This window comes from Bufo gargarizans, chromosome 4 (genome assembly GCF_014858855.1).
Source record: "Bufo gargarizans isolate SCDJY-AF-19 chromosome 4, ASM1485885v1, whole genome shotgun sequence".
In the NCBI taxonomy this organism is placed as follows: domain Eukaryota; kingdom Metazoa; phylum Chordata; class Amphibia; order Anura; family Bufonidae; genus Bufo; species Bufo gargarizans.
Window position 1 is genome coordinate 111,064,064 of NC_058083.1, and position 129,858 is coordinate 111,193,921.

At 44.6% G+C, this 129,858-nt stretch overlaps 1 protein-coding gene across 1 annotated transcript; it reads right to left on the reverse strand.

The window, feature by feature from the left end:
- Nucleotides 1-21,406: 21,406 nt before the first annotated feature.
- Nucleotides 21,407-121,251, reverse strand: PROC (protein C, inactivator of coagulation factors Va and VIIIa). The gene is made up of 9 exons (XM_044290859.1): nt 121,079-121,251; nt 96,821-96,889; nt 90,504-90,664; nt 90,397-90,421; nt 88,729-88,839; nt 59,474-59,614; nt 47,612-47,709; nt 23,634-23,748; nt 21,407-22,118 (listed from the first exon to the last, which is right to left on the reverse strand). Exons 1-9 carry the CDS (start codon nt 121,083-121,085, stop codon nt 21,517-21,519), a joined length of 1,329 nt encoding a protein of 442 aa, XP_044146794.1. The 5' UTR covers nt 121,086-121,251; the 3' UTR covers nt 21,407-21,516.
- Nucleotides 121,252-129,858: the final 8,607 nt, after the last annotated feature.

The following is a 129,858-nucleotide window of genomic DNA, read 5'->3' on the forward strand; positions in this document are numbered from 1 at the left end:
AGGAATATGTTGGCAAGACCATCCGAGAGTTTCGCAGGCGGGTGGGTGAACACCTCAATGATATATCAAAGAGCAAGGACACGCCAATAGCCAACCATATTCGTACCCATCACAACGGCACTGCCCATGTGTCTTTTATGGGCATTGACCGGGTCCTTCCGCCGCGCCGCGGAGGAGACTGGGACCGGCTGATTCTTCAGCGTGAACTCCGCTGGATATACTATCTCAAATCCATGACACCATTGGGGCTCAACGAACAGCTCAATTTTAGCTGTTTTCTGTGACCATTTGATCACATCATTTTTGTCCTAACGTTCAGCCCCTCTGCATTAGTTCATTTAATTTGATTGATTATATATAGTCACAATATTTCTTGTTCTCTATGCCTCCTGACCTCTCTGCCGGCCCTCTGTTTCAGCAGCTGGGCTTTATTGCCTATGTCTTCCCTCCCAAAGAAGCTCTGATGCTGAGAGCATCTTTCTCTCCCTTTCCTTGAGACCGCTGACACGCTGGTCTCATACTGTAGCCACTGGCTCACCGCGCGTCCCTGCGCGGCGTCCAGTTGCTAGGAAGCCAGACCCGCCCCCAGGTTTTTTCACCTTAGCCTCTCCTGCGTGCCTTCGCAGCGCCGTCGGCTGACGTCTGCGTTCCACGTGTCTCCGCCCCCCGCTCCTGCGCAGAGTTCTCTCGGTGCGGCCGCTGTGGTGGCATGTGGAACGCACGCACTGCCCGACGCTGCGTTCCAACACACGCAGGACTGCTGCTCACAGGACTTAGCCTTCCTGGTCTCCACGTGACATCCGGAGGGGTGTGCCTTGCTAAGGGGCGGGCTGTGGCCTTCCTCATTTAAACGGCACTCTTCAGGTAAACAGTGCCGACAGCCCCTGATCTCATACCCCTTGACTTGGGCCCCACAGTGACCGCACCACGCTTTCTGGCGTTCCTGTTTATGTGCCTGGACAGCCCACTGGTCAGCCAGCACCCGCGGTCCTGTTTGTAGGATTTTTTGTGGTCCGGTGCCACTGGCCTGGCCACTGTACCCGGAGTTTGAATAGGCCCCACTGGACCTTTCTGCAGTATTTAACAGCTATTTTTCTGTTTTACTGATCTATCTCCCACATCTGCGGCTAGTCTCTGTTTCAGGTCTAGCCACCAGCATTGTTCGCTTTTCAGGCACAAAGTGCCTGTCACCCTGTATTTTTGACGTCCCCTGATGAGTTTGTCTAAACGGAAACGTGACACGTCGGGACATTGTTAGGGCTTATTAGGGACACCGGCCCGTACCAGGGTTAGGTATTCGGACGGGGTTGCTCCTTGCGGAGCAAGTACTCCATATAGGTAGGTAGGGTCGACTAGCTCCCCCCCCCCCCACCAGGGACACAATAGGGACTATTCATTCCCGACTCTGCCTACCGTCCAGCACCTTTGGTACCATCCTTCATGCACGCGCTCCAGTAACCAGCACCCGTCTTGAACCGGACTCCTCCTTATTTCTGTGTATCCTTTTTTGTGCCATTTTTTTCCAATTCTTTACCATTAAATGTTAAGTTTTAATCCCTTTGATCCCCATTAATGGATCAGGTCATTTAACTCATTCAATTTGGGATTTTTGGTCAAGACTCCAACCTTGACCTGTGCACTTTTTGTGGAATTTGCTTATACAATAATTTTCAAAAATGATCATTGGCACCCTATTAACATATTTAACTGTGGTCATTGAGATGAGAATACCCCTTTAACACCTATGGTTTTGAGGAGAAAAGGTGGATAAAAAGACCAGTGGCGCGCCAGATAGCAAATGGTGATATGGAAGAGATTCTGGATTAAATATGCGAATGCGTTTCGGGGTGTAAAGAAACTCCTTCCTCAGGAGTATGTAAAATCAAACCAACAGTAACCTTTTTATAGATAAATATAAGGCTGGAGGGCGTTCCACTTGTTCAGAACGCCTCCTCCCGATCACATGGCCCGGAACCGGAACTTTTGAATGAGAAGGTGTGTCCAAACTTTTGGTCTGTACTGTATATTCGATGGAATCCAAATCCTATTGTTTTGGAATATGTAAGCTTATATGGTTCTGATGGTCAGGAGTCCACATACTTTTGGTTGCGTAGCATGGTATTCAATGGGCTGCTAATAAATCAAACAATCTTAATTAACCCCTTCTACCCTGGGATAGTTTTCACCCTCCTGCCCAGGCCATGTTTTGCAAATCTGACATGTCACTTTATGTAGTAATAACATAGGAACACTTTTACTTATCCAAGCCATTCTGAGACTGTTTTCTTGTGACACATTGTACTTCATGACAGTCATAAATTGAGTCAATATATTTCACCTTTATTTATGAAAAATTCAAAATGTACCAAAAAGTTTTAAACATTTCAATTTCTCTCCTTTTAAAACAGAAAGTGATACCCATATGTCTACTTTATGTTGGCATCATTTTGAAAATGTAATTTTATTTTTTAGGACGTTAGAAGTCTTAGAATGTTAGAAGCAATTTTTCACATTTTTAAGAAAATTTCCAAAGCCCACTTTTTAAGGACCAGTTCAGTTATGAAATCACTTTGTGGGGCTTACATAGTAGAAAGCCCCCATAAATGACCCCATTTTAGAAACTACACCCCTCAAGTTATTCAAAACAGATTTTACATACTTTGTTAACCCTTTAGGAAAATAGAAATGAAATTAAACATTTCCAAATTTCACTTTTTTGGCAGATTTTTCATTTTAATCAATTTATTTTAGTTTCAAGTGTAAAAAAATCCCCCTTCCCTCATCAAGTTGTTTACTATTGTAAGAAATAGAAAGAAAATAAAACATAGACGTATTAGGTATAATTGATTCCGTAACAACTGGGTCCAAATATCACATGATCTACCCTGACCCCCCCCCCCTCCAAAAAAAAATCATAATATTATGCGATTAAAAAGTGATATGTACCCTAAAATGATACCAATGAAAATGTCACCTCATCCCACAGAAAACGAGACCCCACTTAAGATGATTACCAAAAAAATAAAGAAAATATAGTTCTCGGAAAATGGCAACACAAAAACAAGATTTTTTTTTTTCAAACATGCATTTATTGTCTAAAACTGAAAAAAAAAAATACACATATTTGGTATTGCTGTGTCCGTAATGATCTGCTTTAATTGTGTAATAATAGGGGGCGTGGCTAGGCTGCCGAAGGAGATGGCCGCTTGAGTGAAGAGCTCCTGCACCTCAGCGACTGTAACCTTGCAAGCCCGTCTTAATCCAGCATACAGCAGCATCTACCGACTCCCTCAGATGCACTACTCCCCTGCCGACACTATGGGGAAGACTAGAAAGCACTTGCAGAAAATGCAGGATGGGAACTTAGAGAGCTACTTTGACTGGGGGCGATTCAAAGATGGCGCCGATGGAACAGACAAGGCAGCACTGGGATCCCCTATCAGCGCGATGTCACCGGCGCTCACAGCCCGCTCTCCCTCCCCACCGGACGTCTCTGGCAGCACTAACCTGCTGCATGTGTCGCCTCCGTCGCTCCCGCCGACTCCAGAAGAGGCCAGAGCTCTAGGGCAATCACAGCATGGGATCCAAGATGGCGCCCGTCTTATGGCGCAGCGGGAACAGCCGCTCGGTCTCCAGCATACTCAGCCGCATGTCGGACGTACCGGAGGCCATCCACAGCTGAGTGAGTACACCTCTCACAATGTTCCATCCCTGGATCCAAATGCTTCCCACCTCAGATAAGCCTGTTACTGAAGACTCTCTTAAAACCATGTTATTAGCCCTGAAATCCTCCCTGCAGACAGACATAGCCGGACTGATTAACCCTCTCTCGGCCAGACTGCAGACCACAGAGGACAAGGTGCAGCATGTGGAAGTGAAAATGGCTGAATTTGCAGCTTCACAAAATGCTATAATTGATGCCCATAATGCTATGGCTGATGAGCTGGAAGCTGTCAAGTTAAAAATGGCGGACCTGGAAGACCGTTCCCGACGGAATAATGTAAAATTCAGGGGTATTCCTGAGGATGTTGCCCCCCAGGAACTGCAAACTTACCTGAAAGGGTTAAAAAGGGCACTATTGCCACAGATCCCAATCCCTGATATGATCATTGACAGGGCCGATAGACTTCCTAAACCCCCACACCTTGGTCCTGACATTCCACGTGATACTTTGGCGCGTATCCATTTCTTCCATACTAAAGAAGCACTCATGATGGCAGCACGGAATAAGCCTTCGCTACCTGCTCCGTATTAGAAGATCAAACTCTACACTGACCTTTCTATGGTCACCCTTCGCCGGCGCAGAGCACTACAGCCTATCACTAGTTCCCTCAGGGATAATGACTTCCCCTACAAATGGGGTTACCCACTAAAAATCCTCATCCGTAGAAACGGACAGACGCACGCCATCAAGACCCTGGAAGAAGGGAAGCAACTACTCCATCTCTGGCAGATCCCATTTTCCTCCAGTAATGTGGACGCGGACATTGCTACTGTAGTTCCTGCTACCCCACGTACGTCAGAGGGCTGATGCCCTGAGTGTCTCCCCTATACCTGACAGCCAGGAATTGGGAATTACCGGTGTGGCGATACACTGTTCTGTCTATTATGCTGAGACTCTCTCCGTATTACCCTACCTGGGCGTTGGAACAGTACTTTCCATGTTTGGGTGCAGGTCCTCTGTCACCGTTAATTTTTTTGATTTATTTCAATTCTAGCATTGAACTTTCGCCCTTTCTCTGCCTAGACGGTTATTTCCGTCCTGTTCAATACCTACAAAGTCTCAGGCGGTTACCTCCGTCTCATTTGTTTGTTTGATTGTTGTTCTTCCCTCCCTACCACTCTCCTCCCCCCTCTTCCCTCCATATAACCTTAGTGCCTGAAACTCTGCCTTATTGATCTTGAAGCAAAACATTGTATTCCCTTACTCAACCTAGAGGTCGACTTAGCAGTTCCCTTTGACATTATGGGTCTCAAGATCATGTCCCTTAATGTTAAGGGCCTTAACTGCCCTCAGAAAAGGTCTTATATGTGGAAAGAAGCTCTGACAGCTAACATTGATGTTTTGTGTATACAGGAAACTCATTTACTGCAAGCAGACGCTGATAGAATACACCACCGCCTGTTTCCTACGGTCCTGCATTCGCACTGTGAAAAGAAAAAGAGAGGTACCCTGATCACAGTCAAAAACACTGTTGCCTATACCCTGATTAAGTCTAGAACGGACCCGCAAGGTCGTTATGTTATTCTAGTTTGCTCCATTAACAGCATTACGTACACTATAGTTAACCTATACGCCCCTAATTCTCATCAGTTGGCTTTTTTACGTAAACTTATGCGCAATGTGAATAAACTCAAACAGGGGAAGGTGATCCTTTGCAGAGATTTTAACGCCGTCTTACACCCCACTATTGACTCCACTTCTCCTACCAGGCGACCAGATGCAGGGGTTGCCTCCTTCTTACATTCTGAGGGCCTTACGGACGTATGGAGAGCACAGCATAGCCTCGAAAAAGATTTTACCTTTTTCTCCCCAATACATATGTCCTACTCGCGAATAGACATGTTTGTGGTAGATCACACTGCTCTACTTCAAACAATTTCCACTGACATAAGCCTTATTAAGTGGTCAGATCACGTCCCGATTACCATCACCCTTGAGGAGCAGTTTCAATCGACTAGACCCCCTATTTGGAGGAATAATACATTTCTCTTTAACAACCCAAAATATGTATTAGAGCTTTCTACGCAGTTGAATGAGTATTTTCAGTTTAACAATGGCTCAGTTTCGAACAAGTTTATCTTGTGGCAGGCCCACAAAGCGTACATGCGAGGCTCTTTGATTAAACTAAATTCTACTGCAAGAAGGCTCAGAGAACGAGACATTACCCAAACCCTAGAACACATTGCTAAATTAGAGGCCACAAATAAGCCCGCTCCTACCTCTCAATGTTCCACTGAGCTTCGGGACGCACGTAATAAGCTTAGTAGCCTACTCTCCCAAAATTATCATAAATCTCTCTTACGGCTCCGCTCCAAATACTACTCTCAGAGCAATAAAGCAGGTAGACTTTTGGCGCAACAACTAAAAACCCAACAGGCAAAGTCCAAAATATCACACTTGATCCACCCCATAAATAAAGCAAAACTGATAGATCCCCGCGAGATTGCCAACCAATTTAAATTATATTACCAATCTCTTTATAACCTTAAGGATAGCACTCCTCATCCTGACAATTACTCTACCTTGGTGGAGAATTTTCTCTCACAGGCGACTCTCCCTACTCTCACTCAAACACAATTGCAGTCCCTCAATGCACCATTCTCACTTGCAGAAATTCAAAAGGTTGTTATGTCTCTCCAGCTGGGTAAATCCCCGGGTCCCGATGGACTCTCTAATGAATACTATCGCCACTTCCAGCATATTCTTGCTCCCTACATGCACAAGATGTTTAAATTGGTGCAAGATGGACACTCTTTCCCCTCGGACATGTTAGAAGCCCTAATAGTCACTATCCCAAAACCTGGCAAAGTGCCTGATGTACCCCAGAATTTCCGCCCTATTTCATTGCTTAACTCAGACATAAAAATCTTTGCCAAGATGATCGCCAATAGATTAGCTCCTCTTCTCCCTTCCCTGATCCACCCTGACCAAACTGGGTTTGTGTCTGGTCGGCAAGCATCTGACAACACTAGACGGATTGTAGACTTATTCAATTACGCTGAGTTGCATAACCTCCCAATGCTGGCGATCACATTAGATGCAGAAAAACCATTTGATCGCTTGCATTGGGACTACACATTCTCTACAGTCTGTCAAATGGGATTCTCAGGGCAAATATTACAGACTATTCATAGCTTATATTCTTCTCCGTCTGCGAAGGTATGGGTTAATGGAGTGGTGTAAGATCCATTTAGAATTACTAACGGATCCAGACAGGGCTGCCCCCTATCGCCTCTATGGTTTGTGTTGGCACTGGAACCCTTGGCGCAATCTGTTAGGAATTCACCTTTAATAGCTGGAATGAAAATAGGTAACAGGTCCCACAAAATCACGCTTTATGCAGATGATTTTATTCTCACGTTAACTGACCCCAGTAACTCATTAGACGCTGCCCTTTCAATGATTGCACATTATGGGTCCCTTTCATATTATAAAATCAACAATGCCAAATCTCAAGCTCTCCCTATTAATATGCCACTGGCGGAGGTGGCCTCTTTAAAATCCTCTCATGATTTAGACTGGCAAACATCAGAGCTCCCGTATTTGGGGGTTAAGATTACCTCTCCTTGCTCTCTACTGTACAAGAGGAACCCTTACCCTTCCCCTCCTAGATACCATGTTGAGCGATCTTAACAGCTTCTCTATGAAAGCATTATCCTGGGTGGGTAGAGTGGCATCATTTCAAATGATGACCCTTCCTAAGTTTATATATATATTTAGAGCTCTCCCAATCCCGATCCCTATGACATTTTTTCAAAAAAGCGCAGATTGAACTTGGGTAAATACATATGGGGTCCAACCAAACCCAGAGTAGCGAGGGCATTACTTTCTAAGAAAAAACACGCTGGCGGACTAGGCCTTCCTGACATTAGGGACTACTTTCGTGCGGTAGCACTTTCCTTTGCCTGGGAATGGTGTATCCCTGATGACACAAAAGCCTGGATTCAGATTGAATCATCTACTATAAAACACGCTTCTTTGAAAGATTACTTAATTCATCAACTGTGGAACCCATCCCAGCCGCGCAGGAATCTGCTCACGATACAGCATGTTTGTAACCTGTGGTCCACGATTCACACTGTTCAGAAAGACATGACATCTACCCTCTTAACACACGCCACTATGAGAACACTGGAATTAACCATTCCTGACATCAATTTGACAAATTGGCGGGAAAAAGGGATTAGTTCTATATCTCAAATCTTATCAGACGGCTGTCTTCTCCCCTTTGATTCTCTTCACCGTTTATTCGCATTGCCGCATACAGAATTCTATAATTTCCTTAGGATTAGACACTTTATTGCGCAGATTACGCAGAATCCACCCTCAATAAATTCCAACATATTGAGATTATTCCAGTTCCCGCTCCTCTTTAAAAAAGATACCACGCGATATATATACGATGTTCTAGGAGACAAAGCCACTTTTGCCAAAACCTTGCCTATCCAAAAATGGGAAACAGATTTGGTGAAGTCATTTCCAGACGAAGATTGGGCACAAGCTATCAGATTTCTGGTTTCTAATTTCAAATATGTTACCCACTACGAAGCGGGTTGAAGACCCTCCTACACTGGTATTTCACCCCACAGAGACTAAATACAATCTACCCTGCATCCTCCCCCAATTGCTGGAGAGAATGCGGTGCTAGAGGTTCTTTACTCCATATCCTATGGGCATGCCCCGTAATTACCCCTTACTGGCACAGTGTTTTTGACCTGATCTCTGGGATACTAGCCCGGCTGTGGATCCTTGCCCTGAGCTGGCTCTCTTGTTCTTGGGTATACACAGCATCCCCCCAGATTGTAGGAACTTGGTAGGTCATGTCCTACTTAGCGCTAAACTGATTATTACACGTTATTGGAAGCAATCCATTTCACCGACTATAGCAGAGGTTATACAGGAGATTAACAAGTCATGTAGATATGAGAGTTTACTGCCTCCCACTGTTATCTCCCTTAAATCCAGGCTACTCACTTGGGATCCATGGTTCCATAACTCCAATTATTCCCCCTGAATTACTGAGACGTTCCTGCACTGAGAGTGAAGACGGTAGGGAACGCCTGGTGGACACAGGTCTCTCGAACTTGGGTAGACTGCGATAGGGATCATCCCAAACCCCTTCTTTCCTCCCTGTGTTTTCCTCCCCCCCCTTACCCCTCAATGTTATGGTCTATTTGTTACAGACCTCACCAAATATGCAATTTATACTTGTATACTATTGTCTTATGAGCAAGCCTACTGCGTAGGCACGTATTGTTATACTTTGAAATATTGCGAATTATGGCTTATCTTGCCAACTTACAGAAAATGCCAATAAAAACTATTTCTTCTAATTGTGTAATAATAGTAAAACTTAAAAACGCCATACGGTATAAAATTGGTATCTCTGTAATCATACTGACCAGCAGAAAAAAGTCAATAAATCATTTTTCCTGCATGGTGTATGCCGCAAAAACAAAACTCAAAATGCTATGGTAGAAATGCTGCCTTTTCTTTTTCCTGCTTTCCAAAAAGCGATTAAAAAAAAAGGGATCAAAAAGCTGTACGTACCCCAAAAATAGTACCAATGATAATGGAAAAAATAAGCCCTCACAAAGTTTCGTTGACAGAAAATTACAAAAATTTGGTTGTCAGAAAATATCTGTTCAATAGCAACATGGCGTCCACTGGCGATGCAAAAGCCAAAAGTTGGTCTTTCCCTTCTGAATTCTGCAGTGTATCCCACATCAGTTCATGTCCTCATTTATGGCATTTCCATACCCAGACCTATCAATTCTAGTAGTGTGTACTGGAAGCATTCCTTCCCAGCAAGTGTCTGCTTGTCAATGAAGGAGACCGCTGCAATTACATGCAGCGATCTCCTCCACAGTATGAAGAGAAGTGATCGCTAAAGCCATCACTCATCCCTACACAGAATCATTGTTTGCTGGCAGCAGAGCATGTTTAGATGGCACAATCTGCTGCAGACAAACAATGATTTTGGTAACCGCACAAATTATCATATTACCTGATGAACGAGTGTTTCGCTCTTTCATCTGGTAATGGGTGGCACCTTTACACTAATCACTAACAACCGTTTGTATGAACACTATCTGGCCTTAAGTCTCAGATAGCATGAGCTGTGCACAGGATATATTCATTTTGCACAACAATCTGCTGCGCATTAAGTACTCACTTCACCCATTGATATCTTTGGAGGCTGTGTTTCCAAGATGGGATCTTTTCTCAGGGGTTCTATTTATTATTTCACCCCATAGTCTCTACAGTTGTCGTCACAAGATGTGTAAGATGTGTAAGATGTGTAAGATCTGGTTCTCCTACTCCTGAGCCCTGTTGTAGGTCCAGGCAAAACATTAGGACCACATTAAGAGGGCTTACTTTTCACACTAGCACACACTGGACCGAAAATTCTGGGTGCTGAAATGGCATATCTGTGTAAAAATTAAAATTTTCACTTTGCATCATCTGCTGTTGAATAATTTATACATTTTTAAATGTTCACTACACCCTTTGGTAAATTTGGTGTATGGTTTCCGAAATGGGGTCCTTCTTAGGAGTTTCTTTTTTTATTTCACCTCAGAGCCTCTGCCTGTGTCGGCCAGTGCTTTATAAATCATCAAACTAGACCTCAAATACACATTGTGCTCCTTCTCTTCTGAACCCTGCAGTTTGCCCAAACATCAGTTTATGACCACATAGTGGGTATTGTCATAACAAAATGCAGGGTGCTTTTTCTCCTTTTATCCCATGTGAAAATGAAAAATCTGTGGCTAAAGCAATATTTTATTGGAAAAAATGTAAATTTTCTCACTGTGTTTCTAAATTCTATGAAATGCCTATGCTGTCAAATCACTACACCCCTCAAAAAAATTCCTTGAGGGGTGTAGTTTCCAAAATGCAGTGACTTTTTGAAGGCTTCAATTTTTAGGGATACCTTGGGGTCTCTTCATAAGTGACATGGCACCAGAAAACCATTCCAGCAAAATCTGCAAATAGCCAAATGGCGCTCCCTTTCTTCTAAGCTCTGCTGTGTGCCCATACAGCAGTTTACAACCACACATGGGGTGTTTCTGTGAAGAGCAGAATCAGGGTAATAAATATTGAGGTTTGTTTTGCTGTTATTTCTTGCTGTATTACAGGAAAAATGGATTCAAATGGAAAATCTGCACAAAAACATAACTTTTTTGAATTTCACCTGCACTTTGCTTTAATTCCTGTGGAACACCTAAAGGGTTAACAAAGTTTCCAAAATCAGTTTTGACTAATTTGACGAGAGTAGTTTCTAAAATATATTTCAATGGGTGATTTATTTTATGTAAGCCCCTCAAAGTAATTTCAAATTGAATTGGTCCTTAAAAAAAGTCAGTTTTGGAATTTTTCTTGAAAAATTGCTTCTACAATTCTAATCCTAACATCTTAAAATAATACAATTACAAAATGATTCCAACATAAACTAGACATATGGATAATGTTAATTAATAACTATTTTGAGATATTCAAAAGAGAGATTCTAACTTAGAAAAATGCAATTTTTTTCCAAATTTTCCCCCCAATTTTTTTTTTAACTAAATGTAAAAGATATTGACCCAAGTACAATGTGTCCCCCAAAAAAAAAAAAAAAAAAAAGTCGCTTAAATAGTTGCTTGGATAAGTAAAAGCATTGCAAGGTTATTACCACATGTCATAAAGTGACTCAGGTCAGATTTGCAAAAGTAGGCCTGGTCATGAAAAGTACCTTACTATTGTAAGAAACAGTCATGTAATGTGTCTAAGTTTCGTTATCCTGGTAAACTGTGTTAAAATTTAATGTATAATGCTATTCTAGTAACTAAGGGGGCAGTAACTATTAAAATATTGTTTTTATTAAATCATAGGACAGTACCTTAGGTTGAAACGCAACTGTTCAGAACCTGGGGACTTCAGACGCCAGGCGAGGGACCTCAGAGCAAGATTTCAGGAGAGGGGGTACCCTGATAGGACTCTTCGCCTGGCGTATGAGAAGACCAAATTACGTACAGCGGACAGAACTTCTCCACCCCGTAACCAGCAAGGAGAGAGAACCTCAAGGTACTGTCCGGATGATAGGAACGTTTGATGCCGCAGCCTCCCAAGTCAGGAGGATCCTGTCACGACACTGGAAGACACTTCTAATGGACCCTGACCTCACAGATGTCTTGGGCCCTAGCGTCTCACTCACGTTCCGAAGAGGCAACAATTTGCGAGACAGGCTAGTACATAGTCACTTCGCCCCAACGACTAAGCCACGGACATGGCTGAATACACCCGTGATAGGCTGCCACAGATGTGGACATTGCAGCTTCTGTGGCAGCCTCTCACAAGGTAAGTCCTTCACTGGAGAACCGAACAACACGGTCTATCAGGTGAAGGACTTCATGAATTGCCGCACGGCGGGCGTGATATACCTGGTAACATGTGTGTGCGGACTCCGATACATAGGAAAAACGTTCAGAGAACTACGCAAGCGCATGGGAGAACACCTAGGGGATATTCGTAACAACAAGGACACCCCCATAGCACGCCACGTGCAGATGGCACATGACGGACGCACCTCGGCTATTTCATTCATGGCCATTGAACGGGTGCATAAACCCACACGAGGGGGCGACTGGAACAGGCTCATCTTACAGAGAGAGTGCTGGTGGACCTTCACCCTGAATACAGTCACCCCTCAGGGCCTAAATGAACAAATCAACTTCACCTGTTTCCTCTAAATATCAAAGGTTCCTATCGTACTCCTGATACTGGCCAATCCTGGTCATTTAAACTCTGTACACCCGGTCTAAATAGGGGAATAGTGGATAGGCACTACCACGTCCCCTTAAACATGAGGGACGGTGGGGTTATGATCCAACCAGACCAAAGAGCATGGTCTTGCTCCCCCCCGTTCCCTTTATAGTGTCACTTCCCCCATCTACTAATAATGATGGGGTTAAATAGCCCCTCCGACTTTATTAATTGTCTAAGGCAGGGAGGCTAATCAGATTCTGAAGGTATGCATACTATAGGAGTGGATATGCATATTATCTTAAAAGTCCTATTGTATTGTAGTCCGACTTGGACACTCATTCACCTAGGACTTTTTGGTCTCACTGTGCTCCCATCACGTGACCCCCGCGATGTCAAGACATCCCAGAGACAAGGGCGGACCATCGCGGTCACGTGATGCGGAAGCACATTGGTGCGTTCCACCTCGGCATTTGAGACGCAAGAAAGATTCGCCGCGCATGCGCAAACTGAATATTCGCTGCGCATGCGCAAGAAATATTTGCGGCGCATGCGCGTGGAATGTTCGCCGCGCATGCGCAAATGCGACTTTTTTGGTCGCGTGACCGCATTACAGGCGCGTCCTCCATGACGTCACATGGAGGCGCCGGTAACTCGTTTGTGGAACACACATGGCCCCACAGCCCTTTAAAAGGGGCGTTTATCGCCACATTAGATGCCGGTCGCTCCACCACTGAAGACACCACCACCCTGGGTCTCAGCCTTCCGGTGGGAAAAAGCTACACGCTTGACCGTTGCCACACAATAAGTAAGTAACTACCCTCCTTGGCTCCATGTGGGCTGTAGGCATACGTATGATGTTACACTATACTTACTTTCTTTGTTTCGGATATTATTCTTAGACTCAGCTGCGAACTGACTCTAGCTACTGCCCCGTGTCCCCTGATGAATCCTGGGGCAAATCTTTTTGAAGAAACGCGTCGGGACACTTAAGTATTCCTCTCACTCTTTAACCACCTCGGTGGTCATTCTCTGTGGTGGGGTTACGTCTTAAAATATATATATGAGTGTTTTTTGCTCCTCTGGACATTTTTCCTGCCAGATGCACTAGGGCCTGACAGGGTCACCTACGCAGGTCAAGAGCTCCTGTCTGGGCCACCCCTTGCGGGGCATTTTTGGACCCCGTCCTGAGGATTTATGTTATAGGGTGGACTAGGCCAAGCAGGGACTGATTAGGGCTAGTCACTGTCATCCGACATTGCTGTGCCTGACCTGCTACCTATGGTCGTGTCCACCTCTTTTTCACACCATATATAATATACTGGTTTCCATCCATATACCAGTCTATGTATGTATGTATCAGTCTTACTTGTTGTTTGTCTGTAGGGGCCGTCTTTTTTACTCCTATGATTTAATAAAAACAATATTTTAATAGTTACTGCCCCCTTAGTTTATTGATCTTGTTCACCGAGCAGTAATCAGGGAGACACTCCTGTCTTCTCCTGACTGACCCTCTTCTCCTTTTGCTATTCTAGTAATACAGATAAATGTAAATGCCTGCAGTATTCGTTTGGTCAGTAGATGGCAGCATAGGACCAATTTGCATTAAAGTTTGCCATAGAGAAAGTGTATTAATGTGGTAGTGGCTCTTTAAAACAGCATAAGTGTTGAAGTGACACGCCCCTTATGATGTCAGCCTGCCTCAGTGTGAGCAGGAGGAATGAGGAAGAGAGGCTGGAACTATAACGGCTGCCATCTTGGCTAGATAGAAAGCAAGTTCTGTGCTGTGTAAGACGTGTGTGGATATACTAAAGGACGTTCCTGTGCAGCCAAACTGTGTGAACTTCAGTCTAGAGACGGATGGAGTATAAAGAGACCGTGCATTTAGTGAAGCCAAGTTAAAAAGGACTGTGTGCAGCAGCTAACCTGTGGAGCCGACATTGGGCTGAGTGGATTGCCCCAAACAGTAAAGAGACTCACAGTGCTGTCGAGGTACCGGACAGTCGCTGTAAAATTCTGGATTATATCCATCTGGTTTCCGGCCTGCTGAGGAGGACTTCTTTGTTGCGGATCCTGCGCTGGTTATAAAGGAAAAGGACGACATCGGGCCCCACCGTGCACTTCCACAAACTGTAAGAGGTCCACTTGGACCACTGGGATAAGGGGGGTGCGCACCCGCTTGAAAGTTAGGGTCAGTTAGGGATAGTTCCTGGGACTGCTATTCCTTAGTGTCCGCACCGCGAACACGGACACAGCAAAGGTGGAAATTGTTGTAGTATTTGACTTGAATTGTTCATACTGTTTTATTGTTAACCTGCTTTTATTAATTGATAGTAAATGCAATTTTCTTAATCTTGACTTCTGCGTACGCACTCTTTTCTGGTTGCGGAGTCATACCACCTGCCTTGCTCTCGGTTCACAAATTGGCGTAGTCGGCAGGATCCGCCTACCAGAATGGACGGCGACGCACCCGTTAGGAGGGATGGTGCTGGAGGAAGAATGCCAGCAGGGGCTGTAATGAGTCAGTTAGCAAAGTTTGATGGCAATAATATGTCTGTGAGTGTGTGGGCAGAGCAGATACGAATGGTACAGCGCATGTACCAGACCGCACCAGAAGTACTAGTAGAGCTAGCCATATTGACGTTACAAGGAGATGCTAAGACTACAGTGATATTGCGGCCATTTGAACAAAGACAGACATTTGAGCAAGTTGTCCAGATTCTAGAAACTATTTATGGAGAAACCGCATTGCTGGGGTCCCTGCAGGCACGGTTCTTCCAGAGGGTACAAAAGGAGAATGAAAGTCTCCCTCAGTATGCAAATGCCCTACAAGAACTGCTCCGAGATATTCAAGGGAAGGAAAGAGGGGGCTCACCAGCCTTCTGTAACCCTGATCGGACACTCCGTGACCAGTTTGTTCTGGGGATCCGTGATGGCAGCTTGACTGTTGCTATGCAGGACTTTATACGACGGGAGACTGATGCTAAATTTCATGACGTACAGGTGGAGGCCATCTCACGTGCCAATAGTATGGTTCAGAAGCCTCAGACCGCAGTTGGAGTTACATTGTCGCAGGGGGCTAGCTCTGGCCCAGAAACAGTGGATAAAGGGACAGTTAAAGAGATACTTACAGTAATGCAGAAATTGCAAGAGCAAATGGAACACCTACAAACCAATTGTAATGAGAATTCTATGAGAATTGCAGGCCTCCAGAAAACTAGAGATGAAGGGGTGGGCCGTTCATACCAAGAAGGTCAGAATCACCCACAACCCTGCTGGAGGGATGAGGATAGGACCTACCGAAGGTGTCCCAATAATGTAGTACAACTCTCAGGAGAGAATGATGGGGCTTACCGAAGGGGCCCAAACCGATGGCCAGAGCGTCGGGAAGTACGCTGCTGGGAGTGTGGACGCGTGGGCCACATTGCTGCTAGATGTCCAGAGCAGCGACAAGCTTATGAGAGACCGCCGTTAAAACTGAAATCCCCTGCTGCAGTAGGGCGGGCAGTAGGGGAAACTGAGAAGGAGACTATGAGAGGAGAATGCCCTGAAGAGGATCTGATCGCTGCAAGTCCCATCATACAGATGGAATTGGAAGGTATTCCGGTTACCGGGATGATTGACACGGGTTCCCAAGTAACGACCCTGAGTAGAGACTGTTACGAACGGTATTTTCAGCGACATGTGAAATATGATCCCCATACATTCATACGAGTGGTCGCAGCTAATCAGTTACCAGTACCGGTGGTGGGAGTGGCCTGGATGAATGTCAGATTATGTGGCCAAGATCTAGGCAAGAAAGGCATTGTGGTAGTACAGGAGTCACATGAAGTAAAGGTCCCTGTCATCTTGGGGATGAATGTGTTAAAAGAATTGGATCAGATTCTCTTTGAAAAGAAAGGTCACGGTTATTGGAGAGAAACCACTAGCCATCGGCCTACTCAAACGGCCTTCCAGCGGCTGGTCCGAACATGTGGCTTACAGAAAAGTTCAGATGCACAGTGTCCTCTTGCTCGAATTTCGGTCCCTCTGCATACAAAAGTTACGTTGCCACCCAGACGGGAGATGATAGTGTCCATGCCTGTGGGCACCTGTAGGAAACTAGAGGGCATAGCTGTGTTGATAGAACCACTGCCGACAGCCGGAAGAAGTGTTGATCCGCTAGTAGCCCGTTCCTTGGCAGTAGTCCGCAATGGGAGAGTACCCCTCCGATGTGTGAACACTCAGGATCAGAGTGTAGACCTAGCCCCAGGAAGGCTGCTGGCTAACCTCTATGTTACTCCGGAGGAAGTGAGGAAAGCGACCCCGATGCAGTTGAGGCCGGCTGAACGAGGTGAATGGGCCGTAACCGTGTCTATGGGGGAAGGCGAGAACCCCACCCCTAAATGGAATGGCGGTGCAATTCGAGAACAGATGAAGATAGAGACTTCTTTGTGTTCTCTGGAACAGATCCGGAAGGTAGATGAACTGTTATGGGAAAACCGCACAACCTTTGCACGTCATGCTGAAGATTTTGGATGTACGACAGGGATCTACCATGAGATTCCCACAGGAGACACCCCTCCAATCAGAGAGCGCTACCGACAAATTCCTCCACAGATGTATCAGGAGGTGAAAGAACTGTTGACCCAGATGCTGCAGAATGGGATCATTCAAGAAAGCCAAAGTCCCTGGGCAGCTCCAGTGGTACTAGTAAGGAAGAAAGATGGGTCCATTCGGTTTTGCGTAGACTATCGAAAGTTGAATACCTGCACCGTACGAGATTCCTACCCCTTACCTCGGATTGAGGAGTCCCTTTCAGCACTAGGAAGAGCCCGCTACTTCTCCTCACTAGACCTGGCTAGTGGGTATTGGCAGGTGCCAATGGCCGAGAAAGATAAGGAAAAGACAGCCTTTATCTTGCCCATGGGACTATACGAATTTAACCGGATGCCCTTTGGATTGACAAATGCACCTGGAACGTTTCAACGATTGATGGAGAAATGTCTTGGTGACTTCAACTTTGAATTCACTCTCATCTACTTGGATGACATTATAGTGTACTCTGCAACCTTTGAGGACCATCTCCGCCAGTTGGGACAAGTATTTCAACGATTGCGGGAACATGGGCTCAAACTGAAACCCAGTAAATGTCGGTTGTTTCAATCTGAAATTGATTACTTGGGTCATTGTGTATCAGGAGAAGGGGTGAGGCCGTCAAGGGACAAGATAGCGGCTGTTCAAGACTGGCCGACACCGACTACCCTGCGAGAAGTGAGGGCGTTCCTGGGAGTAGCCGGCTACTATCGACGGTTTATTAAGGACTTTGCTAGAGTAGCAGCGCCACTTAATGCTCTCCTACGAGGCACCGCCGGGGGTCCGAAGAACCGGTCTGTGAAATGGGGCCCTGAACAGGAACACGCCTTCCAGGCATTGAAGGATGCTCTTACAACGGCCCCAATCTTAGCGTATGCTGATTACCACTTGCCCTTCCAGCTATATACCGATGCAAGCCTGTATGGTCTCGGAGCGGTGCTATCTCAGTTCCAGGATGGCCAAGAGCGTGTCATAGCGTATGCCAGCCGATCCTTGCGAGATTCTGAGAGAAACCCTGACAATTATAGTTCATTCAAGTTAGAACTGTTGGCACTGGTATGGGCCATGACTGAGAAATTCTCTGAGTATTTGACCGGAGCTGAAGTCTTAGTACTGACTGACAACAACCCATTGGCTCACCTGGAAAATGCCAAGCTCGGGGCTTTGGAGCAGAGGTGGATAGCCCGAATGTCTAAGTTCAATTACCGCATTAAGTATCGGTCCAAGACGGAGAACCAAAATGCCGATGGACTTTCTAGGGTAACTACCCAGGCCCCCAGCGGAGACGTGGATCATGAGTTGGAGCATGTGGAGATGCCTGACTTCAGCAGATTTTCACAAGCCTTGGTCACTGCTATGCAGTGTGCAGTGGAAGGGACCGAAACGGCTCCTTTCTTTGGCCCCTCACTACAGGAATGGGTGCAAATACAGCAGGCCCATGAGGGGCTGGCGAAAATGATCAAGTGTGTTGAGAAAGGCAAGAAGCCCTGTAAAGAGGAAAGAGAACGACTGACCCGTGAAATGCTATTAGTCCTGAGTCAGTGGGAAAAGTTAGAGATGAAAAATGGAGTGCTATGCCGAAAGGTATATCTGCCTTCTGAAATCGACATTTGTTACCAAATCGTAGTGCCTAGTGAACTGGCTCAATCATTGGCTCTTGAGGCTCATAATAAGAATGGACATTTTGGTCATGAGAAGACCTTTCGTTGGCTACAGCGACTGATTTACTGTCCAGCTCTCCGTCAAATGGTCGAAGAAGTATGTCATAGATGTCGAACTTGTGAGATCCATAAGGCAATAGAACAAAGAGCTCCCCTGCAAACCATAGTGACCCAGGAACCTTTGGAGATCGTCATGATAGACTACCTAATGGTGGGCCCATCCAACAGTGGGCACCAGTACTGCCTCGTAATGGTGGACCACTTCACCAAATTTGCGGTGGTGACCGCCACCAAGGACCAGACCGCTGAGTCAGCAGCTCGAGCCCTATGCCAAGATTTCATCCGAGTGTACGGGTGTCCACAACGCATCCACTCTGACCAAGGGGCTTGCTTTGAGGGACATGTAATGAAAGAAGTTCAACGTATCTACGGGATAAAGAAGTCGCACACAACTCCATACCATCCCCAAGGAAACGGAGCCTGCGAACGATTTAATAGAACTCTGCTACAGATGGTGCGGACTTTGGAGGAGGACAAGAAGTTACAGTGGCCTCAGTTCTTGTCTGAGATGGTGTGGGCCTATAACAATCAGGTCCATTCTACAACGGGGTATTCTCCTTATACTCTCCTCTTTGGACGGTCTGGGCGAAGTGTCGGAGAGTTACAGTTAAATGATGTGGATGGGTTCCCTCCAAGAGATCCAGCCTCCTGGGTGCGAGCACACCGGCAGAGACTTGAGACAGTTCATCGATTGGTGCGACAGCGTCTGCAAGAAAATTCTCATCCTGATAAGACCCCGGTGCAAAGGGCACCATTGCAGCCAGGTGACCTGGTTCTGGTACGTGTCAAGAAGCCTCAAGGAAAATTGGAAAGCAGGTGGGAGGCTGTGCCATATCGTGTAGTTGCCCGCAAGTATGCAAATGGGCCTGTGTACGAAGTTCAGAAGGAAGGAACTGATTGTGTCCGAGTACTTCACAGAAATATGTTGCGCCTGTGTCAATCTGAAGAAGCAAATTGTGATGGAACTGATAATGTCAACGAGCTCCCACAGTCCGAGACTGGTGGTGTGGAATGGGCTTACGATGATGAGGATGATTGTTGGCCAATCCCCGCTCCTGAGGATGTTCCACCTGTGACTAGTGTGCCCCCAGCCTGTGCCCCCTATGATGCGGAGTCTGCTGGTCCTTCTCAGCCTATGGCTACAGTACCCCAGAGTATACCAGTGGTTCTCAGACGCACCACTAGACCAAATGCTGGCATTCCCCCTGTTCGGTATGCGCAGGACGAGTTTATTTGGCCTGCCATACAACGGTACATTACCACTCTACATATAAGAGTACAGCCCTCTGGATATTCAGTCATTGGCAGGGACTGCCAATCTTAAAGTGGGGGGGGGGGGAATATGTAAGAAACAGTCATGTAATGTGTCTAAGTTTCGTTATCCTGGTAAACTGTGTTAAAATTTAATGTATAATGCTATTCTAGTAATACAGATAAATGTAAATGCCTGCAGTATTCGTTTGGTCAGTAGATGGCAGCATAGGACCAATTTGCATTAAAGTTTGCCATAGAGAAAGTGTATTAATGTGGTAGTGGCTCTTTAAAACAGCATAAGTGTTGAAGTGACACGCCCCTTATGATGTCAGCCTGCCTCAGTGTGAGCAGGAGGAATGAGGAAGAGAGGCTGGAACTATAACGGCTGCCATCTTGGCTAGATAGAAAGCAAGTTCTGTGCTGTGTAAGACGTGTGTGGATATACTAAAGGACGTTCCTGTGCAGCCAAGCTGTGTGAACTTCAGTCTAGAGACGGATGGAGTATAAAGAGACCGTGCATTTAGTGAAGCCAAGTTAAAAAGGACTGTGTGCAGCAGCTAACCTGTGGAGCCGACATTGGGCTGAGTGGATTGCCCCAAACAGTAAAGAGACTCACAGTGCTGTCGAGGTACCGGACAGTCGCTGTAAAATTCTGGATTATATCCATCTGGTTTCCGGCCTGCTGAGGAGGACTTCTTTGTTGCGGATCCTGCGCTGGTTATAAAGGAAAAGGACGACATCGGGCCCCACCGTGCACTTCCACAAACTGTAAGAGGTCCACTTGGACCACTGGGATAAGGGGGGTGCGCACCCGCTTGAAAGTTAGGGTCAGTTAGGGATAGTTCCTGGGACTGCTATTCCTTAGTGTCCGCACCGCGAACACGGACACAGCAAAGGTGGAAATTGTTGTAGTATTTGACTTGAATTGTTCATACTGTTTTATTGTTAACCTGCTTTTATTAATTGATAGTAAATGCAATTTTCTTAATCTTGACTTCTGCGTACGCACTCTTTTCTGGTTGCGGAGTCATACCACCTGCCTTGCTCTCGGTTCACACTATAGTAAACAGTTACAAAGGGAATAGACCACTCAAGAGGACCCAGCATGTCTATTAATTATAAAAAACTGCAGATTTTATTGGGCTCATGCGATAGTTCTTTTTCCCTGCAGTGGCAGTGCAGAAGAATTGAACATTTGCTGCTGCATTCCCTGCAGGTGATGGGGCTCCTCGTACAGAGGATAACCTGTAATCTGCATATTTTTGGGGCACTCTTCTTTAAAAAAAAAAGGATTATAAAAAAAAAAAAACGACCTTAATAAATTAAAATCTTGAATTTAATTTCCAGTACATGGTTCTGTCTTTGAAAAGATAGAAAGACACATTTGTTAGATGTATAGGTTTTATTAGATTGCTTCCCCAAAACAATGGTTGTGATAATTGCTATTTGCTGAGTTCCATATTATGATGATCATAGATTACATAATAAGTTTAGATATCAGGGTTTACGTGAGTGGGTTATACGTAACTTCATTTTTTTCTCCTCTGCTTCATAGTTTGTCAGTTCTTGATGCATCCATTGAAGATAATTATTAACCTTGGTATATATTCCGAAATTATCTAGCCTCCCACATCCCTCTCCCCAGCTTACCAACCCTATAAGAAACCATGTGTCTCTAAAGTTGGTGACCATGGGCCCGCCACTGTCTCCAGAACAAGCATCTTGCCTGTCACCCAACCTTCCAGCACATAGCATGTTATCAGTTACACGGTTCTGCATGACCTCAGAACAATTCTCGTGGGGCACTATAGGAATCTGTATGTAGCTGAGAATACTAGTACGGTTGCGAAGTGATTGGTCTTGATTGCCCCACCCAGTTACAATGGTCTCTGTTCCTTCAAGTGTCAGTTTTGTTTCAGCAAGTCCATAGCTTGGCAGACAAATAGGCAGCACATACTTGTTATAGACGGCAGGCTGACTCAGACGTAGTAGAGCAATATCATTATCTACAGTCTCAACTTTGAACTGAGGGTGAGTAATGATTTTAGTTACATAAATTTGCTGCTCGGTATCTTCCAGTGTCCGGCGGTCAAATTCACCTATAGTGTGATATGTCCAAAGAGATATAAGTAAATTGCAAGTATGTCCTGCTATAATCCTTAGTTTAAAGGTGACATAGATATGAGAAATACGTTGACGGAAATAAATGCATGCAACTTTTTCTTACTATTGTCAACCACAAAATGTAATGGAGATGAACAGTTTTTTCCCTTCATAACAATTATGCGAAAATTAAATAACTAGGAGCCTATGTTTTGTGATGTGACAACATAAGAGTTTATGCCCTTTAAGGGATTGTCACATCACGGACAACCCCTTTATTATGCTATGCAAAAAGCATTTATCATATAGACAAAGTTAATACTGGATTTTTTTAACTTATGACCCATTCTCCTGATAGGTATCTGATCGGTGGGGGTTCGACACCCGGGGAGAAGGCATCAGAACTCGCAGTAGCACTGTGGCCATCTCTTAGGCCACCAAGCACAGCACCGTACAAGGTATTGCACTTCAGCCCCATTCACTTCAATCGAACTGAGCTACACCTAGGCCATGTGACTAATGAACGTGACGTCACATGGCCTAGGCAAAGCTGGAGAAGCACCGATGCCTTCTCAAACAGCTGATGGGATGGGGACCAGGGTAGCAGACCCCCACTGATCAGATACTGATCAGACCAGACCAGAGAATAGGCTCTTAGCAAAACTACACATTTTTATCAGCTTATCACCTGAGGACCTATGTAACAAGAATGAATTGTCTAAAATGGAAAACCTCTTTATTAATAAGTTTGCAAGTTCTTCAATGGGAGTTCACATATTCTACAGGAAACCTTTAGACTGGCCTCAATAGACTACGCAATCTGATATGATCTTGGAGGAACTTACTGGAGACAGTTCATCCTATAGCTTACTCGTCCATGTCCTGGCAAGGTTTCTTCTAATGTCTTATACTATCTTAACAATATACTGATTGTTAACATACAGGGGCTGTCCATTAGAATTTTTTTTATATCTATACCATAGTTCAAAACATATTTTATATTTACACTTATTGGAAAAAAGTGCTCTTCTGCCCAGATATCCCAGGAATTAAGTCAGTATAGTGTCATCTGCCCTTTTTAATGAACCTCCTTTTTGTGTCCACCTCTGTAAATGTTCTGAGGTGGACACACATGCTCAGTCTTACATCTCTCTGCTTCTCTGGGTATGCGGTGTAATCCCCAGTGTGGTTAGCTAACTGCTTCTGAAACTGCGGGGTCTTTTCTGCTTCTTAAAGGAGATGCTGAGCAAGCAATGAGAGAGTGGGATGGTGCTACTGTAATTGCTGAGGTGGACACAGAAAAGCTGTGCAAAAGGGAAAAGCAGGTGGTGGTATTCTAAGGTTATTTATGGAATACCTGCATTTTTTTAATAAGTGTAATACAAAATTTCTTTACAATTATGGGCTGGATTTAACTGTAGACACTATCTTTTGTGGAACAACCTCTTTAGGGATTTTGAAACCTTCAACATCTTCATGTATATACAGCACAGGCATCAATAGATACATACCAAGCCGGACAAAGTACTTTCCGTTCTGTCTAAAACAATGGGCTGCACTTATGACCCATGATGGATAAATCAGGACTCCACCGCAGTGAAACTTCTTCTCAAATACTATGAGAGCCTGCAAACACAAGAAGAATATGTAGACTTATTTTATTAGTATGGTAGAAATATTGTTAAGTGCATTGTTTTAGTGGAGGCACAAATAATTTTCTAAAAATGTTTTTCTAGAATTCATCTATGGTACAAATTGAGAGTTAATCGTTTGCTTTTAACGTGGGGTGCACGTGTGTTAATGGCGGCACTGTGTGGTTTCTTGTAACTTTTTTCTCAGTTGTTAAAATCCACAGAAAGTAAATGTTTTTGTATTTCCTTTAATCTTCTCATTTATGACCAATACAAGCCCATACAAGTGACTGGGGACTTAGGATGGATGATTAAAATAACATTTCTCACCTCAAAGAAAGATGTGGATAAATGACAGCTGGCTCCTGAATATACAAGTTTGGTTTTTGCTGTAGACAACTTTGCTGTCATTTGCAACCAATTTATAAAGGATGCTGCACAATTTAAAAAAATTGTTGCACTCTAAAATATGTCTGAGTTGATTCTCCTATTTTGAGTGGAGTGCATTTAAAACATTTTTTAATTCATGAATCTGTTTAAAGGGGTTGCCTCACTTCAGCAAATGGCATTTCCTCATCGTCCTCAGGCAGCACAGAGCGGGATATTCTGTCTCCACCCTAGGACCAGCCCACATAGAATACTAAATTCGGTTCCATTCACGCGACAGTAAGTGTTTTTCAGTCCTTGAATTGCAGTACCGCAAAACATGGATACCAGCTGTGTATGTTCTGTGTATGTTCTGCAACGGATCGGCCAGCCCTATGATAGAAATGCCTACTCTTTTCCGTGATTGCGGACAAGAATAGGAAATGCTCTATCTTTTTTACGGGGCCACAGAACGGAAGTACGGATGTGGAGGGCACTGAATGAATTTTGCGGACCCGGAAATACGGTTGTGTGAATGTACCCTCAAGAATTAGCATAATTAATTGCTGGTACTGTATGAACCCTCTGTTACAGCTAACTCATGTGTTTTTATTTTGTCCATATAACTTATGGTCAGTGGCAGCGGAATCCATTACGGAATTATTAGATAACCCCAACCTTGTACGCCGAAATTGAAACACAAAGTTTGCTCAACACAAAATGTGAACTGATGTTTGGAGGACATGCTATGTGAGTTGCCTGCAGTAAATACAGATCTAGCAATGTCAGTTTAATTTCCTGAAGCAAATACTAACCATATAATGGGTTGGTTCAGTGCAATAAGTACAGACTAAAATTACTTGAACGCCACCTGGATGTCCATGGCTGCGATTGGACAGCGCTACAGCCTGGGAGAAGGAATGCCCAGGGTGAAACGGGGCAGACTCCGCCTAGTAGAACCAATTCAGTGAAGATACTGGAGGACACAGCGGGCGAACGGAGCAGCGCCCAGGAACAGTAGTAAGTGCAGTGAAATCCCTGGGTGCCGCTCTATGTAGCCTGATAATTATCTTACAATGTTTGGACCGATGAAAGGTCCTCTTTAAGTATATCAAGTATAATCCAAGACACAGGAGTGTCCCTGGCATTAAGTATAATTCATGCCACAGGGGTGTCCCTGGCATTTAGTATATTGCAAGCCACAGGGGGCCATGGCATAGCAATATTACACTCCATTGTAGGTGTTCCTGGCAGTGTTAGACTTCTTGCACTGATTTTGCAGGTCTTACTGCCATCAAGTATGTTTCATGTCTTGGGAGTTTCCTCAGGATCTGGTGTTTTGTTTGCTGAGGAGTTTCTCTGGCATCTCTTAAAATGTCTTGCCGTGAGTGCCCCCAGCTTCCATTACTTTCTCTCCGGACTGGCATCAGGTAGATTCTTAGCCTTAAGGGATTCTCTAGTATCTTGTATTTTGCTCACCATGTGATCCCTTGTGATATTGTCTTTCCAGGGGGTCTCCTCTAATTCCTCTGTTACCATTGTAGGTGTCTCCTAAACGTGTAGATATTACTAGCTTGTGTTTCCTTTTTATCAGCTACTACAGTGCAGACAGGGGAGTGCTTGGCATTTCTGGGGCCCCAAGCAAAGTTTAGCTAAACACAATATTTACCCAGCAAACTAGTACCAGGCTGAACTGTTCTTATTGATAGTAGGGTCTATTGTGTGCCCCAGTGCCCCAATATCAATATGAACAGTTATGTACAGTCTGGTACTAGTATGCTGCCTATGTGCTCCACACAGGAGCAGCAAACTAGTACCAGGCACCAATTATATTGATATTGGGGCACTCATTGGCAGCAGACTATTACCAGGCTGAACCATTCATATTCATATTGGGGAAAATTGGGCGCCCAGAAGTATGAACGTATATGTCCAGCCTGATACCAGTCTGCTGCCTGTGTGCTTCATACAGAACTAGTACCAGGCACCATTCATATTGATATTGAGGCACTTAGGGGCAGCAGACTAGTATCAGGCTGAATCATTCATATTAATATTACAAACTGGATTCCAAAAAAGTTGGGACACTAAACAAATTGTGAATAAAAACTGAATGCAATGATGTGGAGATGGCAAATGTCAATATTTTATTTGTAATAGAATGTAGATGACAGATCAAACGTTTAATCCGAGTAAATGTATCATTTTAAAGGAAAAATACGTTGATTCAAATTTTCACGGTGTCAACAAATCCCAAAAAAGTTGGGACAAGTAGCAATAAGAGGCTGGAAAAAGTAAATTTGAGCATAACGAAGAGCTGGAAGACCAATTAACACTAATTAGGTCAATTGGCAACATGATTGGGTATAAAAAGAGCTTCTCAGAGTGGCAGTGTCTCTCAGAAGCCAAGATGGGTAGAGGATCACCAATTCCCACAATGTTGTGCAGAAAGATAGTGGCGCAATATCAGAAAAGTGTTACCCAGCGAAAAATTGCAAAGACTTTGCATCTATCATCATCAACTGTGCATGACATCATCCGAAGATTCCGAGAATCTGGAACAATCTCTGTGCGTAAGGGTCAAGGCCGTAAAACCATACTGGATGCCCGTGATCTCCGGGCCCTTAAACGACACTGCACCACAAACAGGAATGCTACTGTAAAGGAAATCACAGAATGGGCTCAGGAATACTTCCAGAAACCATTGTCAGTGAACACAATCCACCGTGCCATCCGCCGTTGCCAGCTGAAACTCTACAGTGCAAAGAAGAAGCCATTTCTAAGCAAGAACCACAAGCTCAGGCGTTTTCACTGGGCCAGGGATCATTTAAAATGGAGTGTGGCAAAATGGAAGACTGTTCTGTGGTCAGACGAGTCACGATTCGAAGTTCTTTTTGGAAATCTGGGATGCCATGTCATCCGGACCAAAGAGGACAAGGACAACCCAAGTTGTTATCAACGCTCAGTTCAGAAGCCTGCATCTCTGATGGTATGGGGTTGCATGAGTGCGTGTGGCATGGGCAGCTTGCATGTCTGGAAAGGCACCATCAATGCAGAAAAATATATTCAGGTTCTAGAACAACATATGCTCCCATCCAGACGTCATCTCTTTCAGGGAAGACCCTGCATTTTTCAACAAGATAATGCCAGACCACATTCTGCATCAATCACAACATCATGGCTGCGTAGGAGAAGGATCCGGGTACTGAAATGGCCAGTCTGCAGTCCAGATCTTTCACCTATAGAGAACATTTGGCGCATCATAAAGAGGAAGGTGCAACAAAGAAGGCCCAAGACGATTGAACAGTTAGAGGCCTGTATTAGACAAGAATGGGAGAGCATTCCTATTTCTAAACTTGAGAAACTGGTCTCCTCGGTCCCCAGACGTCTGTTGAGTGTTGTAAGAAGAAGGGATGCCACACAGTGGTGAAAATGGCCTTGTCCCAACTTTTTGGGGATTTGTTGACACCATGAAATTCTGATTCAACATATTTTTCCCTTAAAATGGTACATTTTCTCAGTTTAAACTTTTGTTCCGTGATTTATGTTCTATTCTGAATAAAATATTAGAAGTTGGCACCTCCACATCATTGCATTCAGTTTTTATTCTTGATTTGTATAGTGTCCCAACTTTTTGGGAATCCAGTTTGTAGGATACATTGTGTGCCCATGCATCCCAATATCAATATGAATGGTTGTGTACAGCCTGGTGCTAATCTGCTGCCCGTGTGCGGCACACAGGAGCAGTAGACTAGTACCAGGCACTGTTCATATAAATATTGGGGCACAGGGGCAGGCTGCAGGATAGTGCTACCAGTATTCATAGTGACAATATGAATGCTGGTAGTAGTATCATCATGCAGCCTGACCCTGTTCTGTGCCCCAATAAATATCAATATCAATGCTGACAGCACTATCCGGCAGCCTGCCCCTGTGCCCCAATAAATATCAATCACTATTGTCTGGAGCCTGGGCTGAAGCTTCCTACCTCCGTTCCTGTGCTCTTTACTCCTGTAAAGGCATAACGCTTGGACGTCGTGCCTGGTGACATCATACGCGTTGCGTCCAGGCCTTAGTGATGTTTAAAGGGACTGCCAGCAATACCGGCGGTGGTTCCCTTGTTTCCATAACTGTATGTGTGCCGCCTTTAGGACTCTTTGAAAGATGTGGCACTATCTTACTTGTCTGTCAGGAGACCCAAGGGGACCCCACGCAATTGCATGGTTTGTGTGGTGGTAAAGACCACCACTGAGTGCAGTCTGCAGGGCTATATGAGCTCTTGTTCTCTGTTATCATCTTACTTTCTGATGATTCTGATAGGATATGCAGCTGCCGTCTTGCTTTCGTTTTATCCGCCATTGGGCTACAGTCTGCAGGGCTACGGTATATAAGCTATTCTCTATTGGCCTGTTTTCAGGGAGTTCTCACAGGAGATGCGGCTGTCTCCTTTCTTCCTTGTTATCAGCGTTATACAGTGTAGTTTGTATGAGCTATTGTTCTCTATCGTCACGTTTTCAGAGGGTTGCAGGACAGGTTATGCAGCTGCTTCCTTGCTTCCTTGTTCTCTTCATTCTATAGAGTTCTGACTTACAATCGCTGATTGCTCTTGGGTTTCTGATATTTCATATGTTTTGTGTATATAGCATGACTTCCAGCTGACCTTCGGTGGAAGAAACTGAGGTCTAACACAGGTGGTACAGTTGTGCTTCTGCTTTTACCAGTGTTATAGCCATGAATACAGGTTCTTCTAGATTTACCAGTGTTATAGACATGGGTCCAGGTTCTTCTGCATTTACCAGTGTTATAGCCATGGATCCAGGTTCTTCTGCATTTGCCAGTGCTATCGCCATGGATCCAGGTTCTTTTGCATTTAACACAGTTATAATCACAGATCCAGGTTCTTCTGCTTCTCCATTAGGGAGATTTTTCTTTCATCATTGGACAACAGTTCTTCACGTTGAGCCTTTACACTAGCTTGCTCTATTATCAGAAGATTACTCCTGTGTACAAGTCATCCTCAAAACAATAAGATGTGTAAAGAATCTCTATGTCCTGACTTGCTTGTCAGAGACAGTTCTCTTTCTCGTGATCCTGTTTTGAAGAGTGAAAAAGTTTGGTTAGGCTTGTCAGGTGGATGCATCTTTCAAATCCCCAGAGAAGATGACACTTTCAAGTTTGCTACATTCCACCTGTTTCTGTTGAGCCACAAAGAAGGTTTTTGTGTTGTACAAGAGGAATCCCTGATTAAGATACATTGGATCCATTCCCACAGTCTTAAAGAATCACATGATGTGGGGGAGGGGAGTGGTCCTGGCATGTTACAGGCCATTTTCAGAATTGCCTTTAGTCCTAGGGAGGTGTCTCTGGCATCAAGTGAATGCCACACCATGGCCATGGCATCTGATGTTACATGCTGTGCTGGATTTAGGTATGCACTCAGGCCTAGTTTCTGATCATTTGGACAAAATTGTGTATTATAAGTGTTCTTATGGAAAACAACAAAGCCTTAAAGTAATGATGTAACATAAGGAAAATGCAGGGTAAACTAAAAAACAACATTGGGTATCAGTGTTGGGCAGGCTCAGTCTGGCCCACCGGGGAGGTTGGGGATTCTTTGGTAGGCCCCCAGTCTCCTGCGCCCGGAGAAAATACAGAGATGTGATTCTTTTTTCTTGTTTCTCAGGAAAGATAATTATTGTAGCCACTAGGTGGCAGTATCGCACATTGATGCAGCCTCCTACTGGTGTGAATTGTACAGGATGCTCCGCAGTATCTTCTAAACTTCTGGTGCTGCTGGCAGTCAAGGAGGAGAGAACATGTCTGGCCATCCTTCTGGCCTCCCTGCTGCTAGGAAACTGTGGTTGCTGGAGAGAAGGATTCCTCTGTGGTGCTGGGCTGATTTCTCAGGTGTGTGACAGTAGTGAGCTATAGGAGACGGTAATGGGGAAATAGGGGATTTGTTTATAGTAGACTCAGATCTCTGTATGTGTGCGGCTCTCTGCAGAGTTCAGAGTGGCATTGGGGGGACTCTGTCCTAGGTGCCCCCAATGCCTTTGCTTTAGGTGCACCCCCATTAGTCCCACATCTCCAGATGACCCCCCAATGCCCCAACTCTAAATACACCCCTAATATTGCCTCTTCTCCAGTTGCCCCCCCCAGTACATCTGCTCCAGGATTACCACTATTACCCTCCCTCAAAAGACCCTAATGCCTCTGCTTTAGGTGCACCTTCATAAATTCCCCAACTCCAGATGCCCCCACTCTAAATGCACCACCAATATTGCCTCTTCTACAGTTACCCCTGCTCCAGGATCCCAACTACTACCCTGCCTCAGGTGACCCTAATGCCTCAGTTTCAGTAATGACCCTCCGTTTGTGCCCTTTGTTCTTCTAGCACATTTGCTTGGGCTTTGTTAAAGGTTATGACCTGCAAAGGTTGTTGGACTTATTCCTAAAAATTTTCGCACAGTGCATCACATTCTGCAGAATTGACACGTATGGTTTACATGGCGGTAGTGATGATATTCCGTATTTACGGTGGAGTGGTGGAGGATTTAAATGGGTTGTCCAGGTTTTCAAGTTAACCTCTCCACACCATAGGGCATAACTATATGATTAGTGGGGTCCGATTCTGCGACCCCCACTGATCCCAGGAACGGGTCCTGTTCCCCCTTTTTCATGGTGTGGCAGGCCACACATATGCCCTGCTGCTTCATTCATTCTCTTTGGGACCACTGGAAATAGTCAACGCTGTACTCCGCCATCTCCGGTGACCCCATAGAGAATGGATGGAGAGGCAGGGCATATGCTCGACCTGCCACTCAATCAAGAAGTGGGATCAGTGGGTGCTCCAGCGTTCAGACCCCCACGGATCACTTAGTTATTCCCGATCCTGTGGATAGAGGATAGCTAGAAAAGTGGACACATGGCCTTTAACAGGCGAGCATTTCTATTTTAGGTTGACACATATTTTGGGCCAGATTTTTAAAAAAAAATTAATTTTTTTTTTGCACCCAAAGAAAACCTTTAAGGATAGGGAATGTGAAAAGGTGAAAAAACCATGACACGAAAGGTGATAAGTGTCTGATTGATGGGGGTCTGACTGCTGGGACCCCCATGATCAAGGGAACGTGGTCTTAAGACCCTTGGGTACATAGATTGGCGGTAATGTAATGTCTCAGGACCCCTTTTTTCATGATCAGTGGGTGTTCCAGCAGTCAGACCCCAGCAATCTGATATTTATCACCTATCCTGTAAATAGGCAATAGGTCACTATAGTAGGACAACCCTTTTAATTATAATGTAGATAATGTACAATATGAGGAGGTTAAGATTTGGTCAATTTCATGCTAGACATTTATGCTTAACAGGGGTTAAAGGGTTTGTCTCACTTCAGTAAATGGCATTTATCATGCAGTTAATACAATACACTTACTAATGTATTGTGATTGTCCATATTGCCTCTTTTCCATACACAGCACATATACGTGGTTATTACCACCGTGTAATCCAGCAGTAGTGGCCGTGCTTACACACTATAGGGAAAGGCTGGAAGTGCTCATAGGCCAACACCTTTACCTATAGTGTGCAAGCACGGCCACCGCTGCTGGATTGCACGGTGGTAATAACCACGGATACCTGCTTTGTATGATGTGATGGAAAAGAGTCAATATGGACAATCACAATACATTAGTAAGTACCTTGTATTAACTTTCTCTACATGATAAATGCCAATTGCTAATTAAGTGAGACAACGCCTTTAAGTGTGCTACACTTAATAGGGTTAGGCATAAATGTCTTGGTGTGTGCATTGCCTGTTTCCTATGTGTGATTGATGTGTGCTATATATGTTCTATGTATCAGTGGTGTATGTGCAGCATGTGACATATACATCAGTGGCATGTGATCCATGTATAAGTGTCTTGTGTCCCACATCTGTCCAATAAGTGATTAGCGTGCGCTACATGTGTCTTGTCTCTGACTGACTTAAGTGCAGGATATCCATTTTGCTGTGAATGTCTGCCATCATACTTCATTTTTAATATTTCTGTTATCACTGCAAGTGCTCATGAACACGACCATTGGATGTTTTGCAGTCTGCAAATTGCGGATCCGCAAAACATGGATATCGGGTTTGTGCATTCCACATTATGCGGAAAAGAACAGCCGGCCTCTAATATAACAGTTCTATCCTTGTCTGTAATGCCGACAATAATAGGGCATGTTCTATCATTTTGCAGAATGGCCATTGAAGTGAAGTGAACGGTACAGAAATAGACAAAAAAAAAAATAAGTTAGTGTGCAGGAGCCCTAAGGTGGGCCCCCAGAATCAGTTACACTGGTGGGCCCTAAGTACCCCAGTCCGACACTGGAGTTGGGTAAATATCTGAATAAATATGATAGTAATGGTATTGATTGTATTAATGGTATTGCCTTTAACAATCAAAAGGCATATGATTAAACTGATATTAATGGTTAAAATGTTTTTATTGAAGAAGATATCAATGAAGGAAAAAAATAACAAATGTGTTAGGGTCCATTCACACGTCTGCAAAATGGGTCCGCATCCGTTCCGCAGAATTTTCAATGGGGCCGCAAGGATGCGGACAGCACACCGTGTACTTCCGTTCTGCAGCGCTGCAAAAAATAGAACATGTCCTATTCTTGTCCGCAGACACGGACAAGAAAAGGCATTTCTATTATAGTGCCGACCATGTGAGGTCCGCAAAATGCGGACCGCACATGGCCGGTGTCCGTGTTTTGCGGATCCACAATTTGCAGACCGCAAAACTGTTGCAGACGTGTGAATGGACCTTTTATACCACAATGTGTTATGAGTATACAGATGTATTAGAACTAAAAGGAAGTGATATATGTTATTATCACATGACAAAGACTTTCCAAAATATTGATTGCCATTGTTTATTTAATTTATCAAGAATTAAGAAGAGGATCATAATCAAGTGTAAATTCCTAAATATATCAGTATGTTTTTGTTTGAAGAATTATTACTGATTGAGTATATGTTATGTTGAAATTTAGTATTATCATTTAGTTGAGCTTAATAAACAGACAACTAGATAAGAAATAGAGTTTAGAAAAATGTATTTTTCTTTGGCAGGGGACCTCCATGGCTCCATTGGGTAATGTAATTTAAAGCAGTGTTGCATCAACAAAGTTCACAATGGGACATTTGTTTGTTTTGTATAATCCATCTGATGCAGGGGTGGTGGGACGTAAATGACACACAAGGAGCTTCTAAAACTTATTTCACCCCATCACATTGGCTGACATTGCCATAGATTGAGTTATTTTGGAGTTAAAACCCATGGACTGAGCTATACTGAACTGAATTTATTCTGAAATGGAGTTATTTTTTCTTTTTCTGCTCTGTGTGTCTTCTATTCTTCCAAAAAGCGATTTTATAGGTATGTAAATTACCTTGCTAAGGAGCCCAAGGGGTTGTCCCACGATCCGTTGGAGCCCAGCCACGCCCATCATTCCGGAGCCCAGCACCACCTACCAGTTAATTTATTTACTGCACTTGCCCTGACGTCATTCCTTCCAAGCACCGTAATCTCACGCAGGCGCAGTGTACACAGTAGTCTGTGCCTGTGTGGACTACTGGCACAAGCTTCCTCGATACAACTGCGCATGTGCCGCTCCCTGCGCATGCAAGATTACGGCGTTTGGAAGGAAAGACGTCAGGGCTAGTGCAGTGAATAAATTAACTGGTAGGCGGTGCTGGGCTCCGGAACGATGGGTGCGGCTGGGCTCCAACGGATCGTGGGACAACCCCTTGGGCTCCTTAGCAAAGTAATTTACATACAGGTGAAACTAGAAAAATTAGAATTATCATGCAAAAGTCCATTTATTTCAGTAATGCAAATGAAAAGGAATTGCATTAATGCAGCTTAAAATTAGGATTTTGTAAAAAGATTCAATGTTCTAGGCTCAAAGTCAGCTAATTAATCCATACCCCCTGAGAAAAGGGTACCTCAAAATTGAGACTTTCATAAGCTGTAAGCCATAATCATCCAAATTATAACAAATAAAGGCTTGAAATATCTCGCTTTGCATGTAATGAGTCTATCTCATATGTTAGTTTCACCTTTTAAATTGCATTACTGAAATAAATTAACTTTGCACGATATTCTAATTTTTCGAGTTTCACCTGTATCTATAAAATCGCTTTTTGGAAGAATAAAAGACACACAGAGCAGTAAGAGTGGGATCATTTAATACAAAACAAGGAGACTGATGGGTACATCTAAATATCTCTATATGGTAAATCTTGTTGACAGAATCCCTTTAATCCCAATAATTAATTCTATTTATATAGGATTTATATTTTATTTAAATCAATATCCATTATTATCACCTGTATTTTAGTTTGATTCATCAGCTAATCACCTTTAGGGGTTATAAATGGCATATTTTGGGGGAAATATTTTTTATTTTATTATTTGTATATTTTATGATTCTTTTTACATAATATTGATCATGAGGTAATATTGATCATAATTTATTTAAATTTTTCGGGGCAGCACGGCAGAGCTCGCTTTAATTTTTTTAAGTAGCAGCAGCGTTTAGTGTGACGGATCAGCGGGACACACTGCAGACGTCCCGAATTAACTGATCCAGGCAGGGAAATGATTAGACGTTACTGGTTGGAGAGGTTTAAAAAGGTGACAATAACAAACAAATAAACAAGATAAGGATGGCGAATACGTGAGGGCCAGTGATATGTCTTTCTAAATAAATAGTAGCAAAGGCCAGGTAGGGAATGACAACAGAAAGAAAAACAAACAGGAGACTTTAGAGTAGCGAGCTAGTTGCTACAAAAAATATAGTAATAAGTACTAAGAGACACAATTTTATTATCTGCAGCCACAGGGAAGGTATGAATGTAAATATCCCCTTGTATAGAGTTTGCAGTCTCTGCCTGACCTGCGATTAAATATAGAGAAAAATATAGATTTACATTTTTCTGCCAAACTAAATGCTGTTTGTATGTTTTAATTACACATAGGGCTTTCTTTTTCTTCTTTATTTATTTTAATAAGAAAAACATTAAACGTTATATTCTATATACAACAAACAAGGCCACAAACAGAATTATCATAGCTTACGGCTATTGATTTCTTTAAATTATTAATTCATTCTGGGCCATTAGGGTATTTTTGATTACATAACATATCAGATACCCGGATACCCCTTATAGTGTGACATGCACTTGATTCCAGGGTCATTCAAATGTACTTGATGCCAGAGTCACCATACTAGGCCTGATAGCATACCTGAAGCCAATACAGCATGTAACATATCACATGCCAAGGCTACCCACCATGGCATGACATGCATTTGATGCCAGGGTGACATCACCAGATCAAATGCTTAGCAGTGTGACAATGTAAACAAAATAGCCCTTGCAATGCAGCGCAAGACAAAGTGGGAGCATTGGAGCATGAAATGGAACAGCACAACAGCTGGTTGATTGGTGTACTGCAGGAAGTCTGGCATCTGAAGAATTGCACTCCATGGATGTTCCTGGTATCATTATACTCCTCTTCCACCTAGTAAGATTGTTACAATCTTCCAGCATATTAAGTGTCTGTTCATTCTGCCACGATAGAGCTAGGCCATCTCACGTCAGCCTTGGATGCCTGGTCTTGGCAGATAGCCAATTCAGAAATCTCCAGCAGCACATGCTCAGATCCTGGCATCAAGATCCTTCTATCTTAATGTTTAGTAAAATATGATCAATCATACCTTGCTGTGGCTGAAGGTGAAGCACCTTGTAAGAGGCCATTCCAAATTCCAAATAGTTGTTTCTACTGTCAAGTTGAAGGTGCTTAGTATACTCAAGCCCGAATCAACCAAGTCCTAGTAATTTAGCTATTAGCTTGTATCAAACGGAAGCCAGAGTTGAGTTAAATGTTTTCAATTTCCAAAAAGAATAATAGGCTCCAGTTTTGGAATCGCCAAGCTTGGCTGTAGTTGAAGTTGTGCTCTAGAAGATACAAATCTGATACTGACAGATGTCAATGATCTTTCTATGAGTTGAAGCATCCTTTTCCTTGTCATTCTTCCTCAGGGTCTTAGAGGAGCCTCTCATTGACTGAATTTTGGATTTTTCCTCTGCATCAAAACTGAATGTTGAAGTAATTTTCTATTGCAACTAACCGTTGAAGTACTCCTAATTTAGCCGTATTTTAGCTTAGTAAATAGCCCCCTTAGGGGGTTATTTATGACCAGATATATGGGAACTTTTGTGGCGTATATCTGGTGCAGATTCTGTTGCGCTCCAGGGTGAGGCAGAATCTGTGACTTATTCCCCACTCGCACCAGGTCTTAAAAAGTGGGCACAGCGGGGAAGGGGACGGAACGGCAGGCCTGTCTCATTCATCATTTTCTACTCCTGGTTTAGATGTAGAAAATGGTCAAAATGTAAGACAGCAAGAAAGTTGTCTTACATTAAGAATTGGCAGTGGATACGCCGGCGCCTCTACATAACTTTGGCGATCCACTGTCAGCTATAGTGCTTATTAAGACCGGCGTCTAAAAAGGTCTTAATAAATGTGCCTCTTAATCTCCAAAGAATCAACATTAAGCCCAGTGATATTATCATCTTGCCTGATAGACTGGAGAAACGTCTCCAGCACCAGAACCAGGAAAGAAGTTGTAGATATTGGAGAAAATTAAAAGTCAAATGTGTCGTGCGTGGGAGAGGCCTGCGGGTGAGAGGGCTCCAGGTAGTATAATCCTGAATAAATTGATTGGAAGGCCTGAGCAAACGTGGGAGAGTCCTTATAAAGGGTGCATTGATGGTACTTAACAGCGGATATCTAGTTTGCATGCATACTTTCTTGATAAGAGCAGACATTAGTTTACCTCCTTTGTTTCCATGTGCATATAACCAGTGTGTATAATAAAGGTGATTACGAGCTGATATAGATTCCAATATGTGTGGCAGCTGTAAAACCACTGACTGTAAGGCGACCTCGGCATTCTAGGAATCTTATGAGCCATTAAATTGAGTTTTCTGAAGAACAAGAACATGCATATGCATCTTATGTGTGAGTAAACACATGTGGTGTCTCATATTCAGAGAGTTAAAACTTTTAACATTAAATGTAGTATGGTTAGTCATGGTAATACAGAAAAAATATGAAAAACTAAAACTGTAAAAGACTGTATCTCTAAGGGTGGGATATGAATGGGAAAGAGAGGGAGGAAGGGAAAAGTTAGAGAGAAGGGTAAAAGGGTGGTTATACTGCAATGAGAGCTACACTAGCCCTGTTTAGTTGGGGGAGTAGTGTAGTGTACGGTAAGTAGTTATGGTTCCACAAGCTCCAGCTTGTGGAGTGTGGCACTCTAGAGGCTGAGCACTGATAGTCTTAAAGTGCTTTGGGGAGGTGAAAAGGACAATACAGACTAGCTAACTAGACGCAGGGGCACACTAGGGACTGCTCACGAGGAGCCTCGCAGCCCTGCCTGATATCTATTACTATGTTAGGATCACGTGGTACGGTCTCTTCACTTTCACCAAGACATGACGTTCTGCACTCCCTGGGGGCATATAAGGTCCGCTTGGCAAAGTTTTAGACAGACACCCCCTGTCCACATGGGCACAGGGAGGCATGGAGAGTGAGTGAGGGTGGCCCACGCGACCTCCCCTGTGGCACAACACTCGCTCATAACCCTGACAGGCTGAGAGAGACCTGTCAGCCTGGTAGACTGCCACCCGCTCCTCGTAAGATATAAGCTCGATCCGTTAATGGGATTATATCAGGCCAGAAACCAACCCAAGTAGCATGTAACGTCAAACCGAGACATGGACGTATGGATTTGTGGATTGAGATAAAAGAACAACCCAAGATCAAATTGTACAATAAACAATATAGGCACAGTGCTCACTTGCTCATCATTTGGAAGGCACGGAGGTGCATGGAACACAGCACCAAAGGTAAATCCCAAAAAAGGAACAAATTCCGGCATCCCAATAAAAATGATGGTCTTTATTAAACAAGTGATAAAAACCTCTATGGGAGTTTTTGTCACTTGTTTAATAAAGACCATAGTTTTTATTGGGAAGCTAGAATTTGTTTCTCTTTTCAAGATTAAATTGTATATATAATCGCCTTAAGCACACACTAGACAACTACACTATAAACAGAAAGGATATGAGCCTATTTCCTATGCAAGATGCCTATCACCCTTGACAGAAAATTGGCAGGCATCAAATTATATTTCCCATATTCCTCACAGGACCTATTCATAAGGTCAAGAAATATTCATAATAAATCTCCCAGGAGAAAAGAGATGTAAACTGCTACCTAACTAACAGGAGAAATTCCAATTGGGCAGAATCAAAATAATATGCGTCACCAATAACCTTTAAAACATATAAATAATGTCAAAGTACCAGAAGAACACAGTTGATGTAGCGGAGGCATACATATATTACATGGTGAAAAAACTGCAATGTATAAACCGGCACAAAAAAAACAGCACTACACAATCGCAAAGAAATAGCAAAAACCACATTACAGTAGTGCCACAAAAAGGAGGCCGCCAGTGAGGGATAGCATCTCTAAGAAGGCTTAGTCTGGTGGTAATTACGGTAACTGTGCAAAAAAAGACAAAGGCATAAAAACAAAAAATAAAAATAAACAAAGGCAAAAGATCCATAACATATCTACCACCATAGCTTCCTGTCCTGACGCTATCTCATAAAGGAATCACAATGACAAATCATAAACACAATGACATAGAGGTCAGCCTTGATTCTTGTCAGGTCTGGATGAACTTGTTCTGCCTACATAGCTCCACGGATCCCTGGCAGGTCGCTAGATTCAGAGGGCAGCCATGAATGGTTTGTACCCTATTAGCTAGTAGGAAGACTGTTACGACCAATAATTATTTTAAAATTTAGAATGTCTTCACTATTTTTTTAAGAATGAGTCCTGACCCGTTGCAGGCCCCTTGTGTATCTGATATATTACATTTTTTTATAGGTCTGGATAAAAATCTAAAATGTGCCACATTAAACGTACAGCCCTCAGCTCCTCTTATGATGTTAGATTGGCTGAGCATTCTTGGATTAAAAGATTTATGTCAGCAGCCTTCAGATTATGTCCCTCTTTGAGACCTCTCACTCCCTTTTGGAATTTAAACTTGGTATTGTGTGCTCTAACTCAGTCGCCATTTGAACCTATAAAAGTGATACCTGTAAAAATCCTCACTTTGAAAATGTCTTTTCTGTTAGCCATCACGTCAGCTAGACGAATTTCTGAAATTCAGGCCTTCTCTGCTTTTCCCCCTTATACCAACATTTTAGATGACAAAGTGATTATAAGACCCTTGCCCTTTTTTCTAAGGTGGTTTATGACTACGACAGAACCAGGACATAATATTGCCTTTTTTTTGTGCTAATCCCACCAAAAAACAGTTTTTGCTGCTTGGATGTTAGGAGATGTTTAATTACTTACCTGGAATCCACGAAAGAATAAAGGGTAGATGAGCATCTTCTGATCAAGTTTCAGGGATCTTGTAGGGGAAAGAAGGCATCCATAACATCCATTGCTAGGTGGGTTAAGTTGTCAATCTCAATTGCATATACCTCTAGCGGACTTCCTGTCCCAGAGGGGTTTGGTGCACGTTCAACAAGACCAGTGGCTACTACATAGGAAAGAGGGAACTGATGTTTTTCTCCCTCAGATTTAGAGAGCTGCCACCTGGTCCTCTCCTCATACCTTTCTAAGACACTATAGGTTGCATCTAGATTTGGATGCTGCCTCCGGGAGAAAGATGCTACAAGCTGTAGTCCCCCTTCCTAATTTTGAGTTGATTCATAGTTTAGTTCGCATGGGTGCTGTCATGGGAGAGGGGAAAACATAAATCACTTACTGGTAATTGTTTTTATTGAAACCAATGACAGCACCCCAAAATTTCTCAAGTGTATATATACATTTATAATTTATTTAATGGTGCTGCTTTATTAGCATACTTTATTTTTATTTATCGGATCCCTCATAGCTTAGGGATTCAATGATTAATATTGGTTCCCTAGCTGAGGTCTATTATTTTTCTTTTTCTTTGGTAAGCAATTTATGTTTTTCTTTGCGTTGATGGAGCTGCATGAGCTATGTTGGAGTGCATATTGCTTTTTTTTTTTTTACATTTTTGGGGGGAATGAGATGAGCAAAAAACAACTATTGTCAGTGTGTTTTATTTTTTTAATTTAATTATTTATTGTATTACTTGGATTGATATGATCATGATGATACCAAATGTATGCTTTTTTATTTTCGTATTCATTTTATACAACTTTTTTAAAGTACTTTACACTTTGTGTCAGCATACTGTATGTTTATGCAAAACAAGCTGTATTTTCCTCATTTTCAAGAACATCTTCATAACTTTTCCCTTATTTGGGAAGCAAGGTGGCCAAATAATAACTTTGTCAATGTTTTTCATTTATATTGTTTTTGGGTGCACCTTGTGGGGTACATTACATAATAACTTTATATTGTGGGTTGATACTGTGGGTTGATACTGGGACAACCATATCAAATGTATATAGTTTTTTTTTACTTCATAAAATCACCTTTTTCTTTAATTAAAAATCATCATTTGCATCACCATATTCTAGGGCCCATAACATTTTTACTTTTTCATTGAGTCAACTGTATAACAGCTTGTATTTTGCAGGACAGACTGTAGTTTTTATTGATACCATTTTGGGATACAAATACCTTTTTACACCATGTTTTGGGGAGGAAACGTGACCAAAACCAGCAATTCCATTTTTTTTTCAACCATGCAGGATAAGTAACATGATAATTTTATAGATAAGGTCATTCTAAAAGTGGCAATACCAATTATGTGTAGTGTTTTTTTTTTCTCCAATAGAAGACTGGATAAGTGGAAAAGGTCAACTTTTTTTTCAAATATTTTTTTTTTAAAACTTTTTTCTTTAAATCCCACTAAGGGCTTGGTCTTAAAGCATTTATCACTGGTATAGCATACCGTAATAGTTATCTATTACGGTATAGTGTACCTGTCAGTTTAATTAATAGGCTTCCATACATGGCAACGCTAGAGACCATGGCCACCATAGGACCATGCATCATGTTGTGGTGGGCCCAAATGGGTACACAAAGGAACCCGAAGGAATGCCAAAGTTGCTGTTAACCATGACTTCAAAGGGGTTAAGTGGCAGAGGTCAAAGGTTCTTCTGATCTCCACCATTAGAGCGGTGGTTTATTATAGCTGCTTTCCTGCTCCTGATCACAAAGGCACACTTGTTGTTCCTGAGCTGCAGTCACTGCTGCATTTGGATGAACATACTCATCCAACTAATCACACTGGCACAGCAAGTGCATCGTTTTCCTGTGTCTTCAAATGATTAAAGGGGCTACCCCACATAAAGTATTACTATGCAATGAACAGGGCGTTACAAATGAAGTATCATTGCAATCTACACACAATACAAATATTGTAAAGTTTTTTTTATGTACATTACATTTTCCTATCTGGTAGCACCAATACTTTTTATCCTTCTGGTCCAACGACATTTGGAGGTGGACTAACTGTAGTTTCCCAGCTCTCTCTCCTCTGTGCCAGTGTAGTGATCTCATAGAGTAGCAGGTGAAGCAGCCCAGATACCTTTCATTAATTCATCCCTACTTCTAAATGTATATACAGTAAGTATATAGAAAATTAGGGCAGCACCATCAATAGCTAGATAGAGAACAGTCCCAGTAAGAGGACTGCAATGTCACTGTATGGGTGAATAAAGGACAACACAATTTTCACCAATTGGGTGTGCTACAGTAAATATATAGCTATACAGTGTGAGGCTAGGGTGCAAAGGGCCCACCATATAGTATGGATACTTAAAGGGGTTTTCTGGTCTGCATCAACATCCTTTAAAATAATTCTTTATAAAGGTATTTGCAGTGTAATAGTTCACGTGACCACTGCAGTTAATCACCGGCCTTGGTGCTGTATACCACTGAGGCCAGTGATTGGTTACAACAGTCATGTACGGTATACAGGCAAGTCACCACAGCAGCCAATACATTATGTCCCTGCTGCCGCTTGGCAGAGAGAACAGAGCAGTGGTGCTGGATCAAATAGTGATCAGCTAAATTAGTTTAGATGTTTTTGTTTGTTTTTTACAGCCTCCCTGAAGTTTTCCCTCAAAAATTTGAACTTGTACACCCCTTTCAAGCTCAATACATAGATACCAAACAGAACCAAGCTCCCTATTAACATGGAAAACTAACTAACAAGTAATTAAGTAAAGTACCTAAGCTCTGTACTTAGATAAGCCATTAAAGCCAATAGCAAAAAGATGCATGTATAGCTACAGTAATAGGACCATGCTGTATAAGTAGATACAGTAACAGGACCAAGCTGTGCATAGATACAGTAACAGAACCAGGCTGCGTGTATAGATACAGTAACAGAACCAAGCTGTATGTATAAAGTAACAGAACCAAGCTGTATGTGCTACAGTGCAATGCACTGGGCTTCTTCCCTTCAAATGTCTATACACATTAGAGAAGTGAAGTCTGCATACTGCTGCGGCTTCGCTATCCCTTTCTGGATACATATCTGCTTTTAAGACATGCATATCTGCCTTGTCGGTATACTCGTTCCGTATACTGACAATAGCCGTAGCAATGTCTCGCAGATAATCTCAAACCTATAAGAACCAGTAGAATGATCTTCACTAGATACTGGTCACTTTGAGCCGTATTGAATGGTATCCATGCTGACAGTGATGGGGGATAGGCGGCCACCTGGCTGATCAGACAATGGACATGACTCATCCTTCCTTATACAGGGATGGGATGTGTGCATTGCACTGTCCAGCCACGTTGATGCCCTCCCCTGTCCTTTGACAAGTACCTGAACTATCTCATCTTCCTGTGTTATCACTTCCTGTATCCTTGTTACATGAAGTAGGTGGTCAGGTGACTGGCTAGCCCCTTTCTATTGTTACTGTGACTAAATAAAAGGTGAGCAGACTGTGGAGGAGGGGCAGTTGCTCAGAAGAACTCAAGATGGTAACACCTTTGTCTGACTGCGGTTGAGAGATTTGCCAGTCCTTACGCAAAGCCTGATGAGAGAGGATTTCTAATATTAATATTTCTACAACAAGGACCAGGCTGTGTATAGATACAGTAACAGGACCAAACTGTATGTATAGATACAGTAACAGGACAAAGCTGTGTGTATAGATACAGTAACAGAACCAGGCTGTGTGTATAGATACAGTAACAGGACAAAACTGTGTGTATAGATACAGTAACAGGACCAAACTGTGTGTATAGATACAGTAACAGGACAAAGCTTAATGCATAGATACAGTAACAGGACAAAGCTGAGTGTATAGATAGAGTAAAAGAACTAAGCTTTATACATAGATACAGTAAAAAAAAAAGCTGTATGTATAGATACAGTAACAGAACCAAGCTGTGTGTATAGATACAGTAACAGAACCAAGCTGTATGTATAGATACAGTAACAGTACCAAGTTGAGTGCATAGATACAGTAACGGAACTAAGCTTTATACATAGATACAGTAACAGAACCAAGCTGCATGTATAGATACAGTAACAGAACCACAATCAGTGTCAGCGGGTCACACCACTGCCTCCTCTTTCCCTGTGTTACGTGCTGGCCAATCCCCTGTCCAAGACGCAGGCCTGGATACCTCCCGCCATGCACCTGGACCTTCGTAAACACCATCAGCTAACACATTCACTTCTGTGTCCCAGCGCAGCGTACAGATGTCCATACCCCAGGCCTTTGAACGAAAGCGCAAATACCCTCCACCCACCCACAGGCCATAGCACTAAATGCACACCTTTCCAAATTGTTGGCCTTTGAAAAGTTGCCATTTAGGCTTGTGGACACTGAGACTTTCCACAGCCTGATGACGGCAGCCGTCCCACGGTACTCAGTCCCCAGCCGCCACTATTTTTCCAGGTGTGCCGTTCCCGTCTTACACCAGCATGTGTCTCGTAACATCACCCATGCCCTGACCAACGCAGTTATTGGGAAGGTCCACTTAACAACTGACACATGGACAACTGCTTTTGGCCAGGGATGCTACATTTCCATGACTGCACACTGGGTGAACGTTGTGGAGGCCGAGTCGTACCCTGGGATGGCACAGGTGCTACCAACGACAAGGATTGCGGGTCCTACTTCCATCAGGATTTCCGCCATCACCTACATTAGTGGCTGCTCAGCAGGGGCACCTGGAGAAGCTTTACCAAATCAGGACTCATCTCTGCAGAAAACTCGTCGCGGTCAAGCCCGGAACCGCCTATGGGAGCGAGAAAAATTCCGGACCATCAAGAAAAAGCAGCCCCAACGGAAATGAGCTTTATACCTGTAAGTAGGCCGGTTGGCCATTACTAAAAGTGGAGCAGGAGCACTGTTAAGGGAGAAGTTCTATGTTTTGTTTTTGGTTTTAGCTCCCTCTCCTTTATTAAAAGGGCTCTATTAAGGACTATACCATCCACACAGCATCCAAGTTGCGCCAAGTTTGCGCCATATTGTTCCCTTTTTCCCCCTTCTCAGGCTGTCTGGGACTTTGAAAACCAAAGTTGCTGCAACGTTCAAGAACTGTACCCAGAAAGACATTTTTCTGTGCCTTAACCTATGCACAAACTGCAAAAAATGGCGTGGTATCAAAAGGCAGGAAGTGCTCAACCCCATATGCAGTTGTGCATCTATTCCCAGGGGAGCAGATCCTGCACTCATGGCCCATTGCTAATGGCGATCCCCAGAAAAAAATGCATACAGTGGAGGATGCCCGCAGCGGACCACAAGTACCACAAAAAGACATCCTACACAAGATAGAAAGATGTGTGGAGGTAAATAGCTATATGAAATAAACATTAATAAGGAAGGTATACTATTGTGGATGCAAACAAACAAGTCTGACTAAACCCTCAAACTGGTGATAAAATTGAGAATTATATCCTTATATGAAGGACATGTCTGAGCCCGAGTACCGTGCCAAGGTATCTCAAGTAGCTCGGAACCTAACACTAACCTACCTGTGCCGTATGGGCAATACCAGGAGCCAGTGGGCGAATTACAGAAGGTAGTACCCATAGCAGGTTTATTTCATCTGTTCAGCATGGATGGGCCAAAGAGGAGGATGAGGAGATTGAGAGTCATCCTCCTGATGAGGATAGCGAAGTCTTGTCTGTTAGGACTCTGGCACACATGGCTGACTTTATGTTATGCTGCCTTTCCCGTGACCCTCGCGTTATACGCATTTTGGCCAACATCGATTACTGGTTGTTCACCCTTCTCGACCCCCGCTACAAAGAGAACTCATCTCTCATTTCTGTGGTGGAGAAGACTAGCAAAATGGTGCAATACCAGAAGGTCCTTGTGGAAAAATTGCTCCAAACATTTTCAGCTGAGAACGCTGGCGGCAGAGTACGTAGTTCCTTGGGTAACCGAGGAGGGGAGACGAGGGGAACACACAGCAGTACCAACAGAGGCAGGGCAACACTCTCCAAAGCCTAGTGTCACAAGGAGGGAAAAGTTTTGGAAGATGCTAAAGGAGTACATAGCAGACCGTGTCAGCGTCCTCAGTGATCCCAGTGATCCCTCTGTGCCTTCCAACTATTAGGTCTCCAACTGGCGCTCTACGCCTTAGAGGTGCTGGCCTGCCCTGCTGCCAGCGTTTTTGTCAGAGCGTGTATTTAGTGCTGCTGGGGGCATAATAACTGAAAAGCGCATCTGCCTGTCAACTGAAAATGCTGACAGGTTGACTCTTATCAAAATGAACAAGGCCTGGATTGCCCCTGACTTCTCTACTCTATGGTGTATTGAATACACTGTATTCCCATGCACCCCTTCCACCACAAAAAAGGGTATATGGTTCAATCTTCCTTTTCTCATCCTCCTCCTCCTTCTCCATCATATCAACCTGCTTATTAGGCTGCCCTCGCTCCTAATGTTTTAGAGGGTCAGCTCAGCAGCAGGCCCTCACCCCTAATGTTTTAGATGGTCAGATCAGCAGTAGGCCCTCGCCCCTAATGTTTTAGAGGGTCAGCTCAGCAGCAGACCCTTACCCCTAATGTTTTAGATGGCCAGATCACCAGCAGGTCCTTGCTCCTAATGTTTTTGAGGGTCACCAGCAGGCCATCAATCATCATTTTTCATGGGTGTGTATTTATGTGTAATAAAGGGTGTATTGGAGTGTCGGTCCTTGTAATTTTTGGCAGCCCTTTCACTTAGTGCATAGGCTTTATGAGTCCCACTACCTGAACTATTGTACCACAATGTTAATGAGGCCCTCCTTTATGTGATATACAGGTTGTATCTGAGTGCCTCTTCCTTGTAATTTGTGGAAGCACTTGCACTTTATATATAAGTAAATATACAGGAAAGAATGTTTCCTAACAATTTTTCCTCTAAAATCGATTTTATCTTCGGTTTTGTGAATATTATTGTCAGTCTGTAAAAGTGAAGTAATACTCGGACAACATCGTTCCCAGCAGCGACCTGTGAGTCCAAGATGCATCCAGACATCCTCCCCATGCTGTTCCCGAACCATTTCAGTGGTGTTTCCATCAATTTCTGACCTTTTCCTGTGAACCAGACACTCTCCCCTCTTCAGAGCAGGGGGTGCCTGGTTTAATGCTCTGGTTCTCCCATTGACTTCCATTGTGCTCGGGTGCTCTATAGAGTGTTCTACTTGAGCACCAGAGCACCCGTACAATGTTCATTAGGGTCAGGTGTCAGGGTCAGCTGTCAGGGTCAGGTGTCAGATTGGCATTATTTTGATACTTGACTATGATATCTGACCATGTCCTAAAATGTACACTGTACACCCGAGCACTTTGGTGCTCAATCAACACTAGTCACTATATTGTTTTCTCATTGTGATGAATATTATTACTAAAATTTAACAAACTAAAACACTAAGGCTGCACATACACAAAATACTTAGGGCTGTTTCACACGAGCGGATGCCGTGCGTGACATCCGCTCCGTGAATGACAGCCAAGACCCGATGCGGACTGCAGAAGCACGGAGCAGTAACATGACTGATAATGCTCCGTGCCTCTCTGTGATCTCTTTACTACGAAATCACAGTGAGATAAAGTTGTCACAGAGAGGCACGGAGCATTATCAGTCATGTTACTGCTCCGTGCTTCTTCTGTCCGCATCGGGTCTTGGCTGTCATTCACAGAGCGGATGTCACGCACGGCATCCGCTCGTGTGAAACAGCCCTTATTGGGCAGTAACATACATGGTATCTGTTTTAACTAGCATGTACAGGTGCGGCCTGGCAATGAGTGGTGAGCATGAGGATCCACATGAGGATCTAGCTGCCGGGCCACATTGTGCATGGGCAGCCTAAAACAATATACTATGAAAGAAAGTGAACCTCACACTGAATTTTGTATAATAGGATACAGTTATAAGAGGTATTCACCTGCCAAGGGCTGTCTCCTTTTTTTCCTTTCTTTGCTCCAGTAAGACGAGCTGAATAGTTAGAGTTGAAGATTTTCATTTTGCCACAAGGAAATTCAACTAAAAGACAAGCAAAGATCATTAAGTTTTATGTACAAAATATACTGTGTCAGCTTGTATTATCTTATTCAGAATTGTATTTCAAAGTAAAAAAAAAAAAAAAAAATATTTTGGAGTCCTTCTGATAATCACATAGTCAGGGACTACCTTTACCACCAAGCCCAGAGAACAAGGGGCCCTTGCTAGCCAAAAGAGGTTTGCTGAAGAAAAACAACAAAATAAAAATGACCACTTGTGTAGCTGGTTCAGAAGCATATTGGCCCAGTGGGCCTTTCCAGCTATAGAGCAGTAGCAGAAGTGCCCAGGTTGGACTTCTAATCTGAGAGTGGGGCTTAGCAGGCTGATGAGGGTGGAATGTAGCTGGCTAATGGGGGAAGAGCTTAGCAATGGGTTGGGTGGTCCCCAGACATAACTTTGGGACCCCAGAATAACAAAATCCATCCCTACATGCAGCAAAGGTGCCACAAAGCTACTGATGATATTCTGATCACAATCCCATTTGTTAACTCAGCGCTCCGCTTGTCCTCGGGCCAATACAGGCGCGGGTCTCCTGCTTGTCATCTGGTTCGTCAGCAGCGGGTCATCAGTGGCGTTTTCTGAACAAGTAGCCCAAAAAGGCTGCATCCAAAATATACACTGCAATTGACGCACAAAAATATGCGTAATTGCGCACTTACAGTAGAAAAATTGCATCATGTTTTTGGAAAAAGGCGCAATTGTGCATCATATACAGCAAAATATATGCTGCTGGTGATGCTGGGAAATATGCCTATTGCACATTAATGACCTGTAGAAGCTTTGCAGCAGGTTTTTGGACAGAAAGTCTGGTTCATGCACATAAAAAGAGTAGTGTCTCTTTACAGGGTCCTGCACCGCTGCACAGAGATTCTTATACATGTGATTTGTGAACAGCTCCAGCAGCACTGACTGTAGAACACTCAGTATGCTAACTGCCCCTATGCTGTCCCTAATGATTAAATTTGACTTACCTAGTAATTCAATCTACATAACAAAATATATCTTCACAATCGCTACACTGTCCCTGCAAGACCCTAAAGTCTTAGGCCTCTTTCACACGGGCGTCATGTTTTTTTGCCAGGATAAGATGCGGGTGCGTTGCGGGAAAATGCACGATTTTTCTGCGCGAGTGCAAAACATTGTAATGAGAAAAATCGGCATGTTTGGTACTCAAACGCGAACTTCTTCACAGAAGTTCGGGTTTGGGTTAGGTGTTTTGTAGATTGTATTATTTTCCCTTATAACATGCTGAAACACCCTTTTTTTTTTTTTTTTTTTTTTATTTAAATATTTTATTTGTAATACAAAAATACATATCCATATAACATTTATGCTATTATAAGATCCTGAAGTCCGTAAGTTTCTGATTTATAAGCTAGCTGAAACACCCTTAATGACCAGGCCACTTTTTACACTTCTGCACTACACTACTTTCACCATTTATTGCTCGGTCATGTAACTTACCACCCAAATGAATTTTACCTCCTTTTCTTCTCACTAATAGAGCTTTCATTTGGCGGTATTTCATTGCTGCTGACATTTTTACTTTTTTGTTATTAATCGAAATTGAACGAATTTTTTGCTAAAAAATGACATTTTTCACTTTCAGTTGTAATTTTTTTTTTAAAAACGACATCCATATATAAATTTTTCGTTAAATTTATTGTTCTACATGTCTTTGATAAAAAAAAATGTTTGGGTAAAAAAATAAATGGTTTGGGTAAAAGTTATAGCGTTTACAAACTATGGTACAAAAATGTGAATTTCCGCTTTTTGAAGCAGCTCTGACTTTCTGAGCACCTGTCATGTTTCCTGAGGTTCTACAATGCCCAGACAGTAGAAAAACCCCACAAATGACCCCATTTCGGAAAGTAGACACCCTAAGGTATTCGCTGATGGGCATAGTGAGTTCATAGAACTTTTTATTTTTTGTCACAAGTTAGCGGAAAATGATGATTATTTTTTTTGATTTCTTTTCCTTACAAAGTCTCATATTCCACTAACTTGTGACAAAAAATAAAAACTTCCATGAACTCACTATGCCCATCACGAAATATCTTGGGGTGTCTTCTTTCCAAAATGGGGTCACTTGTGGGGTAGTTATACTGCCCTGGCATTTTAGGGGGACAAATGCATGCAAAGTAGTTTGAAATCAAAATCTGTAAAAAATGGCCTGTGAAATCAGAAAGGTGCTCTTTGGAATGTGGGCCCCTTTGCCCACCTAGGCTGCAAAAAAGTGTCACACATGTGGTATCGCCGTACTCAGGAGAAGTTGGGGAATGTGTTTTGGGGTGTCATTTTACATATACCCATGCTGGGTGAGAGAAATATCTCAGCAAAAGTCAACTTTTCCCATTGAGAAACCACATTCCCCAACTTCTCCTGAGTACGGCGATACCACATGTGTGACACTTTTTTGCAGCCTAGGTGGGCAAAGGGGCCCACATTTCAAAGAGCAGCTTTCTGATTTCACAGGCCATTTTTTACAGATTTAGATTTCAAACTACTTTGCATGCATTTGGGCCCCTAAAATGCCAGGGCAGTATAACTACCCCACATGTGACCCCATTTTGGAAAGAAGACACCCCAAGATATTTCGTGATGGGCATAGTGAGTTCATGGAAGTTTTTATTTTTTGTCACAAGTTAGTGGAATATGAGAGTTTGTAAGAAAAAAAAAAAGAAAAAAATCAATCATTTTCTGCTAACTTGTGACAAAAAATAAAAAATTCTAGGAACTTGCCATGCCCCTCACGGAATACCTTGGGGTGTCTTCTTTCCAAAATGGGGTCACTTGTGGGGTAGTTATACTGCCCTGGCATTTTAGGGGCCCAGATGCGTGAGAAGTAGTTTGAAATCAAAATCTGTAAAAAATGGCCTGTGAAATCAGAAAGGTGCTCTTTGGAATGTGGGCCCCTTTGCCCTGCAAAAAGGTGTCACACATGTGGTATCGCAGTACTCAGGAGAAGTTGGGGAATGTGTTTTGGGGTGTCATTTTACATATACCCATGCTGGGTGAGAGAAATATTTCAGCAAAAGTCAACTTTTCCCATTTTTTTATACAAAGTTGGCATTTGACCAAGATAGTTATCTCACCCAGCATGGGTATATGTAAAATGACACCCCAAAACACATTCCCCAACTTCTCCTGAGTACGGCGATACCACATGTGTGACACTTTTTGCAGCCTAGATGCGCAAAGGTGCCCAAATTCCTTTTAGGAGGGCATTTTTAGACATTTGGATCCCAGACTTCTTCTCACGCTTTAGGGCCCCTAAAAAGCCAGGGCAGTATAAATACCCCACATGTGACCCCATTTTGGAAAGAAGACACCCCAAGGTATTCAATGAGGGGCATGCCGAGTTCATAGAAAAAAAAATTTTGGGCACAAGTTAGCGGAAATAGATTTATTTTTTGTTTTTTCTCACAAAGTCTCCCTTTCCGCTAACTTGAGACAAAAATTTCAATCTTTCATGGACTCAATATGCCCCTCAGCGAATACCTTGGGGTGTCTTCTTTCCAAAATGGTGTTATTTGTGGGGTGTTTGTACTGCTCTGGCATTTGAGGGTCTCCGCAATCATTACATGTATGGCCAGCATTAGGAGTTTCTGCTATTCTCCTTATATTGAGCATACGGGTAATGAGATTTATTTTTTACGTTCAGCCGCTGAGCTGAAAGAAAAAATGAACGGCACAGATTTATTCATTTGCATCGATCAATGTGGATGAAAAAATCTCTGCCCCCCCAAAAAAAGGAGGGGAAAGGCGTCTGCCAGGACATAGGAGCTCCGCCCAACATCCATACCCACTTAGCTCGTATGCCCTGGCAAACCCGATTTCTCTATTCACATCAATCTATGTGGATGAATAAATCATTGCCAGGATTTTTTTATATTTTTTATATATATATACAAAGTGTTTGCCAAAGCATATGAACACCGCCGCCTCCTCAGCTCATATGCCTCGGCAAACGTATCTTTTACTGCAGAGGAGAAATCTCGTCTTTCAGCGCCGCATACACCGACTTCTGTGTAATCTGACAGCAGCGCAATGGTTCTGTCAGAATGCACATCAGTGCTGCAGCTAGTCGATCGGTTGGTCCACCTGGAAGGTATAAAAAAAAAAAAAAAAAACACAGGCCGCAACGCAATAAATTTTATTAACTTTATAATAACTTTTGAACAGAACATATAAACTTTATTTAACTTTTTGAACTGAACGTTAACTTTTTTGCTTACTGGTGTTTTTTCTTTTTTTCTTTTCTTTTTTACCTTTTATAGGACAAACCTCTTCTTCCTCATGGGACAATGTGCAAAGTGCAAATCTCCCAAAGATGTGGCGAAGTACATTATGCACTTTGTCCCAGGTGAAAGGAGAGGTTTGCAGCAGCTGTGTGTGAATGGGCCCTAATAGCCCTGTGTGCCTGTCCTGTGAGATGCAATCCCTATGCTAAGTGTACCTGTGTGTGGTACTTCCGGAAACACTCTCCAAAGCATAGGGCAGAGTGGTCAGGGCAGTCAGGACAGAAATAGTGGGTGTCACGCCTTATTCCACTCCTGCTACAGACACAACATCTTTTTCGGGGTGACTGTTGGGTTGAGGTATATCGGCAACGACACTGGGGAAATGTCGCTCGTGTAGACGGCTAACTATACTGGTGGATGGGGCCACGGAACCTCCTGGGTACAGGAGGCTCTCGATGATCTCTTCCTGAAATTTGAGGAAGGATCCTGTTCTCCCAGCCTTACTATAGAGAACAAAACTATTATATGCAGCCAATTGAATTAAATATACAGACGCCTTCTTATACCAGCGTCTGGAAACTAAATACGGTGACAACATCTGGTCATTGAAGTCCACCCCTCCCATGAGCAAATTATAGTCGTGGACACAGAGGGACTTTTCAATGACACTGGTTGCTCGCTCAATTTGGATTGTCGTGTCTGCGTGAATGGAGGAGAGCATGTAAACGTCACGCTTGTCTCTCCATTTCACCGCGAGCAGTTCTTCGTTACACAAGGCAGCCCTCTCCCCCCTTGCAAGACGGGTGGTAACGAGCCGTTGGGGGAAGCCCACGCGACTAGTTCGCGCGGTGCCACAGCAGCCAATCTGTTCTAGAAACAAATGCCTGAAGAGGGCCACACTTGTGTAGAAATTGTCCACATAAAGATGGTACCCCTTGCCAAATAAGGGTGACACCAAGTCCCAGACTGTCTTCCCACTGCTCCCCGGGTAGTCAGGGCAACCGACCAGCTCCAGGGTCTGATCTTTACCCTCATAGATCCGAAATTTGTGGGTATAGCCTGTGGCCCTTTCACAGAGCTTATACAATTTGACCGCATACCGGGCGCGCTTGCTTGGGATGTATTGTTTGAAGCCAAGGTGCCCGGTAAGATGTATTAGGGACTCGTCTACGCAGATGTTTTGCTCAGGGGTATACAAATCTGCAAATTTCTGGTTGAAGTGGTCTATGAGGGGCTGAATTATGTGGAGCCGGTGAAAAGCTGGGTGGCCTCTGGGACGAGAGGTGCTATTGTCACTAAAGTGCAGGAAACGCAGGATGGCCTCAAATCGTGCCCTGGACATGGCAGCAGAGAACATGGGCATGTGATGTATTGGGTTCGTGGACCAATATGACCGCAATTCATGCTTTTTGGTTAGACCCATGTTGAGGAGAAGGCCCACAAATTTTTTTAATTCGGAAACTTGGACTGGTTTCCACCGGAAAGACTGGGCATAAAAGCTTCCCGGGTTGGCGGATATAAATTGAGTGGCATACCGGTTTGTTTCTGCCACAACTAAGTCCAAGAGCTCCGCAGTCAAGAACAGCTCAAAAAATCCCAGGGCCGAACCGATCTGAGCTGTCTCAACCCGAACTCCAGCCTGGGCGGTGAAAGGGGGAACTAATGGTGCGGCTGAAGTTGGGGACTGCCAATCAGGATTTGCCAGCACCTCAGGGACTCTAGGGGGTCTACAGGCCTGTCTGTGCGGTGGCTGCAACGGGGTAACTATTGCACGTGCCACCGTACCAGTTTTAACTGCCCTTCTGGTGCTCGCCACTTCACCATGTTGTACAGCAGTGCTGGTACTAGGTCCAGGATGGGCTGCGCTGCTGGTGTATGCCTCACCACGTAATCCGACAGCGCCAGCCCCACTCTGCTACCCTTGAAGCGGATCCTGCGCAACCTGTGGTCTAGCGACACAGGGCCGGGTACGCCTGGTGGTATCAGGGAACTCAACCTCCTCATCCGAACTTTGTGTCAGACTGCCACTGCTTTCTACAGGTTCATATTCTGACCCGCTAGATTCATCAGATGAGGGTTCCCATTCCTCATCCGACTGGGTCAGAGGCCTGTAGGCCTCTTCAGAAGAATACCCCTTGTTTGACATTTGGGCAACTAAATTTAGGGGTATTCCCTGAGACTACCCAAGAAAAAAAAGCAAGCCTGTCTTACAAATGGGAGGCTAGCGGAGTACCGGAGGCCGCTGCGGTTGATAAAAAATATCAAAACTGATTTTTTTTATCGCCGCAGCGCTTGTAAAGTGATTGTGCAGTGATAAAAAAAAAATTGTCACTGCGGCGGGGCGGGCGTGGGTGAACGCACGTGTGGGCGACCGATCAGGCCTGATTGGGCAAACATTGCGTTTTTGGTGGAGGGCGAGCTAAGGTGACACTAATACTATTATAGATCTGACTGTGATCAGTTTTGATCACTTACAGATACTATAAAAGTACAAATGCTGATTAGCGATACGCTAATCCGCGAATCAGTGACTGCGGTGGGCTGGGCGCTAAACAATCGCTAAACTACCTAACCAAGGGGCCTAAACTATCCTAAAACCTATCAGTCAATCCCAGTGAAAAAAAAGTGACAGTTTACACTGATCACTTTTTTCCTTTCACTAGGTGATTGACAGGGGTGATCAAGGGGTTAATTGGGGTGATAGGGGGTGATCTGGGGCTAAGGTGTAGTGTTTGGTGCTACTCACTGTGATGCCTGCTCCTCGGCTGAGACCAACCGACGAAAAGGACCAGCAGAGGAGCAGAGAAGCCATTTAACACATATTTACAAATATAATGTGTTAACTGGCTTCTGATTCGTTTTTTTAAAAATCATCAGCTTGCCAGCCACGATCATTGGCCCCTCTCTAACTTTTGCCGGCCCGCGATGCGCATGCGCGGGCCGGCTAAGCGCGCCATCTCGCGTCTCGCGAGATGACGCATATATGCGTGACTGTGCCTGGGACTGCCGCCTCCGGAACGCGATCCTGCGTTAGGCGGTCCAGAGGTGGTTAATATAGAATGCATAGTACAATAGGGCTGGAGGGGTTAAAAAAAAATTAATTATAATTTAACTCACCTTAATCCACTTGATCGCGCAGCCGGCATCTCTTCTGTCTTCTTCTTTGCTGTGCACAGGAATAGGACCTTTGATGACGTCACTGTGCTCATCACATGGTGCAATCACATGGTTCATCACCATGGTGAGGGACCATGTGATTAGATCATGTGATGTGACGTCACCACAGGTCCTTAGCCGGCAGCTCAACATTACAGAAGAAGACAGAGATCCGCAACTACGTGATCAAGTGGACTCGGTGAGTTAATTTTTTTATATTTTTAAACCCTCCATCACTATTTTACTTTGCATTCTGTATTCAGAATGCTATTATTTTCCCTTATAACCATGTTATAAGGGAAAATAATACAGATCGGGTCCCCAGCCCGATCTTCACCTAGCAACCATGCATGAAAATCGCACCGCATCCGCACTTGCTTGCGGATGCTTGCAATTTTAACGCGGCCCCATTCACTTCTATGGGGCCTGCGTTGCGTGAAAAACGCAGAATATAGAGCATGCTGACATTTTCACGCAACGCACAAGTGATGCGTGAAAATCACAGCTCATGTGCACAGCCCCATAGAAATGAATAGGTCAGGATTCAGTGCGGGTGCAATGCGTTCAACTCACGCATTGCACCCGCGCGGAATACTCGCCCGTGTGAAAGGGGCCTTATTGTGTGTCTATCGCAGATTGGACAAACACGTCCTGTCACATCAGTGGCTGAGCTCAGAATGGGTCTGTATTTCAGAGCTAGCATAGAGCCTAATAATCCTGCCAATAACTAGTGTTGGGCGCGAATATTCGAATTGCAAATATTGTCACTTCGAGAATTCGCGAATATTTAGAAAATAGTGATATATATTCGGAATTTCGAATATTCTAGATTTTTTTTTCATCTGTAACCTCCCTTCTTGCTTGTGGGCCAATGAAAAGGCTGCAATGTCTTTGTCTGAGCTTAGCAACATCCCTAGCAACCAATAGAAAAGTTAGCTTATATATATAATACAGATAGTTATTGGGAGATAGTCAGTGTAGGTTATATCCTGATATAGTGTAGCTGATAGGTTCTGCTAAAATGTGGTGTCACGTATTGCGCCAAAATATTTGGATCATTAGTGGCGATTAGCGCAATCGCAAATATATTGGAGCACTCTAACTGCATATAAAACCATTTTTAATGTTCTGCTGTGCCAACCATTTTCTCCAGCCTCAGGAAACTACTAGCAGCAAAAATGACCCACGCCTGTATTTCGTGCACATTACGCAAATATTACATTGCTGATTTTTCGCAATCAAGAAAATATTCGCAAATTCACGAATATATGATGAATATTCGCCCAAATATTTGTGAAATATTGCAAATTTGAATATAGCCCCTGCCGCTCATTACTACCAATAACCTCTCTCCTGATTGACCTCCAGGCTTACGAGAAAGCATTGTGGGCAAAACCACTCAAATTCTTCTCTGTCTTCATCTTCCCTTCCTTGTTTACCTTAGGGCTCATGCACACCACGTTATGTATTTTGCGGTACGCAAAACACGGATCCGCAAAAAATACGTCCGTTTGACATCCGTATTGCATCAATTTTTTTGAGGATCCATTGTAACTGCGCCTATCCTTGTCTGCTAAACGGACAAGAATATGACATATTACACGGAACGGACTTGAGGAAATACGGAAACGAAATGCACATGGAGTCAATTCCGTTTATTTATTTTTTGCAGCCCCATTGAAATAAATTGTACCGCATACGGGCCACAAAAAAATGAAACGGACACGGACAAAAAATACGTTCGAGTGCATGAGCCCCTACTAGTGCACAACATTTTAAAAGTAAACTGGCAGATGCCATTCTGTGTGATACGTCTGAATCAAAACTTTGGATTCATTGGGTAAAATAATTTTTGTCAAATTTATGAGGAATCTTATTAGTTTAGAAATTATTTTCTCATCTCTACAATATATCTACCTGTGATGACTAAAATTATCGCTCAGTCAGTCCATAACCATGCAAATAGCTGTTATTCCTTCTATGTGACAACTAACCCAAGTCAAACATTGTAGGGCGTATCATGAATAAAAATACTAGCACTAGATAAAATGAACACATACATATATAGAGATGCGGACATGCACGGCTAGATCGCCGCTAGCATGTCCGCAATATACCTGTCCCATATCTCTGAGTGGTTTTATTGAGTGTAAAAAATAATTTTATATATATGTAAATCAGCCTGGTAATGACCCCAAGGGGCTAACTGTTCTGGAGCCCAGCCACGCCCGAATCTCCTCCTTGCTCACGAAGTCAGATCGCCGTAATCTCGTGGTGCGCGAGCTTGCGCATGCGCAGTTCCTTCCCTGAAGCTGATACCAGCACAGTGAAGGAACACTATGCCGGCGCTGCGCATGCGCGAGCTCGCGCACCACGAGATTACGCCCATCTGACTTCGTGAGCAAGGAGGAGATTTCTAGATGCAGGAGGTGCTGGGCTCATTCACAGGGGGCATGGCTGGGCTCCAGAACGGTTAGTACAGCCCCTTTGGTTCATTACCAGGCTGATTTACATATATATATATAAAATCTTTTTTTACACTCAATAAAACCACTCAGAGATATGGGACATGTATATTGCGGACATGCTAGCGGCGATCTACCCGTGCATGTCCGCATCTCTATAGGGTAAAAAGAGGTGAAAGAATCCCTTTAGTTACTGCATATTTAACCACTGCCCATAGACTTTTAAATGCCTGAGTGGTCCAGTTAACTCTACAAGGAGATTTTGGAACTTTCTTGGAGGGATAGCAGCTCCAGAAAGAGTGTGCAACATCAGTGACAGCCAGGCTCCCCATTGAGGAAGCAAAGATGTTTCTACCGTCCCTGCCTTCTCCATCATTGCATACACAGCGCTCAATAAAAACCTTTGTTACAGGCAGTCCCCTCCGCCAAAAGGTCTTGTATAACCTTATGAGTGGCTTAATATGTAAAGAAAAAGAAATAGAGACAAAAAAAAAAAAAGTGCCACCACTAGCCCACACTGCAACTTCTAGCCCGACCCCCTGGCAACCGCAAACTGAACATCCAATTTAGGCTACTTTCACACTTGCATTTGGTGCGGATCCGTCATGGATCTGCACAGACGGATCCATTCAGATAACACAACCGTCTGCATCCGTTCAGAACTGATCCGTTTGTATTATCTTTAACATAGCCAAGACTAATCCGTCTTAAACACCATAGAAAGTCAATGGAGGACGGATCCGTTTTTTATTGTGCCAGATTGTGTCATAGAAAATGGATCCGTCCCCATTGACTTACATTGTGTGTCAGAACGGATCCGTTTGGCTCAGTTTCGTCAGACAGACACCAAAACGCTGCTTCCGCCTCCAAAGCGGAATGGAGACTGAACTAATGCAAACTGATGCATTCTGAGCGGATCATTTTACATTTAGAATGCATTAGGGCAAAACTGATCCGTTTTGGACCGCTTGTGAGAGCCCTGAACGGATCTCACTAACGGAAAGCCAGAACGCCAGTGTGAAAGTAGCCTTATTAAAACAACCATAACAAAAAGGGAACACACTATAAAAATGTACTAGACTTAATACAAATGGCATCAAAATAAAGCCACAAGTTAGTTAGTTAATAAAGTAAGAAATGATTCAAAAAACTAAATGAAAAAAGTTAAGCTTTTGAAAAACGAAAATGAATATGGTCTGGAAGAGGAGTAAATTGCCTGGTCTTAAACTGGTCAAATAATTATACAATTTTCTTTTCTTGTTTTTCTATTAGGTCAAAAAACTGGTACATAAAAGGCGACATAAAACTGGTCAACCCTAAGGATACAAACAGTGTTATATTTCACCTTCTAAAATAGACCATGACCACTGTTTTGACACTGACTCCACCACCATATTATATTTACATTTTCTTTGTAAATGTATATCACTAGTAGCATGAAAACGGATAGGGTGGGTGAACTGCGGCGTAAATAGGATCCATAGCAAAACCTGGAATGTGTCCTACTTCACCATGACCACCTTCAAGTGAAGTTCAGAACATGGGAAGCCTATGGTTATGTTGGTTTCCCTAATTCCCAGGCATAATGCACAAAGTGATGTCACAATAGTGGGTATAATGTGCACAATGATGTCACAGTACAGCAATAAAGCTCACAGAGATGTCACAAAAGAATGATAAATAAAGAAATAAACAAATCAGTGATGTCACAGCACAGAAAAATGCTAAAAGAATGCACTCTTTCATTATCCATATACATCACTAACTGCACATGATGTAGGTGGAGATGGGCCCCATTAGTTATTGGTCGCATAGAAGATGCTATGCCTGCTACCCTGGTAGTAACGCCCATAGATGAGGTGATTAGGAGCTGGAACTTACCAACTGGTTGACAGCTACGATGGTCATCACCTAGCTTGTATCCTGAAGCACAGCTGCAGGCACGAGACGTACTGTTATCAGTCTCTTTACAGAAATGGATGCAACCTCCATTATTTACGGAGCAGTTGAAATGCGTCACTTCTATAAGCAAGAACATTGGGTTAGCATCATAATGTTGTACAATGATATAATGTTGGCAGTCAATGCTCCTGTTCTGAATAATAAAGTATATCTTTTACAGTGTAGGACTGGCGATTATGTGTGAAAATTGACAATATTTAAACCTTTTTCTCTGAAAATCTCAATTTTATCATGGATTTCAGGACATCAATAATGGATGACCTCATTCTCTGTGTGGCAGGCATCATTACCAAAGGGAGACATGATTCTTCAATGAAGTCTTTTTCCAAGCACTTTTTTTCTCGGCCGCACGTGTACATTCTATTTGTTGTTCCAAACAGCATGTACAGGCGCAGCCCAGCAAGTACAGGTACGGTTAGCAAATTGGCAGTGAGACGCAAGCAGAAGCCACATTCTGTATGGTCACTACCTAGGAAAATGTTGAAAATAACATAAACTTTATTCAATTCTCATATTAAAAACAGAGGGACATTGTAATAATAGGCATAACCCCAGTGCTAAAACCCTGTCTAACTAAGTTAGTCATCGCTCAATGCGATTCTGTAGTCCCGGTTGGTTTTGGACTGCTTTATCAGCTGTGCTGATGTTAATACATAAAAGCAGGAAGACAGGACGCCACACTGATAATGTGCAGCGTTATCTGGCGCTTGTGTGGCCACAGCTGTTGATAAAGCAGTCCAAAACCAACCAGGACTGCAGAAACACTTCTAGTAAATACAGCATTGAGCATGACTAACTTGGTCAGACAGGGTTTTAGCAACTGAACGGCAGTTCTTGATAGCTACCCACATGGAGGCTGAATATCCAGGGCAGTTTGCCTAGACCAGGATTCACTAATCTGATGGTCTACCTCACACCAGACCTGGTATTATACATCAGCCGCACATAAGGCTCTAGTTATATACTTGTGTCCCAGAAGCTGCACCTACAATCTGCACAAACTATAGATTATAGCATTCTGCATTTGTTACACCTGTTATGTTAGTGTAACTCACCCACAGCTGGTTGCCTTATTTGACCTACTCCAACTGTGGCCGGTATCCTCTATCTCTCGACCTCACCCCCCTGAAGGTGCTCTCTGGCTGCACGACAAATTTACTGCACCTGTCAGGGCATAGGAGGCTTTTTGGTTGAGTGTTATTCACATGGTCACACTCAGCGGGGTCTGCCAAACTGGGATTATTCTTATTACCACAGTGTCCCCTTCCCTTTTTTTATTATGAAAATTTAATAAAGTTTATGATGTTATTTTAAACATTTTCCTAGGCAGTTTCTTCAGAAAATTTATACTTTTCCAGTTTGTTCAGTGAAATCACATTCTGTATGGGCAACCTTAAAACGTCTCTGTCACCAGGATCAATCCTATTAAACAGACATACTGGCTGGTAGGGCGCATCATGCTGATTAAAACAACACCTTTCTTTTGTCTGTATGCTAAACAGCTGCAGAGAAATCTGCATTTTCATTCATATGTAAATGAGACATTGGAGCACCAGGGGGCGGGGCTAAATCTTTTGAGCCAAGGGTGTAGCTAAAGGCTCATAGGCCCTATTGCAAGACTTAAGCTTGGGTCCTCCTTTCTGCTACCTGAGGAAAAAAATTAAACTGTGCCCCCCCATACCCATGCCATATATTTTCAACCTAACCCCTTCCCTCCAGCCCTGCTGTTAAAGAGATACTTGGAAAACATTACATACAGGGTAATACAGCCCCACATACCTTTTACATCTAGTGACGTCTACTCTGATATAGATATCCTCTTTATCATTCTCTTAATTAAGACCGCCATGATGACTTCTTTCAGCCTTCTCTTATCTCTGCAGTTTGACAAAGAGACATCTTAGTTTGCTAATTTTTCATCATCCTCACATCTTCTCAACATCCCATCCTTCCACCTCCAATATTGTGCCTGCTGTGCAGAAACAGTCCACCTGAAGATACTAGTACCTCACAAATAGTGCCCCCTTCAATAGTTATTGGCACACAGTGCCCTAAAAAATTACTACGCCCAGCAAATAGTGTCCTTGACACTAATAGTGTAAACATAATGTCCCCCAAAAGTAACTGTGGTAAACTGATACTGTCAGGGTGCACCCCACAGTAATAGTGCTCCCACCAATATAAATAATTATCTGTACTTAGTGCTAACAGTGCCCCCAATAGTAATAATGCCTTCATTGTGCTCAAACTAGTAATCATGTTCCCCGTAGTCCCCCAGTAGTAATAATTCTCCTCATAATCTGTGCCAGTAGAAAAATATTCCTTAATGTGTGCCAGTACAAAAATATCCCCTTAGAATGTGGGCCAATAAAAATACCCCCTTATCATGTGTGCCAGTACAAAAATACCCCCTTATCATGTGTGCCAGTACAAAAATACCCCCTTATCATGTGTGTCAGTACAAAAATACCACCCTATGATGTGCGCTAGCACAAAACTACACCCTTATAATATGTGCCAGTACAAAAATACCACCCTATGATGTGCGCTAGCACAAAACTACACCCTTATAATATGTGCCAGTACAAAAATACCCTCTTATTTCGATAAAATCTTCAGAATGAAGGAGCTCTGGGCGGAGGACATGGGTAACTCCACTAAGTTCCTAAAGATTTGGACTCCTTGGATCTTGTTCAAGGGTTCTCCTGAGTTTAGCTCGTGGCTAAATAGGGGTGTCGCCAGTCCCTAGGGGGATTACATCTGCCAGGCAGTTGTTACTGTCTTCACCTGGTCCATCAGCAGCGCCCACACCAGTGAGTACTTCAATTACGGTCCGTGAAGTCTAGGATTTGCTCCGCATGTTTTTTTAAACCTCTGCTGGTACTATCAGGGTCCCCCCCCCTCCCCCCTCTTCCCTCCTGTTCGTCTGTGGTCTTGTCCTGGTATTCGTCCTCTGTTGTGTAGTTTATGTTTGAGCTTTATACCCATGTATGCTCCTGTAACTGGGATCTTGTGATTTCTTTGCAATGGAAGCTGGATTCCCGAGTTATATTCTGGTACTTGTTCTACTACAATGTATCTACGTACTTGTATTGTGATTGTATGTAAGGATTCACAGCTGTACACAGCCTCGACTTGCAATCTGGCTGTTCTCATTGTATTGCTACTATATTGGCTCTTCTAAAAAAAAGAATTTGAGCCACAAAAATACCCCCTTATAATGTGCGTCAGTGCAAATACTCCCTTACAATGTGCACCAGTAATAAAAAATACCCCTCATATTGAACGCCAGTACAAAAAATACACTCTTACCTTTCAGATCAGACTCTCATATCAGACCCGCATATCATACCTCAAATAAAATATATATAACATCATCAAATCAGATCCCCATATCACACCTCAGTTCAGAACCCCATTTCAGATATCAGATCAGATCCCCATTAGATCCCCATGTCAGACCCCTCCAGTATCAGACTTCAGATCAGATCCCCATTAGACCTCTATGTCAGATCCCCCAGTATCAGACCTCAGATCAGACCCCCATTTCAGATATCAGATCAGATCCCCATTAGACCTCCATGTCAGACCCCTCCAGTATCAGACTTCAGATCAGATCCCCATTAGACCTCCATGTCAGGCCCCCTTAAGTATCAGACCTCAAATAAGTTAACTTACCTCTCCTGGTCGGCTGCTCCTCTGCAGGTCTAGCGGCCTCCCTGGATCTCTTAGATCCTGGTTTTCTCTGGGCCCGTGCTGCACTGTCACCTGAGTGCCTGCAGCGCCAGGTTAAAGTGTGCGCACTATGTCCTGATGCTGTACCAGTCCAGAGAGGACCACAGAGGAGGTGTAAATACAGCCCTCGCAGCGCTTCACTCCTCCCGCCTCTTGTAGACTAGTGAGAGCTTCCATATTGGAAACGCACATTAGTATTCACTTTATAAGACGCGCTGTGTCTTATAAAGGGAAAAATACAGTGCCACTGGCAAGTGGGGCCCTGTGTGCCCCCTAGGCTTAGGGGCCCAGTCGCAACTGCGACCTCTATAGATATGCCACTGCTGTGAGCACTGCTTTGTAACACAACCTGTGCCTTACTACAGACGTGGACAAAATTGTTGGTACCCTTTGGTCAATGAAAGAAAAAGTCACAATGGTCACAGAAATAACTTTAATCTGACAAAAGTAATAATAAATTAAAATTCTATAAATGTTAACCAATGAAAGTCAGACATTGTTTTTCAACCATGCTTCAACAGAATTATGTAAAAAAATAAACTCATGAAACAGGCATGGACAAAAATGATGGTACCCCTAACTTAATATTTTGTTGCGCAACCTTTTGAGGCAATCACTGCAATCAAACGCTTCCTGTAACTGTCAATGAGACATCTGCACCTCTCAGCAGGTATTTTGGCCCACTCCTCATGAGCAAACTGCTCCAGTTGTGTCCGGTTTGAAGGGTGCCTTTTCCAGACTGCATGTTTCAGCTCCTTCCAAAGATGCTCAATAGGATTGAGGTCAGGGCTCATAGAAGGCCACTTTAGAATAGTCCAATTTTTTCCTCTTAGCCATTCTTGGGTGTTTTTAGCGGTGTGTTTTGGGTCATTGTCCTGTTGCAAGACCCATGACCTGCGACTGAGACCAAGCTTTCTGACACTGGCTAGTACATTTCTCTCTAGAATTCCTTGATAGTCTTGAGATTTCATTGTACCCTGCACAGATTCAAGACACCCTGTGCCAGACGCAGCAAAGCAGCCCCAGAACATAACAGAGCCTCCTCCATGTTTCACAGTAGGGACAGTGTTCTTTTCTTGATATGCTTCATTTTTTCGTCTGTGAACATACAGCTGATGTGCCTTGGCAAAAACTTCGATTTTTGTCTCATCTGTCCACAGGACATTCTCCCAGAAGCTTTGTGGCTTGTCAACATGTAGTTTGGCATATTCCAGTCTTGCTTTTTTATGATTCGTTTTCAACAATGGTGTCCTCCTTGGTCGTCTCCCATGTAGTCCACTTTGGCTCAAACAACGACGGATGGTGCGATCTGACACTGATGTTCCTTGAGCATGAAGTTCACCTTGAATCTCTTTAGAAGTCTTTCTAGGCTCTTTTGTTACCATTTGGATTATCCGTCTCTTAGATTTGTCATCAATTTTCCTCCTGCGGCCACGTCCAGGGAGGTTGGCTACAGTCCCATGGATCTTAAACTTATGAATAATATGTGCAACTGTACTCACAGGAACATCTAGTTGCTTGGAGATGGTCTTATAGCCTTTACCTTTAACATGCTTGTCTATAATTTTCTTTCTGATCTCTTGAGACAGCTCTTTCCTTTGCTTCCTCTGGTCCATGTCGAGTGTGGTACACACCATATCACCAAACAACACAGTGATTACCTGGAGCCATATATATAGGCCCAATGGCTGATTACAAGGTTGTAGACACCTGTGATGCTAATTAGTGGACACACCTTGAATTAACATGTCCCTTTGGTCACATTATGTTCTGTGTTTTCTAGGGGTACCATCATTTTTGTCCATGCCTGTTTCATGAGTTTATTTTTTTACATAATTCTGTTGAAGCATGGTTGAAAAACAATGTCTGACTTTCATTGGTTAACATTTATAGAATTTTAATTTATTATTACTTTTGTCAGATTAAAGTTATTTCTGTGACCATTGTGACTTTTTCTTTCATTGACCAAAGGGTACCAACAATTTTGTCCACGTCTGTATATTGAGAATACTGTTGTTTTTTCTTTTTCTTTTTTTTTGCTTAGAAACCTGAAAACTATTACTGGTTTACTCACAGGCACAATATATGATTAGAAAGAAATCGGCAATATTTATGAGCTTTTTTTTTTGAACAATGATTTTTATTGAAAATATCAAATATGAGGTTATAGTACACATGTACTGTATGTCATACACAATAGGCAAGACTTAATCAAAGTTAAAGGAGAAAAGCATATAGAGTCTATAGGAATTAGGTATAAATACACAGTGTGTGAAAAGGTAGAGTAACAGCACATTATTCTCAATATGATAAGGATATACACTCACCTAAAGAATTATTAGGAACACCTGTTCTATTTCTCGTTAATGCGATTATCTAGTCAACCAATCACATGGCAGTTGCTTCAATGCATGTAGGGTTATGGTCCTGGTCAAGACGGGCCGGTCTGAGTATTTCACAATCTGCTCAGTTACTGGGATTTTTCACGCACAACCATTTCTAGGGTTTACAAAGAATGGTGTGAAAAGGGAAAAACATCCAGTATGCGGCAGTCCTGTGGGCCAAAATGCCTTGTTGATGCTAGAGGTCAGAGGAGAATGGGCCGACTGATTCAAGCTGAAAGAAGAGCAACGTTGACTGAAATAACCACTCGTTACAACCGAGGTATGCAGCAAAGCATTTGTGAAGCCACAACACGCACAACCTTGAGGCGGATGGGCTACAACAGCAGAAGACCCCACCGGGTACCACTTATCTCCACTACAAATAGGAAAAAGAGGCTACAATTTGCACGAGCTCACCAAAATTGGACTGTTGAAGACTGGAAAAATGTTGCCTGGTCTGATGAGTCTCGATTTCTGTTGAGACATTCAAATGGTAGAGTCCAAATTTGGCGTAAACAGAATGAGAACATGTATCCATCATGCCTTGTTACCACTGTGCAGGCTGGTGGTGGTGGTGTAATGGTGTGGGGGATGTTTTCTGGGCACACTTTAGGCCCCTTAGTGCCAATTGGCCATCGTTTAAATGCCACAGTCTACCTGAGCATTGTTTCTGACCATGTCCATCTCTTCATGACCACCATGTACCCATCCTCTGATGGCTACTTCCAGCAGGATAATGCACCATGTCACAAAGCTAGAATCATTTCAAATTGGTTTCTTGAACATGACAATGAGTTCACTGTACTAAAATGGCCCCCACAGTCACCAGATCTCAACCCAATAGAGCATCTTTGGGATGTGGTGGAACGGGAGCTTCGTGCCCTGGATGTGCATCCCTCAAATCTCCATTAACTGCAAGATGCTATCCTATCAATATGGGCCAACATTTCTAAAGAATGCTATCAGCACCTTGTTGAATCAATGCCATGTAGAATTAAGGCAGTTCTGAAGGCAAAAGGGGGTCCAACACCGTATTAGTATGGTGTTCCTAATAATTCTTTAGGTGAGTGTAGACTGTTATCATGAGTTAAATGTGGAAGAAAAAAATATCTAAAGAAAAAAAACCTGGGAGTCTCTCCAAGGATTCAAACCTGGGATCTCTACATGCAAAACAATGCACTTAGGATAAAGCTATAGCATTAACAAACATAGATATATGTTTTTTCTATGCTTATAAGCTAACACATATTACTGGTGTCTTCATAATCATATATTGTGCCTGTGAATACAGCAGTAATATGTATATTAGCTTTCTGAGTAGATCTCGGTGTGGCAAAGCTATAGTACATAGTGTATATTATATGCAGATGCTAGGACATAGCTCTGCCCTCATCATGCTGATGTCCAGCCCTGTCAATGAAAGAGAGGGGGAGTGTGCAGAGCACAAGAACGGGAGGGGGGAGGCTACAAAGCAGTGCTCAAAGGATTCAGCCCCACCTCCTGGTGCTCCAACTTACCATTCGCATATGAATAAAAGTTGTTGATTAGCAGCTGTTTAGCATAGAGACAAAAAGAAAATAACATTTTAATCAGCATGATGAGCCATACCAGCAAGTATTTCTGGTTTAATGGGGTTAATCCTGGTGACAGAGCCGCTTTAAAGGGGTTGTTTCACTTCAGCATATGACATTTATCATGTAGAGAAACTTAATACAAGGCACTTACTAATGTATTGTGATTGTCCATATTGCCACCTTTGCTGGCTGGATTCAGTTTTCCATCACATTATACACTGCTCATTTCCAGGGGTTACGACCACCTTGCAATCCAGCAGCAGTGGCCGTGCTTGCACACTATAGAAAAAGGTGCTGGCCTCTCTGGTGGGAACGTTTTCCTAAAGTGTGCAAGTACGGCCTCTGCTGCTGGAAACGAGCAGTGTATAATGTGATGGAAAAATGAACCAAGCCAGGAAATGAGGCAATATGGACAATTACAATACATTAGTAAGTGCCTTGTACTAACTTTCTCTACATGATAAATGCCATTTGCTGAGACAACCCCTTTAAGGTGCTGCTACATGTTAAAGTTTAATTAATGCAATTTTTGAAACTAAAATCAGAGGTTAATCGTAAAGGAGGAAAGTATTAAAGTGGTTGTCCCAAGTATTAAAGGCTCCATCCTAAAAGAGTGGCAGGCAGAGCATGCACCCTGCCACTCCATTCATTCTCTGTGGGGCTGCTGGACATAGCCGAGTGCAGTACTTGACTATCTCTGGTGGACCCATGCACACTGAATGGAGTGGCAGTATGCGTGCTGGGGTCCCAACGGTCAGACCCCCACCTATAGGTGATAACATTAGTACTTGGTACAACCCCCTTTAGGACAGATAATACATATATTTATTTATTTTTATCCGCTTCTCGTTTTGGCTTCAAAAACTGCATAAAAAAACCTGAACGTGTGTCAGCAACCTTAGGGTGCAGCCACTTGGTGTGGTTTCTTGATGCAGTTTTGATAGCAAAACCAGGAGTGGATTCATCCTGTCCATTTCTCTCCTCTTATGATTCACTCCTGATACTGTTGGCCTCTTTTACACAGGCGTTGGGGGTGATGTGAGGTAAAAGATGCGGGTGCGTTGCAGGAAAATGTGTGATTTTTTCCCCGCGAGTGCAAAGCGTTTTTAATGCGTTTTGCACGCGTGTGAGAAAAATTGGCATGTTTGGTACCCAGACCTGAACCCGGACTTCTTCACAGAAGTTCGGGTTTGAGATCGGTGTTGTGTAAATTTTATTATTTTCCCTTATAACATGGTTATAAGGGATAATAATAACATTCTTACTACAGAATGCAAAGTAAATTAGGGATGGAGGGGTTAAAAAAATAATAAATTAAACTCACCTCATCCACTTGTTCGCGCTGCCCGACTCGTCTTCTTTCTTCTTCTTTGAGGACCTGGGAGGAAAGGGATCTTTGGTGACGTCACTGAGCTCATCACATGGTCCATCACCATGGTGATGGGCCATGTGATGGCTCCGCTCTCATCACATGGTCCATCACCATGGTGATGGGCCATGTGATGAGCGCAGTGACGTCACCAAAGGTCCGTTTCCTCCCAGGTCATCAAAGAAGAAGAAAGAAGACGGGCCGGGCAGCGCGAACAAGTGGATGAGGTGAATTTAATTATTAGAATTTTTTTTTAACCCCTCCATCCTTAATTTACTTTGCATTCTGTAGTAAGAATGCTATTATATTCCCTTATAACTATGTTATAAGGGAAAATAATAAAGATCGGATCCCCATCTCGATCGTCACCTAGCAACCATGCGTGCAAATCGCACCCCATCCACACTTGCTTGCGGATGCTTGCGATTTTCACGCAGTCCCATTCACTTCTATGGGGCCTGCGTTGCGTGAAAAATGCACAATATATTGTGCATTTTTTGTGCACAAGTGATGCGTGAAAATCACTGTTAATATGGACAGCCCCATAGAAATGAATGGGTCCGGATTCAGTGCAGGTGCAATGCGTTCACCTCACGCATTGCACCCGCACGGAAAACTCGCCCGTGTGAAAGGGGCCTTATATTTTTTGTCTTTTTATAATCACACATCTGTTTATGGCTTCAAAAACTGCATCACAAAACCTGATCAACACTGAATGTGTACTGGCAATCTTGGGGTGCCACACACAGCAGATTTTGTTACAAAATAATTTCTGCCACTGAAAATCAGTTCAATTTACGGTATCTGAAAAGACTAGTTTTGTCGGAAAGCACATGCATTTCTTAAAGCCCCATTCAGGTTGCATTGAACTGATTATCAATCTCAGAAATTTGCTATGACAAAATCTGCCGTGTGTGAAGTCACCCTTACTAATAATGCTACATATAACTTTTTTTGTACAAAATAGATTTTTTCACATTAAAAGTCTTTTAGTGAGGCCTTGCATATTATTACAGTCAAGGACACTAAATTCTAGGGTCACAACATTGGATCCAGAATTGACATTTAGCAACCAAATTAACAACCCTACTTATGGTGTTTTACAAAACCACATACATTAAAGAGTTCATATACCCAAAAAATATTAATAGTAAATAGACAAATTCCAATCTCATACTTTTACGGTTCACATAAATCCCAGTATTTCTCTTTTAGCGTTTTTGCGTTTTAAATGCTTCTACCTTTATAAAACCTTACCTAACTCCTCTGCGGAATCACTTGTTTCCAATTCCCTTTTGCTTTTATCTTCTTTAACCCTAATTTTTTAAAACTTTTTTTTGTATTGATGGATTAACCCAACAATCTAATGTTTCTTGGACGTCCTACAACAGCACAATTACAAATGGGATTAAAGTCCCCTAGGTATAACTAGACAGACAGGTTAATAAGCAGTATATATCAACCAATTAATTAACCATCACCATGGACCCTATAAAGCTGAGCAGAAAGAAGAAGCCAGTGTATTTTATTTATCTCCAGGTCACTAATGCTTCCAGAACAGCTATTTGGATTAAACAGTGGCCTGTGGATGTTCCATCCAAGAACTATTTCTGCAATCGGCCATTTCACCCGTATTCATTGTTTGATCCCCAAGCAGGGAACATTTCAAAGTCTCTGATCAATGGTATAGGAGCCAAGTTCAGACACTAAGAAAAGCGACCCCTTTGATCCTTTCGGGGACAAAAAGAAGATTTTCAAAGTTCAGGCCCAGCCAATTTAAATTCTTCTTGTGTATGGTCCAGGACCCAGTCAGGCACTTTGGTCTCCTTAATAATAAGAGAAATCTATGCACTGGAGTTCAGAGATTTCCTTCCAGATGCCTTTTTCTCCAAACACAAAAAATAATCCAGATGTTCTTCATCTCCTCCAGGGATTTTAGGTAAAGGTGGAATTAGAAGTACCATCTGAAGAGAGAGGTTCCTGGTATAGAGGAAATTCAAAATGAAAACTGTTTGATCAATAATGGTGATTTTGAAGAACAATTTTCTGGCCACAATACATCTTACGGATATCTACCTGCACATCCCTCAACAGATGCCACAAGTGCCAGGACGAGGAACTTTTGGATGTATCCATCAACTTGCCAAGAGCTGTAGTGGTGGCTAATACCCCAGCATCCACTAAGTGATCAATCTGATTCCTTTAGCCTCAGTCCTCACCACAGATGCCTCTGTCTGGGACTGTATACAGATTGTGAATCCAAAAATTGTGGCAAAAGATGTGGTTATCATTCAACCTGAAAGTTTTCAGGGCTATCAGACTGGGCTCAGCTCACTTCTAACCGTACCTGTGCAATCAGCAAATGCTTGTTCAGTTTTTCAGACAAATTACTTATCAAAGGTTTACATCAACAAATAGGCTGGAACAGAGCTTCATCCAGGAGCTGGCAAGGACAGGTTAGAATTTCCACCATGGTTGTTAGCCCTATTTAAACTGCCTGAAGGCTTACAACATTTTGCAGAATGGATTAAAAAAAGATGGAAGTTTAACATGCAAGGTGCAATTCACCACCATTAACGCACAGCTGTGAAGCAGTTTTTCTGACCATCATCTTCACAGGACTTCTTCAGCAGCACTGACTAAACATCAGTTTACACCATTAGGAGACTCTTCTCTCAGATTTATCATTTTCAAAATCTTCTTGATAGTTGCCATCACCTCTGAAAGGCATACTAGTGAGCTACAGGATTGTCAAACAATGAAACTTATGTCAGAGATCTACGGGTTTGTCTAATTATTATGAACCATGCCTAGTTTCCTCCCTAAAATTCATAAATTAAGAACATAAGGCTACTTTCACACTAGCGTTCGGCTAGCGTTCGATCGGATCCGTTCTGAACGGATCCGATCATAATAATGCAGACGGAGGCTCCGTTCAGTACGGATCCGTCTGCATTATTTTAGCAAAAAAAAGCTAAGTGTGAAAATAGCCTAGTACGGATCCGTCCAGACTTTCAATGTAAAGTCAATGGGGGACGGATCCGCTTGAAGATTGAGCCACATTGTGGCATCTTCAAACGGATCCGTCCCCATTGACTTACATTGAAAGTCTGGACGGATCCGCACGGATCCGCACGCCTCCGAACGGCCAGGCGGACACCCGAACGCTGCAAGCAGCGTTCAGCTGTCCGCCTGTCCGTGCGGAGGCGAGCGGAGCGGAGGCTGAACGCCACCAGACTGATGCAGTCTGAGCGGATCCGCCTCCATTCAGACTGCATCAGGGCTGGACGGCTGCGTTCGGGTCCGCTCGTGAGCTCCTTCAAACGGAGCTCACGAACGGAAACCCGAACGCTAGTGTGAAAGTAGCCTTACCCTGGAGATTGTCCTGCTTTTTTTTGCTATTTCCACAAGGTCAGGAACAGGAGGAAAGGCACTCTCTGATGTCAGAAGAGCTGTCTTAACATACACCCAAATTATTAGAGTTAGAGCAAGTATTGTTACTAGCTCAGTAGATCAGGGGGACTATTGAGAAGTTCTACAAGTCTCTTCAGTCTTTTCTTCATATAAGAGTGTAAGCCGTGTACCGGGGTGGGCTCCCCAGGATACAGCGAAGTCACAGACAAGAAAAACGACACTGACACCAGCTTATTTGCAAGAACAGAAACTTTACTTTGGAAATAGTAATACCACAAGTATAAACCGAATAAGTAATACACCAGGCCCACAGTCACCGTCCCTGTCCGAGGGACAGGCCTAGCCTGTTGGCGCACACAGCAGAGCCTACAAGTTGGGCTGTGCCACTACAGAGGACACACCTAACTGGTGGCAGACGCAGTAGAGCCTGCAAGTCAATTACTGCTCTGCAGTCCAGTACAGTAAGGCCTAACAAAGATATAACCCTATCTATCTAGCTAATACAAGGCCTAGGCTAGTCTCTGTTACTTTAGGCGCCACACAGTATAGTACAATCGGTAACCAGGTGTACTGACCTGCTTCCGCTCTGGGCCCCAGGATGCCGCTTACCCGGGATGGCCACCAACCTTTCAGCAACCGTGCAGCCTTGCTTAGTAATAAGGCTTCTGTCCACACACTGTAAATAGTCATCCTGGGACAATCTCTCTTACAAAGAGCTGGATCCAGTACGGGGACGACAGCTACTCTCCTTCCTCTGAGTGTCCATTCACTGCCGGACATCCGCAAGCCAGGATGGAATCGAATTCAGTCTCTCACAGCACAATCCTTCCACCATGTCAGATCAGCTCAGACTTCCTGGTTATTCTCAGAAGGAGCCTGCATGAGTCATCATCTGCTTTGCATATGTAAATCTCAGAGTGTGCTGGCTGTAGCTGCAAAACAGTGGCCTCTAGTGCCCGGAATGCCAAATGACAGTTCAAATACAATTTAGGCATAAACATTATACAGGCAGAGCTGTTCCACAATCTCACATGCCACCCCACTGGAAGTTGTCGTCCTCGGCAACTCTCCCCATACAAACTCATCATGGGCATAGCGCTGTGGAGACACACCAGCATTGGGCATCGCTGACCTTCTCAGATTGAGGGTCTCAGGAGTACTGGGGACATCAGGAATATTTGGCAAGAGAGGAGCTGTTGACTGTTCAGCATTGCACCTGGGTGGCAAACCTTTCACAGCCGGAATCTCTGTGGACACCTGGGCAGAGACAACCGACCATTCCTCCTCTTCCTCATCTGAGGGACTTTCCTCCATACTCGGAGCGTGAGGAGGCACCCCCTCCACGCACACCAGCTCATCAAAATTGCAACGTCTCAACATATTACAGTCTAAGTTCCGTCAGGGTCCCCCGTCCCTACTAGCTCTACCTCATAGACAGGTATAGCGGGGTCTACCGTTCTCTTCACCGTGTATGGGACCGCCTCCCACCGTCCATCCAACTTCCCAGATGGCCGCTTGGCTTTGACCATCAACCGATCACCCGGGACATACCCATCTTTCTGCACTGGTCTTGGGTTAGGGTGTACCACCTGCCCCAGGCACTCCCCCACAACCTTGTGGACCGCTTTTAGCCGGTGGCGGTGCTCCTGCACCCATGCGGTGGTACTTCTCGTGGGGGCTCCATCAGGTTAGGCATGTGGAGTTCTTCAATCTCCCGTCCGTCTCGTCCAAAGTTGAGCATATGTGGAGAGTATCTGGTGGTACTGTGTACTCTGTTGTTATAGGCCCACATCAACTCAGGTAGGTACGCCTGGGCTGGGCTTTTTGACTATCTTCCAGAGTCCGCAGCATCTGAAGCAAGGTGCGATTTAAGCGTTCGCATGCCCAGTTTCCTTGTGGGTGATACCGAGTGGTGCGGGAGCATTTAATCCCATACAATTGGTACAGTTCATTCATTAGAGTACCCTGAAAACATGCTCCCTGGTCAGAATGTATCCTCCGTGGATATCCGAATACCTGTATAAAGTGCAGGGCCGGTGCAAGGATTTTTGCCGCCCTAGGCAAGATAAAAATTGCCGCCTCCCCTTATTAGATGATCTGCCCATATCAGGACATCACATATGTTCCACCCCTTTCTCAGCATTTAAATTAAAAGAACTGCTATGTTTCCCTTAGGGTTAATCAAGCTTCTTGTAGCTGTCTCCCTGACAGCCGCTAGAGGTGCTTCTACGATTCTCACAGTGAAAATTACAGTGGGAAGACGCGGAACATAGTTCTGAATGCATGAGCATTCGCAGCTGAGAGGAGGATCGGGGAGAAGAGTTGCCAGTGCCGGAGCTGGAGAAAGGTAAGTGGCTGAAGGGGTTTTAACCCCTTTCAGCCCAGTGGGAGGGGGACACGAGGGTGCCCAACTCTTAAAAACTATATAGTGCCAGGAAAATTAGTTTGTTTTCCTGGCACTATAGTTCTCCTTTAACACCAGTACTGCATCGTGTCTTTTCTCTGCAGGAACAGGCCATAGACACCAGTACCACTACATTAAACTGTAGTGGTTCTGGGACTATAGTGTCCTTTTAATGTGAGGTAAATTAGTTTCCAATGTAGTATTAATAACTAAACAATTAAATAATAAACATATTGCATTGTCTACTTACCACCGGGACAATAAGATGATCTGGTGTCTGGCTGCAGTCTGGCTCTTGGTCTGGCTCTGGGGACTCGAGACAAACACCAATGTCGCGCTGGGGAAGAATAAAGCAGCTGCACTCCAATCCAGGAGCCCACTTCTGTCCCAGAAGGCACTGGTAGGCAGGAAATTGCTGGTGGCTGGCTGCTCGGCTACTCAGTGGCCTTCCCTTCCTTCTTCTCTCATCCCCCTCTCTGCTCTGCGTGCTCAAGGGTGGGAGGGGTCGGGGGGGGGTTAACGTAGAGATCAGGGCGCACAGTGCGCGGCTGTGCGCCCTTGAGCTACCCAGCCTTCCATCCAAGTCGGCAGAGCTCCGCCTCCACCCTCAGCCTGAAGGTAAGCTCAGTCAGACCAGAGAGACAGCGGTAAAAAAATATGGGTAGAAGCAGCACCAAACGGTCTTTTGTCGATGCGAAAATTCAATGCAGCAGCCTCGCCATTGGCCCTTGATCCAACAGGCCATATGATGAACAAAGAAGCAAAAATGGCACCGGCAGCATCTCACATCATCCAGTATTTTTATTGTGACCTCAAGACAAATACAACAGCAACGTTTCGGCTGAAACTCAGCCTTTGTCAAGCCTAATGACATCAACATCAATAGGTGTATATATACCCCACATAAAAGAACACACCCCTTCAGATCATCAATGTAAATCACTATTCATTTAAAACACTTCTATTCATGTATTCATTACCTTGCACCTGGTCAGGGATTCAGTATGACGATGCTGTTCATGTCGGCGTTGTCCCATGTGAAGTGCGCAGCCGCGCACAGCTGCACTTACTTGATCAGATGTATCAACCGTATCCACGGCAACTGACGGCGCTCATTCATGTGGCCAATCAACCATCTCTGAATACTCATGACACCCGCGATCCCGTGCCATGTCCACAGACGTCATCCAAACGCGCCCTTGTGCGTCAGATGATCGCATCACGTGGACCCTCACGTGCGGTGTCAATACAGCGCAACGTCAGTGCCATGGTAACGGGGACGCATCTGCAGGAATCATTCCTGTAGTTCAAATAAGGTAAATCGGCTTAGATCCATATAGTCAATAATCGCATGGGACAGTTCTGACAAATGTCAGTAGAAATAATCGCATACTCAGCATGATCATATAGCCTGCGAGGTATATCCCAATGCATCACAAAAAACAACCCCGATTATAATGGGGAGGAAAGTATATAATTAGACATAAATAATAAGTACCTATATCATATATTGTAGATACATTATATAAAGACTCACATTCATAGGATTATAACATGTCAGTGAATTTATGAATATCTGATTGCCCCACAAAGTGGGGGATGAATCCTCAAGGATTATTTTTCACATATTATTATAAAAAGATGTCCCAATACCTAGAGGACAAATTAGTTTCTCACCCTAGTCGATGGAAGTGACGTTAAATTCTATATTCAGGCCAAATGGTTGAAGGGACCTAAGCGTATGAATCCATTTTAGCTCCTTTCTTCTCAGGATTCTCTTTCTGTCCCCACCCCGTCTCAAATATCCTACACTATCAATGGCACGAAATCTTAATTGATTTATAGAGTGATTATGTTCAATAAAATGTTTTGAGACCGGTTTATCTAATGCACCCTTTCTTATTGTACTTTTATGTTTATTAATTCTCTCTCTCAATTCCATCGTGGTCTCCCCCACTTATATCAAACTGCACGGGCACTGTATCATGTATGTAAAGATGAAGAAGGTCACGGCACTCCAAAAGCTTCCTTGTTCAATGTTCTTTATTGCACCAAAATGACAGCAGCAACATTTCGACAATATAGTCTTTATCAAGCTACATAAAAGTTTACAAGTGACTCACACTACATTTTATAAGGGTACATATCCATACCAATTAATTAGTGGGTGTGCTCCAAGCTACAAACCCTCCCCCTCACAGGTACAGACAATCATATAATCCGATGTCCATAATCAATTCACATTAACAACCACTGTATCATGTATACCACATCAGTGGACCTACATGTGTAGTGTCCTCTGATTTTAAACAGTTTGCCACTATATGGGTGCGCAAAACCATTGCCTTTCATGATGCCACTACAGTTGCAGCATGAAAGGCAAGGGAAATTTCCACTCCTCAATGGTGCCAATCTCTTCTGTCTCTCCTGTGATTTATGTATTACCAAAGATCCACAAGAATCTGGTGGATCCCCCTGGCCGACCTATTGTGTCGGGCAGGGGCTCCATCTTTAACACTGTCTCTATCTTCCTGGACATAATTTTGCGGGTCCAGGCGACCACGGCCCCCTCCTATATCAGGGACACTGGTCATTTCCTAACTAAGTTGGGGTCACTTAACCCCTTCAAGACACAGCCTTATTTCACCTTAAAGACCAGGTCATTTTTTGCAAATCTGACCAGTGTCACTTTAAGTGGTGATAACGTTAAAACGCTTTGACTTATCCAGGCCGTTCTGAGATTGTTTTTTCGTCACATATTGTACTTCATGACACTGGAAAAATTAAGTCCCAAAATAAAAAAATTTTGCATAAAAAAATACCAAATTTACCCCAAATTTGGAAAAATTAGCAAATTTCTAAGTTTCAGTTTCTCTACTTCTGTAATACATAGTAATACCCCCAAAAATTGTGATGACTTTACATTCTCCATATGTGTACTTCATGTTTGAATTATTTTGGGAATGATATTTTATTTTTTGGGGATGTTACAAGGCTTAGAAGTTTAGAAGCAAATCTTGAAATTTTTCAGAAATCCAATTTTTAGGGACCACTACAGGTCTGAAGTCACTTTGCGAGGCTTACATAATAGAAACCACCCAAAAATGACCCTATTCTATAAACTACACCCCTCAAGGTATTCAAAACTGATTTTACAAACTTTGTTAACCCTTTAGGTGTTGCACAAGAGTTATTGGCAAATGGGGATGAAATTTGAGAATTTCATTTTTTTGCCTAATTTTCCATTTTAACCAATTTTTTCCACTAACAAAGCAAGGGTTAACATCCAAACAAGACTGTATCTTTATTGCCCTGACTCTGCCGTTTACAGAAACACCCCATATGTGGCCGTAAACTACTGTACGGCCACACAGCGGGGCGTAGAGTGAAAGGTGCGCCGTATGGTTTTTGGAAGGCAGGTTTTGCTGGACTGGTTTATTTACACCATGTGCCATTTGAAGCCCCCTGATGCACCCCTAGAGTAGAAACTCCCTAAAAGTGACCCCATCTAAGAAAGTACACCCCTCAAGGTATTCAAAACTGATTTTACAAACTTCGTTAACCCTTTAGGTGTTGCACAAGAGTTATTGGCAAATGGGGATGAAATTTGAGAATTTCATTTTTTTGCCTAATTTTCCATTTTAACCAATTTTTTCCACTAACAAAGCAAGGGTTAACAGCCAAACAAGACTGTATCTTTATTGCCCTGACTCTGCCATTTACAGAAACACCCCATATGTGGCTGTAAACTACTGTACGGCCACACAGCGGGGCGTAGAGTGAAAGGTGCGCCATATGGTTTTTGGAAGGCAGGTTTTGCTGGACTGGTTTTTTGACACCATGTCCCATTTGAAGCCCCCCTGATGCACCCCTAGAGTAGAAACTCCAAAAAAGTGACCCAATTTTAGAAACTATGGGATAGGGTGGCAGTTTTGTTGGTACTAGTTTAGGGTACATATGATTTTTGGTTGCTCTATATTACACTTTTTGTGCGGCAAGGTAACAAGAAATAGCTTTTTTGGCATCGTTTTTTTATTGTTATTTACAACATTCATCTGACAGGTTAGATCATATGGTAATTTTATAGAGCAGGTTGTCACGGACGCGGCGATACCTAATATGTATACTTTTTTTTATTTATGTAAGTTTTACACAATGATTTCATTTTTAAAACAAAAATTTTTTTTAGTTTCTCCATAGTCTAAGAGCCATAGTTTTTACAGTTTTGGGGCGATTATCTTAAGTAGGGTCTCATTTTTTGCGAGATGAGATGACGGTTTGATTGGCACTATGTTGGGGTGCATATGACTTTTTGATCGCTTGCTATTACACTTTTTGTGACGTAAGATGACAAAAAATAGCTTTTTCTACACCGTTTTTTTATTTATTTTTTTACGGTGGTCACCTGAGGGGTTAGGTCATGTGATATTTTTATAGAGCCGGTCGATACGGACGCGGCAATACCTAATATGTATACTTTTTTTATTTATATAAGTTTTATAATGATTTCATTTTTGAAACAAAAAAAATGATGTTTTAGTGTTTCCATAGTCTAAGAGCCATAGTTTTTTCAGTTTTTGGGTGATTATCTTAAGTAGGGTCTCATTTTTTGCGGGATGAGATGACGGTTTGAATGTTACAATTTTGGCGTACATGCGACTTTTTTGATCACTTTTATTACCTTTTTTGGGGAAGTAAGGTGGGCAAAATTTCAATTTCATCATAGTTTTTTTTTTTTTTTTTTATGGCGTTCACCGTTCGGGAAAAGTAACATGACCGTTTTATAGATCAGGTCGTTACGGACGCGGCGATACCAAACATGTGTAGGGAATTTTATTTTTCTCATGTTTAATTAGTGATAAATGGGTTTTTTGATTTTTACTTTTTTCTTCACTTTTTTCACTTTTTTTTTTTACCCAGACCCACTTGGTTCTTGAAGATCCAGTGGGTCTGATGTTTGTATAATACAGTACAGTACAATATATATTGCACTGTACTATATTTTACTTACACTGAACAGATCTATGCTTTCAGCATAGATCTGTTCAGCACCATGGACAGCAGGACGCCTGAGAAGGCGTCCTGTTGCCATGGGAACCTTCCCCGTCTGCTCAGTTATGGTCAGAACTGCGCAGACGGGGAAGGGTAAGGACGGGGCTCTGGGGGGGCTGTCTGGGGGCTCTCTCCCTCTCCATCGGGGGGCTGCAAAGGTACAGCAGCCCTCCGATGGGAGAGGGAGGGAGCTCCCTGAGCTGTTAACCTTTTCCATACCGCGGTCCGTACGGACCGCGGTATGGAAAGGGTTAAACGGCTGACATCGTATCACCGATGTCAGCCGTTTATACCAGGGTGCCAGCAATGTGCTGGCACCCTGGTATAACCCACTAGACTCCAACGATGATTATAATGGGAGGCGGGCGGGGGATCGCGATCCCGCCTGCCGCATCGCCCGCCTCCTGCAACTGCCGCACCGCCCCGCACTGCCCACAAACCGCCCCCCTGCACCCCGCCACATAAATGAATTCAGGGGTGCAGGGGGGTTAAAAAAAAAAACGAAAAAATACAGATTTTGGGCAATTTTTAGGTTTCTGATTCCTGCGGTCAGGGACCGCAGGGATCAGAAACTACATAAAGCGCTGCAAACCGCAGGTCTGAATTGACCTGCGGTTTGCAGCGATCGCCAATACGGGGGGTCACAGGACCCCCCTCGGCATTGAGCCTGAGTGCCTGGCTGTGTGTAACAGCCGGCACTCAGCGCTGTCACCATGTCTGCAGACATGGTGACAGTTAAATGCGATGAGGAGTATACTAGTCATGGAGCGCTAAGTAGCAGTACTCCATGACTAGTATACATATGTCAGGTACAGTATATTTGTCACACTCTCCTTCTCTGATCGCTTCCCTGACAGGAATGGGGACGATCAGAGAAGGAGAGGCACACAGTCCCTCCCTAACCCCCCCTTACCTGCCCCGATGCGCTGCGATTGGTCCCTCTGCAGTATTGGACCAATCACAGCGATCGTGGGCGGGTCAGGGGTCTAATACAACTCCTTCCGGCTTCTCTGGTTGCCTAGCAACCCCAGCACGCCGGCTTCACTGAATCTTCAGCGCTTCGGTCCCTGCGCTGACAGTGAAAGCCGATCACGTACATGCACGTGGGGATGCGTGAAGGGGTTAATATACCGGCGGATTTTGTGTTGGTGAGTTTTGATGTTGTATCTCTCTATACATCTATTGACCACTCTTATGGTCTCAATGTCGTCGATGTGGCCCTGGCCAGCACAGATCTCTCTCTTGGAGCGCGCCGGCTGATCCTCGCCCTTTTGGAGGTGGTCCTGAGGAGGAACTACTTCCTCTTCAGGGACACCTTCTACCAACAAAAGCGTGGTGTGGCGATGGAGTCCAATGTGGCCCCCACCTACGCAAACATCTTTATGGCAGAGGATCGGCTGGTGTATCACTCTAAGTTTTGTGCTGGTGGCTGCAGTTCCTTGACGTCCGAATTCTTGTACAGGAGGGAAAGATCAAAACTGATCTATTCCAAAAACCCACAGATAAAAATACCTTATTGATGTATGACAGCAGTCATCCTCAGAGTATGGTGAACTCCCTACCATGGAGTCAATTGCTTAGGGTACGGCGCATTGTATCTGATGAAATTCAGTTTGAGCATAGGGTTGATGAAATGTGCAATAAGTTCAGTAATAGAGGATACCCTAAAAAATTGATTAAACGTACTAAACAGAAAATTGTGACCACTGAACGTAGTTCCACCTTTATAAGGAAACTCCAGAAGGATGATACCCCTCGGATCCCTTTTGTGTCCATCTTTGGGGGTGATAGCGGAAATATTGCCACCATTCTTAGACAAGAATGGCAGATCTTGCCTAAAGGATTGCCCAATGTCATTGAATTCACAGCTCCCCCAATAATGGCCTACAAACAAAGTCCTAATTTGCGAGACAGAATTGTAAAAGCGTATATAGGGGGTAAAGATATGGAGAGACAGAAGAGATTGGCACCATTGAGGAGCGGCCTTTCATGCTGCAACTGTAGTGGCATCATGAAAGGCGACGGTTTTGCGCACCCATATAGTGGCAAACTGTTTAAAATCAGAGGACACTACACATGTAGGTCCACTGATGTGGTATACATGATACAGTGCCCATGCAGTTTGATATACGTGGGGGAGACCACGATGGAATTGAGAGAGAGAATTAATAAACATAAAAGTACAATAAGAAAGGGTGCATTAGATAAACCGGTCTCAAAACATTTTATTGAACATAATCACTCTATAAATCAATTAAGATTTCGTGCCATTGATAGTGTAGGATATTTGAGACGGGGTGGGGACAGAAAGAGAATCCTGAGAAGAAAGGAGCTAAAATGGATTCATACACTTAGGTCCCTTCAACTATTTGGCCTGAATATAGAATTTAACGTCACTTCCATCGACTAGCGTGAGAAACTAATTTGTCCTCTAGGTATTGGGACATCTTTTTATAATAATATGTGAAAAATAATCCTTGAGGATTCATCCCCCACTTTGTGGGGCAATCAGATATTTATAAATTCACTGACATGTTATAATCCTATGAATGTGAGTCTTTATATAATGTATCTACAATATATGATATAGGTACTTATTATTTATGTCTAATTATATACTTTCCTCCCCATTATAATCGGGGTTGTTTTTTGTGATGCATTGGGATATACCTCGCAGGCTATATGATCATGCTGAGTATGCGATTATTTCTACTGACATTTGTCGGAACTGTCCCATGAGATTATTGACTATATGGATCTAAGCCGATTTACCTTATTTGAGCTACAGGAATGATTCCTGCGGATGCGTCCCCGTTACCATGGCACTGACGTTGCGCTGTATTGACACCGCACATGAGGGTCCACGTGAGGCCATCATCTGACGCACAAGGGCGCGTTTGGATGACGTCTGTGGACATGGCACAGGATCGCAGGCGTCATGAGTATTCGGAGACGGTTGATTGGCCACATGAATGAGTGCCGTCAGTTGCCGTTGATACGGTTGAGACATCTGATCAAGTAAGTGCAGCTGTGCGCGGCTGCGCACTTCACATGGGACAACGCCGACATGAACAGCATCGTCATACTGAATCCCTGACCAGGTGCAAGGTAATGAATACATGGATAGAAGTGTTTTAAATGAATAGTGATTTACATTGATGATCTGAAGGGGTGTGTTCTTTTATGTGGGGTATATATACACCTATTGATGTTGATGTCATTAGGCTTGACAAAGGCTGAGTTTCAGCCGAAACGTTGCTGTTGTATTTGTCTTGAGATCGCAATAAAAATACTGGATGATGTGAGATGCTGCCGGTGCCATTTTTGTTTCTTCAGAGAGACAGCGGTGTCAGTCTCTCTGGTCTGCTGCGCCCCCACGGCTTCCCTGAGGCTCTGGACTGTCTGTACATCATCTTTGGCCGCCGGCTCAGTGCTGTGCCGCCTGAGGGATTCTTACTAGAGCGCTCAGCCGGAGCAGCCTGAGGGGCGCCGCCGGCCGGCCGCCACTTAACGTTTTCTTTTTAAAGCCGGTTCCGGCGCCCCCTGCTAAATTGCGCCCTAGGCGGCTGCCTAGGTCGCCTTACAGGTGGCGCCGGCCCTGATAAAGTGTTTACAGACAGCTTCAGTGGCCGACTCTGCGGTTTGGTCTCTGGTGGGCACAGCCACCGCATATTTGGTAAAGTGATCTGTCATGACTAGACAGTACGAGTGTCCCGAGGTAGAGTATCCATTCTGTACATAATCGATCATCAGAAGTTCTAGGGGCGCTGAGGTGCGGATGGTCTGCACAGGAGCCCGCTGTTCAGTACTCTTACTCAACCCGCAGGATCGACACTTAAGACATGCCGCGGCCACCATGTCGGCCAGATCTGGACAGTATACCGTATTTTTCGCCGTATAAGACGCACTTTCCCCCCCCCCAAAAGTGGGGGGGAAATAGCAGTGCGTCTTATACGGCGAATGTAGCCGATTTAGCTTAGTTTTCAATGATACACCCGCCGCGATGCCGTGCGGCGGGTGTATCAGCTGTGAGGGAGGAGGGGCTGGGGGCGGCATCTGCATTTATAATAACAGCGGGGCCCGTGCAGTGACTGTATTCTACTACACGGGCCCCGCTTACTGTATAATCATATCCCTAATAGTTAATTGTTGTGTGCACTGCATGTAAAAGCATAATGAGCGATAATGATGAGCGCTATTACTTACAATTAGAAGCGCTCGCCGTTTGGAGCAAAGAGGAGGGAGGAGGCAGGAGGCAGGCCGGGAGGACGGGCGCTGGCAGTGTGAGTCACGCGCCTGCGCCGCCTGCTTCATGAATGAAGCAGGCGGCGTGGGCGCATGACGGATGACTCACACTGCCAGCGCCCGTCCTCCCGGCCTGCCTCCTGCCTCCTCCCTCCTCTCTGCTCCGAACGGTGAGCGCTTCTAATTGTAAGTAATAGCGCTCATCATTATCGCTCATTATGCTTTTACATGCAGTGCACACAACAATTAACTATTAGGGATATGATTATACAGTAAGCGGGGCCCGTGTAGTAGAATACAGTCACTGCACGGGCCCCGCTGTCATTATAAATGCAGATGCGACCCCCACCCCCATTATAAAAGCAAATGCGACCCCCACACTTATGGAGGGGATCTGTGGATGACACATAGCATAAGATGCTATATATGTGTCATCCACAGATCCCCCCCATAACTGTCATACACAGATCCTCATAACAGTGCCATCCAGAGAGGATCCCCTATAAGTGTCACCCACAGATCCCCCATAACAGTGCGTCATCCACAGATCCCCATAACAGTGCGTCACCCACAGATCCCCCAGAACAGTGCGTCACCCACAGATCCCCCAGAACAGTGCGTCACCCACAGATCCCCCAGAACAGTGCGTCACCCACAGATCCCCCAGAACAGTGCGTCACCCACAGATCCCCCATAACAGTGTGTCATCCACAGATCCTCCATAACAGTGCATCACCCACAGACCACAATTAGTTCAAAATATATTTTTTCTTATTTTCCTCCCCAAAAACCTAGGTGCGTCTTATACGGCGAAAAATACGGTACCAGCCGTTGGAGCCACTTGAACGTTTTGTCGCTCCAAAAATTAGCTCCCTTTTCATGAGCTTCCCTGGCGGCCTCCGGTCCCAACGACATGGGAATGACAATCTGTTGCCAGTACTGCAGCTCTGACTGTAAGTATATGATCTGGCACAGGAGGCCCCGGGTAATTGTCAGCTTGTCCCACTACCTTAACAACTTCTGACCCTCTGGGGTCAGACGGGATCGTTCTTCTGGCCGAGGCCAGATCTTGCTCCGAACCCATTCTTTCACTTTCCACAAATCCCAGCAGCTATTCTGGACTCTCTCCCAATCAGTTAACGGTTTCCCCAGCACCAGCGTCATTCCAGATGCCACCCCACTTGAATGTGCCACATCCGGGAACAGAGGTAAGCGACCAAGGTCAGGAGTTTCAGTGTCCTCTAACTCCTCATCGGCTCTCTGAGTCGACTGTCCTACTGGAACTCGAGAGAGAGAGTGCATCGGCGTTGCCGTTCTCCCTTCCGGACCAGAACTTGATGCGGTATTGGTACTTAGAAAGGCGGGCCAACCATCTTTGCTCGAGTGCACCGAGCTTGGCATTTTCCAGGTGTGCCAACGGGTTGTTGTCTGTCATCACGGTCACTTCTGCACCAGTCAGGTATTCTGCAAACCTTTCGGTCATGGCCCACACCAGTGCCAGTAGTTCCAGTTTAAAGGAGCTATAGTTATTAGGGTTGCGTTCTGATTCTCTTAGGGACCGGCTCCCATAGGCGATGACTCTCTCCCGTCCATCCTGGACTTGGGACAATTCGGCCCCCAGACCATGTAGGCTCCCATGAGTATACAGTTGAAATGGGGTATCATACCGCGCGTAAGCCAGGATCGGGGCATTGGTCAGCGCCTCTTTCACCACTTCAAAGGCCTCTTGTTGCCGGGGCCCCTAGTCGACGGGGCGTTTCTTCGCGCCCCCAGCCGTGCCTCTTAGCAACTCGTTTAACGGGCCCACCAGATGAGCGAATTTGGGTATAAACCTCCTGTAGTAGCCGGCCAGTCTCACGAACACCCTTACCTCCCGTAGCATACTTGGCCTGGGCCACTTCTGAACAGCCTCCACCTTGCTGGGGGCTGGTTTTACCCCCTCCTGGGTGACCACATGTTCTAAGTACTCTATCTGCTGTCGGAACAGCTGGCATTTTTTTGGCTTGATCTTGAGCCCATGGTCTCGTAGCCGTCCCAAGACTTGTCGCAGCTTCTGGAGGTAATTTTCAAAGGAAGCCCCGAAGACTACTATGTCATCCAGGTATATCAATACTGATTTGAAGTTGAGGTCCCCCATACAGTGTTCCATCAACCGCTGGAATGTCCCAGGAGCATCAGAGAGGCCGAAGGGCATCCGGTTGAACTCGTAGAGTCCCATAGGTAGAATGAAGGCCGTCTTGGCTTTGTCCTACTTGGCCACCGGCACCTGCCAGTACCCACTAGCCAGGTCAAGAGTTGAAAAGAACTTTGCTTGGCTTAGGGCTGATAATGACTTCTCAATCTGCGGAAGCGGGTAGGCATCCCGGATGGTCTGAGCATTCAGCTTCCGATAATACACGCAGAACTGGAGACTCCCATCTTTCTTCCGCACCAAGACTACCGGAGCAGCCCACAGACTTTGACTCTCCTGGATCACCCGATTCTCCAACATGCTGGCCACCATATCTTTCACCTCCTGATACATCTTAGGTGGGATCTGCCGGTAACGTTCCCTGATCGGCGCAGCATTGCCGGTTGGGATTTCATGTTCGATGGCAGTAGCACACCCAAAGTCCTCATCATGTCATGAGAAGGCCTCCTGAAATTTCCAGAGGGTGTCTCCCAGCAGCTTTTGTTCCCCCGGGGTCAGGGTTCTTCAGTCCACCCCCATACGGGCTATGATCACTCTACCGTTCCATTCCGCTCTCTGGGTTTCCCTTGAATGGATCTCCACAGCATAGGTCCAGGCTAATCTCCTATCCAGCTGCAGCGTGAAGCCCGTTCGTCGAGCGATACCCCCTTCGGACACATAAACTTTGGCCAGCAGGGTGTTTGTGGGGACGGTTAACTCGCAGTCCTCAACATTACAGCAGCGTATAGGCACACAACCGTCCTTCACAATGCTAAGGGCCCGGGCTACCAGTAGGCGAATCTGCATTTCTTCTTGATAAGTGGGCTCGATTAGGACCTCCAGTCCATTCAGTCTTCATCCAGCCCCCACTGGCAGCATCAATATTCTCTCTTGTCGAGGTGAGATCTTCAACGGGTCCTCCGGAGCACCATCACGTCTCCAATGGCCCGACCGGACAGGTTACTCTTTTGTAGGCTACAGCTCCTCACCATTTATTGTAAGACCTTCTGGGTAGGCCGGTGTGCGGTGGCCCGTTGCCAGTACTTTGGCCCTTCCTTGGCATAGAGTTGATGGTCTAGGTTTCTCAGTATATTCATGCCCAGGTTCACGTCCATTCCTTTCTGGGACGAATGGTCCACCAGCCTGACCCCTTTCTTGCCTAGGCTAGTCTCTGTTACTTTAGGCGCCACACAGTATTGTACAATCGGTAACTGAGGATGCCGCTTACCCGGGATGGCCACCAACCTTTCAGCAACCGTGCGGCCTTGCTTAGTAATAAGGCTTCTGTCCACACACTGTAAATAGTCTTCCTGGGACAATCTCTCTTAAAAAGAGCTGGATCCAGTACGGGGACGACAGCTACTCTCCTTCCTTTGAGTGTCCATTCACTGCCAGACATCTGCAAGCCAGGATGGAATCTAATTCAGTCTCACAGCATAATCCTTCCACCATGTCAGATCAGCTCAGACTTCCTGGTTATTCTCAGAAGCATCCTGCATGAGTCATCATCTGCTTTGCATATGTAAATCCCAGAGTGTGCTGGCTGTAGCGGCAAAACAGTGGCCTCTAGTGCCCGCTATGCCAAATGACAGTTCAAATACAATTTAGGCATAAACATTATACAGGCAGAGCTGTTCCACAATCTCACAAGAGCACACTCTACTGCTCCATTTCCACCTCTGAGATTGAACTGGGACATATTCCACTGGAACAAATTTGCAATGAGGCCACATGCTCAACATCTTCACCTTTAATGATGAATTTCAGGCTACCGTTCTCACTGTAAAGGAATATGATTTAAACCCTTTAACCCCTTAGTTACCAGCCTGTTTTTGGCCTTACTGACCAAGCGTTTTTCTTCCTTTTTTCATCATCTTGTTCCAAGAGCTATAACTTTTTTATTTTTCCGTCGATATAGCTGAACAAGGGCTTATTTTTTTTGCGGGAAAAGTTGTAGATTTTAATGGTGCCATTTTGGGGTACACATAACTTTCTGATTAACTTTTATTAACTCTTTCTGGGAGGGAGATGGGAAAAACAGCAATTCTACCACTGCATTTTTAAGTTATAAATTTTACGGCATTCATTTTTCGTTAAAAATAACATAATATCTTTATTCTCTGCATCAGTATGATTACAGTGATACCAAATACATTTATATTTTTTTTTAGATTTTACTACTTTTTTGCAATAAAACCCCTGTTTTTAAAAGGAAAATTTTATTTTTTGCATTGCCGCTTCCCAGGACCCATAATTTTTTATTAAAAGCGGCAGCCCAGCCTAAGGCCCCTTAGTGACCGCAGTAAAAACACGTATGGGTGGTCACTAAGGGGTTAACACATTAAAAATCCTATTTGTGCTTGTGCTGTCATAGGACATCCAGGAAAACAAATGTTTACTTACTAAAATTTTCATTTCCTGTAGTCCATAGGCAGCAAAACTTTCCTCATCTTTAAAAAAAATAATTATATTGCTCTATAAAAATACACTGGCTCCAGGGTCCATGGTTAATTTATTGATTGATCACTACTGTATATTAACCTGTCTCTGTCTGGTTGTACCTAGGGGACTTTAACCCCATTTGCTACCTACGGACTATGAAATTAAATAAATCTTCGTTATATGGGGAGCTCCTCGCTCTTCCCTGGCAAATGTCGGGGTTTGTCTGATAACCCCATTAGATTAACTTTTTTTTTTCCGCAATGTGTTTTCAAAAGGGGCAGGGAATCAGGCAGGGAAGTCCTCTGCTAGTATTTTCAATCCAGACGGCTACAAAAGCAGAAAGTGAAAAGAAGCAACCCACTATATAATGTATTTAGACACTCACCATCAGAACAAAGTTTTCCTTCCCATCCTCGTGGGCAGGTACAGTCAAATTTTCCTATTCCATCTTTGCAGGTTCCATGTGCACAAGGATTTGAGAGACATTGATCTCCATCTAAAAAATACATAGCACTTTACTACTGTTAATACTATGTCTCTAAATATTATTACCTTTTCCTGTATTTCTAGTTTATGAATACCGGGGGAAGGTGGCGTAGCATGGGTTTCCAGGGCAACACAAATACTGCACCCCCTAACCTATGGACACGCCCCTTATTATACACACACACAGTATACCAAGACCAACATTACCAATAATAACACTATAAAGAGTCCATATAATACTGATACCTCATGGTCACATAGGATCACAACATTACCACCATGCTGATACTGCATAAAACACTATACCAAAAAGAGCATTACCATTACGATTTTCACTTGTGCATTGTGTAAAAATCGCAGCATGTTCTATATTCTGCATTTTTCACGCAAAGCAGGCCCCATAGAAGTGAATGGGGCTGCATAAAAATCGCATTGCATCCGCAAGCAAGTGCGGATGCAATGCGATTTTCACGGATGGTTCCTAAGGAGATGATAATAAATAGGGATGAGGTCCTTTCACTTTATTATTTTCCATTATAACATGGTTATAATGGAAAATTATAGCATTCTTTAATACAGAATGCTAAGTAAAATGTCCCTTGAGGGTCAAAAAAGAATAAAAAAATTACTCACCTCATCCACTTGATCGCGAGGCCGTTATCATCTTCTTTCTTCTTCTTTGAGGACCTGCAAAAGGATCTTTGATGACGTAATCGCGCTCACCACGTGGTGAGCCCGGTGGCGTCAGCGCAGGTCTTGCTGAATGAAAATAGAAGATTCTTCTATTTTCATTCAGCAGGACCTGCGCTGACGTCACGACGCTCACGTCATCGCAGGTCCGTTTGCAGGTCCTGCAAGAAGAAGAAAGAAGATGATAACGGCTGTGCGATCAAGTGGATGAGCTGAGTAATTTTTTATTATTTTTTTATAAAAAATTACTGTGCAAGGCCTGATCCTCCTAACAGACTTAAAGCATACAGTAGGTGAGAGAGAAGTTCTCTGTATAGTTAGTGCCGAGACGGGCATGTGTTTATTTCATGTTTTTGTGTTATGCTTTATCTGCTCTGGCTTCACCCAAGTGACGGTTAACTTGGATGTCCTGTATTGCGTTGTGCTGGATGAAAAATAAAGCACCATTTGGACTTTTAACCCCTGAAGTCCGAGAACCTGTCATAGCCAACCCCACTGCAAGTACACAGATCCCTACAACATATTTGTATAACTATAACCTTCATGAGCACCATAACCTCATCGCAGCTTACCAAGCACAGCATCATACATTGGAAAGTGTCTGTGCTTGGTATTGCAGCTCAGCCCCATTCCCTTAAATGAGACTGAGCTGTGCCTAGGCCATGTGACCGATGATTGTGACGACTCAAAAAGCACCACAGCCTCTTCATACAGCTCATTGTACCCCCGGCGATCTGATATTTATGACATATTTTGAGGATAGGCCATCAATATCAAAATTAGTATTTTTTTTTTATAATTTTCCTTCTACTTATGTGCATATTGTTCAATAGATCATTTTGAAAAATAAATATTAATGTTGTTCAGTCCATCTTACCAAAGTATACTGCCCAGAAGTTGAGCTGAAAGGAAAAAAAGAGAAAAATATGAAAGTAACATCTATAGAGAATATCTGTAGTAAACATTTCACTTGTAACATCTTACAGTTTCTTCCCGAGTCTCAAAGACCTCATTGGCCTCCTCAAGGTCACATTTCTCTTCATAGCATTCCCGCTCTAGGTTACCCGGTCTAAGTTCCTCCATTAGATTATTTGCACGTTTCTGTATCTTTAGTACACGATTTGCATCCTGTCTACTAAAAAAGACTGGAAATAGAGAAACAAAATTATGTGTGATCAAGGAAAGATTTGGCATTTCTGGGGCCCCAAGCAAAGTTATGTCATGGGGGACCCTGTTGCATAGCTAAGCCCTACCCCATTGCACTACTATGCTGCCCCATCCACATCAGCCCACTAGGCTCCAGTCTCAGCTTAGGCTACTTTCACACTAGCGTTCGTCGGTCCGCTCGTGAGCTCCGTTTGAAGGGGCTCACGAGCGGACCCGAACGCAGCCGTCCAGCCCTGATGCAGTCTGAATGGAGCGGATCCGCTCAGACTGCATCAGTCTGGCGGCGTTCAGCCTCCGCTCCGCTCGCCTCCGCACGGACAGGCGGACAGCTGAACGCTGCTTGCAGCGTTCGGGTGTCCGCCTGGCCGTGCGGAGGCGTGCGGATCCGTCCAGACTTACAATGTAAGTCAATGGGGACGGATCCGTTTGAAGATGCCACAATATGGCTCAATCTTCAGGCGGATCCGTCCCCCATTGACTTTACATTGAAAGTCTGGACGGATCCGTACGAGGCTATTTTCACACTTAGCTGTTATATGCTAAAATAATGCAGACGGATCCGTTCTGAACGGAGCCTCCGTCTGCATTATTATGATCGGATCCGTTCAGAACGGATCCGATCGAACGCTAGTGTGAAAGTAGCCTAAGTCATGCAGCCTGGTAGTGATCTACAGCTGGGACAGGCCCCTCTTCCTCCTGGGCCCCTGTGCAGCTGAACCTGCTGCATAGACAGTATATCCTCCCTTTTAGGCTACATGCACACGACTGTATGTGTTTTGCGGTCCACAAATTGTGGATCCGCAAAAAACACAAACGGATGACATCCATATGCCATCAGTTTTTTTTTTGCGGATCCATTGCAACAATGCCTAAAACGGACAAGAATAAGACATGTTCTATTTTTTTTGCGGGGCTACGGAACGGACATATGGATGCAGATAGCACACGGTGTGCTGTCCACATGTTTTGCGGACCCACTGAAATTAATGGGTCTGCATCCTATCCGAAAAAAACTGAAACGGACACGGAAACAAAATACGTTCGTGTGCATGAGGCCTTAGTCAGCCAATTGCTTGTAGCCAGCAAGGGCCCCCTTATTGCATGGTTTGTGTGGTGGTAAAGTCCACAACTGTGTATTGTATAAATCCTTGCCTCCCCTCACTGTTCCTATAAATACACTGCCATATGAAAGTATTCATCTCATTGGTATTTTTCATGTTTTGTTGCATTACAACCTGGAATTAAAATGGATTTTAGGAGGCTTTGTACCAGTTGATCACTTTGATTTGCTGATTACTTTGAGGGTGCAAGATTTTTACTATGACACAAATAATAATTAAAGAAGATGTCTCATGACTAATGACTTCATATAGTGCATGACAGTCTCTTTCTAACAAAGCTAGAACCAGCCGTGTACCTCGCATGGATCCAGAGATCTCCCCATTCATTGCTCTGCTAGATTTATATCCAGCTGGCAGCTCAAGGGGAGTGTCTTTTCAGCTGCAGCTCAGGGGGTGTGTCTCAGCCTATCCTATCACAGCTCAGGAAGCAGCTGAATGATAAAACTGAGCATGTGCGCCATCTCAGTGAGCAGGACAGAAAAATAAGGGGAAAAAAACGAATAGCAGGTGGCACTATACATTTTATTAAATAGCTCAATTGCTATGCTAAATTTTTAATTACATGCAATTACATGTGATTGACTGCAAGCTGCGTCAAATCGGATGTTTTTGGCAAGGAAGTGTAGTGGAGCATCACAGGCCGGGAGGGGAAGGAGCAGGAAAGCAGGTAAGTAAGCTTCCTTTTGCAAGTCAGGCCACCCCCATTCTTGCAAAACCCCTTTAATCACATTTAGGCCTCATGCAGACTAGTATAGTGTATTACTGTACAGCAGCAGCTGCATGAAGCACCCGGCGTCATAGCAACCAATGACGCCGTGCGCTCATGCTGTCAGCAGGAATCCCGGGCGGGTTTCCACGGTCTGCTATCAGCCGTGGAACACGGCCGTGTGCATGAGGCCTAACCAGGACAAGTGTAAGCAGTAGGACTGGCTCACCAGAAAACTGTCACCAGCCTGTGTGGTGATGTATCTCACCAGTAGTCTTCTAAACATGGGAAATGCAAGATGAACACAGCTCAGCCCTACTACACTGAAATACTGTAGTGACCTGCCAGGAGAGCTGTGTTGAAATTATGTCTAAGGCTGAATGCACACGGCCGTGAGCGGTCCGTGGAACCGCGGCCTGGATTTCTGCTGAGAGCAGGAGCGCACGGCGTCGTTGGTTGCTATGACGCTGTGCGCTCCCTGCTGCCGCCACAGTACAGTAATACACTGGTATGATCTATACCAGTGTATTACTGTACTGTGGCGGCAGCAGGGAGCGCACGGCGTCATAGCAACCAACGACGCCGTGAGCTCCTGCTCTCAGCAGGAATCCATGCCGCGGTTCCACGGACCGCTCACGGCCGTGAAAAACGGCCGTGTGCATTCGGCCCTAAGGGTCCATTCACACGTCCGTTTTTTCTTTCCTGATCTGTTCCGTTTTTTCAGGAACAGATCAGGACCAGATCTGGACCCATTCATTTTCAATGGGTCCTGGAAAAAATCGGACAGCACAATGTGTGCTGTCCGTTTCCGTTGTTCCGTTCCGCATGTCCGTTTAAATATAAAACATGTCCTATTCTTGTCCTGAAAAATCGGATCCTGGTACAATACAAAGTCAATGGATCCGCAAAAAACGGATGACATTCGGATGTCATTCCGTATGTCATCCGTTTTTTGCGGATTCCGTTCCTGGAAACACATAACAAATTATTATTTTATTTTTTTTTTCAATTTTTTTTCAAAGAAATCCAAACAACTTTATTTGATTATTGAAATGTATACATGTTTCCGTTTTTTGCGGATCCGCAAAAAACGGATGACATACGGAAACATTTTCAGGAACAACGGATCCGCAAAAAACGGACCGTTTTTCAGGATGAAAAAAAACAGGACATGTGAATGGACCCTAACTCTGACTAGCTGAGCCACAGCCAATCAGTGCTAGCACAGTTCCCAACAGTTTAGAACTTGCAGTGACTGTTCTTCATTTTTTAGAGACAGTCCCTGCAAATTTGGGCTGTCCCAGGCCTAATGTAAGCCTTGTCCATAATTGAGAAAAGTGAATATAGAAACTGGTGTAAATGATAGTTCAAATTTATGCCAGCTCATAGCTATGATGTAGATTTGAAAAAGTGCCACATTTATTAAGAGGCCTGTGTCTCTTAAAAAAAAAATGCCACCCTCAATTATGGATGATATGGAAAGCTTCCTTAAAGGGGTTATCCCACTTATAACACTTACTCCCTTCCGACAGGATAGATGATAAATGTTTATTCTGGCATTTGTAACAGCAGTATACGTATATATGCCCAGACTGGCCTACCCATAGGATAGGGGATAAGTGATCACTAGGGGGTCTGACTGTTAAGACCCCAGAGATCACGAAATTGTTGGATCTGCATGTGCCCTATGTAAATGGGGCTTTGATGCGCATATGTGACCATTGCTTCATTTAGACTGAGTTCACACTTCAGTTATTTGGTCAGTTATTTCCATCAGTTATTGAGAGCCAAAACCCGTAGTGAAGCCTTCACAGAGATAAGGTATAAGGGAAAGATCTGCACCTGATCTGTGTTTTTGACCCGCACCTAGTTTTGGCTTACAATCACTGATGAAAATAACTGACCAAATAACTGAAGTGTGAACTCAGCCTTAGGCCTCATGCACAAAGCCATTGCTCGGCCATTCCTGTATTGCAGACCACAAACAGCAAGTCTGCAATATGCGGGCATTGGCAGCAAGCTCACCACATCACGGATGCGGACCCATTCACTTGAATCTGTCTGCAATCCAGAAGGTGATATGCGGAACAGAGGCACGGAACCTGGAGAAGCACAATGGAGTACTTCTGTGGGGTTTCTCTCCGTGTCTCAGCACCACAAAAAAATAGAACATGTTCTATTTTTTGCAGTGCGGACGGATCATGGACCCATTCAAATTGATTGGGTCTGGATTTGTCTACGGCAGCGGCATGGAGATTTGCAGGAGGCCTTAGGCTACTTTCACACTTGCGTTCAGGGTTCCGCTTGTGAGTTCCGTTTGAAGGCTCTCACAAGCGGCCCCGAACGGATCCGTACAGCCCCAATGCATTCTGAGTGGATGCGGATCCGCTCAGAATGCATCACTATGGCTCCGTTTGGCCTCCGCTCAGCAGGCGGACACCCGAACGCTGCTTGCAGCATTTTCGTGTCCGCCTGGCTGTGCGGAGCCAAACAATGCAAGTCAATGGGGATGGATCCGTTAGACGTTGACACAATATGGTGCCATTTCAAACGGATCCATCCCCCATTGACTTTCAATGTAAAGTCTGGACTGATCCGTCTGAGTACAAATTGGACTTCGATTTTCTTCTGAAATATAATGCAAACGGATCCGTTCTGAACGGATACCATCGTCTGTGCAGATACCAGATACCAGACGGATCCGCTCCGAACGCAAGTGTGAAAGTAGCCTTACATGTATGGGACTGCTGCTAGTGCTGTACGCGGCAGCCGTATGGAAGTGAATGGAGTGTTGATCACGCATGCACTGCTCCATTCACATGGGACCCTTGCCAGCATTTGCGGACCCCCATTCTCATGATCACTGAGGGTCCCAGTGGTCGGACTCCAGCAATAAAACACATCCCCTATCCTGTGGATAAGAGGTTAGTGTTATGAGCAGGAGAACCCCTTTAATAAATGAGATAGATACTAAAAAAGAAAAAGTCAGCAGCACTGTCAAAGTGAAGTTGGTTGCGATCCCTCCAAGACTGTTGGATCTAGGTGTCACAATGTCAGGTTTACAAAGAAGAGGTGCACTCCACCACCCATAGGTAGGTAGTTAGATACTGTAGATAGATATAGCATAGGTAGATAGATGATAGCTAGCTTTGATAGCAATAGACTAAACCAAGCAGCAATGTGTGCAAATGAAGTAATGGTGTGCTAGCAGCCATGGGTGTGATTCAGCATCCAAATAATAAAATAAAGAAATGCCCCAGCATTTCCAGGGTTCTTTCAAATGTGTTTTCCTTTAATAAAGGATATAAAAGACAACACATTTGAAAGAACTCTGGGAGTGCTGGGGAATTTCAGCCTCCGCGTCATAATAAAAGTAGAGGAAAAGGATGCACCATTAGTGGCACTGGGAATCTATCAGGGTGGGCACCAAGGACAATTTCCTCTGGTGGGCCCATGGTACTCCAGTACGACACTACCACAGTGATCTGCTCCCCAGTAACAATCTGTATCACAATGAGCAATTGCATTAACCATCACTCGCCCCCATACAGTTGAAGTGATCGCTGCATGTAAATGTATCTCTTTCCTCCACTGATGAACAGGCAGTTATTGGGAAGGAACAGTCCCTTCCCAATAATTGACTGCTCGGTAAGTATCTAAATGCGCCTTTAGAAAATTTACACCGTGAGCCCTGTTCGAGACAAGGATTGATGAAAGTGACGAATATATCAATAAAAAGCTGTAGAATATGTCAGCACTACATATGCCAAAAAAGTCATTAACTTCTTGAAATAAGTTTCCTTGTGTGATACCAAGCATAAGATCACCTTGGTGAATGCCAAGAGGACGTTACCTGCCTGACTGCATTTTGCCAACAATAAAGTTTAGTGGAGGAGAGAAAATATTATAGGGCTGGTTTTCAGGGTTTGGGCTGGGCCTGTTATTTCTGATGAAGCATACTAACTCTTTTTAGATAATTGTACGCTTCCAACATAGTGGTAGCATACATGACTGCGCCCCTGTGCATAAAGTGAGACCCATTAAGACAAGTTTGATGTGGTGGAACCTGTGTGATTGCACAAAGCCGTGATCTCAACCCCACCCAACACCTATGGGATGAATTGGACCACTAACTACAAGCCGACCCTTGTCCAACATCAGTGCCCGACATTAGGGTGAATGAGCACAAATGCCACACAATCTAGTGGAAATAAGTGAATGAATATAATAAAAGTTTCACACTGAAGGATAGATAGATCCCAAATAGGCCAACTCAGTTGACTAATAAACCTTTGGGACATACTTACTTGATCTTGTAGGATAAAGTGGGATAGCACTCAGAATGACCAACCACAAAATATTCAGGTACAGTGAACCTGTAGATAGAGCAGAAGAGAATATTATTATAAAATATTAAAGGGGTTTTCCAAAACTTTAGAACTGTTGACCTATCCTCTGGGCCTTTGAGGAGTAGCGACAATTCTTAGAAGGGGCTCAGCACCAAATTACTGTGCTTACAGATCACAAAAACCTAATTTATCTGGATACTGATAAATACTTGAATCCTAGGCAAGCACAATGGGCCTTGTTCTTTACCCAGTTTAACTTTATTGTTACTTTTTCATCCTGGGTCTGGTAATGTGAAGACGGATGCTTTATCACATAGTTTTGGTACTTGTGATTCTATTGATAATTAACCTGCTAATATTCTTCACCCTGGTGTTGTCATTGCTGCCGTTAGTCCAGTACAGCCGGACTAGAGCGCCAGCCTAAGGGGAGGCTGTCATGATAGATTTAGGGGACGAGGGGACGGCGGATTTAGTAAGCGGGTGGGGAAAGGGCAAGAAAAGATCAAGTTAGGAAGGGGGCCGGGTTAGGAGAGGGGCGGAGCGTTAGGTTTTTAAGGGGGGGGGGGCGAAGCGCACACGTACTTGTGATGGAGGCCCTCCTGAATAGGTTGCGGGAGGCTGCGGAATCGCGGGGACCGGAGTGGCTAGAAGCGCAGGTGGTGGGCCTGCTTGGTGAGGAGGCAGCGGGCACAGCCAGCTCAGCGCCCGAGGGCAGACGGCCGCGGCGGGCAAGGCCGCCGGCGCGCCTTAACCCAAGCGAAACCCCATGGGTTTGGCGCCGAATTGGGAGCCCCTCCAGGGACCCTCCGCGCCGGGGAGGCTCTGCAGAAACTCCTGGGTCAGCCTCCCGGCGCAGTACGGCGGAGCCCAGCGCAGGGCAGGGGTACCATCACCCTGCCTTCTCCAGCATGCCGCGAGGGATCTGGACCGGGACCTACGGGATCCCCCCCTCGCAGGGGGATGGGAGGCCTGCGCGGCGAGGGAGTGTGCAACAGAGCGGGCACAAGGCTGGGCTGGTCGGCAGGGGCCCAGGCCTTGGGAGACAGCTGGGGTGGCAGCGAGCGCTGGCACCTTCATCGTGCGCACCCAGCACCGTGGAGGCTGGGGTGCTGGGATCCGGGTCTGCAGTGGTGTCGGCGCAGGAGGACGAGGCCTTGCTGAGGATGGATCTGTTGGAGTCAGGAGTGACGGCTGCGGGGTTCACAGCGCCCGGGCAGCCAGGTAAGAACTCTGTGGGACCTTTGTGTTCGGTAGTTAGTACCCCTGGAGGGTGGGGGCAGGGGGAACCAGAGGGAGTTAGTTGGAGGGCTGAGTCAATTGTTGGGGAGCCTGGCGGGTTTGGGTTGCTGGTCTTAGGGGAGCGGGGTTGTCCCTGTTGCCTGCCTGGGGGGTAGGGGCGCCCTATGGTGCCGGGTCAAGGGGGGTCGGGGGTTGCCAACGCGCAGGTGCGGGGGGGGGGGGGGCAGTCAGTATCAGTGCAGTATCACAGGCGGGGGGCGAGGATGAGCGGCGGAGGGTAGATGACTTGGCGCAAGGAGAGGTGTACGTCTGTTTTGAGGGCCCATTAGGGGCGCATTTGAAAATAGATGTGAGGGAGCGGATTTGGAAGGGGGAGTATATTGAGATCTTTTCCTTGTTGCCATTGGAGAGATTTCAGTTGGATAGGGTGCGGCAGGACGAGGGGAAGAGAGAGGAGGATGAAAAACGCAGATATCGGCTGATTCCGCGTACCTTTTCTAACTGGCTGCAGGCGTTTGCCATTTTGGCGAGCGTCATTGGGGAAAAAACGCTGGAGTGCTGCTCCGCGCTGTTTTGTTATATGGATGCGATTGGGGAGGCGTATCGGGTATACGGGGGCATGGGCTGGTTTCGTTATGATGAGCAATTTAGACAGAGGAAGGCGGTCCGCCCGAATATATACGGGTGGGACCATAAAGATATTGGTTTGTGGATGCGAGTGACGGCGCCTGGGCGGCAGGGGCAGTCCTTTCGGGGGGAAGCAGGTGGTGGGGCGGGACAGTCCGGGTTGTCAATGGCTGCGGCAAATGGTTTGTGCTTCCTTTTCAATAAAGGGAGCTGCAAGTTCGGAGCAAAGTGCAAGTTCAAGCACGAGTGCACTTCTTGTGGGGGGGCCCATGGGGCGTCCAGATGTTTTCGTGGGGGTAGGCCGAGGGAAGGGGATTCTAGTGGGAAAGGGTTCGACGCCAGTACGGGTGGGAAGGATGCAGCCGTTTTTAAATAGGTATCCGGTTTGGTCGGCGGCTCGGTTATTGTTGGAGGGTTTTAAATTTGGTTTTCGTATCCCGTCGGACGGCGGCCTTACCCCTTTTACGGGGAAGAATTCGCGTTCGGCGGGGGATCATGCGGAAGTTGTGTCGGAGAAGCTGGCAAAGAAGGTGTTGTTGGGGCGTATAGATGGTCCGTTTGTGTCTCCGCTGTTTGCGGAATTTAAAGTTTCGCCGTTGGGGGTAGTGCCAAAGAAGGAGCCGAATAAGTTTCGGCTGATCCACCACTTGTCATTTCCGAGAGGGGTGTCGGTCAATGAGGGTATTGATCCTGAATTGTGTTCGCTGGTCTATACCTCATTTGATGCGGCTGTGGAGTGGGTGTGGCGTTTGGGCCCGGGTACTCTGTTGGCAAGGACGGACATCGAGGCGGCTTTTAGGCTGCTCCCGGTGTACCCGGATAGCTTACATCTATTGGGGTGTTATTGGGATGGGGGGGTTTACGTGGATAGGTGTCTGCCGATGAGCTGTTCTTTGTCATGCGCGTATTTTGAGGCTTTCAGTTCCTTTTTGGAGTGGGTGGTGGTGGACGTTTCGGGTTGTAAGTCAGTCATTCATTACCTGGATGATTTCTTGTGTTTAGGGCCGGCGGGTTCACGGGTGTGTCAGCTGTTGCTTTCTATGTTACAGTCGTTGTTTGCATCCTTTGGGGTGCCGTTGGCAGAGGGGAAGACGGTTGGGCCCACGACCGAGTTGAGGTTTTTGGGGATTGTTTTGGACACAGTGGCTATGGAGTGTAGGTTGCCGGAGGATAAGTTGTGCGATTTGAGGGAACAGAATTCAACAGGAGGGCGTTAGTGCTGGGGGACGCTGTGGATAATGTGGACTTTGATCTGTTCTCTGATGCGGCGGGGGGGTTGGTTTTGGGGTCTATTGCAACGGGCAGTGGTGTGCGGACCGCTGGCCTGAGTCGTGGGGGGAAAAAGGTTGGGTTAGGAATGTAGCATTGTTGGAGCTTTTTCCTATTGTGTTAGCATTGGAGTTGTGGGGGGATATGTTTCGCAATCAAAAGGTAAGGTTTCTTTGTGACAACATGGGAGTGGTGCTGGTTATTAATAGCTTGTTGGCTTCATCCCCTCCGGTGGTTAGGTTGCTGCAGCATATGGTTTTGCGTTGTTTAGCATTAAATGTGTGGGTGGTGGCGGTTCATGTGCCGGGGGTCTCTAACGGTATTGCGGATGCTCTTTCTCGTTCACAGTGGGAGTGGTTTCGGCAGTTGGCGCTAGGGGCAGAGGTCACCAGGTTGGAGTGTCCGGGGCTGCTGTGGGAGATCTTGGAGGTACTGTGAGTAGGTTATTCAGGGCTTCTCTGTCAGACGGTACATGGGCGGCATATGAGGGAGCTTGGGATAGTTGGGTGAGGTGGTGTGGCATGCTGGGTGTAGGGGTGGATGCGGGTGAGGTGCCCTTGGTGTGGTTTTTGGGGGGAAAAAAGGAAGAGGGATGGTCAGTGGCTCAGGTGAATAGGTGCATGTCAGGTTTAGCCTTTGGTTTCAAATGGCGAGGGTTGGTGGACTGTACCAAGGCCTTTATGGTGCAGCAGGTGTTGGCGACGGGATGGTAGGATGGATGACAGGCGGTTACCAGTCTCGTTTGAGTTGTTGTTGGATCTTGGGGGTCAGTTGGAGGTGGTCTGTAGATCAGTGGCGGAGGTGAGATTGTTTAGGGTGGCGTTTTCACTGGCGTTTTTTGGGGCGTTTAGGTTGGGGGAGTTGGTTATTAGGAGTGTTAATTGTGCTGGGGGGTTAAGAGACGAGGATGTACAGGTATTACAAGACAGGGTGGTGGTCTGGTTGCGCAAGTCTAAAATGGATCAGGAGGGGCGAGGGTGTAGCGTTTGCCTGTTTGAGGTGCCGGGTTGTGTAATGTGCCCGGTAGTTTGTCTGAGGGAGTATCGGGATGGTAGGGGGGGAGGGGCCCCGTTTTTGCGGCATGCGGACGGGTCGTTTTTGTCCAGGTTCCAGTTCGTGGCGGTATTGAAGAGGTGTTTGGGTGAGTTGGGGGTGGATTCGAGGTGTTATACGGGTCACTCTTTTTGGATCGGAGCGGCGATGGAGGCAGCACGTCTGGGTATGAGCGAGGAGGTTATTAAGAGGATTGGCCGGTGGGAGTCAGGTAGATTTCGTTCATATGTGTGTTTGGGCCGGCTGTGAGGGTGGCGGGTTGAGGGTTGTTTAGTATTAACGTGGTTGTTGTGCTTGTTTCTTTCAGGTGTTCCCCCGGCTCTGGTGTGGATTATCGGGCATTCATTTGTTTTTTGGGGGGCGTTGAGGGGGGACGTGAGGCCAAACGGTCGTCAGTTGGGCTTTGATAGGGAGGTGGCGGCCGTCCGGTGGCTGGGTTATCGAGGTATGTTGTTGGGGGGAGTTTTGAGGGAGGTTCACCGTTTTGTTCAGCTGGATAGGCCTCCAGATGTATTGGTGCTGCATGCGGGAGGGAACGATTTAGGTATGAAGCTGGTGAGAGAGTTAATTCGGGACATTAAGTTTGACCTGTTGCGTCTGTGGTCGTTGTTTCCTGGGATGGTAGTGGTGTGGTCGGATATAGTTCCCAGACGGTGTTGGCGGGAGGCGCGATCGGTGGAAAGGATCAACAAGGCCCTGATTAAAGTTAACAGGGCTGTTGGAAAATTTGTGGTGCGGAATGGGGCGGTTGTGGTGCGGCATTTTGATTTGGAGCCTGGAGTCGGTGAATTTTGGAGGGTAGACGGGGTCCACCTCAATGCAGTGAGCATTGATTTGTGGTCATTTGGTCTGCAAGGAGGGATCGAGCGAGCCTTGGGGGTGTGGAGGGCCGCGCAAGCTTGAGGTTATGGGTCAAGTTGTGCGTCGGTGGCGGTAGGAGGTCCTGGAAGACGGTGGTAGGGCTTGGTGTTTGTGGATGGGAGGGCCTCAATTGGTGGGGCTGGACTCCCAGGTGTGGAAAGTTGGTGGTTTTCAGTGGGGTGACCATCACTCGGTGTCTCTGAGCTGGAGTGATACGGCTGGAGGCAAGGTGGCTTAACTGGGTGTTTGGGGCATCAGCTGGAACCGGGGCTTCTAGGACCTCCTTCGTCAGGTTTAGGTATTATATATATATATATATGTATAGCAGGCTGGATTCCCAGCCTGCATTTGTGGGAGGGGCATAGGGTATTTAGCCGGCACACGCCCTCCCTCTGGTGTCGGCATCGCGCAGTACATCTCGTATTACGGCGACGTCATCCGAGTGCGACTTCCGGTTCCGGCTAGATTGACCAAGCTGAGGCTGCGGCGGTACGCCTCTCCTGTGCGGCGGTCCTTCGTGGTAAGTTACTCTGTGCTGCTTCGCCGCCGCACTACATCTCCGGGCGCCCACCTCCGGCTCCGCTTCCCCCACCAGCGCGTCTCCTTCTGCTGCGCTTGTCCGCGTGCCCTGGCCCGCGCCGCCTGACTCCGTTCGGCACTTCTCCACTACTTCCCCGATGCGTTCCACGGTGGAACGCATCGGCATGTACAATCCCGGCCAACTCCCGGAGCTCCACCACTTCCCCGTTGCGTTCCACGGTGGAACGCATCGGCGTTCATTAATCGCTTTAATCATGAGAAAGCCTTCCATATCGCCAACCTTCCATGCGCTCCCCCGTGGGGGCACACAGGGGGAACCCCATATACTATATACCCTGTGCTCCAATATGGAAGGCATACCACGCCCACTCCCGATTCCTTGACTGCATTTATTTCTCACATGTATTCAATGTAGTGTCACATGAAAAGTTCAGAACAAGCTTTGGGCAGGCACGTTGCGGGGATGCCGTGGCCGGGCGGCGCGGGCTTGTTGTGCGGGCGTTCCGGGAGCAGCCGCGTGTGCCTGTCCAAACACCTGATACGTTCAGGTTCCTTTTCAGGTCCGGTTGCCTGATACGTCCGGGGTTTGTTTTCATTATGTCCTCCCACCTGATCCGTTCAAGGTCTTTCCGATATGTTCAAGATTGCCTCCACGTCCTCCTGCCTGATACGTTCAGGATGTTCTTTGTGCCTTCGGCCTGATACGTTCAGGTTTCTATCTTCGTGTCTGTTTGCCTGATACGTCCAGGTTTCCGTCTTCGTGTCTGTCTGCCTGATACGTTCAGGTTTCCGTCTTCGTGTCTGTCTGCCTGATATGTTCAGGTTTCCGTCTTCGTGTCTGTCTGCCTGATACGTTCGGGTTTTCTGTTTCTGTTTTTTTCTGCCTGATACGTTCAAGTCCTCGTCATGTCCTCTTGCTGGTCAAGCCTTCATCATGTCCTCCCTCCTGTTACGTTTGGTTCATCCCCATAGGTGTACCTATCACGGTCAGTTCAGGCTTCTTTATCTGTCACGCTTGGGGCCTGTTGCTCGCCATTGCCATCACGCACGGTCATGTCTCCTCACTGCCTGCCACACTGGTCAATTCCACGCTGGCAGCCAGTTGGGGCCTCGTTTCCAGACGCATCTCGGCTCTCGGTCTTGTTCAGGGCCCGGCGTTTTGTTCACTTGTTCACGCCAGGTCATGTTCATCACTAACTGATACGCTCAGGCCGCTCGGTTTTCGTGTTTTCTTTCAGGTTGTCCTTCCATCGCCTGATATCGTTCAGTGTTTCTTACGTTTTCAGCCTGCCACCTCCAGGGTTCGTTTTCTTCCTGTTCATCACCACGTAAGTTTCGTCTTGTCAGCATATGTTGGGGTACCTCTCCCCGCAGGTACCAGATAAAATTTCTTCCTCACTTACCAATCCCAGATTCGCAGGGTGTGAAGTTCACCCTCCTCACGGACTTTCCCGAGTTTTGGTTCGATTGCTCCCAGGTTTTCCAAACAATTTTCCACCCTAAACCTTCTGAGGCTCCAGGTAAGTGAAAAAAAAAAAAAAAAAAAAAAAATGTTTTTGGGGTTGTCAATTCACGTCAGATCCGTCCACAGGGTCCGGTCTTCTTCGTGCAACATGTCTCACGTCTCGGACATTGAGGACTCGATGTCCATCCCTGAGTCAGCGGTCTCCGAGGCAGCCAGCCGCGCGTCTTACAGGCATTGGACCATCCCCAGGATGATCGCCGAACTGAAGAAGAAAGGGATCCGCCACTCGGCATCTGCACGAAAGGCAGAACTATATCATCTGCTCTTCCCTGAATCCCCCAGGACTCCCGAACCACCCGAAGCCTCCGAAGATCTGGTCTCCATGTCGACCATCCAGCTCTCCCTGACTCAACTCCATGCGACCATCAACAACCTAGCATCTTCGATGTCACACATCGATTCCAGGCTCCAGGCCGTTGAGAGCAAGATTGCTACGCCTCCTCCTCCGCCAGAGCCCGAAGCTGGTCCTTGTACCTGGGGACGTTGGCCTGGGAAGTAGAAGTCTGGCCTCTCCTGACATCGCCCCCGCGTTCTTCGTGTCAGAGAACATCAGGCGGGATATCCTGGCGGGAAAGGACATCAATTTGGCCGCCATCCTAATCTCCACCATGATACGGTCGAAAACCGGACAATCGCCTGCGGTGATGTGTCGGTGGTGCTGAGGTCCAAAGATGTCCGCCTCAACAAGAAGCTGTCCATCCCCGAGTTCATGCTGACCTTCAGCCTGTACCGGGACATAGTGTGCTCCATTCATCCCCACCGCAGGGTAGAATTGGACACGTACATGTACAAGGTCACCGAGCTTGTACCGCTTTTTATGAGTACCACCGGTCCTTCTCTGCCAAAGCTGCAGCGGCTTTCCTCCAGCACCAGCATGTTACCAACTGGGCAGTGTTGGACATGGAGATTTTTTGCAGGCACTTCGCCGGGCAAAAATCCCCAGCCTGTGCCGGCTGCCAATCAGTCCTCCATTCATCTGATTGGTGCCCCCATGTCACCAACCCATCTCCTGCCAGGCCAACGTTCAGCTCAGGGGCGCAGAAACCCAACCCCGCCACGGACAAACTCGGTCGTCCCATCACTTTCTTAGGAAAGAATCAGATCTGTAACAACTTCAACCTGGGTTTTTGCAGTTATGATAAATGCAAGGCTTTGCACATCTGCGCCATCTGTTTCAGGGCCCATCCCCAGTCCTCCTGTTCTCAACGCACGTCAAAACGCTCCTGACTAGGCGGGGTCAACGTTGACCTGTTACTCTCCCTCCTCCAACAACATCATGACCCCAGTTTTGTCCTGTTTCTCACACAGGGTTTCTCAGAGGGTTTCCATACAGGGCTAGTCACCCTTCCGCAGGTCACTCATGAGTGCCCCAACCTCCTCTCTTCTCTGGCGGATCCCGGGGCGGTGGACGCTCTGTTGGAGGCGGAGTTGCAGAAGGGCTTCATGATCGGTCCTTTTGCGGAATCCCCTTTCCCCCTGTACCGGGTCAGCCCCATAGGTCTGGTGTCCAAAAAATCCTCCAATAAAAAATGATTAATTTATGACCTGTCTGCTCCTCATGCATCCAGCACCCCCAGCCTAAATTCCCTGGTCCCGTCGGACGAGTTCTCCATGCAGTACTCGTCCCTGGACGAGGCCGTGGAGCTCATTTTACAGGTCGGGGCAGGAGCTTGGTTGTCAAAAGCGGACATTGCTGATGCCTTCAAGTTGCTGCCTATCCTGCCTCACCTGTGGAAGTTCTACGGCATCAAATGGAGGGCAAAATATTATTTTGCCACCCGCTTGACGTTCGGGTCAAAGAGCAGTCCCTGGCTCTTTGACCAGTTCGCCCAAGCGCTTCATTGGCTCTTGGTCAACCATGCCCACTGCCCGAGGGTCATCCATTATCTGGACGACTTCCTGCTCATCGAGCAGGCCGAACACGCCCCGGACAGGTTGGACAGCCTCCTCAGCCTGTTCAGCCGTCTGAACGTTCCAGTGGCTTCAGCTAAGGTCGAGGGCCCCTCCAGGGTAATCACCTTTCTGGGCATCACCCTGGACACTATCAGAATGGAGGCCAGCCTCCCCCTGGACAAATTAAACAGGTTAAAGGACTCTGTGGCCAGGCTCGTGGGCACCCGCACGGTGTCAAGGTTGGAACTCCAGTCTTTATTGGGGTCCTTCAACTTTGCCGCCAGGATCATGCCCCAAGGCAGGTCTTTCACCGCCGGCCTGCTCAGACTCCTCCCAGCAGCCTCAGATCAGCATGCCCTCATCCACCTCGGACGCGATGCGCTGGCGGATCTGGCCATGTGGTCACTGTTTTTGTCCAGCTGGAATGGCATCTCCCTCTTCGTTCCTCAGTGGGACGAGGCCTCCCCCTTGGTGTTCTCCGATGCTGCGGCTTCCCTCGGTTTCGGGGCCATCTGCGGGGATCAATGGTTTGCGGGTCCTTGGCCCGCGCAGGTCTCCTCAGACCAGGAGGCTACCAGGTCCTCCCCCCTGCTTGAGGTTTACCCCATCGTCGCAGCCGCTCTTGTCTGGGGGCAGTCATGGAGCAACAGGTCAGTGTGCTTCATGACTGACAACCAGGCTGTTGTTGACATCCTCGCCAGGGGTAGGTCCAGCTCCCCCAAGGTCATGCGTCTGGTTCGCAGGCTCACCTGGCTGTCTCTTCTAAACAACTTCCGTGTCATCTGCAGGCACATAGAGGGCAAGAAGAATACTGCAGCCGATGCTCTGTCCCGTTTAAACTTTAATTTGTTTTTTCAGGTCATGCCGGGAGCACGGAGAGTCGGGATCAACCCTCCGGGGTTCGAAGCCCTGATCATGGACTAGAGGAGTACATTTCCGCAGCCCACGGTCTCATCCGCAAGTCTCTCTCGGCTAATTCTGCCCGGAACTATTCAACAGGGTGGAACACCTTCAGGCGGTTTGCCCACCTTCACCCCAGGGGGGACAGGGACGGAGTCTCCTTCGTCCTGGCGTACTGCCACAAGGAGCTCCATTTGTCCCACAACACCATCAGACTTTATTTAGCGGGCATCCAGCACCACCACATGATCAGTCATCCCAGTCATACCTCCTTCTTTTCCTCCCAGGCGGTCAAGGCGGTTTTGAGAGGCATCCAGAAGCTCTCTTCCCCTTCCATTCCCACCAGACAACCAGTCACAGGGGAATTATTCCAAAAAATTTCTGCCGCCCTAGATGGTAATCCCTTTGGCCCTTTCAGAAGTTTGATCCTCAAAACCGTTCTCTACCTCAGCTTCTATGGGTTTCTCAGGCCGGGGGAATTCTGCTGCACCTCAGCCCGGAATCCAGGGCCAGTTATCAGCCAGCTCCACCATAGTTTAGACCACTTCACCTTCTCTCTACCTTCCTCCAAAACCTCCCAAGTCGGTCCACCGGTACAGATCGAATACTTTAATTCGTTCAATCCTTGGTGCCCAGTGTCCGTGTTCAATCAGCTGCTCTCCACTCTCCATGACAGAACTCCCGATAGCCCCCTACTGCCATTTCCCGTGCTGTCACTGACATCCTCGCAGTTCATCAGGTACATTCGTTCCATAGCTTCGGGTCTGGGGTTCCACGCTGCTTCCATTTCCGGACACTCCTTCCGAATCGGGGCCGCATCGGCAGCCTCCAAACATGGCGTCCCCGCTCTTGTCATACGGAAGATGGGACGCTGGCAATCTTCCTGTTTTTCCCGCTACATCCCTCATCCACGGGTCGAGATTGCCAAAGCCTTTTCCAGTCTGGTTCTGTAAACTCCAAATAATAAACTGCCTAAAATTCATGTTTTGCCCCTTTTTTGGCTACCCGCGTCATGTGGCTAAAGGCACACCACTAGCCAAGTTAGGTCCCACCGTGTCCAGTTCACACCCTCTTTCCAACACTCCCCCCGGAGCCTTGACCACAAGTATAGCAGGCTGGATTCCCAGCCTGCATTTGTGGGAGGGGCATAGGGTATTTAGCCGGCACACGCCCTCCCTCTGGTGTCGGCATCGCGCAGTGCCCCACCCGACCCTCCCTCTTTTCCAGCTTCACTCAGCTCAGACTCCCTGGGTTAGCCCCCTTTTTTGGCTACCCGCGTCACGTGGCTAAAGGCACACCACTAGCCAAGTTAGGTCCCACCGTGTCCAGTTCACACCCTCTTTCCATCACTCCCCCCGGAGCCTTGACCACAAATATATACAGACGTGGACAAAATTGTTGGTACCCTTTGGTCAATGAAAGAAAAAGTCACAATGGTCACAGAAATAACTTTAATCTGACAAAAGTAATAATAAATTAAAATTCTATAAATGTTAACCAATGAAAGTCAGACATTGTTTTTCAACCATGCTTCAACAGAATTATGTAAAAAAATAAACTCATGAAACAGGCATGGACAAAAATGATGGTACCCCTAACTTAATATTTTGTTGCGCAACCTTTTGAGGCAATCACTGCAATCAAACGCTTCCTGTAACTGTCAATGAGACATCTGCACCTCTCAGCAGGTATTTTGGCCCACTCCTCATGAGCAAACTGCTCCAGTTGTGTCCGGTTTGAAGGGTGCCTTTTCCAGACTGCATGTTTCAGCTCCTTCCAAAGATGCTCAATAGGATTGAGGTCAGGGCTCATAGAAGGCCACTTTAGAATAGTCCAATTTTTTCCTCTTAGCCATTCTTGGGTGTTTTTAGCGGTGTGTTTTGGGTCATTGTCCTGTTGCAAGACCCATGACCTGCGACTGAGACCAAGCTTTCTGACACTGGCTAGTACATTTCTCTCTAGAATTCCTTGATAGTCTTGAGATTTCATTGTACCCTGCACAGATTCAAGACACCCTGTGCCAGACGCAGCAAAGCAGCCCCAGAACATAACAGAGCCTCCTCCATGTTTCACAGTAGGGACAGTGTTCTTTTCTTGATATGCTTCATTTTTTCGTCTGTGAACATACAGCTGATGTGCCTTGGCAAAAACTTCGATTTTTGTCTCATCTGTCCACAGGACATTCTCCCAGAAGCTTTGTGGCTTGTCAACATGTAGTTTGGCATATTCCAGTCTTGCTTTTTTATGATTCGTTTTCAACAATGGTGTCCTCCTTGGTCGTCTCCCATGTAGTCCACTTTGGCTCAAACAACGACGGATGGTGCGATCTGACACTGATGTTCCTTGAGCATGAAGTTCACCTTGAATCTCTTTAGAAGTCTTTCTAGGCTCTTTTGTTACCATTCGGATTATCCGTCTCTTAGATTTGTCATCAATTTTCCTCCTGCGGCCACGTCCAGGGAGGTTGGCTACAGTCCCATGGATCTTAAACTTATGAATAATATGTGCAACTGTACTCACAGGAACATCTAGTTGCTTGGAGATGGTCTTATAGCCTTTACCTTTAACATGCTTGTCTATAATTTTCTTTCTGATCTCTTGAGACAGCTCTTTCCTTTGCTTCCTCTGGTCCATGTCGAGTGTGGTACACACCATATCACCAAACAACACAGTGATTACCTGGAGCCATATATATAGGCCCAATGGCTGATTACAAGGTTGTAGACACCTGTGATGCTAATTAGTGGACACACCTTGAATTAACATGTCCCTTTGGTCACATTATGTTCTGTGTTTTCTAGGGGTACCATCATTTTTGTCCATGCCTGTTTCATGAGTTTATTTTTTTACATAATTCTGTTGAAGCATGGTTGAAAAACAATGTCTGACTTTCATTGGTTAACATTTATAGAATTTTAATTTATTATTACTTTTGTCAGATTAAAGTTATTTCTGTGACCATTGTGACTTTTTCTTTCATTGACCAAAGGGTACCAACAATTTTGTCCACGTCTGTATATATATATATATATATATATATATATATATATGTTTATATATATATATATATATTTATATTGGATTTTATGTTATGTATCAATAAAAGGCTGCTATGGCCATTTAATTCCAAGATAAGGCTCCGTGTCATTCTTGGTGGGGTTTAGGTTATGGGTAAGGTAAAACTGGCATAGGACTATTGGGAGGGAATAGAGGACCTGAGGTAATTCCCCAATAACCTTATCATGATCTTGCCGTCAAAATTCAGGCTCCTAGTTACCTTCCCTCTGGTAAGTTGATTGTTCCTCAAATCTTTGCCTTAAAGGCGATCTGAGATTGATGACCTATCTTGAGGATAGGTCATCAATATTAAAAGTCAAGAGAGCCTCTTTAAGGCAGATAATCACATTCTTATTATGCACTTTATTGCGGCTGCAAAAACACTAATTCCCCTGCAATGGTTAGACCCTCACCCTCCATTTCTGGAATGGGTTGTGAAAATGAACCAGATCTGTCAGTTTGAGGAAATGTCCAGCTGGATTAAGGGGACTCACAAACAATTCCTACAGATATGGTCCGCATGGCAGTCCATTGCTACCACATTATGAGAAATGGAATTGACATTATATGTACATATGAATTTGAACAGCTGACCGGGTTCTGTCCAACATCAGTCATGATTGCTGATTAGATTCTTATATCTCTAGATTGGCCTACAAGATGTTATACTATACTATAACCTTATTATCCCTCCCTCCCACCCTCCCCCTCCTTTCCTTTCCCTACTGCCCATTCTCCTTGGTCTTATATTATCATTTAGGGTCCATTCCGCATTTTGCAGAACGGAATTGCGGACCCATTCATTTCTATAGGGCAGCACGATGTGCACTTCCGGGTCCGCAATTCCGTTCCCGAAAAAAATAGAACATGTCCTATTCTTTCGCAATTACGGACAAGAATAGCCATATTCTATTAGTGCTGGCAATGTGCGGTCCGCAAAATGTGGAACGCACATTGCCGCTGTCTGTGTTTTGCGGATCCGCTAAACACGTTACGGACGTCTGAATGGAGCCTTATTCCCACCTCTTCTCCTGTACTTATTTCACTGTCCTTTACACCAATGGACCTGTGTTCAGAGGTAAACAAGGACTTTTGACAATTGAACAATCTCTGTTATACTGTTTTGGATTGTACACCTTTAGACATTATAAATAATGTTAAAAAAAAAAAAGATTCACAATATTATGTACTGTATATCCCAAGTGACCACAGCAGCCAGTCACTGGCCTAAGCAGCCTTGTAGGGTATATGGTCATGTCAGCCAAGTAGACAAAGCCCAGCAGGGAGGACAAGAAAAGCGCTGCTGGATGTGAATTAAAGGGGTTTTCCAAGATTTCTGTACTGATGACTTATCCTCAGGATAGGTCATCAGTATCTGATTGACGGGGGTCCGACACCTGGGATTTGTTTGAGAAGGCACTGGTGCTCCTTATATTTTCACTCAGCAGGACCTGCGCTGACGTCACCGCGCTCACCACATGGTGACGTCAGTGAAGGTCCTTTTGCAGGTCCTTCAACAAGAACAAAGAAGAGGATCCCGGCTGTGCGATCAAGTGGATGAGGTGAGCAATGTTTTTATTATTTTTTTTACCCTCAATTGACATTTCACTTTGCATGGATGCAAATGACACCCTTCAACTTTAATAAAAACATCCTTGACCTCTAATAAATTATGACAAACACTTTATTGTGGAATAAAAATGGCCTCAATGCTTTATTAAGAGTAACCAATTAAAAAATTAACATACTTTAATAAATAAAAAATTAAAACCATTAATTCCATTAAATAAATAACCATTGGAAACTAATAATTACCGAAATCCACTCAGCAATAGCTGAGTGACACAGCCCCTCTAATAAAGAAAAGCGACATAAGCAATAAAAAGGGGAAAGGAGGGCGGGGCGACGATCCGGTCTTCTTAACACTGGCCCAGAAGCGCAGCCGAAACCGCAATTTAAGGACCAGAAGATTCCCGCCATAGGTACAGCCACCAACCAGAGGCCTTGAAATCACCCTCAGCAACAACATAAACCAATCAGCCGTGATCATAGGCTGACACTACAGCTTACAGGCAAACCAGAACAAACCAGCTGATAACTGGATTATCACAAACTTGAGGTAAAATCTGTAAAAGAAAGAGCGGGAAAAACAGAAAGGGGGAGGGGGAACCAACCTACACATATATATGACATATATGGTGCCATTGCCCCCATGTGTCCCCCAAGCTAAACGCTCTGGGGGGCCCGCAGATTCTGTATTAAAGAATGCTATTATTTTCCATTATAACCATGTTATAATGGAAAATAATAAAGTAAATGGGGTCCCAGGTTGCTCATCTCTCGTCTTCTTAGCAACCATCCGTTAAAATTGCATCGCATCTGCACTTGCTTGCGGATGCTATGCGATTTTAATGCAGCCCCATTCATTTCTATAGGGCCTGCGTTGTGTGAAAAAACACAGAATATAGAACATGCTGCGATTTTCACGCAACGCACAAGTGATGCTTGAAAAACACCGCTCATGTGCACATACCCATTGAAATGAATGGGTCAGGATTCAGTGCGGGTGCAATGCGTTCACCTCACGCATTGCACCCACGCGGAATATTCGCCCGTGAAAGAAGCCTAAGGCCACTTTAACACAAGCAAGTTTTCCACGCGGGTGCGATGCATGATGTGAACGCATTGCACTCGTATGAAAGGGGCCTTAAAGGAGCATTCCAGCCTTTGGTTTACTCATCTATCTATCTATATATATATATTTATAGACGTATGTATGTTCCGCGATCACTCAAAAACGCAACCATGGATTTCAACGAAACTTGGTACACACATCCCTTGCTACCTGGAAATAAATCTTGTGGGGGGTCTCAGCTCTCTAGGACGTACCGTTCCTGAGATATTCCCCCAAAAATTATCTGCATTAGCCAATACAAGCCTGCAAGTATTTCTCTTTATATGCCAACTACCAAACACACGGTCACATGTCCCTTATCGGCCAATTGAAGCTTGCAGGCCCTTAATCTCCACATACACACAGTTTTACTCCAGGTTTCCATAAAAACCCAGCCATTTTTCTTCACTGCTGTAGGTCAGCTTTAGTCTAGGGCTACACAACGACATGTGTCGCTCGACAATAAGTCGCACGACACATAGGGCACAACTACACTGCTACATGTGTCGCGCGACAATTTTTATAATGATAGTCTTTTGTGTTGCACTGCGACATGTGACATGCTGTGACTGCAACGCAACAGTCGCAGAAAAATCAATCTTGGATGGATTTTTTGTGACTGTCGTGTCGCAGTCGCAGCATGTCACATGTCGCAGTGCGACATCATAGGCTATAATTATAAAAATTGTTGAGACAAAATGTCGCGCGACACATGTCATCGTGTAGCCCTAGCATTAAAGGGGCAGGGAGCTGTGGAGGTCACTGTTAAAAGGGCAGGCACTGTGGAGGTCACTGTTGAAGAGGCGTTCACTGTGGATGTTAAGGGGACAGGCCGCTGTGGTGGTCACTGTTAAGGGGGCATGGGCCACTATTAAAGGGGCAACTGCTGTGGAGGTCACTGTTAAGGCAGCAGGGAACTGTGAGGTCACTGTTAAGGCAGCGGGGTACTGTGGAGGTCATTATTAAGGGGGCAGGCCCCTGAAGAGGTCACTGTCAAGGGAGTGAGGTACTGTGAAACTGTAAAAGGGCGGGCTGCTGTGAAGGTCAAAGTTAGGCCCCTTTCACACGAGCGAGTTTTCCGCGCGGGTGCAATGCGTGACGTGAACGCATTGCATCCGCACTGAATCCGGATCCATTCATTTCTATGGGGCTGTGCACACGAGCGGTGATTTTCACGCATCACTTGTGCTTTGCGTGAAAATCGCAGCATGTTCTATATTCTGCGTTTTTCACGCCACGCAGGCCCCATAGAAGTGAATGGGGCTGCGTGAACATCGCAAGCATCCTCAAGCAAGTGCGGATGCGGTTCGATTTTCACGCACTGTTGCTAGGAGACGATCGGGATGGGGACCCGATCATTATTATTTTCCCTTATAACATGGTTATAAGGGAAAATAATAGCATTCTTAATACAGAATGCATAGTACAATAGGGCTGGAGGGGTTAAAAAAAATATATATATATAACTCACCTTAATCCACTTGATCGCGCAGCCCGGCTTCTCTTCTGTCTTCATCTTTGCTGTGCACAGGAAAAGGATATTTGATGACGTCACTGCGCTCATCACATGGTCCGTCACATGATCCATCACCATGGTAAAAGATCATGTGATGGACCATGTGATGAGCGCAGTGACGTCATCAAAGGTCCTATTGCTCAAAGAAGAAGACAGAAGAGAAGCTGGGCTGCACGATCAAGTGGATTAAGGTGAGTTATATTATTTTTAATTTTTTTTAACCCCTCTAGCCCTATTGTACTATGCATTCTGTATTAAGAATGCTATTATTTTCCCTTATAACCATGTTATAAGGGAAAATAATACAATCTACACAACACCGATCCCAAACTTGCCGATCCCAAACTCCCAAACTTGTTTTGCACCTGCGCAGAGAAAAATGCAAACATGGAACGCAATCGCAGTGAAAACAAACTTGTTTTAGTGTTAAAATTGCACCATTTTCCCTGAACGCACCCAATTCGCAACGCCCGTGTGAAAGGGGCCTTAAGGGGATGGGCCGCTGTGTAGGTCCCATTTTAAAGTGGCGGGGCACTGTGGGGAGGTCAAGGGGTGGGGGACTGTGGAGTTCACTGTTATGTGGGATACTGTCCATATCTTTTAACAACACACACAAACATTACATGAAATAGATGAAATATACCCGTGCAAAGTTTGTTTATATAATAGGAAACCATGCAATTTTCTAATAAATGTATTTAAAATTCTACATACATACTTTCTTATATCAGACTGCTGACCCCTATAAGCAGTAGAATGGCATATATTATCTATAGCCTAACTGAAACATGTCATCAGTAATGTGACACTCTACACATCATGTAATTTCATCATGACATTCAATAACAGTGTTACATGACATACATGTGCTGGATCAGCACACAGGATACATCCATGTGATAAGCAAATAGGACTAGTGGTGGAATCATGATTTTTTTATTGTGGTTATTACAGTAACTACTATACAATACTGTGTGTATTTACATGGTGACTCTAGAGTCTAGACGATGTTGTAAGATGGCTACCTGTTTCTAGTTGATGTTGTCATGTTGTTAATAAAGTTTAGTTTAAAAAACCAAACAACACACACACACACATCTGCTTCTGCATAGACATTGACAGACATGATGTTGTGGTGCTGCTACAGGTCGTAATACTGTATATACAGTATATTTTTTGCTCTCAAATGCACTACTATTCAGCTGTTAGATATCTGGGCAGTTAGCTAAAAACTAGCTCACATGATTGGAGAGGACTCCCCTGCATAATGGAAACGGGACGGATCCATTTTGCAGCCCATAGACTTCTATTATGACGGAATAAATAACGGAATGCCTCTAAAGGCATAGAATTGCGTTATGGTCTGCGGTAACGAAATCCATAACGCAATTCAGCTTATACCAGTAAACAAAGCGTGAACGAATTTACAAATATAAAAAAATTGCTCATATCTAGATGCCATGTTTAGTCCTATCCAGCTCTCCTATGGATGCATTTTACAGGACTAAAATGGGCTATACCATCTTTTTTCTTTGGGGAGAGGCTACTATATAGATATAATAAAGGTCTGCAAACAAAATTTACACTGCACAATTGTTCGGCTGATTATTGGGAACAAACGCTACTAAGAACATGTAAATATGCCGCCAATCATCCGAAGAACGGGCAAAACGCTCGCTCGTTGGATGAATAATCGCTTGTGCATCACATTAAGGGCTCGTTCACATGAATGTTTTTTGCGTTCTGTATATGGGCCGTTTTTTTAGTTCCGTATATGGTCCTTATATGGAACCATTCATTTCACTGGTTCCACTAATAGAACGGAATGTACTCCGTATACATTCCGTTTCCGTATTTACGTTTCGTTTAAAGATAGAACATGTCCTATTATTGCCCGCAAATCACATTCTGTGGCTCCATTCAAGTCAATGGGCGCGCAAAAAAACTGAACACATACAGAATGTATTCCGTATGTCTTCCATGTCCGTTCCGTTTTTGCGGAACCATCTGTTGAAAATGTTATGTTCAGCCCAATTTTTTTAATGTAATTACTGTATATGCCATATGGAAAAACGGAACAGAAAAACAGAATGGAACCGGAAACACTACTGAAACAAAAAAGGGAAAAACTGATCCTTTAAAAAACGGCCCAGAAAACACTGGAAAAGCCATACAGTCGTATGGCCAACGAGCCCTAAATCATTGTTTCTGGACAGCAGATTGTGCTGTGTGAAGAGCGATCTGCTGCCTAGACAAAATTAATCTGTATGAGTACAGCGACTGCAATAACCATCGCTTGTTCCCTGTGGAGGTGATCTCTGCATGTAAACAGGGGCAGATTGGCCATAGACCCTACAGGGAAATTTCCCTGTGGGCCGATACCTTTGGGGGCCACTCAAGCCCTCTTCACATCCACCAACCGGATACATTACGATCTGATTCTCTCCTATGCCCCTGATCAGCGGCCACAGGTGCCCTTCTCAATTCAACTGTATCGTCACCTGTGGCGCAGGTGACAGTATTTTGTGCTACACTGTGGTATTTGGTTTATAGTGTTCTGCACTATGGTATTGCTTGTGATGCCTACATATGTCAATTTGGACCCACCTACAACATGGGGCCACTTTTAGGTTTTTTTCCAGGGCCACTTTAAGTTCCCAGTCCGCCCCTGCATCTAAAGTAGCTTTTTAAATCCACTGACGAGCAGGCAATCATCAGGAAGGAACGGTCCCTTCTCCATAATTGCCTTCTTACTCAGCACGTTCTTATGTGCTTGCAACAAGCATATGTGCTCACCACAAGCCAACATGCAAAATCAGCTTATTCCTGGTAAAAAGAACTGTGTGACTGTGCTTTTCACATAGTATAAATGACTATTAACAGCCAGCAGCTATGCCTAGGGGGAGCAGCAGAAGGCAGAAGAAGAATGGCAGTGTCCTTTCTGGTAGTTGTGCAAATGGCGCACATTTGTTCCTAGCCACAGATAAACAATTTTTACTGAGACACGGCAAACAGACAATGTCCAATTACATCAGAGGTAAATATACTGGGTAAACTGTGGATTTCAGTGATCATTTACCCACAAATGTCAAACTCTACTGTATACACAATGAAATTGTACTTCATAAGAAATTAGTACTTAGTGGTACGTTGGGTTCGTATTTAGCTGGACAATTGCCCTATTCGTCCTTCCATGCAGTCTGGCTGTGCAGCAAAAATCCTATACCATCATCACACATGCAAATTAAACTGTGGTAGAGCTATGCCACATCCAGGCTATGCCATCTTATTTGGTAAAAAGCTAGATAAGGCAAAAATCTGGGTACTGTTTGCTCTCGACCATATGACCTGCCTGCCAGCATTCATCTCAGGTGCCTGCTCTGCTGCCACCTGCAGGTTTCCACACTCTGCCTCTGTGGTTATGGTACACGGTGAGTATGAGTTATTTCAAAACCTATTGTATTTCAAATTATTTCTCAGTTTACAAAAACGGTAGGCTCCTCTATGGTGGATCAAAAGCTTTGAGGGGTTATCTGACTTTCTGGCCCTTTTTTTTAAAAACTTTCATCCCCAGTCTGTTGAAAAAAATCATACTCGCTTGCTCCCGCTGCTCCGTTCTGGATCTGAGTCCCTAGCTCCCCTTCAAACAGACAGGGTCAACTGCATCGCAGCAGCCAATGACTGACCTCAGCATTGACGTGTCCCCAAGTAGCACATGACCCAGCAGTAATGTGAGGCTTGGAGACACATGACTGCTGAGACCAGTCATTGGTTGCAGTGGCACACATGACCCCCATCAGGTTGGGGTCCAGAAAGGGAGCCAAAGGACCCAAAACAAAGCAGCGGGTTGCAGCTGAGTATGTTTTTTTTGTTTATTTTTTTGTGTATAATCTTTATTTTGATAAAACAAGATAGTTACAGACAAGAGGCCAAGCCAAGGCCCAAGTACAAGTCATCAACAGAAGAAATCTGTACATACATAATGATCGAAACAAAGAAAGAACTGATTGGCTCAGGCCTGCCTCAAATATTAGCCTAAGGGTACTTTCACACTTGCGTTTTTCTTTTCCGGCATAGAGTTCCGTCACAGGGGCTCTATACCGGAAAAGAACTGATCAGGCAGATCCCCATGCATTCTGAATGGAGAGTAATCCGTTCAGGATGCATCAGGATGTCTTCAGTTCAGTCGTTTTGACTGATCAGGCAAAAGAGAAAACCGTAGCATGCTACGGTTTTATCTCCGGCCAAAAAAACTGAACACTTGCCTGAACGCCGGATCCGGCATTTTTTCCCATAGGGGTGTATTAGTCCGTCGTTCCGTTATGCGCAGACTGAAAAATAGGTGAAAAAATAAATGCCGGATCCGTTTTGCCGGATGACACCGGAAAGATGGATCCGGCATTTCAATGCATTTTTTCGACTGATCAGGATCCTGATCAGTCTTACTAATGCCATCAGTTAGCATACATTTTGCCTGATCCGGCAGGCAGTTCCGGCGACGGAACTGCTTGCCGGATCTCTCTGCCGCAAGTGTGAAAGTAGCCTAAAATATAAGAGAGAGAGGGAAAAAGGGAAGGAATTGGGGTGGAGGAGGTATTAGAGGGGGGAGGTGAAAAAGTATATGGGGTAATAAAGGAGCACAAAGTAATATGTCAGGTCTGTGAACGGAAATAAAAATAACAGAGAAACCGAAAAGACCAAGACCCCAAGTAAAATCAACTAACAATAAAGCAACCAAAAAAAAGTGAGTTATCTAAATAGGCCTGGACGAGTGCAAATTATAGTATTTAAAAAAAAAATTTCAACCAGTACAACCAGCTGGGAATGAAAGTTAAAAAAGAGTAAAGCGTTAGACAACCCCTTTGAGGCCCATTAATATGGGCTGAGGATTGGGACAATTATAGTAACAAAGTTTGTGAGGCTGAAAAAGGACATCTTTCCATCCAGTTCAGCCTGTTATCCTGCAAGTTGGTCCAGAGAAAGGCAAAAAAAACTAAAACATTCCTAACATCACTTGTTCCCGATAACTGGCTCATTTAAATGTGGTGCAGATAATGTATTTTTTGGGTAATACATTGTGTATGCAGCACATGCAATCAACATGTCGGCAGCACATCCTCCTGTGTAAACAGTAAATGCTTGTTCGCCCCCTCGGACATCAGTCAGCAGTTCTGTACCTATGACACTCGCTTACCTGTTGTATGTGCGCTTGGCAGCTGAAGGCATCTGTGTTTGTCCCATGTTCATTTTTCTCAGCAATGTGGGCACGTGAAGTGTTAATATATGGAAATGAGCTTCTAGGAGCAATCGGGTGTTGCCATTACACCTAGAGGCTCTGCTCTATCCGCACCTGCCGCACCCTCTCTATTTTGATTGACCAGGCATTATCACTTTTACTCTTCCTGGCCCTGTCAATTAAAGTGCAGAGGGCACAGCAAATGCAGAGAGAGCAGAGCCTCTAGGATTAACAGCAACATTTCCGTTGCTCCTAGAAAGCTCATTTGCATATAATAACACTTCATTAACACTAAAGACACATTAAAGGGGTTATCCAATCCTAAAAAAAGCCCCCCCATATGTTGTCCCCCCACGCTGAATATACTTACCCTGCTCCCTGCTGCCGTTCTTGGTCCCTGAACCGCAGCTGCTGCTTCTCCCCGAATGAAAACATCCAATGTTGGGGGAGATAAGGGCAGTCAACGGCAAGCAGGGACGGGGACAAGCCTCCCTAGCATCCCCATCCCCGCCTGCCATTGGCTGCCCCCCTTTCCCGGCACTGGATGTTTTAATTCGAGCACGGGTAGAAGCAGCAGCGGCGGTGCAGGGACCAGGAGCGGTGCAGGCAGCGGGTTAAGTATATTTAGCATGGGGGGCCAGGAATATGGGGGGGGGGGCATTTTTAGGATTGGATAACCCCTTTAATGTATTGTTCGTCGAACCCACACAGATCGGTGGACTTGGTCAATAGTGTAATGTGTGTGGGAGCGCCTGACTCTTCCCCGGCAGATGATGTTGAGGAAGAGAAGGAGCAGGCAAAGTGAATATTTTTTCCTGTTCCTTTTGTGGCCCCTGGAAATAAGTGTCAGGTAGCAGCTTTCTCTGCTCTCCTCATTAAATATATCTACACATTCAGCTGAACCAAACCTACATGTGTATGGGGAGTAAGGAGAGATGGCTATTGAATTTGTACGGCAGCCTGTAGGACCGAGGGCAATGATCAAGTGAGAACAAAACCATCCGCTATCTCCAGAAGTCCCATAGAAATGAGCAGAGAGGCTGTGCACATGCGCGACCAGCTTCATTGGTCATTTCAGGAGGCTCCAGGGGATAGGGGATCCTGTTCTCGTCATTGGTGGGATTTCCAACGCCAGGACCCCTACCCATCTAATGCCTCATGCACACGGCTGTTGCCCAGCCATGCCCATTTTGCGGCCCGCAAACAGCGGGTCTGCCATGTTGCGGGCATCGGCCGTGTGCTCACCGCATCACGGAATCGGACCCATTAACTTGAATGGGTGGGTCTGCAATCCGGAAGGTGCGGAACATGTTCAAATTTTTTGTGGTGCGGACAGATCACGGACCCAATCAAGTTGAATGAGTCTGGATACGTTGTGGCAGCCGCACAAAACATAATCCAGTCATAAACAGTACCTGGGAGGCAGAATATTATGCACAGAAGTAAACAATACTCTGTACTACTTTTGGAAAACTCGGCTGTATAGTTCTTAGGCTTTATTCAGTTCTTTTACTTTGTGCCTTGTGTTTCCCTTCTTTCCCTCTACTCTCCTCCCTCCACCCAAAATCCACATAAAAGGAGTTAAAGTACCCGGTTACAAGTCATTACAATGTGACTTTAATGTGCCTTACAAAGCTTGAGAACCATATTTTATGTATATTGATACATGATAGCTCTACATTCTGTATCCCAGCAATACTGTTTGATCCAGATATCCCTATCAAGCATGTAGCTAATAGTAAATGGCTTGTAGCAATCACAGTAAGTATACATTACTCATTTCTCAGTTACATACTAATCCATATTTTATACAGTGTTTTACTTACGATTCATCTCTACATCAATCCAGAAGGCGTCCTATGAGTCTGGAGGTAACTGGAATTGGGATTTGTACGTTTTTCTCCAATTTAGTTCAGGACTTCGCTTTCAGCCATAAATGGTGGATCACATTCTAGTTAATCCATAACCTCAAATATTGACCCAGTGTCCTGTCCCTCTTTGTGCAAACAAAATGCGAACTTCCAAATACTGCAAGCATGTGTGGAAGAGAATGAAACCAGGCAAAGTATGCCGTGTTTGTGAAAAAACAAAGCTCCAGCATTATTTGCATCAAGCAACTAATTGTGATTGGGGTATAAACATAATGATTAGAATACAAACCCCACAAATATGTTATTTACCTATCTACATCTGACAGCACTCACACTTAATAGTTGTGCAAAGTGCAGTGATAAACTCAATAAAAAGTCTAAGCCTGAGGTGACAGAGAATATGTAATCACTTTTCTCTTCTCGTTCTAGCAACTGGTGGGTGTCTCAGCATTTGGACCCCCACTGATCAGAACATTTGATAAATGTCTATGACATGTCAAAAATTTACTGAAAACTAAGTGACCCTTTAAATCTATATGAAGCCCAAAAAGAACCCGTCTTTATGCTCCATCGCCCAATTTCCCAGATTAGTTGCGATATTAAGATTTATTCTAAAATACTTGCTACCAGGTTAGGCCAGGCGATCCCTGATGTCATACACAGAGATCAGGTAGGTTTTGTGGCTGGTAGGGAGCAAGGGACAACACAATTCAGACCACCTCACTTATATCTCATGCTAAGTGCAGGAAATTCCCTATGTGCCTTTTATTAGTTGATGCCGAAAAGGCATTTGATTGAGTCCATTGGCGGTTTCTTTTGGCCTCTTTGAGGTAGGTGGGGCTGGGCCAATGCTTTATAGACAGGATACGGGTGCTCTATTCCAATTCTACAGCTAAAGTGTGAGCCAATGGTCTTTTGTCTGACTTCTTTATGATTAACAGTGGCACTCGACAGGGTTGTCCCTTCTCTCCTCTGCTGTATATACTTACTATGGAACACTTGGTGACAGAATCCAGATATCCTAGGTGTTGGGATTGGGCAGTCCCACTACAAATTGGCACTGTACGCTGATGATCTCTTGATGTATGTTTCTTCCCCTCTTATTTATTTTCTTCTATTTTAAAAGAGTTTGATAGGTTTGGCGCTTTAAACAACTTTAAGGATAATCTGTCCAAAATGGAGGCTTTAAATGTGTCTCTACCAGATTGTTCTGTTCAATCTCTCAGGCCTAAATTTTCTTTTAAATGGCAATCCATAGTCTCATCTATTTGGGGATCTAGATTCTGTCTTAGCTTCACCAATTGTTTGCCCTGAACTATCTCCCAGTGCAGAAGAAGGTGATAGATTTCAAATAGGTATCTTGGTTTAGTCACATTAGTGTGTTGAAAATTGGTATTTTGCTAGGCTTTTTATATGTATTTCAAACCTTGCCAATTTATATTTCTCATAGCTTCTTCAAAACCCTACAGAAGGCCTTTGCTACCCAGTTTAGGACACAGGTCTTTGGTGGGATTACTGTATCTTTAGCTATATTATGAGGCTGCTGTTCTGTCTCGCATAGTAGATTGGGCCCATAGTGGATCAAGGAAATTGTGGGTGAATTTTGAAGCTACCTTGTCCCTTGTAGATCTTTGACTGATCTTGTGGCTGTCCCCTGGAGATAGGCCACCTGCTAATAGTTTGCCCTTATTGTATACTTGTGTTTTGGCTATCTGGGACAAATTAGTTTCCTCTTATAAGATATTTTCCAGACCAGGGCCTACGTCTCCACTGTTCCGAAATCCAATATTCCAGACCTCTTTTTTGAGTTGGGACAGGTCTTTTATAGTGGGCTTAAAGGGACACTGACAGGGCCAATAAGCATATTGAGGTGTATATATATGGCAGTACAGGTCTTATAATGGGTATTACAATCATCTAAGTATCCCCCCTGTCCACATTATACATACAGTAAACTTAAGTTTTATAACCTGCTCCAACGGTCTTCAATCTGCCCAAGGGGCGGCGTTTCACCTCTCTTGCGCCCAGCCAGCCTCCCCCAACTGCCGCTTTGAAGCGCCGCCCAGCTCATGAATATTCAGTTTGCTGGGCGGCTTCTGCGGTCCCTGCTCTGAAGCGCTGCGCTGAACAGTGCCCTGCGCATGCGCCGGATCTTGTGAAGTCGGGGACAGTAAGCGCCGCCCAGCGAAGTGAATATTGATGAGCTGGGCGGCGCTTACTGTACCGGACTTCACAAGATCCAGCGCATGCGCCGGGCACTGTTAAGCGCAGCGCTTCAGAGCGGGGACCACAGAAGCCGCCCAGCAAACTGAATATTCATGAGCTGGGCGGCGCTTCAAATCGGCAGTTGGGGGAGGCTGGCTGGGCGCAAGAGAGGTGAAACGCCGCCCCTTGGGCAGATTGAAGACCGTTGGAGCAGGTTATAAAACTTAAGTTTACTGTATGTATAATGTGGACAGGGGGGATACTTATATGATTGTAATACCCATTATAAGACCTGTACTGCCATATATATACCTCAATATGCTTATTGGCCCTGTCAGTGTCCCTTTAAGCCAGGTTATGGCTGGAAGCACAGTAATACCCTTAGATAAACTGAAGGCCAACACAGTAGACTAGAGACTGTGGTGGCTGGAATATCAACAACTGAGCTCATTCGTTAGTAGTACCTTTTCTGGGTTATTGTTCCCAAGCACCTTGCTGTATAGGTTGTTTTTAGGTAGTTGCAATGGAGATAAGAGCTTCTTTTTTCCAAGAGTGGGAGCAGGATTTGAATATTACCTTGGGACGTGTGGATGTTCTAAAGATGTGTGTCTTTTGACATAGCATGTGGATATTTGATTATAATCTAACTAATTATATACAATCATTAACTACTAAAAAGTACCTTAGATGTATTCACTTACTGGTGTGACAGATGGTTACCTCATAATATATACACAAAGATGCCACATGCCGCATGCTAATGAGCTGATTTGAGTCCAGCGTGATGTCAGTGAGTCCAGAGTTTATGTAATTAACAGCTATAGCCAGGGCCGGCCTTAGGTGTTCAGGCACCCTGTGCGAGCTAACCTTGTGGCGCCCCCCCCCCCCCCCTTACACCTGGTCGCATAAACACACACAAAGAGGAAAAAAATCTTTGTAACAAATATTTTATTTTTATTACAGATAATTTAAGTGCAAACAAGTACAATAATAAATAACTGGATTGTCTGGTAACAATAATGTATGTCAAACACATTAAATACAGAAAAAAAAATGCTAAATTATATAATATATGTGCAAATGCAATAATAACTGGGAACAGTGGTAGATAAAATATACACCTCCTGACAAGTAATATTAATCTAAACCTCAAAATACAACTTTACGTGCCTTTGTCTTTGCAAACTCTTCAATCACGTTGTTCATGTCCAACATCTTCAATACATCGCTTTCAATTGATAATACTGATAAAGAGGTTAGTCTGTCATCAGTCATTGATGATCTTAGATACGTTTTAATGAGTTCTAACCTGGAAAAGCGGCGTTCTCCTGACGCCACAGAAACAGGAATTGTCAATAGAATCCGAAGTGCTATCCACATGTTTGGAAATATGTCAGTCAGGCCATTTCTCACTATGAAATTGAGTGAATGGCGTGGTGATGTGGCATCTTGAGGTAGTAGGCTTTGAATATGCCAAAGCTCCTCTGAAAGATCTAGACCATTAATGTCAGATTGGCTGCTCTTCTCTAATGCCTTCTGCAACTGCAAGCAACAGTCCCTTAAGTTTTCTCTTGCTGGAAGATGTCTCATATCGTATAAAAATCTCCATACTTTGTTGTGCTGTTCCATTTGGTATATATCATACCAAACACACAATGACATTATAAATTTAAACTCCACAATCTGCTGAGATAGTGTGTTAGCCTCATGACAAATGTTTGGTTCAGTGTGGGTTTCCTCAGACAAAACGATCAATGCTTCTTGTATTTCGCCTAGATTATGTCTTAGTGGTTTTAGGCAATTTATACGGCATTCCCACCACGTGGTGCACAAAGGCTTTAAAGTGAGACCAGAAACATGGTCAGACAAAATGTTCCATCTCTTCACAGATCCTGAGAATAGAACATAAAGGCGCTGAATGATCCCAAATAGTAGCATCGATTCCTTGCATGAACGTACTGCATCTCCAATAACCAGATTAAGACAATGACAACCACACGGTACAAATACTGCTCTTGGGTTTATGTTTAAAATTTTGGACTGAACTGCCATATTGGCTCCATTGTCATAACCTTGTCCACGACAATTATCAATGTCCAAATTTTTTCCTGCAAGAAATTCAAGGAGGAAATCACTCAATCCTTTTCCAGTCGTATCCTCTACTTTACAAAAACCAAGGAAATGTTCCTTTACTTGAATATTTCCAGAAAGGTCTTCCAAAAAATGAATTGTAAAAGACATCTGCTCTTTATGGCTTATATCTGGAGTGCAATCAAGAATAATGGAGAAATATTTTGTATTTCTGCAGCATTGTAAAATGTCCTCAATTACCTGTTTAGCCATAAGATTTATTATTTCATTTTGAATTGTTTTTCCACAGTAGTGGTCCGCAGTTTCTTTTGATACTACCCTGCGTAAGTGTTCTGCCATCACACTGTCATATTTTCCTAATAGTTCGACGAGACCTAAAAAAAATTCCATTATTAGATGTAAAAAGTCGATCCGAAGAGCCTCTGAAGGCCAGATTACGTTCTGCTAAAAACTAGACAATATTCAACAGCCTCTCCATCACAGATCTCCAGTGTTGCCTTTCACGGCTCATGGGATTTTGGTAGTTTTGATCAATCGCATGTTTTGATTTCAGTCTCAGTTGTGTTTCAGTCCACATCTGCTGGGCTGTAAAATGGCCACTGGAGGTTTCATGCGATTTCAAAATATTTGACATACGAGTCCTGTAACGGACCGTTTCAGCAGACAAGGGGTTAAAATCCGTTTAGGCGATATGCCCCTTTCTGAGAGACAGGCACAGCTACTGCAGAACAGCAAACTCTCGAACTGGATACAAAATAGCACTCCAAACTGAAACCTCGCGAATAGCTGCTAGCAGACAAACAGGAAAAGCATACAATCAGCTTACACTCCTGGCAATCAGTCTCTAACAGCATACAGGGAATCCCCCCAATAACGAGACAAGGCTCCGTGTTGAGGGTCAAGCAGTGGTCTGTGAGTTAAAATGGCCGCTATCTATTGTTCTCACCATGTGCTTCATCCATTGTTCTCACCATGGGAATAGTAAAATCCAAGCAAGTAAGGCAAATGATGCAATCCAGGGACAGAGGGCTCAGTCCCAAGTGCCCTAAGACCCAATAACTTAAGGGACCATAATCCCAGGGCAGGAGGCTGGCAAACAGCCCCCTCCAAAACACTGTGGCGAGGTTGGTTTCGCCACAAGTCCAGTCATCTGATCCTCCAAGGGCAAGCAATGTTTTAGGATTCTTATCATATAATTTGCAAGAGAAACAGAATACGTTATTGGCCGATGAGGAGTATACCAACCATCACCGTGTTTGTTGTTCACCACTGTCTAACTTTCTTTTATAGAATGCTGAAGAAAAATGCTGATTATAGGCATCTGTTTTAAAATCAACACCTTGTACCTGTACAGGACCAACATCTAAAATACTATCAATATTCTTAGATATCAATTTTGGCCATAAAGCAGGATCTGTCAACCTTGATTTTTCATATGTGCTTATGGTTTCATCAAAAGGGTCTGGGCCAGAAGGTATATTAGAATGATCTTCTTCCAAAGATGTTCTAGATGTTGAAGGCTCACTGAGCTGAAGATGTACATCACTTTGGCTACTGCAGCTTTCTTAATCTTTTTCTTCTGTGGTTTGTAAACCACTAGGTGCTGGTGTTCCAAAATATTTTTTTATTACTCCAGCACTCTTCTTGTCTTCCAAATCCATAAGAGCCCTTCGTTTTCGATTCTGTGCACCTGACAGTTTTTTGGGACCCATAATGCTGCTACCTGCTACTACACGATACGGTATCTGAATCTATGGGACTCCTGTGAATATACCATAAAAGTTTTATCTGCACTCCTATTTACCACCACAGATAACACAGTGATAACTCTATCAGTACAGATAATGTAGTAGATGTCACCTGCAGTCCTATGTAACACTACAGATAACACAGTGATAGCTCTCTGAGTACAGTCTACAGATAATGTAGTACATGTCACCTGCAGTCCTATGTAACACCACAAATAACACTTAGCTCTCTGAATACAGATAACACAGACGGTGATGGCTCCCTGATTTCTGAAAATGTAGCAGTGTTACCTGCAATCCTATGTAAAACCACAGATAACACTAGTGCTGATAATGTGGTAGTGTTACCTGCAGTCCTATGTAAAACCACAGATAACACTAGTGCTGATAATGTGGTAGTGTTACCTGCAGTCCTATGTAAAACTACAGATAACACTAGTGCTGATAATGTGGTAGTGTTACCTGCAGTACTATGTAAAACCACAGATAACACTAGTGCTGATAATGTGGTAGTGTTACCTGCAGTCCTATGTAAAACCACAGATAACACTAGTGCTGATAATGTGGTAGTGTTACCTGCAGTCCTATGTAAAACCACATATAACACTAGTGCTGATAATGTGGTAGTGTTACCTGCAGTCCTATGTAAAACTACAGATAACACTAGTGCTGATAATGTGGTAGTGTTACCTGCAGTCCTATGTAAAACCACAGATAACACTAGTGCTGATAATGTGGTAGTGTTACCTGCAGTCCTATGTAAAACCACAGATAACACTAGTGCTGATAATGTGGTAGTGTTACCTGCAGTCCTATGTAAAACCACAGATAACACTAGTGCTGATAATGTGGTAGTGTTACCTGCAGTCCTATGTAAAACCACAGATAACACTAGTGCTGATAATGTGGTAGTGTTACCTGCAGTCCTATGTAAAACCACAGATAACACTAGTGCTGATAATGTGGTAGTGTTACCTGCAGTCCTATGTAAAACCACAGATAACACTAGTGCTGATAATGTGGTAGTGTTACCTGCAGTCCTATGTAAAACCACAGATAACACTAGTGCTGATAATGTGGTAGTGTTACCTGCAGTCCTATGTAAAACCACAGATAACACTAGTGCTGATAATGTGGTAGTGTTACCTGCAGTCCTATGTAAAACCACAGATAACACTAGTGCTGATAATGTGGTAGTGTTACCTGCAGTCCTATGTAAAACCACAGATAACACTAGTGCTGATAATGTGGTAGTGTTACCTGCAGTCCTATGTAAAACCACAGATAACACTAGTGCTGATAATGTGGTAGTGTTACCTGCAGTCCTATGTAAAACCACAGATAACACTAGTGCTGATAATGTGGTAGTGTTACCTGCAGTCCTATGTAAAACCACAGATAACACTAGTGCTGATAATGTGGTAGTGTTACCTGCAGTCCTATGTAAAACCACAGATAACACTAGTGCTGATAATGTGGTAGTGTTACCTGCAGTCCTATGTAAAACCACAGATAACACTAGTGCTGATAATGTGGTAGTGTTACCTGCAGTCCTATGTAAAACCACAGATAACACTAGTGCTGATAATGTGGTAGTGTTACCTGCAGTCCTATGTAAAACCACAGATAACACTAGTGCTGATAATGTGGTAGTGTTACCTGCAGTCCTATGTAAAACCACAGATAACACTAGTGCTGATAATGTGGTAGTGTTACCTGCAGTCCTATGTAAAACCACAGATAACACTAGTGCTGATAATGTGGTAGTGTTACCTGCAGTCCTATGTAAAACCACAGATAACACTAGTGCTGATAATGTGGTAGTGTTACCTGCAGTCCTATGTAAAACCACAGATAACACTAGTGCTGATAATGTGGTAGTGTTACCTGCAGTCCTATGTAAAACCACAGATAACACTAGTGCTGATAATGTGGTAGTGTTACCTGCAGTCCTATGTAAAACCACAGATAACACTAGTGCTGATAATGTGGTAGTGTTACCTGCAGTCCTATGTAAAACCACAGATAACACTAGTGCTGATAATGTGGTAGTGTTACCTGCAGTCCTATGTAAAACCACAGATAACACTAGTGCTGATAATGTGGTAGTGTTACCTGCAGTCCTATGTAAAACCACAGATAACACTAGTGCTGATAATGTGGTAGTGTTACCTGCAGTCCTATGTAAAACCACAGATAATACTAGTGCTGATAATGTGGTAGTGTTACCTGCAGTCTTATGTAAAACCACAGATAACACTAGTGTTGATAATGTGGTAGTGTTACCTGCAGTCCTATGTAAAACCACAGATAACACTAGTGCTGATAATGTGGTAGTGTTACCTGCAGTCCTATGTAAAACCACAGATAACACTAGTGCTGATAATGTGGTAGTGTTACCTGCAGTCCTATGTAAAACCACAGATAACACTAGTGCTGATAATGTGGTAGTGTTACCTGCAGTCCTATGTAAAACCACAGATAACACTAGTGCTGATAATGTGGTAGTGTTACCTGCAGTCCTATGTAAAACCACAGATAACACTAGTGCTGATAATGTGGTAGTGTTACCTGCAGTCCTATGTAAAACCACAGATAATACTAGTGCTGATAATGTGGTAGTGTTACCTGCAGTCCTATGTAAAACCACAGATAATACTAGTGCTGATAATGTGGTAGTGTTACCTGCAG

Coding starts and splice junctions, on each gene's coding strand:
- PROC (XM_044290859.1), bottom strand. Junction 88,840..90,396: donor CTTCTGGGCAGTATACTTTG/GTAAGATGGACT, acceptor TGTATTTTTTAG/ATGGAGATCAATGTCTCTCA. Junction 59,615..88,728: donor AGGAAAACTTTGTTCTGATG/GTGAGTGTCTAA, acceptor TCTTGCTTATAG/AAGTGACGCATTTCAACTGC.